Source organism: Papio anubis, chromosome 16 (assembly GCF_008728515.1).
Source record: "Papio anubis isolate 15944 chromosome 16, Panubis1.0, whole genome shotgun sequence".
NCBI lineage: Eukaryota > Metazoa > Chordata > Mammalia > Primates > Cercopithecidae > Papio > Papio anubis.
The window spans coordinates 87,690,395-87,834,573 of record NC_044991.1 but is presented as its reverse complement, the minus strand read 5'-3'; the positions used below and the strand labels follow the sequence as shown (position 1 = coordinate 87,834,573).

The following is a 144,179-nucleotide window of genomic DNA, read 5'->3' as shown; positions in this document are numbered from 1 at the left end:
TGCACAGAATTCAGGAACCATCAGCTCAGCAATCCCAGCAGAAAGAGCTTCCTTCTCTCACAGTTTTCATAGGTTGTAAACCAATTCCAGCAACAATGATTGATTGGCCCTGCTTAGGCACATGGTCTCATTTTGAACCAATCCCCGTTGCTGGGGATGGAGCACTCAATTGACCAGAGCTGAATCACCTGCATCCCTGGAGCCTGGGATAGCCAGGCAATCTGATCCATGGTCCCCGGAGAATCAAATGGAATCAGGGAGAAGCAGCACCCCAAAACACAAAAGCAACAACTGTCTCCTGTACTTCCACCCAAGCAAATAAGCCCCTAATTAGACACTATTTGTTACAATTTTGTACGTTGTGTATTTTTTAGGCTTGCCTCTTCAATCATATTCCAAACTGTGAGGATGAGAACAGTGCTTGATGTCCCCACATCACTGACCACAGTGTCTTACACATAGTAGGTGCTCAGGAAACCTCTGCAGGGTAATGTGCTTCTGCATTAGAGTTGCTAATGATGCAGATTCTTGCACAGCTTGATAGGAAACCCTGATGGTTTCTAGCCATCATTTGGTTACATTAATCCATGTTAGAGATGATGCAGTGTAGAGAGAGGTATTTGGGGATTCCAAAATGCTGAGTCTCTCAGGGGATTATTTTCTATGGGTTATATACATCTGCAGAATCAGAACCTCCTCCAGGAGCTGAGAGAATTCAATTCACTTTCTGGAAAGCCACAGCCTCTCATTGCAGCACTCTTGCTTGGAGAGCTAAGTGCCTAATGGGGGAAAATGCTGGATTCTATACTGATGTTGTGGGAACAGCTCAGCCCTGCCTCATTGACTCTGGAGCATCTACTCTTTCTAGCCAACAGGAAAACTTGGGAAAATCAGTGAGGGTAGGAGCCAGGCACTGAGGCATTGGATCCAGAGCCTTCTGGTAAGTCAGCGTAGACAACTGGGGAGATGTCCCTGCTTGCTTTCACTCATGCTGGGGTATTGCAAGGTTCCCTGTGTTCTGGGAGTGGGGAGAGGGGCAAACATTTCTTTCTAATGACACTAGGGTCAGAGCTTAACAAAGAGCAGATCCTACAGAAGGGAAGCAAGATCGGGAAACACCATCTCTGGGCTGTTTCGGCAGATGCAAAGTGGTTCTGCCTTTTATAAGTCAAACTGCGGAAGAACTGTTCTTTGGGGAAAAATTTGAATCAGAAAGGAGAGATCTCCTTCCCTGGCACCAAAGGGTGTGAGCACCTGATGGGCATAGAGCCCCTGCAATATGCATACCGGCTTGCAGAGGCCCTCCTATTAAAATGCCAAGCAGTCAAGAAGCAGTGTCCTTCTGACAGCTTTTCAGAATAAACAAGGTGGCGGTTTGCATTTGAGATGGGCAGACGTGCTAGAGTTGGTTCTCAATTTGGCAGAAGCAGAGTTAAAGGGGCACCCTTCAACACTAAGGGACTTATTACAGAAAGCAGTGAGCATTGCAAAGCAAGAGAGAGTCTGAAGTTAAGAGAGGGCTTCATGACTGATGGACTATTTCATATTCGCATTCCTGAGTGGAGGAGGGAAGGAAGGATGGAGAAATGCCAATATCAATCAATATCAATATCTTAGACTTTTGTTCATCTTAAAAATTCAGCTTAAATGCACCCTCTTACTTTTCAATTGTTTTACAGTGGAACAAAGTTTTCATTTGCTCTTACTTTTTCATTTACACTTTCTGCACGCAATGGATTGTCTCTCTTCTGTAGATGAGGCGTCCTCAAACCATATTCATCAGCACAGTAGCTCCCTGGGTGTTACAAGTGTTCTTTTGCAAAGAGGTTCCTTGGGCTTAAAAATCCAAGAAAAGTGGGTTGAACGAAGCAAAGCAAGTATCTCCCCTGCAGGACTTTAATATATCAGTACTCACTGTGAGGCTCTGAGAGGGGAGGTTCAAGCAGGAATCCAGGCTTCCTATGGGTGTATTCAACTCAGAACTCCTTTTGCCACAAAATATCTCATGTCAGTCGGCAAAATGTTTTAGACGTTTCAAACTGGACAACTAAGATGCCACATCTGAGGTGTACCCTAGGGACCTGAGAGCACAAAGACCTATGTTAAATGATGATTTAAGATGGACTGGAGTGTGAGATCCCGCTAGACTCAAATGTGAGGAGGCTGGAGACTGCGGGTAAAAAGCAAGGACTGAGTCACCCGGATAGTGAGCTGTAAGAATTCAGACCCAGTCAGGGGCTGTGTTAGCCAAATGTCAGCTCAAGCCACACTGCGGGGACTTGCTCCCTTGTCCAGTGGTTGAGCAGACACCTCGCCCCCCAAGAAACCCATTGCCTGCCCCCTTCCCTCCAAGCCACTGGTGCTGGTCAAGGTCGAAAGAGAATAGCCAGTAGACACATGCTAACCACTGCTCCATTCCCTGTATTGAATTTCATGTTTGCAATCATTTCTCCACCTGTCCTAGGTCAAAGGCTTTGTATTTTCAGGAGTCTCTAGACTGCAATCTCACAAATGGCACTGGGAGTCTAAATAAGACTATTTGCCTGAAATGGTGAGTTCTGCAGAGGTGGCCCCATGTCAGGTTGCTGCACACTCAAACACAGATACTCACTGAATACTTCAAATAAGAACTACGATTTTTTTGCTAGCAACATCTCAGATTCAACATACCTTTTTATGGCATTAACATTTTATTTTATGATAATAAAAAAATGAATAATAATAAAATTCTCTCATAATAAAATAGACCGACCTTCTCCCCACATATAATATTACCTACATTTACATATATAATATAAAAAAGTACATATAACCTTGTTTTTTTTTCCAAGAAGGGAGGATGAGGCAGAGATGGATAATGGGTCAGGTATTTAAATTTAATGATGCTTCTGCTTTGCAATGTTAAAGATTGCTTGGTTGGGATATCATGAATACAAGCTAAAATATCATCTGAGGGACCATCAACAGGTTGTATACCCATTTAGGAGCTGGTATCAGTCAGTGTTCAACAAGAGAAGTATAACTAGTAGAAGAGTCTATCTATCTATCTATCTATCTATCTATCTATCTATCTATCTATCTATCTATCTATCTATCATCTCTCTATATCTATCTATCTATTTACCCATCTATCTATATATCTGGAGACATTCATGACAAGAAATGGGCTCACTCTATTGTAGGGGCTTCCCAAGCAAGTTTTAAACCCATAGGGCAAGCAGTCCAGAAGGGAAGACCACATGGGGTGGAAACCCACAGGCACAGGCCAAGCTCTACACCTCAGTGTGACTTTTAAGGTCTTACAACTGATTCACTCAGTCCCACCTACTGTAGAGGGTAATCTCGTAGTAAAGTGGTCAAATCAGGGATTTAATTATATCTGCAAAATACTTTCAGAGCAACACCTGGCTCAGTGTTTAAGAATTGGGGCATACAGCCTGACCAAGTTACCATCCTGGAGTTCTGTTTTTTTTTGTTTTTGTTTTTGTTTTTTTGACAGGGTCTTGCTGTGTCACCCTGGCTGGAATACAGTAGCATGATCATGGCTCACTGCAGCCTCAACTTCCTGAGTTCAAGCGATCCTCCAACCTCAACCCCCAGAGTAGCTGGGACCACAGGTGCACACGACCATGCCTGGCTAGCTTTCATATTTTTGTAGAGAAAGGGTTTTGCAATGTCACCCAAGATGGTCTCAAACTCCTGAGCTCAAGCAATTCACCCACCTTGGCCTCCCAAAGTACTGGGATTCCAGGCATCAGCCACTGCACCCGACCTGGAGTTCTTTATGAGGACAGACTACAGGGTTAGGTTGGAAGTGTGAAGAGTGGGGATTGGGGCCCTGGTTTGATTTACTTTAAAATCAGGGGTAAAAATCCTTGCTTTTTCTCCTTTGGGGAAGAAAGAGGTATTCCCCCTCCTATATTCTTTGAAGTTCATAGATTTTGTTTTTTCTCTGTAGATGTACCATCATCCAACTTTTGACAGTCTCTCTGTCCGTAAGTTCATTCTATTTGGTCAAAAACAAACATCTAGCTTTCTTCCAACTATCTGTGGCCTACTCTAAAGTCCAAGGACTCCGAAGTTGCGTTGTTTCCTGCTTATAAGTAAAACTAAGCAGAAAGAGTGTTTGCCCATTTACTCCTTTAAGTGGGACAAAGTAGACTGTAACCTTTTACTAACAATTGCTCCATATGTTGAGTTTTTAAAAATGATGTATGTTTTTTCCATTATCAGGCTCTAGTTCTTGAATCAGACCTATTCTTGATTTTAAAAAAAGGGGATTGGGTATATCTTTTCTTACTTTTGAGACTGAAACATTCATATGTCAGCTTGGCTCTGATTTGCTTGCAGTAGGAGAGAAAAGCAATTTGAGAAAACAGAAGCAGCTTGCACACACCACGTCCATGACGATTTGCAGCTGCAGGCTCAGCTCACCCAGTGCTCACGTAGTTAGCCTCGCTGGGCCGGGGTGCGTCTGCGATCGTGGTAGGACACTACCCAATGGTGGCTGTGACCTGATGAAGGTAAAGACTGGGCAGCACACTGTAGGTCCCCATGGAAACGCTGTTTGGGCAGACTTTGCTTCTATAAAAGTCTTCCCTTCAAACACCCTGAGGGGGTGTGGGCACCAGAAGGACCCTGCCTGTGTCCAGCAGGGTCTCTGGTTTGGTCATTCAGGGGACAGTCATCGGGGTTCTGATGTATGTTGGGCACAGGACTCAACTCTGGGGGTGAGATACGGACAGAGAGAAGCTGCCTGGGCCTCTTGAGACTAACGGACCAGCAGGGAAGGAAGACCCTTCAAGAAAGTACAGTCACGAGTGCTGCATACCTTGGTGGACAGTCTCGGAAGTGCCGCAGAGGCCAGGAGCAGGCCCAGCAGCAGCTAAGCACGTCTGCAGGGCAAGTCCATCCTGCACCTTGGACGGAAGTAGGATTTGTAGACCAGACACTGCCCTCAAACCTGGACAAATGGGCCCTGCTCTGGGCCTCGCACTTTGCCAATTCCTTCTCCCCCTGCTGCTCCCTGACCATCACAGCCCCGCCACTGGCTGGCAGCTGCTGAAGCAGGGAGGCATGAGGGCTCCGCTGACAGTCCTGTCTTCAGTCCCATTTCCTCTGAGACCCTCATGAAGAAAGGATGGCTGCCCTGCTCTCTCTCCTGAGCTCAGATGAGGAGGGCTGTTCTACAATCTCCCCACCATCCAATCCCTCTCCTCCCTTTCTTCAGAAAAGCATTTCAGAAGCACAGGTCATAAAAGGACAACAGCGTGTGCTTCCTGGCTGCACCCTCTGTGTTAGGTATTGTTTGCTGTGGTATCTCACCCTCTCCTTGCAGGAACTTTGGAGCAGGTTCTGTCCCGATTCCTGTTTTCCAGATGGAGAAACTGAGGCATCCAAAGGGCAACTTTCCCAATCTCAGGGAGCAGCAGCCGTCCAGCTCTAGGCCTGGGTTCCCAGCATCCTATCACACTGCCTTCCATGCTGGAGGGACACTTCTGCAGACGGAAGCTGGAATCTGCTCTAATTTCTCTTTCGTTGGTAAATCTTCATCAAATTGTGACTGTCGGAGCAAAACAATGGTGAGCCTGGGTAGCCTCGGGTTCCAGGATAGAGAGTGTCTCTTCTGCCCCATGGATTGATCTCTGCCTCTCCCTCCATCCCAAGCCCATTATTCTCCAGTGCAGGCAGATACCTCTGGGAACTGGCAGTGACCAGCGAAGGGAACAGGGATCCTGTGTGAGAGGATGGGTGATGAGGAGTTCCAAGGGAGTGGGCAGCTGGACGGAGCAACCCTGTGTGAAGGGCGGCCCTGCCTGTTTGCTTCCATTCTGGGAACAGAAGCCCCTTGATACTGAATCATATCATTCGCCGCAAAACCTGGGCATACTGACTTTTATGTGAAATACCTTATTTTTAAAAATGTTGCCGATGAGTTAAAGGTATCTTTCTGCTGTGGTATCTCACCCTCTCCTTGCAGGGACTTTGGAGCAGGTTCTGTCCGGATCTGGCAGATGGAGGCTCTCTCTGGCCCAGGCTGCCCATTGGCGACCCTTGCCCTCACCTGCTTGTATCAGCCCGGCAAGAGGCCCCAGGTCTCCTCTAACCAGGCCAGAGGTAGCTGAAATGCACTATAAGAAAGGAGGGTTCTAACTTTGACTCTGAGCGGAAGGCCGGGGCCAGCAGCCCGTTTTCAGGTTACCTTCTGCTTTCCGGCTCTACTGAGAATAGGGAATGCAGATGTGAATGAAAAAGAAATGTGCTGGGTGGACTGGAGGGAAATCAGCTCAGCTAAGTGCACGGCCCTGGGTAGCTGTGAGGTTGGGGCAGGTCATGGGAGATTCATATTTTTTCCAGGCCAGTTCTCCCATTCATAATGTAACATTTACAATATTTTTTTCTGCCCCAGTAGAACGGAAAGGAATCTAACTGCAGGTTCTTTTCTAGCAGCATCGGCTCGGAGCTGCCTATCCACCTACCAAGAGACTCCCATCTCACTCTCCACCTTGTGTGTGTGTTTTTTCTCTCTTCCTCCACAATACCTTCTTCTTTTTTTTTTCTTCCTGGTCCCATTTCTCTCTTCTGTAATGAAAAAGCAATAGTAGCAGTGGGTTGCCTGTAAGATAAGCTTGTTTTGTTTTCAACCTTTTTATTATTTAACCCTCACCCACAGGGAGGTAAACTGATACCCTATCAAGGAAGAGACAGACAAACCCAGGAAACAGGCAGGGGGATTGTGCGGAAATTCCAGGTCAGGATTTGCTCGGGCTGGAAGATTTAATTTGCCAGACTGCTGGGCCTGTCAAAAGTTTCTGCAGTAACCACTTGAGTCTTCATAAAGCCGAAACAGCAGAGGAGGAAAATGAAATCTTGGATCAATTTCTCTGTTTGGAGACCTTAACTTATGTTCAGTTGAGGAGGAAAAAAAAAAAAAAAGGAAAGAGAATCCAACCAGCCAACTGGAACTGTCATGGCAGATTAGCCTAGGAAACTGATGCATGGGTTTGTACATTCATAAGGAAATAGAGAGAGCCCAAAACTCTGTTCTGGTTCTTTAGAAAGAACCCAGAATTGTGCTCTTTTTACCTCCCAGTGGCCCCATCTGTAAATACATGCTCCTTCCCACAGGGACAAGAGGAGGCCGGGCAATTGAAGAGGAAGGTAAGGATGCTGTGGGCAGGACAGCTGCAAGGTCAAGGGCCTGGGGCCCAGGGAGACCCCTGGTAAAAACGACTGTGTGTCCATGAGGGGGCTAAGACATGGCTCATGTAAGCTCCTGGGCATCACTGCGTGCCTGCTGTGGCTCTTTCCTACACACTGGAACCCTGGCGTCTGTGCTAAAGGAGCCCTCTCATCTGTCTGCCCATAGCATGCTCCACTGCTGTCTGCCATATAGGTGCCCAAAAATGCTTTCAAGAGTTTAAAATAAAGGGTTGGCATGGAGTGGTATCTAGAACAGATTTGTGGTTTCCTTGCCTTTATAGGTAGTCACTTCAGTTTATGAATTGGAACAGATGAGCTATTATTTTCATTTATTGTACTTCATTCAGAGTTTAAACAGAAAGGGGATACTTGCATAGTCTTAAGTACCGCCCTCCAAATGTTTGATAATTACAAAGGGACAAGTAGTAAGTTTACAGTGGAGAATCTTGGCACGCACTACACAAGCCTTAGTTCAAGGTTAACATCACAGAAATACATAGTGATATCATGGGCTCCTTCTAGGGTGCACTGGGAAGGCACATTACTTCAGGAGTATCCCTCTGAATAATATGTATCTGTAATCAAGAGTAAACAACAAACTCCAATTCTGTTATTTTCTACAAAATAACTGACTAATATTATTCCAAAGTGTCAAGGTCATGAAAGACAAGGGAAGACTGAAGAAGACTGCCCAAACTTGGAAGAGACCCAAAGGACACAGATGACCAAACACAATGTGGGGTCCCAGGATAGATTCTGGAATAGAAAAAGGACATTAGCAGGAAAACTGGGGATATTCAAATAATTTCCATATTCTAGTTAACAGTATTGCGGCAAGAATAACTTCTTAGTTTTGATGAATGTGTGATGGCTCTCTAAGATGGTAACGTAAGGGGAAGCTGGTTGAATGCTCTATTATTTTTGCAAATTTTCTGTAGGTTTAGAACTGTCTGTCTCTCAAAAAAAATTAACTGTTAGAAAAAAGTAGCATGTTCAGAGGTGTTCCCTGTATGATATCCAAGAATGTCTTATAACTTCTATCCACAAAGATGCCTGACCTTTCTCTTTGACTCCTTATTCATATTTTAATCATGCACATGGAAGTCATCAGTGTGCCCCAAGGACATAGGACACTGGGCACAGCTGAAATCTCATAAATAAATTACCAAATATATACTCTAAGAGGACTGTTCCATTTTCCCATGGTTCAAGGAATATCTGCATCTCATTCACTGTAAATGCTGTATGGTGTCCTTAGGGAAGGTGGAGGTCAGAATGGCTGTTGGAAATTGACTGTTCATGTAGGTCACTGCTATGGTTCATCAAGAGGGATATGAGGGATATAAGGGATGGACATTCACCATTCTGTGGATGACAGTTCTGGTCTGGTTGCAAAGAACAGAAGTGTGTCCAAGTAAGCTCAGCATTCTGTTGTACAGATATAAAAGGCAACCTTAAAGACAAAGACATCTGGCCATGTAGCTGTGTGGCTGGGTTTTAAAAGCTGAGACATAGTTTCATTAATGGGCTAAGAGTTTATGGCTATGTCAGGTACTTTATTGTGTGAAGGATTTCATGTTGCTTTTTTATTTTGTTTTGTATTTTTATGGAGAGGTTTCTGATTGGGAGAAAATACCAACTCCTTGCTCTGCAAAAAAGGGAGTACATCAGTCAGCTACTGCCACACCAATGCTGCATAACAAACGACTCCATAACTAAATGGCTTACAAGAAGCCTTGATTTTTTTCACTCGTGTGTCTGCAGGTCAGTTGCAATTCAGCTGATTGTGGCTGGGTTCAGCTCCAGACTGTGAGTTCAGTCCACGTCTGATGCATGTGTCCATGTCTGATGCATTCAGCCTACGTCTGATGCATTCAGTCTACGTCTGATGTACATCTGATGCGTGATTTGGGATCCACCAGATAATATGGACAAGGTGGCTGAGTTTAGACAACCCATGATAGTTCTGCGTTTTATCTATTCAGTTTGCTTTGCTGTCTGTTCTTTTTTTTATGGTAACTGCACCTTGTTTTGTGTTTGGGCAAATGACCCCTGCCCTCTCCACATAGTCCTGGCGGAGTTTGTCAACCAGGATGCTGCTTCTTGCTTGGCCACAGAGGCGAGTCTTCTGACCAGGCACAAGCAGTTACAGGACTCTTTGCCCCTGGCCAGAGTCAATATCTCAAGAAGGGCACACTGAAGAGGTTAGCCAAACCGACATCCTCTATGGAAAGTGAATGAAAACATTGGCTCTCTCTCTGGTAACTGCCATGCTGGAAGCCACCTGTCTGACATGGTGGTTCATTTTCCCAGCCATGGTGAAGAATTCAACTGTAATAGAACAGGGTGAGGTGAACAAGGGGGAGAGAGCTAGCTACTGCATAACCTCATTGAGCTATTCAGTCTACCTTAGACTAAAAGTTCCTTGGCCTGATGTTCCAAATTCTAAGCTAACATAATTGCTTCTTGTAGGAACAAGTTTTACTTTTTTTTTTTTTTTTGACACATTTAATCCAAATTAAACAACACATCCATAGTAGAAGGAGCAGGAAGTGGCCTCCTCAGCAATGTGTCTTTTTGTTTATTTTTAGAGACAGGATCTCACTGTGTTGCCCAGGCTGGAGTGCAGTGGCACCATCATAGCTTACTGCAGCTTTGAACTCTTGGGCTCACTTGATCCTTCGATCCCTCTGCCTCAGCCTCCCCAGCCTCTGGGATTACAAACATGTGCCACTATATCTGGCTATTTTTTGGTGTTATATTTTTGTAGAGATGGAGTCTCAGTAGGTGGCCCAGGCTATATCCTCGGCTCAAGTGATCCTCCTACTTTGGTACCCCAAAGCCCTGAAGTTACAGGCATGAGTCACTGCACCTGGCCAATAATGAGTCTTTTTGAAACACATTTATTGAGAGATAATTTATGTCTTCTAGAATTCACCCATTTATATTGGACAATTAAGTGGTATTGAGTAAATTCATATAGTCGTGCAACCATCACCATTATCTTAACTGAGACTGCTTTAGTATTGTACCATTTAACTGTCTCATGCTTCAGGGAGGACAGCAGGCCCCACATGTCACTTTTCACACTCTTAGCACTGGTTGTCTCCTTGCAAGGCCTCCTTTAGCTTGCACCAAAGACTCTGAACCTGGGCTCAACCTGCCGTGTCTATAACTAACTGTGCCAATGAGCTCCCTCTTCTCAGAAGATCATGTTGTCCCTCCTGAAGATTCCTATTATGCATCAATCCAGAAAAGAAAAAAAATACACATTGGAATCCTTATTTGGGAAGGAAAAGAAACTTCTCTTTTGGGTTGAAATTTCTCCATCAGAATCTGGCCATACGTGGTTTGAATCTGAAGCCATTCTTCATTGCATTCTTTGGGTTTATTGCATAACTTCTAGTAAGCTATGCTGGAGAACTTGGCTGAACATTAATTTGAAATATTTTAAGTTTTTGGCAGACTTTTGGACTAAGATATAGCATGACTTTGGAGTCCACCTCCTTAATTAGAAAATACATATAGGCTGTGTGGCCCCTTTCAAATGCCCTTACATGGGTGATCTTTGGAAAGGGGATCCTGATAACAGGTGAATGGTAGGGGGAAGCTGGAGCTTCTACCAGGAATCAAAGACCCTCTTTCTGTTTCTCAAGAGCCAGAATATCTGCATCTTTGGGATTCACTGTCTCCTTAATTTTTTCACTGACTTCCTCTGCTCATATACAGCACTCATAACTACCATACCTAAAATCACATGAATGAAAGCCAGAAGCCCACCACCAGGTAATGCTGTCTCCACCTCTTTGGGTTGCAGTTCTGGAGATGAGTGGGTAGTGGCGGCTAGTGCCCCGCTGGTCCAGGACTGGATGTGGTTCGTGTGGCTGCTCCTCCAGCAGGGCTGTTCCTGGGCCAGTTCTCAGAGAAGGGGCTTGTTGCTAAGCCAGCTCCTCCAAAATGAACACTCCTGTGACCTCACGGAGCCAAGACGACAGACCACTGGAGTGTGGCTATGGTCCAAATCAAAGACGATAAAAAGAGAAGAAAAAATAGAAGAACATCTGCTAAGCTGGAAATAATTTAAGTCAGAGATCTCCTAGCTTTGCAAAGTTGCAGAACTTTCTTATGATAGGCTAATTCTAGAAACGTCTTCCCACTCACTCCCTAAAGATTTAAAATTGGAATTAGCTTTCTTTCGTACGTTTCAGAAGACTTCCCCAAACGCATAGTATCTCCAGTAACATCCAAAGGTATGACTCCCCATCCCCACACCTTGAATGTGAGAATATCAAAATGCGTGTGTGTGTGTTTTTTTTCTTCTAAAGACCTTTTTTAAGCATTGCAAAACCCAGTAGCCAAGAGTCTAAGATCCAGTCAGAGTCTGAGCCAGCACTCTCTGGTTGGCAAGAGCATGTGGTTAAATATTCAGGAATTTAGCAAGTCAGCTATTAAATCATTGGTAGCTTTCAGTCAGCCATGGCAGGACTATTTACACCATGAAAATTGGCAAATGCTAAAAAGTCTATTCCTTCACCTTTTTTGTTTGTTTGTTTGTTTGTTTGCTCCAGAGAGCTGGTTTACCAGAATATATGTGATTCAAATCTGGTTTCAGCGACCTACAAGCTGTCTGCCTGTGGGTTTGTTATTTAATCTCTCAGTGCCTTAGTTTCCTCATCTGTAAAATGGGGACGATGACAGTATCTATCTCATGGAGGGTTTCTGTGAGACCTGCAAGAGGTAAAATGTAGGTAAAGCTCTTGGAACATTGCACTGGTTACCATATAACTAAAAGAACAATTGTATCTATCTTACAGGGAATTTCTGTGAGACCTTCACGAGGTGAGCAGAGACAAAACTCTTACAACATACTCAGTCAACACTGGTGACTGTACAGCAGAGCCCTAGCCAAGACAAAGGACCCCTGCTCTACCCACTCAGAAGGCCAGCCCAAGAAAGCGCCTTCTGCAGAGAAGCAATTGCAGCAATTCAGACACCGTCATCTCATCAGGAAAGGTCATTAGGTTGGCATTAGGGACACAAGAAACAACAGCCTAATTTAAAAAGAAAAGCTTTCAGAAACATAGATTTTCTGCCTCCTTGCTTCCAGAAAACTCTCCCCAAAGCCACAGAGGCATTTATAATTGTTGGAACAAGAAATGAACAAGGGCAGAGACTGAAGTCATTTTCGTTAAGGAATCATAGGCAGAAATGCTGCCTCCAAGGACGGCAGCGTTTTTTTTCCTCACAATGGTCTTTAAAAAGAAGCCTTCATGCTTGTGGTTGGCATGTGCAGAAGGGCAGATTCCTAGCATGGAGCCCCTCAGTCATCCTGGGAAGATGGTCTGTGCCTTGAGTGGCAGGAGGGGTCAAGGAATTCCCCTCATTCTCTCCTGTTTTTGAGGAACAAGGCTTCCAGGTGTCCAAGCTCAGGTGGCAGTCTCAGCACCAGAGAGATGATGAGAGCAAGGTGAACCAGAGGTTGCCTTAGAGGGAGTCCCATGCCTGAAAGCCTAACCCTTATTCCTTGGCCAGACTCAAGGCCCACCCTCATAACGTGCTGTGTTTGAATCCTGACTGGATGGCTTAGAACTGCTTACTGCCTTTGAGCTTGAAACCTCTCCTCTCTGCATGGCAGACAAGGACACCTGTCCTTCAACCCACGGTGTTACTAAATGAGGCCTGGCAGCTACTGAATGCTCACACAATTTCATGTATCTTCCCTTCATTTTTTTTTTCCTTTCTAACTTCCCTTCCTGCCCAGCCTGTGAGCAATCACAGAACTCATGAGAAATACATGACACTGTTTCCCTGCCCTCTGCTTCTCAGTTTCTGGTTTGCTCTGTAACACACATCTGCCAGGGGTGCCACGCAGCTCACTGACCACTGCCAGGGACTGATGCTGAGCTCATCAACCAGCTTCCTTTGATTCCTTCTTCGATGAGATGCACTTCTTTGGTGGAGGCAGGGAATAATCTAATAAAGAAATTACAAATTCTGATAAGTGCGTGAGAAAAGCAAATGCGATGCTGAGAATCTCACTCCATCTCAGTAGCAGGAGGCGCAGGACTGCTGCTCTGTGGATGCTGTGCAGAAAAGACCACACGAGGGGGTGACTTTAAGCTGAGACTTGCCAGATGACAGCGAGGCAGCTCCAAGGGAGCAGATCCAGGAGAAACACAAACTCATACACGCACATACACACTGCCATGCACACATCCACACACGCATGTAGACACTCACACTTGCACACATACAAACACACACTCAACACATACACCCCACGTACACGCACACACATATACATATACACACGTGTACTCATACTTGCACACATACACAAGCACACATACACTCATACTCACACAGATACACACACACACATTCACACATATACACACTCACACTCGTACACATACACACACTCATATACAAAGACACACACTGTACACACACACGTAGAAAGACACAAACACATTTGCACACATACATACTCATGCACACACTTGCACACACGGTCACACATATACACACATGCACACACATACACTCACGTATACACACTCACACTCACATACACAGACATACACACTCATACACACATACCTATACACACACACGTGCACTCCCAGACACATGAACATGCACACACACATGAACACATTCACAAGCATACTTACACACCCACACATGTTGTGCCAGGAGCCCAGCAAGAGGCAGGACACTATGGAATCCTAATCAAACGTAAGAAACCAAAAGTACCACTGAATTCTTGACAATGGTTAGAGTAGCACCAGCTCTCCCCTTTATTCCCTAAAGTTTTCAAAAATGAAACAAAGCCACAAAGGCAAAAGGCCTTGGAAAGGGGCATATTTGAGGACCAGAAAGGCCGCGTGGCTGTGGGAGTGAGAAAGGCCCCTGCAGTGAGCAGGTTCTATCAGGCAGGGCTCATGGACCACGTTATGGAGTTTGGATTTTATTCCAAGAGTCTTCTTGGCATCTGGGTGGTCAAAATAATCTCGCTCCGCCTCCCGCCATGGCTATGCAGATCCAGTCCCAGAACCCGAGGCTGTGTGTTTCCACAGCAAAGGAGAAGGCAGGCTGCAAAGGGAATTTAGGTTGCTGCCTGCTGACCCTAAGACAAGGAGATTCTCTTGGATTTCCCAGGCGGGCCGTGTCATCGCGGGTCCTTGAGAGCAGAAGCGGAAGGCAGGAGAGGGAGTCCAAGTGATGTGGCGCGAGAGGATGCGACCCTTCACTGTTGATTGCTTTGGAAACGAAGAAAGTGGCCACAAGCCTAGAAGCATGGAGGCCTCCAGAAGCTGGGGAAGGCAGGAAGTGGCTTCCACCCTGGAGCCTCCTGAAGAAACCAACCCTGGAAAACCCCTTGATTTTAGCCCAGTAAGACCCATGTTGGACTTTGGTTTCTAAAACAACTAGGTAGTAACATTGTACTGTTTAAACCACTGAATCTATGGTCACCTGTTTCAGCCACAGGAACAGAATGCAGCAGCCTAGTCCCTAGGAAGGAATGGCTCCACTCAATAGACTTCCCCAGGAATGTATCCTTGAGCTCAAGTTGTAAACCCTAGCACAGCATTTCTCAAACAGGCGTGGTTTGACCCTGCAGTGGGGAAGAGGAGGGGAGGAGAGAGAAGGGACATTTGGCAATGTCTGGAGAGAGATCTGGCAATAGCATTTGGCAGGGGGCATTTGGCAATGTCTAGAGAGACATTGGGTTGTGACTGGGGTGGAGAGGTGCTGGTGTCTAGTGGGTTGGGATCAGGAGTGCTGCTAACCATCCTGCAATGCTTTGGACAGCCCTCACAACAGAGATCATCTGACTCTCCCCACCAAATATCAAGAGTGGTGAAGTTGAGAAACGCTGCACAGAAAATGAAATTCTTCAGCCCAAGTAAATGCACAGGTTTTCAAAGGTAATTTTAAGGGTGAAAACGTAGCACACTTTGAGTGGAATTTTATTTTCAGGTGCCTGATATTCCTATAATTTATCCTGACACCAGGTAATAAGGGGCTTGTTCTCCATTCTATTAAAAAATACTTAACAGGTCCTTTAATATGTCAGAAGGTACCGCCCCAAACACCGAGGGACTCACAGGAAATGGAGCGAATTCTCATGGTCCTGTTTTCTATTGATGTCTTCAGATCTTGCTTTTCTCTTCTTGCCTTACAGTGTCTTCTAGCTGCCCTCCACCAGAGGGTACTGGTTAATTCTTTGACACTGAGAAATTCAAATCTGACCCACGTGACTTTTGATCCCTGGAATAAATGAAAGAAAAGACTTGGCAATGATCATGATGATGAGTGGACACAGTTCTTTGTCATTGAACCCCAGGCAGAAAGCCACTGAGCTGAGTGATACGTAGGAAAGTCCTTTGTACATGGTCAAGCTCTAATTTTGCTGCCTACTCTGAGCTTGCTGGAGAATGCTACTGCTAGGGAGAACCCACATTCTTCAAATGTTAAGCTATGCTTAAATCAATGAGCTGGGTGCATTTGCGAAACTATAGGAATAACAACTATCCCTCTGTCTCCTCAGGGGCTTCCTCAATATATTTTATTCAGAGTTGGCACAAGATGAATGGGTCCCAAGAATTTTATAAGACGATCACATAGGATCTCAGTTTGAGGAAGTCAATTTCAGATCAGAAAAAAAGATAAGTTCTTCAAGGGTTTGACAGAAGCCTCATTCAGTGCCAAGGTTCTGAAACTACTCAGACAGACAGACAGACACACACACACAGAAAGATTTATGCAAACCCCTGTGTGTATCCACTCTCTGTATATATTATAGCCATGTGGTCAACATATTCCCATCAGGTCAATTTGCCATTTCATATACTATTTATTGACAAGTCATTCACTGTATGCCACATTTTGTATTTCATTATTCTACACAAGGGTCCTGTAAGCTAGGGATGGTCATTTTTCCTTTTTCAGGTAAGTAAACAGACTCAGTGCACACTGGTATTTACCTGCTGAGACCAGCAGAAACTCAAACACGGGTGTCTCCTCACTTCATTAGGCTGTGTTTTGGAGAATCCAGAAGTCTTAATAGGAAAACTATTAAAAATAAAAGTCTGTACCTAAAATATAAGGATTCTGGTTACAGCCAAGAATTTCTGGGTATCTTATCCTGACCCACTGAAATCTTAACTTTTTCACCTTAATGTGGCTATCACCCGACTGGACGTGGCTGTTTTTTGGTTATCTTAATCTGCCTTCCTTGCAGCTATAATTGTGTAATCAGCAGCTTACCTTCTTCTCTAAGACATGCCAGAATGGGTCAACAATCCTAGAAGCTGAGTGAGGGCCAGTATAGATTATTTTAACAGTGCTTCCCAAACTATGTTCCAAAGAACATGGAATGGTAAAAAGGGGAGTTATTTGGGAATTCTCTCTTACTAGTGAAAGAAATTTGTGTGCCCACTCTGAATCCAGAGTGCCTTGTGCCGCTAGGCAGTGGAGCTAGTTAGACAAATTTGTAAAGTCATATGTTCCCCCAAGCATTATGTCTACGAGAGAGAACGGTCTTGGTGTATCTCCAGAATGCTGTGAACTGCTGAAGCATGTGGCTGCCTGCTAATGGTACGACTTCATTTCCTGCAATCCTTCGGAGTGTGGGAAGAACACCTGGAAAGCTCACAGTGTTCTGAGGGCCTTCCACCTCCTCCAGCAGCTCAGTATTTTTGGTTGTGGTTGCAGGCCCTTTTGAAGTCCCCTCTATCTGCAGAGCTCATTAGAAGTGAGAAACTGCTTCTCGACTAGCAAATGACAAATTTTCTTCACTTATACAGGTGCCAAAGGAACAGGTCATTATGGGTTGCTCCTGTTTAGATTAATCACAGTAAACACCCGCTCCTGCGTTGACCCATCACTTATCAACAACAGCTAAACGAGGCATTATTTAATCATGGAACCCTGAGCACCAGGCACCCTCTCTGTCCACAGAAACATGACTATCTGGTTCTTTAACAAATATCTGAAGATTTCAGCTGCCAGCAGATATTGATCAATTTCGGAGCTCCTTCCCAAAATCAATACCTGCACACAGCCAGGACTCGAGGCTCTGGGCAAGAGGGAGTTGATGATCTGAACCTCCTTTTAACAGTCAGGTTGCCAGAGAACTGGGTGTCCAGGCTGAGGGATGTGCCCACCTGACTGCCTTCACAGCTTGCCTTCCAAGGTGCTGTCTGCTTGAAGAAGTCAGAGCTGCTCCTAGTGGGTATACATTTATGAACCAAAGAAAAATGTCTGTTGGGCCCCAAACTACATCTTTATCCTTATCACCTAAGCGATTTTAAGTTGATGATGTTTAATGAGATCCACGTCGTTCAGATAGACTTCAAACTGTGACCCAGCAAGGCAACACCAATTTAGCCTTACTAAACACACCTCCCAATTTTTTTAAAGTACTTCATGCCACATAAATTAGACTGCCATTGAGATAATTGGAACCTTGTGGCTGTTAATTTTTCACAGATACACTATTTTGAAAATAAATCATGAACCATCATCTTTGAATGTTAAAGTTAATTTACATTGAACACACTTTTCTACTTCAAAGCATTCATAGGTGGATATCTTTAATAGATAATTGACAGAGATGGAACCTCCCTTCACTGCCATCAGAGCCACGAACCTAGGATACTCACATCAATCCAAAGTAGCCAGAATCCTTTTGGTTTTTTTTGGTCAATCATCTTTTCTGAACCGGAACTGTCCAAATATTCATCTAAAATAATGGATCAAAGCTGTTGTTCCAAAAAGGATTGCTTTTTGGTGGGGGAGGCATTGGAAGAGTACATTCTGCATTTGCACAGGGGCTATGTGAATTTTCCATAGACAGAATATCTCAGTGACCATTCAATACAAATGAACAGGCTTCTCTGATATATAAAGAACTCAATTACATGTTTCAATAAAGAATGTAAGTGTGCTTTTCTTTTTCACAAAGACCTCCGTTTTTGCCTGCAGGTAGCATAAACATCAGCACAAAGCAAAGAGCCAAACTACACTCCTGTATCACATTTGATTTCAAAATACTAATGTTCTCCCTCCCAGAGTTGCTCCATGCCCTGAAATGTCAAATAGAAAATATCAAAATTACTGGTAATTCTAAATGGCCAACTAAGCAGGTGTATGTCTTGATAGTAAAATAAAACAATGTATTGGATGTCAAATAAAAACACATTACACATTACCTAAAATTCATTTCCTCCGCTTCCCACAATTGCATCACCTCCGTCATTTTTCATCAGGCAGAAGGTATAGAGAGACATCTGATAAATAAAGCATAAATGCATTCTGCAATTACAAAATGTTAAATAAAACACCACACATTGTAAGGCAAAGGCAAGGAGGTGTGGAGAGGAAGCAGAAGAACAAAGTTGAACTAATCTACATTCTCCCAAAGTTTCTTGACATCATCCCTGTTGAAATTAAACTGTCTTAGAGGGGCTCTTTATAAGGCATTTTAGTGACTGGAGTGGAAAATAAGCCAACACATTCTAAGTGAGCTCCAAAATATCCAGTTGGAGGTAATGCTTTGCCTGTGTTTGCCTCTGATAAACCATTGGCCTCTGTGGGCTTCTGCCTCACTGGCTTGAGGGGCATCAGCCAGGTGTCTAGCTGCAGCAGGGGTTGTGCCATTGGGAATGACATCATGTGGACAAGATGGCACACGTGGTGCAGTGCAGTTGCTATCAATCTGCACTATAGCAGAGCTTCTCAAATTTTAAAGAGCACACAAATCACCTAGAGATCTAAATAAAACATGCAGGTGACTTTAGCTGGTCTGGGTGGAGCCCAAGATTCTGTCTTCCTAAAGAGCTCACTTGCCATGAGAGTGCTGCTGGCCCTGGGGCCACACTTTTGGTAGTGAAGCTCCATGGTACAAAACATTTCTGAGTCTACAGAAAAACAAGACACCAGAGAGGTGGGTTATCTCTTAGAGCATAAGATTTTATCTGTAAATTTGCCATAGGCTTCATGAGATCTGCAGTGAAAATCAGGCCACTATTAAAGCAGCACAATTGAAAATGCCATTTTTAAAGATATAATTGAAAGGAAAATGATGCCCATCACCTGTATTTGATTCTTGATTGTAAAAGAAGGCAGATCGATAGACAGTGTCTCCAGAATGTGGTTCCTGCATAGGTTATTCATTGCAGCAAAGGTAAACTATGGAATGTGTATTCCACACTGAATTATCTGGGGCTTTGACAAAATGTGATCATATTCGAGTCATCTGTTCACATGGACAGTGGCTCTTGGCAGTGAAAGGACTGAAGTGGGCTCCTTCTTGCCTCTCCCTTTCATTGTTACTATGTTGATGATTTGCCCCATTTCTTCTGTCTTCTCTCCATAAGACTGACTTAGCAATACGAACCCACAAATTACAAATGGTACCAAAAATGATAGCAAGGATTGGTTGAGTATTGCTGGGGAGTGGCATGGAATCTGGCCAGCTCTGTTGCCTCCTGCCCACAGATGGCGGTTACCCGTGGGGTGGGACGAAGTGGAACTGGTTGGATCCTGTGGCATTCTTCCATAGTTTGTCATCAGTCTCCACTTTCTTTTCGTGGTTCCCTGTCTTAGTTGCCTCATTGAACCCCTGTTGAGGATCAACATGGATGTCTGACCCAACGAGGGGAAGGACACATCCATTACTGCCTCTCGGCTGCTAACCAGTCTTCCCTGTGCGGAGTTTAACAGCAGAATTCAAATCATTACTCTTCCTTACTTTTTCCCTGAAGATGTCCCTTCTCCAAGATCTCCCCATGCCTGACCCTCGCTAGACCTTTAGTTAAAAGGCGAGCTTGCTTTCAATGACGGGGACTTGCTGGCTCTTCCACTACCATGGATCAAATTTGCTTTTCAAATGCCATCGCTGATGGTCTTGATGTGTTTTCCTGTTGCTTGTGTCACTCAGCGGGGTCTAGTTCAGCCTGGAAACATTCCCTTTGACTCTCTGTGATGTTTTCAAAGGTAGGAACAAACCCCGTCCTTTTTTATTCTAACCTGCCACAGTGGCAGGTTAAGCTGTGATCACTGGTGGGAGTGAAGATGAGAGGAAGAGAGGGTCCCCTGAACTTCTCGTACTTACTTTCCCAGAGACCACATGAGTTGCTCTGCAACCCAGAAGTGCAGCTCTGAGCCAATCCTCATTTAGGACCCGTGCTTGTGTAACAATATGTTGGGGGAGATGGTTCTGATCGTCAAATAGAAAGGACTCACACTGACCCTCAGAGGTGAGCACGCAGGGCTCCCGTAGTACACTTTGTTAGTCTGCTAGTGGCCTTAGCCTCCTACTCCCCATGCCCAGCGAGAACCCCCTGCCCGCCACACTGAGTGTCATAAGGAGCCCTTGATATCAGCCTGTAAACTCTTCAGTGTCATAGAAGGATAGTGGGGAAGCCAAGTGCTGCAGTGGACGGAGAAGACTAGCTAGGGAAAGAAGCAGGCAGGAGGTGAGATCTGCCCAGCCTGTCCTACAGGCTGAGTTTGGAGCTGTCAGCCATCACTCTTATAGGAGATGAGAACAGCCACAGAGGGAGGCTGGTGAGGGGTCCTGGAGCAAGAACGATGACTCAGAGAGACCACCAGCCCTGTCACTGCTGCATTCATGGACTGTTGTGCTATGTGGCTGGAATGAAGGAGCCAACAGGCTGAGCAAGGGGCTGTGGGTGTGGGGCCCCAGATCCACACAGAGAAACACTCCCCATTGCATAATCTCCCACCTGCCCAGGGACTCCAACTGGTTCAGTTCTTAATGACCTTGTGGACTTGGAGCATAAGGATGCAGATGCAGCCCCCTTTGTCCGGATGCTTTTAATATTCAAGATGGCAGCGAATGTCTGTGTTAAAAGTAGCCATGGAACCCGAAGATCATTAGCAGAAGGCAGCACAATTTCTGGGGCAGACAGTCATGGAAAATGTGGTTTGGAAGCCAGGTACGCATTTTCAGCTGTGAGATTCATGCTGAACTCGGTCCCCAGAGCAGGCCGCCTCTCACGTTTTCTCCTCTTTCCCAAAAGTGCTCTGGACATGACTAGTTCTCACTGCTCTGGTCTCTTTATTGATGTCATTCATTTATTGCACACTTTGAGCCAGGAATCATCTTAAGCAGTTTTCCATGTTGCAGGTGGGCTGACTTGCAGGAAGGCGCAAGAAGTTAGATAACTTCACAGCTAAGGTCACAGAGCTGGGGATGCGCTGTGGATCCCTGAAGTCTGACTCACGCTCCCACACCTTGAGCCATTTGCTAAGCCAGCTCAGTTCTTCTTTTAAGCCTCCAGGTAGAAGGCAAATCCTAGAAAGGAGGTCCTGTGGAACACAGCACAGTTCTCACTGCTGTAGATGGAGAGTAATGGAAAATCCCCAAGCTGTATTGAAACCTATAGACAATGAGTTATTGACCAGCTAATCATGGTAAACACTCGACACAGGAGTAGAGATAGTAATTAGGCCTTGACTCCTTCTGAATTCCAAGGAGAGAGAATAGTGAGAATGCAGAGACCAACATTTTAGGATATGCCTTAGTTTCTGCTGACCATCTCCAGGTGGGACACCAGAGGGGTCTCCATTCTCAACATCCCTGTGGGCAACCGGCTCATTGCTTTTTCTTTACAAAACTAGGTTGAGCCTTGGCCAACATAATGAAAATATCAGAAGCAATAAATAAATATCTTGTCAAGTGGCTGATTAATGTGTTCTCATAATTGGATACACAGTGAGGCTCAGCTGAAACAGTCACAGACGACTGTTAACCAGGCACTAAACTGCCACACAGGGAGCATTGGGTTGCATTAAAATCTATTCCATGAGATCAATATGACACCACTTGTTTCTTCTCTTACTTGGAGGTTTCGACCAGCCGTTTCCAACATCACCTCATAATTGCCATAAGCTCTTACAGCCAAGAGAGCCGTGAGCACACAGTGGGCACTCATATGTGTTTGCCAAATAAATTGTACTGGTTACACTGTTCAAAGTGATGCTTTATTGATTACTCCATCTTCAGGAAACCAGGAGGGTGAGCAGCTTATTAAGGGCAGCACAATATCTGGAGAAATTCCTGTCCCCCTCTAGGCCTGGTTTGCAAAGTTTCTGCTGCAACTAATACAGCTATTTAGACCAACAGCAAGTATGAAGAATGGCTTTTCCAAGCTCAGGGAAGTCCAAATCATTCATGCACGCCCTGTGGATTCTCAGGTTGCTTCTAAGTCCTGCTCATGTTTCTAAATTAGATCCTCAGCAAACAGCATAAAGAAGTAGTGGGAATTACCCGTTCCTTAAGGCTCCTACCTGAGTTCCCCGTCAAGAACCCTCCTCTGGCCCATGTTGACTCTGCTCACTTGTTGCCACTGCCCATGGGACCGACCCACAGCATCGTTTCTGCCCCATGTGAGGGCCACACACATGTGAGGGCCACACACGTGAGCTTTTGTCCCAGCTTGTCTGAGGGTTCAGGTACGATGACAGCACACAGGCCAAACCCAACCCACCACTTGATTTCTTATTACCTGTGAGCTAAGAATGTTTTTTATGCTTTTTAAAAGACTTTATATTTTTAATACACTTTTAGATTTATGGAATAATTTGGCAGGTAGTACACAGAGTTCCACATATCTTTCCCTGCTACCCACGGGGCCTGGCACACACGTTTTCCTATTACATCTTACACTAGTGTTGGACGTTTTCTAAAACTAACAAACCAGCACCGATACATTATTATGAACCAAAGTCCATACATGACATTAGGGTTCACTCTTGGCACTGTACCTTCTATGGGTTTTGACAAACGTATGATGACATGTATCTACCGTTACAGTATCGAGGAAGGTACTTCCATCACTCCCCAAGTTCCCTGAGCTTCACTTATGCAATAAACCAAAAGTCCCCTAATATTTCATGGCATGTGAAAATTGTATCACATTTATATTGCAATGTCCATAAATAGTTTTATTGGAACCCGGCACCTCTGTTAACGTATTGTCAATGGTGGCTTCCGCTCTACTCAGCAGATTTGGGTACTTGCAACAGAGACCATGTGGCCTGCAAAAGCCAAAAATGTTTACTCTCCGGGCCTTTGCTGGAAATGTTCCCTGACCCCTTGTCTAGACCATCAGTTCTGGAAAGTCCAATTTGTCGCCTCTCAGCACTTAGTGAGGGGATTTGATTGCAGTCAGTTTCCTAATTTAAGATCCAAAACCTCCTCTTAGAAATGTTAACAATTGTTTCCATTGTCAGTTGTCTCCCAGAGTCCTAGAATCCCTTCTATCATTTTTCTGATTGTCTTTATTCTTGACTGACGTCTTGATTTCTTCAAATAGTGAACCTTCGATGAGAGGTGAGCCTAGAGGATTAACTTTGCCCAGAGAAAAGACAGGCCCTTACCCAGCTTCCTGATGGCCAGCTCTGAGCCCGGGGCATACACTGTTTGGTAAGAGTGTCGTCGTTTACTGGGGGACCTTGAGCCACATGGTAACAGCTCACCCTCCCTCCGGAGAGCCTGGAAACCAAAGGCTAAGTGACCATCCTCGGTAAGTACTTGAACCCCAAGGCTCAGGCAGACTTTGCTGGTTGGTGACACTGACTAAGCGCTCTCAAATATCCTCGCCAGAGGAGTAAATGCTGTCTGGTATGACTCCACCGAGAGGGACAAATGGAGCTCGCACCTGAGTCCCCTGGACCCTGCCCTATCTATGCCTGTCTTCTCCGGGCTGATTTTAACCTGAGTCCCTTCAGCCTGATAAACCATGAGCATGAGCATGACAGCTCACATTCCATGAATTTGTCTAGTGAATTATTAATTCTGAGCGTGGTCTTGGGGACCACCCCATACACTAAAGGTGGGGTGTTGTTGAACTGTGAAGTTAATCAGACATGAAGCAGCACGCTTGGTGGCAGAGCGTTCCAAAATCATCTCTACTGGGGGTGGCAAAGGGGAGGTCCCCTCCAGGTCATACAAGCAGAGCCTCCTACTGCCACCTGTCTCTGCTGTCCATATTGTGAGAAGGAGAATCTCTCTCATTTCCTTAGTTTATTTTTGTCTTTGCTGTTTTGAAGTAGATATCATCACTTCCATTTTATTTCCTTTTTTTGTCTTTGAGACAGGGTCTTGTTCAGGTATCTCACTGATGATGGAGTGGAATGGCGGGATCACAGCTCACTGCAACCTCAGCCTCTCAGTGTCAGGTGATCCTCCCACCTCAGCCTCCCAGGTAGCAGAGACTAAAGTCCCACACCACTACGTCTGGCTAATTTTAGTAATTTTTGTAGAGTTTTTTTTTTTATAAGTTGCCCAGGGGTGGTCTCAAACTCCTGGGCTCAAGCAATCCACCTGCTTCAACTTCTTAAAGTGCTGGAATTACAAGCGCGAGTCACCGTGCCTAGCCCATCGCTTCCATTTTAAAGATGAGGAAACTGAAGCTAAGAGAAGTTAGACAGCCTGTCTTAATTTCAAGGTCAACAAGTAGCAGAACCAGAAAAGCCCAGAGCTAAACAAACGTGAAAGCCTTTTGTTTGTTTGTTTTTTCAACTACAGATTAACTTCCAAACTTCCAGGAGCCTCCTGGCTACAAACTAATTTTTGGTCTTTTTATTACAGGCTTATTTCGACCAAGTGGGACCTAGGAGAAAAGTTTCGGAAAAGATTTCGCAGTTCATGTTTGATAAGATTTGTAAGAGTGAGATAAAAATACAGGGCTTTCTTTTCTAATTAGAGCCGAATGTCAGAATGAACTGGTAGCAGGTCACTGTGACCCATAAAACTCGGCTCTTTATAGAAAGTTTTCGCTGTTATTGTTTTCACTGAAAAGATCTTTTAGAAACCTGGAAAATGCAAAAGAGAAGAAAGAAGGGAATACTCACCCAGTGTCTGTGAGGCAGATGCAGTGGGCCTCACTTTTTTGTGTCTTTTCCCCACTGTATGGATGAGGGATAATTTATGATAAAATTATTTCGTTTTGATAATCATTCATTAGCTGTGAGAGTTGCTCTCAGTCCTGACTGTGGAATAGAGTCAGAATCTCTGGGCATGGGCCAGCCCCCTAGAGGAATGCAGCACAGAGAACCATCCTAGATTCAACTGTGCAGGGTATCCAGTTAGAATGCAGTTAGATGCGGGGTGCTTATCTCATACGGTTCTTTTAAAGACTCCGATGTCCAAATGATTCTCCTGCCTCAGCCTCCTCCTGAGGAGCTGGGATTGCAGGCATGCACCACCACGCCCGGCTCATTTTGTATTTTCAGTAGAGACTGGGTTTCACCATGTTGGTCACGCTGGTCTCAAACTCCTGACCTCAGGGGACCCACCTGCCTAGGCCTCCCAACGTGCTGGGATGACAGGTGTGAGCCGCTGCCCCAGGCCAATACCTTAAATTCTTAAGTGTATCTCTTATTAAGGCTAAAGGCTACGTTTTTGTAACACCAAGAAAGCATATCTGGGAGGTAAATTTCATGTGTGTGTCACTCCCACACATGTGGGAGTGGGGTCCTTAGATTGCTCCGTCTGCTTCAGAACCTTCGCAGTTGCTGCTCTATTTCCTTTGGGCAGGAGTGTGACAAAAAAGCAAGCTGGGGCCATGCTGATTTGTATTTGTTTTTATGTAGCCATATTTTTCTCTTCCTAAAAATGATCTAGTATTTTGCATTTACCCTTATTTTATTATTTTAAATACTTTCCAAGATGTGTCTAAATCTGCCCCAAATCTGGCCCATTTTTTACTGGTTTTCTTTGAAATTTGGTGAACGCTTGCCGCCTGTGTTCTCAGATCTTTGTTACAGTTCCAGCAATTTTTCTATAATTATGTCATTGATGATTGATTCTATTTTGGTAGCTCTGATATTCTCCTTAGAAAATATCTATAATTCCTAGCAAGGGTTTTCTTATCTATAATTATCCGTTTATAATAGCACATCGTTAACTTTTTCATCAGTATTGTGTGAGGGCTTCTCAATTTTTCAACTTTTCTCTGCGCCTCTATAAATATTTTAGTGGAAACTTGGGAGATACTGATTTAGGGCAGGATGCTGACCAGATTTTATCTGAAAACTCCATTGCTTGGCTTGATTTGGGGACTTGAGAGAGCCCTAAGGAATCCCAGCTTGACTTGCACCTTAAACAAATCCTACTCTCCAAACAGCAATAAGAACGCAGTTTTAACAGTGTAATAGAGAGGTTATTTCCCTTATGCTAAGTAAATGCGGTCTACTAATCATATGGCGTTTCACACTAATTCATTCTGTAAATATTTATCAGTCACCTGCAGACCAGGCACGTATCTAGTTCTTGGGATAGAAAACAAAGGACAGAATCCCTGATCTCATGGAGGAGGCAGACGATAAACAAAATAAATAAGTTACAGAGGATGTTAAAAGGTGCTCAGTACTTAGGAACAAAATAAAGAAAAAGGATCCAAGGGGCCAGGCAGGGAGAGGCGCAGCAGCCAGTGTGTGCAAAGAACAGACTTTAGGAGTTGTCAGTTTGTGTTCTTCGTTCGGTTTTTAGTTTCTGACACTCAGGAACCAAGACCAACTGCCTGTTTGATTATGCTGCCTGTACAACTTTGCCTTTCATGTCAAGTAATCATTTCAGAAATTATCTAGTTTGAGACCTTGTCACATCAACAACTTTACGGCAAAGTGAGTGACGTTCTGAGCAATCGCTCCTTCCCTGGATTAAGCAATCACCTTGAGGCTCTTCCCTTCCGACTTCCACTGCTATATCAATGAGCTTTCATGGGAATATGCCTTTGCATAATCTAAATAATGCGACAAACAAACAAAGCAAAAATATCTGTTCCACCCATATCCTCTACCGGCGGCAAGAAGGATGTCGGCTGTAGGGCATCCCAGCTGCTCCCAAGCTCCCCTTTTCTCAAGGTTGTGTTGGCCTGAGAGTGGGTTGGGAAGTTCAACAAGCAGTGAACACCAAGCATGCTAAAGGATCCCAGAAAGATCATTCGTTTTTCCTAGTGTTGGCGATCTGGGCAATATTGCACATTTTTTTTTTTTTTCTGCCTGGGGAATATTAGCAGAATAATCCCTCCACCCAAATGTCTGCACTCTAATGCTGGGAACCTGAAATGTCACCATACACGCTGAAAGGGCCTTTGTACATATGATAAAGTTTAAGGATTTGGGGCACTCTGAGCTATCTGGGTGGGCTCCAGGTAATCACAGGAATCCTTGTCAGGGGAAGAGGGAGTCAGAGTAGGAGGTGTGAGGATGGAAGCAGAGGTGGGAGTGACGTCATTGCTGCCTGTGAAGACGGAGGAAGGGGCCATGAGCCAAGGTGTGCAGGTGGCCTCTGGAAGCTGGGAAAGGCAAGGAAACAGATTTTCCCCTGGAACCTCCAGATGTCTAACCCCCAGAACTGTAAGAGATTGAATTTGTGTTGTTTTAAACCACCAAGAGGGTGGCAATTTGTTAGAGAAGCCACAGGAGACTTCTGAACGCTAGGAGCTCGGCTGTGGCAGGCATGGGAGACTCGTTGGAGGGTCCTTAGAAATGCACACTGGGCACTGAGCCACGTTTCTTATGGTCCCTGAGCTCAGCTAAAGGCCTGCACCCCACACTCTGGGATTTGAGTCTGCCTTGCCGTCTGCTGTAGCGGTGCCCTTTATTTCTGGGGCAGATCTCAATATTTGTGGATTTACTCAGATAAATGTGGTTGGACAGAAGCACTGTGTTAAGAGAAGGATACTGGGAAAGAGCCTGTCTTCACATCCGACTTCATGCCAGGCTTGGCCTTTCACAGGGTAGCTTTGGAATTTCCCACACTGCCTACCAGAGAACTATGTCCAAGACAAGCCCTGTAGTTTAAGCTTCTTTAGCATCACAGGGGAGCCCCTCTGCCTGGGAATCTGCATTTTAGCATACTCCCCACACCCCTGGGGGATTCCAAGGCATCTGAAGTCACAGAGATTGCTGCTCTGCAGCTACTTTGGCCGCGTGGCCGCAAGTCCTGTGACCCTGGGGCTCACTCTATCCTGGTATAACATGGATGTCATAAGGGAACCACCATTTCACATTGTCCCTGTTTTCTTTCTGAGCAGCTGAGAAAAGAAAAACCTGCCTGTGTGTATCTTAGAATTGAACCAGGAATTCGTTGTGAGCCGTCGGACCCTCCGGCTACTGAATCAGAGCAAGGAGAGAGCGTCTGAGGATGCTGCCCCCAGGAGAGACGGGAGTGGTGTATCGACTGCAGAGCTGTATTGATTATATGGGAAGGCACCTCATTCCCTGCATGGGCATCTTTCCTGCATGTCTGTTCTCCTTAGTCTTGGAGCTGACTGCCTATGCGGAGATCACCTGTTAGAAAGTGGCAGTTCTGGGTAATATAAAATTGATCAATTCAGTGAGTGAAGACTGTAGAGGTGGTGAATCCCCTGTCCAGATCCCGGTCCCCCTTGGGCGGAACCTTCCGGGGAGTCCAGATGCTACTGGCACTAACCTACTCTGTCTGCCTTCTCTCTTCCTTCTGCAGAGAACACACTGAAAATTGCAGACGGGCACAACATCCTCCCATTCGCAACGACTGTAATCAGATGTCCTTTCTCTTCAAGCAAAGAGAGAACCTTTTGGGACAGGAGCGTAACACACCAGCTGTACTGTGAGGATTAAATCTTTGTGCTAGAAGAATGATTTATGCTCCAATAAAGCCAAACAAAACCTGATTGGGTAGGGTGAGACCACCAAAAATTATGTTCACAATGAAAAACAGAACGAGAACTAATTACCCGGGTGCAGTGTCCCATTTAGCTATAATTCTACAGTCAATTAGTATTCTGTTTAATTGTACAATTAATGAACATATAAATTAAATTCATAGTTTATTTCTACCACTAAATTACTTATTTGAATTGCCTCTTTGGAAAAAAAAATAAGCGACTCAATGCGCACATTATTAAATGAGTTGGTAATGCACATTCCGGGCATGCCTTAATTGTAAAACAATTACTCCACTATTACGGCTGGGATGTTGCTTGTGTTATTGGGAACTGAATAATTTAATTTTCTCTTATCAAATGAACAGGTAATAGTTTCACTGACTAACACACAATTCTCCTGGCAGTTTTCAAGACTTGCATGTGCAGATTTCATGCCATCCAAAGCACAGAAAGGCAGCGCATGGGAAATGGTGGTTTTGATAGAACCTACGGGAGACACCAGCATGGATGGATGGCTCCTGCTCTTGTTTGGGATGGTGAACGAGCGGGAACTGGCAAGGATGGCTCCTGCTCTTGGTGGGGGTGGTGAATGAGCTGGTAAAGCAAGGCCAGGCATTCCCCAGCCCTCACTAGCTGGTGAGTGCAGGAGAGACATACGCCACCGCAAAGCAATCTTCAGTGGTATGCGTCCTCCCCTCGGCTCCCTGGAAAGCTCCTCTCAAAGAATATCTGAAAATCCAGAGATGGGTGGGTGTTCATGTGTGCTCGTAGATGAGGTCCTGCCTCCAGGCACTGCCACTGCACCATCATTGCCCCCAATGTGCCTCTGCTGCCCACGTCCGTGTTTGTGTGGACTGGTTCTCACCCAATCACTACGGCACTGAAACCCTTGACATTCGAGGTTCAGTGATGTCCTCAAATGTCTAAGTTGTTAGAAGAGGGGGTGCGGTGGCACTGTCTCGTGTGCTTCAGAGGGGTCCTGAAGCCGTGCAGAATTTAGTGAGGTGGCAGAGTTCATCGGTCCTGCCATGGCCCCTCCACTCCTGACTCCCCAGCCCATGCCCTGCTGGTCCCTGGACACACACAACACCTTTCCTCTGTTTCTTCTACCAGGATGGATCTCTCTCCAGCAGAAGTCCCCTTTGGTCCCTCAGGTTTCTACCCCAGGGGTCCTGACAGCTCTCTAGATATTCTCCCTGTGTGTGTGTTCATCCTGGGACTCCCAATATATAAAATAAAATCCTTGTTACATTCCATTGTAAAATCATGCAGGCTGCATGGACTCCAATTCCAGCTCTGGCATCATCCGTGCAGGTGACCTTGGGCAAGACACTCAGTCTATGCCTCGCTTCCTTATCAATGAAATGGAGACAACAGTATTTTCCCTGGTGAGGGAAGAAAGTCATGGGGGAGGGGCGTTCCCGTATGAATAAAGGAACATGTGCATGAAGGAGCCCAGAACATTGCTCAAAAGTGTCCCTTTTGCTATGATGCAATTAGCCTCTGCTGATGTAATTATGATGTAATTTGACAATGCCCAAATGGTGTTGAAAAGCAAAAATTCCATCAAGCCAAATAGCTAAGATGACTAACTCAAACCAGATGTCAGGGAGGGTGGAATTAGACTTGTGTGAAGAAGAAAGTGGCCTTGGAACTGAACTTCCATCAAACTAGTTCCTCTGAGACTCACAAAACCCAGTTATGTGATTGATTTGGTCTGTTTTTCATGTTGGAACAGTCTGAGTCATCTGATAGCAGCAGAAATAATGACACTGGCTTAACTGGCTCTCACCCACCTGCTGTATGTACAGGATGGCTGACTTGAGAGCCAGCGATCTGGGTTTGGAGCAAGTGGTTCCACTGATGGCTTGTCAAAGTCAAAGTAAAAACTGTATGGGACAAAGTTACACAGGCCAGGAAGACTTCTCCAAAGACTATTGCAATAGAGGAGAGAACCTGAGCTCAACTTCCATGATACAAAAGGTGGGAGAGTTTTCCAATGCAGGCATGAGATAGTGGAAAGGATGGGAGGATGCCAGCAGATGGGAGGTTGGTCAATGGGATGTGACCAGCAGGCCGAGTTATTCCTGAGCTTGCAAACGTTCTTTTCCGATTAGGCCACCTGTGTTTTCTAATGTGCATCCATCAGAGAAGGCTCCTATTCTCAGAAACTGGGAGCTTGGAGTGCCACCTCCTTCATCATTTACGTTTCACAGAGACGATTTCTAGGTCTTTGAGAAAGGCATTTTCTGGGTTGTAAAATGAGCCAGAATCTGGAGGAAGATTTGTAGCTCCAAAGGATTTATAATTGCACGTTTTCTAAAGTAAATGCTCTATGAAAAGGGAGGTGAGGGTCTGATAGTCAAGATGGAATCTGTCTGAAGTTTCACCAAGCCTAGGGAAGGTGACACTGTCTTGGTCACATGTGAGTGGGCTGTGGGCTGGTGGCTCTGGGACACCACTAGTTGCTCATCCCTGCCATGCTCTCCTCTGCAGCACCAAGGATGAAATTTATCTTTCAAGCAATCAATCCCCCAGCCCTAAATGCCTGAGCCCTAAATTCTGAGCAGTCATCAACGGCTCTGTGTGCTGGTTCTGTTCCTGTTATTAGCTGTCTCTTAATAACCTTCGGGTCAGGGGTGTTATTGATGCTCCAGCTTAATTCAAATTATAATGGGATAAATCATCTGCCATCTCCAATCCTTGTTTATTGAATTTTGTATGATCCATTTAATTTAGGCCCTCCCATCTCTGAAGGTCGAAGCCTATTGGAAATCCGTCTCTTTATCCTCTCATGACCTAATTTATGTTTTTCCCTTTAACTTCTCCACCTACCTTATTGCTGTCACAGCCTCAGAGGCTCCATGAGGCAGAGGCGGAACTGAGAAGATTAACATTTTTATTGCTTTACTTGGTGTCCTATCAAAGACAAGCAGATGCAAACAGACACAGACATTTTTAGATCCTTTGCAGCGTCCCTCTCCAGGACTTTCTATTCTGCCCAGAAAAACATACGTACTCATGTTCCCCCAATAACAATTTCCTGGGCATTGACTCTAGATGTTTTAAAAATGTTTTTAATGTAGCATACTTTTTTTTAAAAGCGTGGGACCACAGATAGGAACCAAGAACAGACACTTGCCTTTCAAAGAACAGGTCGTCCAGTTGGATTCCAGTGGTCCCCAGGCAGGGTGTGTTAAGTGCTGGATGGAGGTGAAATAAACAGATAGCAGCTAAGGAGGGATGGATGGGGAGAGGCAGGGTGAGGAAGGAGCCACCTAAAGGATTTGAAGTGGCCCTATTCCCCCTATATGTGGGTTCTATTTGGAAATAAGGAACCTGATGGAGATAAGATAAGTGATGGAATATCTCTTGGATATTATATCTTTTGGATAATATAATATTGGATATAATGACACTGGCATTCCCCCCATATGTGGGTTCTGTTTGGAAATATGGAACCCGATGGAGATAAGATAAGTGATGGTGGTAAAGGGATTTCTTGGGAAAAGGTAGAACTGGTTTTGGAAGGGAAAACAAACACAGGAAGAGATCTCAGACAGAAATACTCGTCATCAAACACCAGCTGGGCAATTTGAGTGGGCATGGGCTATCAAGAGGCAGGATAGTGAAGAAATCAAGAAACAAGAAAACCTTTGCCATTCAAAGGCAACCAATCTTTCATAGCTGATCGCAAGGGGCTTGCTTATTATTCATTGAAATCTGAGCCCAACCTTGGAAATATGGACATCAAGTAAGGGCTATTTGGAAGTTTTTTCCAGCCCATGATTTGATGATGCTTAAACAAAGTGCTGTTGCTTGAAGAAAGCAAGTGCTTAGGGTGGGTGTTGGTGGAAGGATCTGGGAGTGCACACCGTGTGTCACTTGCCCTGTCACTGGTAAGCCTCGCAATCCCGGGTCCCCAGTTCACAATGGATGAAGCAGGCTCATCACTGGGCCAATGCCCAGCTCTGCTGACTCACACCATTTAATCACAGGCAATTAGTGTGACTGACAGCCCTAATTAAGCTCTTACCTGAACAGGCTCCTTCCAGCTGCAACCTTGCAGGGAGCAGCTGCCCTACCTTTGATGCCTTTGATTCAGTCCCTTCTTATCAGGGTGGTTTTCCATCTCATCCAAATTTCCTCATCACCTTTAATGAACATTTTCATCCCATTTCTTCTAACGATTTTAAGATGCTGGTGCAAGGCGTTCACTTGAAAAAAAAAAAGTTACTGTATTGTCAGTCAAGCAGGCTCATCAGTACAGAAAGAGGGCTTTGCATCAAAATTGGCAGATGCTTGGAACAGCCTTTGATTTATCAGTGTTTTCATATCTGACAATATTGGTGTTTGGCCATAGAGGCTTCTGAGGGCAATCCTGCCCTTTCTCCATTCTTTAAAAGTGAGACCTAATTTCTTGAGCCTTTGAAAGTAGACTTTTTGGAAGGGATTAACGAAGTACAATTGAAGAAAAAAAATACTTCGCATTTTAAAATATTTGAGCTTTTCTGACTTCTATGGTGGAATGCATTTAAAGCACAAATGCACGGTGAAATCTTATGTAACTCCATTCGAGTTGTGGTTCCCTTCAGTTGTGCTGTAAGATTTGGAGCAAAGTTCGTAAGCACCTTGAAGGGTTTTCTCCATGGGTTGCATCAACCAATTTGTATTTCCTATACTGGCTATCTTTTTGGTGATAGTCACAGTGCTCTTGTATATATCTGCTTTGGGGACAAAACAAATATGCAAAGACTTCTTTCGTTGATGTTCCATACTTCACAGAGGTTTTCAATTGAGGTTCATTCTTCTGCTGCTCACTGCCTTAGCTCTTGGGCCTTTCCCTCCTCACACGTCTCGCTTTCCTGGACCAGCCCTGAGCCCCTGGTTTGTGGTTAACTTTAGTGGCCTCCTAACTAGTCTATCTTGCCAGTCCCCATGACAATATTTATTTATTTATTTGTTCATTAATTAATGATACAGGGTCTTGCTCTGTATCCCAGGCTGGAGCAAAGTGGTGCAATCACAGATCACTGCAACCTTGACCTTCTGGGCTCAATGGATTCTCTCACCTCAGCTTCTTGAGTAGCTGAGACTACAGGTATGCACAAACACACCTGGTATTTTTTGTTTTTTTAGAGACGGGATCTCAGTGTCTTGCCCAGGCTGGTCTCAGGCCCTTGGCCTCAAGTGATCCTCCCACCTCCACCTCTCAAAGTGCTGGGACTGCAAGCATACCCCACCTTGCCCGGCTCCCATACCAAGATCTTCATCCTGCATTTGAAGGCCTCCTTCACTGGTGACCCTGCTTCATACTACTCATGCAGCCATCTTCCACTTCTCTTCCGTTGGACTTCTACCCAGCTTCTCAGGGAGGCAAGCCTCACCACCTCCCCTTGCTAACCTTACTCTGGAATCCTTGTGTTCCCATCCCACTGCCACAGGATGTCCCTCTACATTCTTCAAGCTTGTCAAAGGCTTACCGGGACCTGGGGCCCACTGGGATCTCCTGTGCTTCTCGCTGCAAACAGAGTAACACTGGCATGCATTGAGCCCACTTGTGCTGGGCATCGAACCTCACGGAGCTCATTCATCCACTGCAGGCTATGGCCCTAGGAGTGAAGAACTCTAAACTCTTCACAGAGGAGGACACGGAGACGTCCACCATCAGGCAGTCATCCAGTGGTGAAGGCGGCTAATGTGCAGAGATCCCCGGGGCCGAGAGGTCACGGCCCCCCGTGCCGCGCTGTCCCTGCCAGCTGAGTCCCACGTGCTGACATCATTCACACTCTGCAGGGTTGTCACACGGTATCTCCACCTCAGCTGTGGCCTGATCTGCTCATTCGGGCTGGAAAATCTGCACAGCAAAGAGGGTGGTCCCCATCCCCGACATGCCTTAATGAGGGCTTTACAGATGGAAAAGAGTGATTTAATGACCATGGAAATAATTAGTTAACTTATGAGCACTGTAGGAATTAGCCAACCACATACACTGCTGCCTCCACTAGCTACTTGCATTTCAGATGGAAAATAATAAAATGACCATGTCCGGGTAAGATTCTGCAAACTCGACTTGTCTAATTGTTTTCACGAATGTGGTTTCTCACTCGTGTGAGATGGAGGGAGAGGGAAGGCTGTACTGTGGATTTCTGTGATGATACAGCCTGATCTATGTCTTACTGTCCTTTAGAGTAGAAGTCCACAAGCCTCCTGGGTGGGTGTCTTTCAGCCACGCTTGTGTTGCCACTCTCATAGCTGTCAGCAGCGGCTTTTGCTGACGGGTTCAAGCCAGAGTGCTGTTCACCATCTCTTTGCCTCCTGAAGTAGTTTTTTGGGGTTTAATTGATACACTGGTGTGGGGAGACCATGGTAGCTGTGGCTTCCTTTTCTATAGGGGAGAACATTCAGACTGTTTATTCCTCAGAAGTCTGTGCAGCTTATGGAAGAGGCTGTTCCCCAACTTCCCACCTTGAACCTGCAGTGGGAGGATGCACTGCCATACAGGCTTGAATGAGTTAAAGCCACTTTCACTGAGCACAGGCAAGCGCCCCTGGGGGAGGGTTTTTAGAAGTTGCACAAGTGCACAAGCCAGAAATCCAGCCAGGAAATCCATCCTTTAGAGGAAAAGTGTGACATCGTCTCACAAACCGTATTTACAACATATGGGTCTCACCACCTAGTGCTAATATGAACTCTCATGCACATTTGTTGAGCACTTACTATGTGCCAGGGACTGTGCTGAACATACATTATTTCATTGCATCTGCATAGTAACCTCATGAGGAAAACTTTATGCTCGCTAGTTAAGGATGTCAAAACTGAAGCTCCAAGAACTTAAGTAATTTACTGTGATATTGTGAAATATGTATTTGTTTTTTTGTTTAGGTTTCTGGCATGCAATTCCTGAAATCCTTGGAGTCTTCAACATTTATAGCATTTATATGCTAATGCAAATCTTTTTGTGTGTCTGTGTATCATTTGTATGCTAATGCATACTATATATACTATATATCGCATATATATCATTATACGCTTTCTGTATACAGGAACCCTCTGTACTATCTTTGCAACTTTTCATTAAATCTACAATTACTCTAAAATTAAAAGTTTATTTTAAAATATAGAGCTCTTTTTATTGAGAAGAAAACCCTTATGACAAACTCATCAATTAGCAAAAGATAAAACACCTGGGTAAAATTTGGTGCCTTTCTTGGTCACCTACATCCACTGGATTTTAATTTAAATTTCAAGGTTCTTGATATATGGATGTTGGGAACTGGAAGAGACCTACAAGGTTTTCCACCCTTTAATTTTTTCCTTTTTAATGTATGTATACATAGAGCTCTCTGTATACAGAGAGCGTATAATGATAGAAGTGCCTAAGCACATAACTATATATATTATTATATATGATATAGATGTATATATCTATTAGATATGATACATAGCACATGATGATACATTATATGCTATATGTGTATATGATATAATAAGCATATAACATATATGATTATATATGTATATAACCGTATATCATTATTTATGATATAATGTACATAACTACATATAGATAGATAACCTATAATGATATAAGCACATAAGCATGTAACGGTAGCTTCCAGAGGGAGCTGGTTGCTGAAGACCAAGACATAATTCAAGGGTTGGGACTTTAAGCCCCATCCCCAATTTCTAGGGAAGGGAGAGAGACTAAAGGTCAGGTTGATGATCATGACCAAGGGTTTAATTGATCATGCCTGTGTATGAAGCCTCTGTAAAACCCTAAGAGAACTGGGTTTGGAGAGCTTTTGGGTAGCTGAACGCAGGGAGGGTCCTGAAGAGTGGCACTCAGGGAGGGCATGGAAGCTCTGCGCTCCTTCCCCCATACCTTGTCCTACACATCTCTTCATCTGGATCCTTGGCAATATCCTTTATAATATTAATAAGCTAGTAAACATAACTGTTTCCTTGAGTTCTGTGATTCAGTCTAGCAAATTAATTGAACACAAAAGAGACGGTCCTAGAAATCCCAACTTGGGGCCTGTTGTCAGAAGTTCCAAAGGCCTGGACTTATGATTGATTCTGAAGGAGTCAGGGAAGTTTTAGCAGCTGAGTCCTCACCTTGTGGGGTCTGACGCTATCTCTGTTTAGATGGTGTCATAATTGAATTGGAGGACACCCACCTGGTGTCTGCTGAAGAATCAATTGATTGCTTGGTAGTCAGGAGAAACCCTCACACATTGGGCGCGTAAGTCTTCTGTGTTAATGATTGTGGTGTTGAACGAGAGGATAGAAAAATGATTTCAGTTTTTCCAGACACTTACCTAAAGCTATTGGCTCATAACTGGCAAAGCTACATTTTGAACCAAGGTCTTGTGGACTCCAGAGCTTGCACTCAGAATCACAACCCTGCTTGGCCCCCTTCTGTAAGTTTGGCTTTGGAAACTTTATGCCAAGAGGCTTTTGAATTCCTTGTAGATACATTTACTGCAGCTAGGGCGTGCTCATCTGCACTTCTCTGAAACATGCACCCGAACTCCTGTGCAAGCTGACACACTAACAGGTTTCCCTTCCCCTCTTTTTGAAAATGAAAATTGATTTTTTCTATAGACACTCATTTTAAACACGCACTCATTTCTAAATACATATTCTAAAAAACTGAACAATGAAGAAAAGCATAAAGTAAAATTTTCTGTAGAATCCTTTCATAAATTGGCAATTGCTTTTAGCGTTTCAGTAAAGTGGATTGTTATATTTCTCACCCTCTGCAAATAACTGCTGCTCACAAACATGAGCACACAGTCACGCATGAACCCATTCAAGTGTATGCCATTGGGCTTGGGAGACAGGTGTGCAATTTGGAGTCCAAATTTTCACCTGATAATCTGTCAGAAGTATTTGTCCATGTTGATCGTCACAGAGCTACACGTTACTGTGAGTGACATAGAGCATTCAGATATATAATTTTGTCATAATTTATCAATCTAGCCTCTTATTCATTAACATTTAAGTTGTTTCTAGTTCTTTACTATTATGACTTTTTTATTATCCTTTATGACTTATAATGAACAACTTTCTACATATATTTTCAGCATTTGTCCACTTACATTCTCTAGGACTGACATTTCTAGACCAAAGATGTGCTTGTTTTTACAAAGAAAAGGTAGAGTGGTGCTGGTTCCAGTTTGAAGTTGTGGAGAGCTAGAATAAGCATCACTGCCATTTTTATAAGAAATAAAACTGGACACACTACAAGTGTATGCCTTTTATTGAACCCATCAGATAACGGAGATCAAAAAGCAAGCAGCCCAGCCTGATGGCTCACGCCTGTAATCCCAGCACTTCAAGGCCTAGGTTGGCAGATCACTTCAGGTCAGGAGTTCGAGACCAGCCTGGCCAACATGGTGAAACCCTGTCTCTACTAAAAATACAAAAATTAGCTGGGCATGGTAGTGCATGCCTGTAGTCCCAGTTACTCAGGAGGCTGAAGCAGGAAAATTGCTTGAACCCGGGAGGTGGAGGTTGCAGTGAGTTGAGATCACACCACTGCACTCCAGCCTGGGCAACAGAGCGAGACTTTGTCTCAAAAAACAAACACAAACAAACCAAAAAACAAACAAACAAAAAAAGCAAGTAGCCAACCTGAAGTTTGGAGAGACGGGTGCCTTCAGGAAGAAAACTACGTGAATCTTTGCTTACCTGGGGCAAATGACGTCTGTAAAAGCTGGTAGGAAGGCTCTTGCTGGTTTGTTCAGGGTTTTTTTTGTTTTGTTTTTGTTTTTGTTTTGAGACGGAGTCTCGCTCTGTCACCCAGGCTGGAGTGCAGTGGTGTGATTTCGGCTCACTGCAACCTCTGCCTCCTGGGTTCAAGTGATTCTTCTGCTTCAGCCTCCCCAGTAGCTGGGACTACAGGCAAGCACCACTATGCCCAGCTAACTTTTGTATTTTTAGTAGACACGGGGTTTCACCATATTGGCCAGGCTGGTCTCGACATCCTGACCTCAGGTGATCTGCCTACCTCGGCCTCCCAAAGTGTTGGGATTACAGTTGTGAGCAACCACGCCCAGCCCTGGTTTTTTCTCCAGAAACCTACCACATGCCCACAGAGCAGAGGGAAAGAACCCAGATACAAAGGAGCTATGAGGACTACCAGAAAAGTAGGACACTGAACTGCATCCTGGAGCAGGAAAGGGCATTACTGGAGAAACTGTTGTAATCTGGCCAAAGCCTGGGTAATGCACCAATAGCAATGTCTTAGTTTTCATCAGCATCCCACAGGCATGTAAGGTGCTAACATTGTAGAAGCCCAGGTATAGATAAACAGGAACCCTCTGTACTATCTTTGCAACTTTTCATTAAATCTACAATGACTCTAAAATTAAAAGTTTATTTTAAAATATAGAGCTTTTTATTGAGAAGAAAACCCTCATGACAAACTCATCAATTAGCAAAAGATAAAACACCTGGGTATAATTTGGTACCTTTCTTGGTCACCTGCATCCATTGGATTTTAATTTAAATTTCAAGGTTCTTGATCTATGGATGCTGGGAACTGGAAGAGACCCACAAGGTTTTCCACCCTTTAATTTTTTCCTTTTTAATGTATCCTGGCAAATACAGTTTAAGGTACAAAACATTTCCTGAATTCAGTGCTAGGCTCCGGAAGTTTAGCTTTCCAGGGTCTGGTTTTCCTGATTTGCCGGCGACTTCATTCCTCCATGAGAACATCTCTTGTATTTGAAAGAGTCAAAGGCAGAGGTTGCTGTTTGTTCCAGCAGGTGTCCTGCCCTGCTTCGAAGGACAGGCTGGTGGCTCAGATGGTAGATGTGACACTCTCCAGCCTGTGTGATGGTAATGGCTCTGCTGTTGGCTACTCTCCATGCCACAGCCTCCTCATCTCCAAAATGCAAATAGTAATGGAGCTGCTGTGAGGATTAAGTGAATTGATACAGAAAACACACTGGAAAGAATATCTGGTTCAATACAAATTAATGTTATTGTTCTATTGGTTTCCTTTCGGCTATGCTATGGTGACAAACGCCTCCATCTTCTGGGCCTAGTAGTGATAAGGCTCAGCTCTCACTCACGTCACCAGAAACCATCTGCAGCTTGGCTCTTTCTCTGGCTAGTTGTGTGTGCGGAAAAGTGCAGTGAGACCTGGGGCCTGGCATAGGATTGGGGCATCCCGTTGGACTCTGTGCCGCGGTTAGGAGGATGGCGCTCACAATTTCCACTCACGTTTTATTAAGCCACGCAAGTCCAGTGGATAAGCTTGGTGTTAGTAAGGGCAGGAAAGTGTAATCCCACTACAGGGAGGGCAGCGAATAATTGGGAGCAATAAAACGATCGACCGCAACGCTTATGATTAAATATTATCATGATTAGACTTATAAGTGCAAATCCCCAAAGCTGGTTCTTTGCAATCAAAGAATATAGTAATTCTCTTTTTACTTTTTTTTTTTTCTTTTCACAAAGGGCGTCCCTTTCCCTTAAGTCCTATTAGTAGAAGTTGCAATTTGCATAAAACAGCTTTCCTCTTCTGCATGGATTTTTCCATCCAATCACTAAAGAAGGTACACAACATTTGAATAAGACAGCTTCTCAGAACTTACTTTTAAAACAACAGGCATCGGCCCGGCACAGTGGCTCACACCTGTAATCCCAGCACTTTGGGAGGCCGAGGCAGGTGAATCACCTGAGGTCAGGAGTTCGAGAATAGCCTGGTCAACATGGTGAAACCCCGTCTCTACTAAAAATACAAAAAATAGCCAGCCGTAGTGGTGGGTGCCTGTAATCCCAGCTGCTTGGGAGGCTGAGGCATGAGAATCGCTTGAACTAAGGAGGCGGAGGTTGCAGTGAGCCGAGATCATGCCACTGCACTCCAGCCTGGGGGGAAGAGGGAGATTCCGTCTCAAAAATGAAAATTAAAAAAATTACAGACATCACTGAGACAAAATGTTGGGAAAGATCATCATAGAACAGTTTCATGACAAGGTGTGATGGCATTTGTTTCAGAAGGGGAGGGGCTAGAATACAGCCCGGTGTGCATGGTTACTGAACAATTATTTGAGTATGGGAGAGCTGTCTTGTCTTGCCCAGTTAAAGACAAATCAGATGGAATAGTTCTGAAGTATTGTGGATCCTTCATCACTTTTTGCACAGAGAGAACATCAAGTCCTCTCAAATCCTTACTCTGGGCCGTATTCCAATGAGTCAGTGCTTTCATCTACAGGAAAGCCAGAAATACAACTACGTTGCACTTCAGGTCTTAAGGTGGAATAGACTGAGGGAAAGAGAAGAGTTTCAAAAGTTTTTAAATCTGAAAATTCCAGATCCAGAACAAAACACCACAAAAATGACTTCAGGAAAAATAATTTAACTGTACATTTAAGGGAACAAATAATTAAAGAATTAGTTCTCTGATGCATAAAGCATGTTGTCAGAGGACTCTATGTCTTGATTCACTGACAATAACTATGATAAAAAATTCCTGATTTTCAAGTTAGCCATTATGAGCATTTGAAGTACCAATTTTTCTGAAAGCGTGATAAGGTAGAGGCCATTTGGTAGTTATAATCACTTTCCATGTAGAACTCTAGAAGGCATTGATATTCATTCTTAGTGGTTATCAATTCGACCTCTACTGAATAGCCCAGATTTATGGGAAACTCATTAAGGAGTCAGGCGATGTCTCTGGTACTCCATCCTGTCTGATAATTAATGGACTTACCCTAGGAGACAGCTTAAGACTCCAAAACGAACTTACTCAAAAGCTCTCTACTTACCAGAGACAGCAGGTTGGGGGTAGAATTTAATATCCATTTATTCATCTAAAAGCTGGGAAGGTGCTTTGGCCATTAACAAGTTAGACACAATTTATTGGAGATATATATCTCCATACACGCATAAACAAAAAAAAGTGTATATACATGGAAATTTTAAAGTATATATGGATATATGTATGTGGATGTGTGTGTGTGTGTGTATACATATATATACACACACATGTATTTCTCAGGAATTTCTCTCTTCTCTTCTCCAGCTGCCATTTTGCTGGAAGCCTTCATCGGCTTCCTGAGAAAGAACAGATAGGAAATTAGAGCCCACCCTTGGATACTGACCACTTTCTGATACCACTGAGCAAGGTTGTCAAGAAAGACCCCAAGAAGCACAGGACCCAGAGTGATGCAAGTTCATCAAAACCATGTAACTTAAACATATCAGGATATACTAACTTCCAAGTGCCTAGCCTTGAACTTCCACAAACATCGACTTTTAAATCATTACAATTCTTTGGAACAGACATGATTATGCACACTTTATTGATAGAGAAGTGGAAACTCAGGCAGGTAAATCTGAGGTTTTACATGATTCTTCCATAGCTTTTTGTACTATGGAAAACTACAGAATGGGCACATACTCATCTACATATCTATATATCCATATAAACATCATCTTTACATAGTTGATAAAGTCCAAGAAAACTCAAATGGAACCCAGCAATTCCTAAGAATTGTTATGGATAAGGCTGTTATGACTTGTTGTATCTGGTGGTCCCTGAAATTATGAAATAGTGCTTCTTAATATACATGTCAATGCATATTTACTACGTGGCCCTGTCTGGGAAAGTTCTTATTCGTGGTGAGCTATTTTCATTTAGTTTTTAAAGAAAGCGTTTTCAAGGATTTCTGGGAACAGAGGATATTTGTCACTTACTTGAACTTACCTGGCAAAGTCTAAATTGGTCAAATTCAATCTTTACTTCCACCTCCACATTCACAGCTGAAAGTAGTTGGAGGAAAACACAGCCAGGCTACCTGGATACAACCAGAAAACATAAGTTCCCCGTAAGAGAGCCCTCATTGAGCCTCGCGGGTGTCTGCAGCCCCCTATCCCAGTGGTCCTCCAGGGGAAGTCCCCTGGCCACAGTACAGGCATCACCTACGGAATCAGAAACCCTGGAGCTGAAACCCCACAATCTCACCTTTAACCAGCGTGCCAGGTGATTCTGTTGTGTGCTGGAGTGTGGGACTCACTGCAAATTCTTTGACTCCCCCATTGCTTCAAGAGGATTAGTCTGCTGTTGGTTTTCTCTCCCTAAAGCAGTGATGTCCTTTCCTCCATCCCCCCTCACAGAAAATCTTGTTTCGTTTTCCCGTGAGAACACAGAAGCAGAAAGGAGAGGACGGTCACATTCTGCCGTCCCCACCCCTGCCAGCCTGTGTACAGCTTGACCGTGTGCTCTTCTTTCCCTGTTGTTACTGCTGTTCTTGTCCAAGGCCACCCCCTCCACTCTGGCCCTAGTTTCTCTCCTTTGAAATGCTCAAGGGCAACATGGCCCCAGCAGTTCACAAATTTCTCTCCTTCCTTTGCATCCTACTGCAGCGTAATCCCCATCTAAATCCAAGAAACAGACCCAAATCCAAACTCTGTGGATGCTACATCGCCTCCAGCCCATTTCTTTGCTCCCCTTTATATTAATTTGCTTCAAAAAGTTGTCTATACTCATGCCAAGTTCCTCGGTTCTTTCTTCCGGTTGAACCTATCCAATCAAGCCGTTATCCCTACTACTCACCAAAACAGTTCTTGTGAAGGAAGCTATCAACACCCCCATTGCTAAATCCAATGGTCTGGTTTTAGTTCTCATTTTATATCTTTGCCCCCAGCATTGTCGACAGCTGATGGCACCCTTCTTTCCTCACTTGGCTTCTGGGACACCAATGTTTCTCATCCTCTCTCCTCACTGATGCTCCTTTTCATTCTCTTTACTGGTCACTCCTCATCTCTCTAACCTAAAACTGTTGGATTGCCTGGGGCTCAGAGCTCAGATCTGTTCACTTCTCCATTTCTATTGGGTCCCAAAGGTAGTGATTCTCAACTTTGGCTGCACATCAGAATCACCTGGGCATCCTTGAAAACTCTCAGTGCACAGTAGATCAGTGCAGCCAGTCTCCTGGGTAGGACAGAGGCCTCAGTCTGTTGTCATAGCTTCCCAGGTGATTGCTACATGCAGTCAAGTTTGCGAATCATTTTCCTGAGGGATCTTATCCAGTTTATTGGCAAATCATCTACATACTAACTACCCCAATTTTATAGCTATGGCAAGTCCTTCTCCTTTACAGTGCAGATGCCTACTCAGTGCTCACAATCAGGTAGCTAAGATGCAACTCAAACTTAAAATGTTCCAATTGAGCTTTTGACGCTAAAAAATTCAACCATAGACTTTTTTTGTCTTAGCAAATGGAAACTCCATATTTCCAAGTTCTTAAGGCAAAGATCCTAGGTGCCCCCAACTCCACTCTCCCTCTCACATCTCACATTCAATTTGCAGCCAATCCTATACTTCAGACCATCCCTATCACCTGCCTGCTTCTCACCACTTCCCTGGTTCCTCCCCTGTACTGAGCTCCAATCCTCTCCTGCCTCAGTGGTTGTTGCCGTGTCCCTCGTGCTTGAACTTGCCCTCCCACATGCCCTTCCAACACAGCCAGAGGTCTCTTTCAAAACATAAGTCAGCCCTTGTTTCTCCCCTCCCCAAACCTTCCAGTGGCTTCTGATCTTTCCAAGGGTAAAACCCAAGGGCATCATTTTCTTCGGAGGGAGCTTTTCTTAATCGTTTTTTATCTATGGGCCATTTTATGCCATTGGTAACTAGACATCATCAAAACAGATGGTGGAATTGTTCTCAGCTAACAAAAATTTTACCTCTTTTTTACAAGGCAAGAAAACATTTTTAGATAGTTCTAGATCAGCATTTTCTAAACTTACTTGACCATGAAACATTTTAAAATTATGATATATGGATGGAACACCAAGAGGAGCTCATGAAATATAAATGCGGGCTTAGATTAAAGTAGACAGCACCAAAAAAGTTCTCAAAGGTGAATTAATTACTTGAATAAATGGTAAAAATTTGATTTATATGCACTTTGCTTTATTACAGAATGAAAAACCGAATTAGAGAAATCTGCTTAGGCGTAAGTTAATGAGAATAAAATATATCAGCATAAAGTAATATTTTAGGTTTTGTATTTTTGTTGTAAAAGAGGACATGCTCCAAAAATGTTTTATTAAGCATTGCTTTTGGGGGTCTCTTCTAAAATACATAACTCCTTAAAATTAGAAATGATGTTGCTAAGTGTTATTCTCATATGTAGTACAGGATGAAATAAATCTATTTCTAAATGTTGTTTTAATTTGAGAAGGCTGTAAACATTCTGCCTCTTCATGCATAATATGACAAAAAGCATGTAAACTATACATTTCACAATATTCAGGAGCAAAATTAAGCTCCTCCAAAACAGGCTTTACCTTGGATGTTGCTTATTCATCCATCTTCTCTTGATATTTTTGAAAATGAATCTGTACATAATTCTCTTCACTTAGAAGCTTTCACCATAGAAGTTCCAGAGAACCTTAAGAATTTTTGTCATTTGCAGTTGCTGTTGTTTTGATAAAACTGCCTCCCTCCAGCCTTAGGTCTGTGGGGAACCAATTTGTGCAGTATAAATATTTAAGACACCATAAATGTTGAATAATGCCACAAACATATGTTGAAATATTCAGACAAAATACACAATGCAGAGCAGTGGTCAATCAGCAGGCAGCATCCACTTGAGGGCCATTGGTCAATGCCGTCTAGAATCCATGAGGTTCACTGTTAGATAACCGGGATGTGGTGGAGTGTGGTGGGCATGAGCCGGACGCCTCTATCCAAATCCTGGCTCTGCCATATAGTGGCTGTGTGCCAGGGAAAATGCTTTAACATCTCTGTACCTCAGCCATTTTATCTGTAAGATGGGAACAATGGTAGTCCTAAAGGATCAAATAAAGATTAAATATATAAAGCATTCAAACAGAACCTGGCACATAGTAAGGCTTCTGTGAGCATTCGATTAGTGTTCTAATATAGATGGTCATAGAGTGACAGGAACAACAGTGTTTGGTGTCTGTGTACAAACATGTGTAAAATACATTTTAAAAAGTGAAAGCTGGAAGTATAATTCTCCCAGTGCCCCAAGACAACAGCCATTAACATGTTCCATGGATTGCATGGGGGGAAACATCTTCCTGGAACAGTTGATACGGTCAGACGTGCTTCTAGCATCGGGCCCTGTATTGAACTTCCCACGGGACATTCATCTGGAAATAGTGATCATAACAATAAATATGATTTATCATCCAAGCACTGTGCTTTACCTCCAATTCCTAAAACAGTCCTGCAAAGCAACACCAAGTCCCCATTTCCCTGGTGAGGAAAATGTGTAGCAGAGATTAATTGACCTTGACACCCTGGGGCTGGTGACAGGAGACCTGACATGGGTTCAGGCTGCCCTGTCCCAAGCCCAATTCCTCAATTCCTTCCCCTGGGTCCTGCCATCCCTGGACACTTAGGGAACTATAAACAACCAGACATAAAATGTGTTGACAAGAAAGAGGGCAAGAAAAGATGGCCATTTAGGGATGACCAAAGATGCCATTAAAATGAGTTCAAAGGAAAGGGCTTATGAGGGTCGGGGTCAGAGACAGGCAAGAGGGCAGAAGCAGCTCTAGGTCTGCTGCTTGAGGATTTCAAAGGCCGATACCAAGGCCAGGAGTCTCGCTGCTCCTGGTGAAGGGACAGAAGGACCTGTGGACCAGAAAGAGGGCTCCTGGACTGGAGTAACTGGCAAGAGTCTCACGAGAGAAACATAAGGTTTTGGAGCCATCCCGAAGATGCAGTCTATCTTTTGAAAGGCCCTCATTCCTTACCTATGACTCCAGACTCCATCATTCTTATCTCCTGGTATCTCTGAAACCAGAGAAAGTGAATCTTGTCTTTTTTCTTCTCCAGCCCTTAACTAAAACATATTATGCACCAAACTCTACATCTGCCTATAATTCCCACTCACAAGCAGCCCCACATACACACTGCAAAAGAAAAAGGAGGATTACCCTAGGTGTCTCAGAGATGTGGGGTCTTTTCTTGGATTCTCTGAGGCTGGGGCTCCTCTCATCCACCTGTTCCTCACTGCTCAGCACCAGGACTTTCCTTGGGGTAAATGAGCCAAAGCCAGCCGGGGTGCCACCTGTGGGGAAGCTTGATGACTAAGAAGGTTGATTCCTGCTTCCAAGTTTGTTTTGAAGCTTTATATTTTATCCTGAATACAAATGTTGTCTATACAGAGGCCACAACAGTAAAACAGAAGCCACCCCTAATCCCTTTCCCTATAGATGACCATGGATTACTAACAGATTATCCTACCACTTCAGCTCCATAGCTCTTTTCTTTAAAAAAATACTGTGCATTTTCCAATGTAATACATAGTTCCTATATTATTCCTAATGACTTACAGTGTAATATTTAATCATAATATAATACCACCGTGTGTTTAACCAACTTCTTAATAAAGAATATTCGATGGTTCCCATTTGTTTGTATTCTAAATTATAATGCCGCATATATCTTCTAACATAAATCTTTGTACATGTTATAGTCTATAATTATTTCTTAGACTCTAATCTTAGATAAATTTCTGGGAGGAAAGCTATGGGCATTTTTAAACATTTTAATTTGTATTTCTACGTGGCCCGGCAGGTATATGGTATCCATTTAAATTTTCACAAACAGTTGTTAAACGTCCTTCTCCCTACCACAACTACCTCAAACTTTTACAAGTTATAAATAAATTTAATTATATGTATATATTATATTAACATATAAATACAAATACATTTTAGCCTTTGTTCAGTCACATTTTTAAATATCTTCATTTATATTTTTAAACTAGTGTTTTTTATTTTTAAGAAATAATTTTTATTTCTTCTTTTCTGAATTATTAGCCATAGTCCATTAGCCACCTCCCTATACATTTATTTATTTTTAAACTTACACAGTAATACATTCACGCTCAGGATAGAAGTTCCTAACTTCAGGAAATGTAGAGCATAAAATGTATTCTTTCTTCATTCTCTTCTATTCATCTTTCTCTTTCAGCAAATAATTGCTATTGAGAACATAAAGTATCTTCCTTCAGAGGTTTTCTAGGGATTGGATGGCTGGGTTGGAGCATATATACACTCGAATCTGAAACATGTCAATAATCTGCCCTGCACACGTATGTGCCAATTTAACTACTCCTGAACGGCTCTGGACACTGCCCTGTGCTCAAATGCTCCCCGCTCTCAGAGACATCCATCTTCAATTCACATTGTCAGTATTGTGTGCCAAAATTGCTGTTTTCACCTGTGGGTCCCTGACTCCTTCTGAGGTTGCTGACTGTTTAGATTTCTTTTCTGAATTTCCTGTCCACATCCTGTGCCCGTGTAGGGTATGGAGCAGAAACAATAGAGATGGTAGACAAGTGAGTGGAGAATTGCTTTAATGACAAAAATTGCTAGAGGTAAGTAATAGGAGTAGACTGGGACTGACAAGTTTCCTGGGATGCAGGGGGCTGGCAGGGGGAGGGTATGATAAAATATTAACAATTGCTGAATCTGTAGGAAGGGTATCTGCCTGCGTGTTTATTTTACTGTTATTATTACTGTTATTTAAACTTTTCTATGGTTGAAACATTTCAAATATCAAGAAAAAAAAAAAAGGATCCTAGTCTTTTGCACACCAAACAGAAATCTGGATCTTGATTGGGGCCATATGTGGCCATTAATCAAAAATACTGGAGACATTGGCTAGTTAGATGTTCCAAACTAGCAAAGTCAGTTAAAGCAAGACTGCTTAAGTGTGGTCCCCGACCTGCTGGGATCTGCAAACTGTTTGTTACTATCCAAGGGAGACAGGCACAGAAATTCAGAGTAGGAGTTTAGGAACTACTATAACAAATTGACTGAGCTTTTTGTTTCTTTTGAATCTACTAATATTTAAAATGGGCTTTTGTTTTTACAGCTTTATTTTACCATTCTATTTTATAGTAATCAATTGACTGTATTTCTGAAAAGTATTGATCCATGAAGGATTAGAAATTGTTAAAAAAAAAAAAAAAGCTTTCTCACCTCAGATAGGTTGATAGGATAGATTGAGAAGCACTAGGTGAAAGGAAGGAGTAAATGGAAAGTAGTTTGCAAAATTTCTGGACTTTCCATTCATCCTGGCTTAACACAGTTGTCAAGGTAAAGTGATGAAGGGGTAAAAGAGGATCTTAAAGGGTCCCTGACTGCCTGCAGGTGCCACATTCATTCAGAGAAAGTTTGCAGAGTACCCATAAGTGCCAAGGTCTGTGCTGGGTGCTGGAGACCGCAGTGAGCAACCCTATCTGGGGTGAGTTCTGAGCATTGATAGCCTCAACATGTGCTAAGTGCAAGGGCACAGGAGACCTTTGGCCACTTGTGTGGCACCGAGAATGTCCTTGTTTCAGAGGCAGGCAGTGAGGAAGAAGAGGGGCACCTGGGTGATCTGGAGTTACCTCCGTGGTCCATGTCTCTGCATAGGAACAGAGAAAACCCCGCTTGCCAAGTGCAGACTTATTGGTTCAGGGTGACTTTATATTCGTACTCTGCCTTCATGTTGGGTCAGCCGATGCTGAGGCCCAATGTCTAGCGACACCAGGACAGGGTGAAAGGATGTGTGACAAAACCAGCGGGTCTTACCTTGGGCGATTCTGCCCCAAGGGGCATTTGGCAATGGCTGGAGACAGTTTTGGTTGCCGCAAGTGCAGGGCAGCTGCTGCCAGCATCTGGCGAATGAAAGCCAGGGATGCAGTTTTATATCCTACAGTGCACAGGGCAGCCCCCAAAACGGGTCATCTGAGCCCAAATGCCTACAATGTCCCAGTTGGGAAACTGTTCTAGGCCAAGAGAACCTGTCATGCTGTGGGCTTAGGTGTCAGCTGTCAGCTTAGGTGGCTTTTGAACACTGTGCTAGCAAACCTCACATGTGACACTTCTGGAAGTGTGGTAGACGCACTTGCTGTGGGTTTCATCTGGAATCCTCTTACCACAGCACAGGGCACGTTAGTTCACACAGATAATGAAAAACGGTGCTACTCATTTCACCCAATTCTTTCTGAAAATATTTACAATTGCAAATTTGATGGTAACTGAATTTCTATATGAATTCAGCTCAGCCTGACTGATGTCATTATGACTCTGAGATGCTGTCTCGAACCTTTAATCAACAAGAAGTGCAATAATCCCACTATGCAGAGAGAATTCCTCACATGACAATAAACAACGCTAGCAATCTATAAATCATCTTTGCCTCTGTTCCATGTTCAAGGTCTGGCTGCCATTCATAAGACAGAAGATAATGTCATATGCAGTGGAATTTGCCTTCAGTGAAGTATCCCTTAGTATTGACTTTAATGCTATGTGTATTTTTTTCTTCTCTTTTTCTTTCTTTTTTTTCTAGGCTGTCATGAATTAACACTTGGTGTTCAGATTAAGAGATTCATTTTGTTTCCAAGGAGCATATATGTTCCTTTAAGATACCAACAGATCTCACTTTTGCAAAGACACAGTGACTCAAACCATAAACAAGAACTTTTATTAGATTTGAAAAAAATGGTATGTGTGAAAATCTTAGTAGATGTTGGAAAACAGGGTGAGCAAGTTGAAAAAGAAAATTTAAAGCATTCATGTTTTCCTTTGTTCATTCAACACATATATGTATTAAGCACTTTTCATGTGTGTTTATGAAGCTGCATTATATATATTACAAGGCAAGCATTTTTATAAGAGCCGAATTTAATCACTTTCTAAAATTATCACTATGGGGATTATTTAAAAATAATTTCTTGCCACGGTATTGCCCATTTTAATACCGTTTAGCTGTGGATTAAATTTATAAACATGTTCAAGTTTTCGGTGACATAGCCATTGATTAAAAGCAACATTCAGGTATAGCAAGGGTTAAGTTGAGTATGACCAGCCACATGCAAACATCAGAGCTTGAATGACTAGATGTAGCATGTGACAAGAAAAAAGCTTAAGCCCATGTGCTCGATGTACAAGAAAGACCAGCCTCATTTTTAGTTTTGGCTAGGATTTTAACTACGCTCTGAGCCGTCCCCCTCCCTCCTGGCAGACAGGACACTCAACTCAGCCATTACAGAGTAATTACAGGCATTACTCTCTACTGCCCCTACCCACCAGCACCAAAGCAGAGAATGGCTCTTCCTTATTAGAAGAGTCCGCCCTGGTTGGCAGCCGAATATCTATCGTTCCAGGACACAAAGTCCTTGAACGCAGAATGACAGAGTGGTTAAAACACAGCTGGTTGAATTGAATGTCAGGGTTCACATTGTACCTTGGCTGGTTACTAGTTATATAATCTAAAAAATCAAGATAAAAATGGTAACTTCTGGCCGGGCACAGTGGCTCACGCCTGTAATCCCAGCACTTTGGGAGGCCGAGGTGGGCAGATCACAAGGTCAGGAGATCGAGGCCATCCTGGCTAACATGGTGAAACCCCGTCTCTACTAAAAATACAAAAATCAGCCGGGGGTGGTGGCGGGTGCCTGTAGTCCCAGCTAGTCAGGAGGCTGAGGCAGGAGAATGGCATAAATCTGGGAGGCGGAGCTTGCAGTGAGCTGAGATTGTACCACTGCACTCCAGCCTGGGTGACAGAGCAAGAATCCGTCTCAAAAAAAAAAAAAAAAAAAAGGTAACTTCTTTTGAAAACTGTTGTCAGGATGAACTTATGTGCTGCCCGGGAATCATGTTGCCACATTCTCAGGGCTCAACACTGCATAACTGGTGTTTCTGGTCCAGGGTCCACAGTGATAAACCACGCACACAACTTCTGAGATTTGTCTTTGGCCAGGAAAGGAATGGTCTTGGGGTCTGTGTACTGTCCCTCAACAGGTGATGACACAAGGAGGGTGCAGAGGGGTGGGTCAGATGTTCTCAGGTGCACAGAGTCAGACACCATGATTATTCGCATCTAAAGCCTCACTGAAGAATCATACTCATTGCTTGCAAGGAGGAAGGATAAAACGCAGGAGGAAGAGCGAAGTAGAAACAACAGGTCCACTAGGTGAAAGACCTGGATTTCAATCCAGTTTCCATCACTTAAACCTGAAGCCACCAGTTATTGAGCCTGAGTGACCCAGGCACTTGATGCCACCCTCGCTGAGCATCACCCCATCCTGCTAATTAGATGCCATCTCCATCATTTGGTGTTGGAGAAACCGAGGCTCCAAGGAAGGAGAATCGAGTAGCGTGTCCAAAGTTGTCCAGCTAATAGGTGATTCCAAAACCCATGCTTTTCTTATTCACTAATTCATTCTATTAGCATTATTGTGCCTATCCAAGTGGAAAGATGTGGGTTCTTTCGTCCACACCATGTGGTTCTCCTGCTCTCTGTCCCTCTGCAAGTCATTCATCTCCAGAGCCTTGGTTTCCCTGTCTGTAAAATGGGGCTAATGATGCCTGCTTTTCCCTGCCCATTACATGGAGCCAGATCCCAAATGGACTGATACAGGAAGGCCCTGCATGAAGTGCACTGTGCTATATACAAATAATAGCTTTTGGTGCATGCAACCAAGTTGTGCAAAGAGACGTGGGAGGGCTTGAATAACATGAGGTGGTGTCTATGAGGTTGAGTTTTGGATTTCCAGCACTAATGTCTTGCAACACCGGCTGATTGAGAGGCTGTAATGCAAACTTGTAAGGATGTTGACATATTCACCCTCAGGTGGCCTTAGTTATATCCTAGAGAGAGTCCTGATTTACCCTGTCATTTCCAAGACCCACTGCTCTCAGGGCCATTCATCTTCAATGGGTATCAGTTCTTACCTCCTTAGCTTTGTGATTTTCTGTCTCCTTCTTGTCCTTCTTGCCCCTCGTTCACTCCCAGCACTCCGGAGCAAATGCCCAATGCATAGCACTGAAGAGTACAATGGCATAAATGCTGTTATTGAAGAATCTGTTGTTGGCACCCCTTGTTCCATTTCCCCAGCACTTCCTTCTGAGAACTGCTCCTCCACACCCACCCCTCTCCTATCTGCTTGGTCCCCACTAGAGCTGCCAGGCCCTTTCCAAGCTCCTTTTACTTCCTTCCCAGATCCCACCCTCCACCACAGGTGATAGTCTGGAAGTGGGTGCAACACTGGTTGGGACCATCAGAGTCCTTCCTACACTGCTAGAACCTGAGCAATCTCTCCTGTGACTGAGTGGCAGACACCTTAAAACCTGGGGTAGTTGGTAACCATTCTCCCCTCCGTTTGGAGAAAGAGAGTCTGTGATGAGAAAGAGTGAAACCAAAGCCTGTGGGGAACAATGAAGGGGTGTGCCTCCTGGCAGCCCCCAAATCCTCACGTCCAGTTACTCCTGACATCCAATTACCTCCCGTCCTTCTCTTGCACAATACTCCCTGGATGCACTGTCAACCGATACACCCTTTTCGGTTAGCTAGCTGGATCTGGGCTGCTATTACTCCCACCTAACAACTCCTAATGAACACAGAGCATTTTCTGTAGCTAGCAATGTTTAAAACAGTTAGTCCTTGTTCATGGTATTTATTCATAAGTCTAACTTTTATAAATTGCAGAGCTGAGGTAGGCACAATTGCAAGTCCCCGGATGGACTAGAATGAAGCGCCAGCCTGCTACCCAAGGACAAAGCTAGTGGTAACGTGTACTGCTGTAATCACAACTCCTGGAAACCAAATCAGTTCATTCATTGATTCATTCACTTATTCACATAAAGAAATTGTTTTCCACTGTATTCCATCAGCAAAATACTCATGATGACTATAGAGAATATACAAGTGGACCACAACAGGACTGGCCCTGAAAGAGCAAGTGAACAAATTTAACTGTATATGCATGAATGAGTATAGCTGTGTAGGACAAGTGGACAAGTATCACCCAGAGGTAGAGAGGAGGCTGCCTGGGAGTTCAGAGGAAGTAGGTGCTACTCCAAGCTCATGGACAATGGAGGCATGGCGTAGGAAAGACATCATGGGTAGCATTTTATTTAGTCTAATTAAAGAGTAGGATAAGATAGGAATTGGAGGACATGAATTCCAGACAGTGTAGGAGGATTGCTAGCATTCTCTTCCTGCCCGAGTCCTACCCCAGTAAAGAGCTACACAGGAGCTGGGCAGCTAGAGACTTAAAAAAAATAAGGTCACTATTTTTACAGAATCCTAGCTGGCACAGTACTACCCACCCCTGAGTTAAGCATAGTTGCCTTCCTGGTCACAGGCACAACTGGATAGCTGCTCGCTGTGCCAGAAACAGAGACACTTTTAACACATGACAAAGATACACGGTGACTGGAGTTTACCACCCAAAATGGGGCACACTGAGACCAAAAGAAGGTGCCAGTAAGAATTACTCCAGAAAAAAGCCAAAAACTGAGACCACTCTGGGCAAACCAAGAGTAGCCCCAAGCTTTCCTGCTGCTGCAGGGAGGCGATTACAAAGACAAAGAGGGCTTGACCTGAACATGCCAAGATCCAAACGCATTATTCAGAAAATCTTGTTCCTCCCTGAGGATACGTGGTAGAGAGTGAAACCAAAGGGTTTGGGCAGTTCTTTCCTAGCAAATACAAAGATTGTGGAATAAACGTTCTCTCCATTAAACATGACACAAAATGGAGGAGGGGGTGGGATATTTAAGGTCATATGCAGTGAAACAAATGGCAAGGGGAAATGAGATTAGAAATGGCCTGGGGAAGTATCTGACTTGCAGAAGTAAGTAAATGCCACCACTGATTGAGTCCTTATAATGTGGCAGACTGTTGAATGAATGACTCGATGAGATGCCTTGCATAACTTCATTAACTCATTCAATTCTGGGAATGACCCCACACACCAGGTGTCATTATCAGTGCCACCTGACAGGCAGAAAACCAAGGTTCAGAGACATTTGGGGACTTGCCCAGAATAAGGAAGTGATGGGGATGTATGTCCCCACCCAAATCTCACGTTGACATGTGATCCCCAGTGTTGGAGGTGGGCCTGGTGGCAGGTGTTTGGATCATGAGGGCAGTTCCCTCAGGAGTGGCTTGTGCCCTCCCCATGTCATAAGTGGTGATGAGTTCGCACGAGAACTCGCTGTTTAAAAGAGCTTAGAATCTCCCTGGCCTCTCTGGCTCCCTCTTTCCCCACGTGATATGCCTGTTTCTCCCTTCACCTTTTGCCGTAATCGGAAGCTTCCTGAGGCCCTCACTGGAAGCAGATGCCAGCACCACACTTCCTGTGCCGACTTTAGAACCGTGAGCCCAAATCAACCTCCTTTCTTTATAAATGACGCAGCCTCAGGTATTCCTTTATAGCCATGCACACAGCTACTAAAAGGCAGAGAAGGGATTTGGATTGAAGGCTGCAGCTTCCAAATTCCATGCGCTTTCTCCTGCTTCAACTGAAATTACCATTTCGGAGGACACTCTTTTAAATGCATGATAAAAATGTAAGAGGGACTAGAGCTGCTTGGTGCATCCCCGGAGAAGGGACCACAGAGGTCTCCACGCTACTCGGGAGCATTCTTGGCTTCATCTTGGCTTCAGAGGGAGCCAAAGGGGAACACGCACTCCACGCATCGGGCAGGTGCCGCACTCGCCCTGGCTTAATTACAGGTAGTCAGCATGGACTCGCCAAAGAAAAACCACGCGTGGTTGATCTGATAGAATTTTTCAAGGAAACAGCACTGAGTCAACAGGAGGAAGCCTGGCTATAATTTACTTGGACTTCAAGAAAGCTTTTGATATAGTAGCACACAAAAGACTAATATTCTAGGTCAGCAAGTATGTAATGGCGAGGGAGCTGCTTGAATGGGTAAGGAACTTGTCAAGCTCTTCAAGATAGAGCAGATAAGAGTCAGAGCAAACAGCCGGGAGAAGGAAAGATGTGACAGTCGGAATTCTGCCGACAGCAGCACTCCAGAGGGCTTTGTTCATTTCCTGACTGTTCTGTTAGCGGGGTTTGAGTTAAGAGAAGGCCGGTTGGCTTTTTCCGAGGGCCTGGAGATTTAAGTTTAAATTTTTTAGTCCAGAGGTGCTCGTGGGTCAGGGGGAGGCTTTATTTGGTGGCTGGAGCTGAAGCAGCAATTTCCACTGAAGTTGCCTGAGGGAACTGAGATTCTTCTGAGGATTTAAAGTCATCCAGGCATCAGAATGTTTGAGCTTTGGTTTCACTCGCAGCATTTCTTTATCTGTCTAGTCACCATTTTCTAATTTCCCTTGAGGAGCCCTGTTCCTCACACCCTCAGGTCCCATAACCCACATGAGGCTCAATCCTCAGTCCCAAAGTGGGGAGCAGAACCCCGAGCTGACATGAGCAGCACCTTGTGCACCCCAGGGCTCCATGGCTGGATCCGTGGCTGGATCAGGGGTGGACGCGTGACTCGGGGCCACCTTGGGATTACGGTGCCAGGACTGGCTCCTCCGCAGATGTTGCCTGACCAGACGGCCGCCCGGGGGTAGGAGGATTGAGGGGCAGGTGTCCATGGGTGCCACAGCCGCACCTGGCGAGAGATAGGCGGGGAGGAAGCAGGTGCAGGAGCCGCGCAGACGGGAACCTGAGCCTGGGAGACGTCTTGTGAGTGGACATTTTCTTCCTGTCGAGGCCAGTCTGGGTGGGGCTTTCTTTGACTTGCAGCACACAGAATCCTGACAGAAGCAAACATCCCTCAATCACACATTTTACGTATCACCATCGGGTTTTTAGACACAGAACCCTTTGTTCCAGAATTTAATACAGAAACATAAAATGGGAGCTGCTCTGAGTGAAGCAGGGGTGAGGCCCTGACTGCCCCAGCCCCAGTCATGGCCAGTCCTACTCGGGATTAAGGGATCATTCCTAGAAGTCTTTGGAGAATTCAGATATCTCTCCAGACCAATACACCCGTTTAGTGTTCAAGGAAATGGAGGCCCACTAAGGGTTAGCAACTTGCCAGGGGTCACAAAGACCATTTGAACCAGAGCTAGCGTGTTCTTTATGTGCCAAATCTCTTCTTTTCCCTATCAAAATGGACTTCTTTTTTATCCTCTCAAATATACAAATATGGGGGTGATATTCACAAACCCTGTAAGATTCTGCTTCTGCTTGCAATAACATTAATTGATCATCTGGTATACATTGGGTTTTGTCCTATGAATTTGTGCACCTGATCAATTTTTCTTTATTCTTAATCAGTATCATCATTTTTTTGAGGCTGTTGCTCAGACTGGAGTGCAGTGGTGTGATCCTAGCTCATTGCACTTTTGAATTCTGGGCTCAAGCAATCCTCCTGACTCAGCCTCCCAAGGAGCTTGGACCACACGATCATCATCATTTAAATAACTATCTTTGTTCAGTGCCCCAGTGATGTGCTAGACTCTGCTGAGCATCTTGCCAGTGCTATCCTGTAGCATCTTCATAAAGTCATTCTAAATATTAGCTGCTATCACCAGCTCCAGTTTATAAACGGGCAAACTGAGGCTTCGGGAATTCAGATTCATTTGATCAACAGATATTGTTCCAGTGCCTATGATGTGGCAGCAACTGTGCTGTGCATTGAGAACAGAGCATCCAAAGAAAACGACACTCATTTCCCTCCATGGAGGACAGAGGCTAGTGTGGCTGGAGGGTAGAGAAAAAGGGGAGTGAGTCATGACCACTGCTGGGGAGATGGAGAGGGCGAGATTATCCCGGGGCTTTAACGAGGCTACTGGAAATTGTGGTTTTTATCACCGGATCCATGGAGGATCATTTATGGGTTTAAGAGAAGGTGGTGACAAGAATTGCACTTTTGATGCACAATTTGGAATAATGTGAGATTGCAGAGATACAGTTCACCAAAGGGATTTGAGAAATATTGAGGGTAAAAATCTTTTAAGATGTGGGCAATCTTGCTTAAGGGGGATGAAGAGGGAAGAGACCAAGGGTGATGGCTAGGGCTTGAGCTAACCCACTAGATGGGGCATGACACTAGTCACCAACATGGAGACCATAGACAGAAGTCCTGTAGGGGAGATCGTGATTTCAGCTTGGGTATATTGAATTTGAGAGAGACTTGAAAGCTGGGGTTGTTGAGTGTTCTGTTGAATAGATCTGGTAGAGAGCAATCTTCTGGGAGCCTTCAGTTTATATGTAGCAATTTGAAGCATCAAAGTAGAGGAGAACTTCTAGGAAAGAAAGAGGAACAGTAGGACAAATACTAATAAAGACAAAGGGTGGGGCAAGCAAGAACTAGAGGGTAAGAACAGAGCCTTGAGAATGCCCACATTGGAAAGCCATGTAGGCGAGCATGAGGAAGGCAGATCGGGAGGTGGGGTCCATGCTGGGGCTGTGCTGGCGTGGATGGCCCAGGACACAAGTGGTGTGTTAGCCAAGCAATAGCGGCAGATGGTGGAGTCAAGTCAAGGGTGAATGCAAAATGGAGACATGGATAGGACATGGCTGGCCAGGAGAGGGAAGCGGGAGAAGGGAGTCCTGAGGATTTTGCTTGTTTGTTATTAAGATGAGCGAGAAGCATATTTAAGAACTGAAAGAAAGAATGGCAACTGAGAGGTTGAGGTTATAAAAGGGAATAAAGTCTAATTGAGAATCTTGGTTCTCTGTGAAATGGGCTTCAGAACAATGATGGGAGAGTTGACCTCAGCCTAAGGAGGGTCAGCCCTTTCTCCATAACAGGAGAAGGGGAGGAAAGGGAGTGCCAATGGATTACAAGGTATCACCCATGGTCGGCCAGCCAAGAAGTAACAGGGGCTAATCTCACTCTCGGGCTGTTCTTACACGAATGTCACTCTCCCTTATGACATGACTACATTAATTGTCATTTGTTTTATCAGACTTGTGACTTTGAGTGCAAATAGTTCCCCCAAACTATTTTGGGACATGAGCCTCCTGGTAATATCTGCTGTTTACTTGAGAACTTGGGTACTGGATTTTAACACAAGACATTAACGTAGCCCCATGAATGTTGGTCAGGGAACTCAGACTCTATGGAGCCTTTACAAATTTCGATTTCCAGGCACCAACACAGGGGACAGTGATACGGAAGCTTGGCAGGTGAACCAAAAGATGTTGTCTGCTGTAAAATCTCCCTGTTTTATATATTGTTTGGTTAAGTTTGGGAACAATAGAGTTAAGGTGTTATTGATAATATGTGGCATTTGAGGTGGGTCCCTGGGTAGCCAGGTCTACACAAATAGAATAATCAATTGTCTCCATAGCGGGTCCGGGATTCCAGGCGTCTGCGGGAATTGACTGGCTGTAGAGTTCTGAACTGATTCTAAACTAGTGGTTGTCAGCCCTGGCTGCACATTAGAACCACCTGGGGAGATTTTATCAGCTGCATTTGGGACAAGTTGAATTTGAATCTCTGGATGAGGGATTCACTATCTTTTAACTGCTTTACATAGATATAATTTACATATCATAAATTTCACCTGCTTTAAGTATACAATTCAATGGTTTTTAGCATATAGAATTGTGCAACCATCATCATAATTACATTTTCATCCTTCCCAAAAGCTTCCTAGGTGATCCCAGTGTGTAGCCAGGATTGAGACCTGCAGTAAAAATATTATTTCTTTATGCTTTGACCATGCATTGCATGTGTGGTGAAAGACAAGTGTCAAGGTCTATAGATGCCACGTGCCTGTGTTCTGAAACTCTTAGTGGTTGAAGAAGACCAATGAAAGATTGCACATAAGCTAATAAAACCCAAACGTCTATCTCAAAGTCCCTATCTTAGTATTTATTCATTTATCCATTCAAATAATATTTGACTAACTGATACATACATGTAATACATATGTAAAATATATATGTAATGTATATGTATGTATGAAATGTGTCACTCATTATTTACTAACCCTGCAATAAGTCCCAGGGATTCACCAAGGAGCAGCAATTGGAGTTTTCAATAACAGGAACCATGAAAACTCCAAGAGGTCCTGAATTATTGCTATTTTGTTGTGTAAAGGGGCGTATGAAGTGTTCTGTACTATTTATATGTTACTCAAAAACAAATCCTCTTTTGAAAATGTAAGTCATCATCTCTTAAAAATTTATTTTAAATATTTTTTCAGGACCTCTTGGAGTTTTCAATAATAGGAACTGTGAAGCCCAATATTGTTTATCTTCTAATAGAACACAATATACACAGACAATCAGAGTATATAGGACAATATAAGTATAGATTAAAAGTTACAATAGAAGTTTTGATTTTTTAGTTATAGTAGATAAAGATATTGCCCACATTTATCAAAGGCGTTGCTCATCATAGCAATGACATACATACTGTAACATGTACATTGAAAAGTCTATATGAGTTTAATAGGTTTGGGCCATAATCCCAAAAGACACAATTTTGAGTGTTGAAATCCTGAAAAATTGAAAACCCCTAAGGTCTATAATCCAGAAAATTACACTTTTGAAATATCAAAATCCTCAAAATATAATTCTGGAAAAAAATTTAAACTAAATCTTTAATGAAAACATTTATTTACATTTTAAAAGGGAATATTTTTGAGAAGCATAAAAACAGGACAGAATACTTGATTGGCTACTTTATGCAATAAAATAGGCAATAATAACACACATATTTTTGCAAGCATAAACACTCAGGTATAGTAAAGACATTCACATGGGTATAACAGTTATGAGCAGGCAAGCTCTGTTCATAAAGAAATAGATCAAAAATCAAGATATATGAATGTGTATGATTATGATTGGTGACTGCATGCACCCAGGTTCATGACTGTGGTTATCTGAATTATCATGACAGATAACCTGTATTTTTTGAGGAGATTGATTAAAAACTGTGATAAGTTACCACGTGTGCAGATGGCAAACGTGGTAAACATTTAAGAAATGTTAAAGAACATTTAAGAAATGTTAAAGAAATGTCAAGCAATATTATCTTTCACAAATGCAAATGTACGAAAGACATCTCTTATTATTTAAAAAGATATCTCTTTATTCATTAATTAAAATTAATTAATTTCACACACATGCACAATGCTTACACACAAATTCAACTTTGTGATAAGGCGTTTTCATGGAGTCAATTTTCAAAAATGCATAATATGAATTAGAACTCTCTAAAAGTCTTTACACAATTTATACCTTCAGTGTCGGAAATGACGTGAAGGTGAAATACGGAGCATAGTGGGTTGGTGCTATGTGTGAAAGGGAAGTAGTCATACATAATTGAATAATTTGGGAGAAAATATTTCTTGCATTTTTCACCTGCATTTTCACTTCTATGATCTTCCAAACACTTGGTGCACTCGTATTTGGAGAGTGTTTGTGATCTATGCTTTTCTTTTCTTTTTCTTTTCTTTTTTTTTTGAGACAGAGTTTCACTCTTGTCATCCAAGCTGGAGTGCAATGGTGTGATCTCGGCTCACTGCAACCTCCGCCTCCCTGGTCCAAGCGATACTCCTTCAGCCTCCCGAATAGCTGAGATTACAGGTGCCTGCCACCATGGCCAGCTAATTTTTGGTATTTTTAGTAGAGATGGGACTTCACCATGTTGGGCAGGCTGGTTTCAAACTCCTAACCTCAGGTGATCTGTCCACTTTGGCCTCCCAAAGTGCTGGGATTACAGGCATGAGCCACCGTGCCCGGCCTGCACATTTTATAAGTATGTGCTTGTTCATTAGAAAGTCTGATTATTGCATGGCCATTGCAATTAAGAGAGACTTTCTGCTTTGACAGCATCAATAATCATTAGCTTTTAATATTTTATATTTCACCTTAGGTAGCCTCGTACACTAAACTTATCACAGCCTTTTTTCAAGGGAAGAATTTCACAGATTCCTTCCATTGTGTTGTGAAGGATACAGTAAGAAGGAAAGATATGCAGCTTCCCCAACACCAAATTAGCCAGAGTTCTCAGAGAGATGATACTGATAAGATATGTATATATACAGAGATATGGAAGAGGAGATTTATTAGGAGAATTGGCTCATACAATTTTGGTGGCTGAGAAATTCCATGACAAGCTGTTTGCAAGCTAGGATGCTGGGATAATGGTAGCTTCCTGGTTCAGTCAGTCTGAAGGCCTCAGAACCAGGAAAGCCAATGGTGTAACTCTCAGCCCAAGGCCAAAAGCCTCAGGACCTGGGGGTGCTAGTGGAAGTCCCAGAATCCAAAGACTAGGGATCCTGGAGTTGCGATGTCCAAGGCAGCAGAAGAAAAGTCTGTCCCAGCTCTCAGACAGAGAGACCCATCTGCCTTCTTGCCTTCTGTCTTTGTTCTCTCCAGGTCTCCAGCAGATTGGATGATGCCCACCAAGAATGAGGGCAGATCTTTCTCATCAGGCCACTCAGACTCACACACCAGTCTCCTCTGGAAACACCCTCACAGACACAACTCAAATAATGCTTTCCTGGGTTTCTAGGCATCCCTTATTCCAGTCAAGTTGACATGTGGAGTAAAGCCCACAAGTCCACCCCTTATTCACTTGGCTCCCATGTGCCTCTCCTTAAACCATACACAATTTCCCAATAAAGACAACAACAAGTTTGTTGTTTGAAACAATAAAACAATAGTTTCACCTAACATGATGCAACTAACACAACGCAGCGATCCTGTGTACAGATGAAAGCATGCGAATTCCTTCTGCAAGATTCAACTTTCAGAATTTCACCATCTGAGACTTTAGTCTCAGGTTGGTGATTTGGAAGGGTTTTAGATGTTAGGGATTTTAGACTCTAGGGATTTAAACTTTTCAGGATTTCAACATTTGCAATGATGGCTTTCATGATTGTGTCTTTCAGTGTAACGATTGGCATTGGAGCTGAACGTGCTGAATACTAGAGTGCCACAAAACAATACTTAAAATAAGTCTACTGGCTTAAAAAAAGACATGCCTATTGTAGAATCTAGAGATGGAAATTAGGTCTGTATACGATTTAACAAGTGCCCAAGCACTGGGAGGAATCGGTGGCAGAAAAAAACAATGGTCCTCATGGCTTGTAATTGTCTTCACAAATTTAACTGTGAGATGACCAAAACAGCAAGCAGTGTGTGCCTGGCTTATACGTGAGACTGAATGAAAGTCTGGGCTTGACTTATGTCCTCCTGGGTACTAGAAGACTTGAGAAATTTAAATGTAAGAATGGGAATTCAAACACATGTGTCTTTTCTAATTGCCACACATGTAGGAATGCACATTTTGAGACACAGGCAGAAACACAACCTTACTCAGTGTTAAGATACCCTTCCCCACTACCCCGACCAAGAGCCCATTCCAGCCCAGATTGGCTGTTTCCATCTTGTGAAGTCCTGCATGCTGGCTGGTGACTGATGCCTGTGGAGACAGTACTCACAGGCCAAGACAAGGACTTGGTTCACATGCTTGGGAAGAGAGGGAGAGACTTTTGAGCCAATTCTATGATTTAGATACGTAGAAACGGTTCCTCAGTAACAAAAGACTCAATTCTGTATTCAAGACAGAATAATCTCTTGACACCGCACCCCTGCCTCTGTTAGAGTCCTCTAATCTGGTTGAGAACAATTGTCATGAAAAGACCAAGTCATTCCCTGCAGCCCCCAGTCTGCTCTCAGCTGGCACCTCTCCTGTCCCATGGAGCCCGTCATGCTCATGGGAACAGCAGGGGAGACATGGGCATGGGTGGGGGAGGATAGAGGGCGAGATGGAGAACCACAGCTTGGCATATTTCCCTTGATTGTTTTCTGGAAGAAATGACCAGCAGCTGGGCAGTTTATGCAGCTAGAACTCCAGAAATGATTCATGTGTTGATATGTTAATTAGGAGCCATCATTTTTCAGTAGAGCAACCCAACAAATATGATGACTAAATAAATCTGTGTGCTTCAATACCAACAGCAGCATTTAATCTGAAGAGGCACAGCTCCACGCAGACACCTCCTGGGGAGACAGCAGATTCTGATTTCAAGGGAAGGGGCACATTCCTTCTGCTGCCTGGCCTAGGGAGGGGAGGTTCTGAGAATGGATGCTGCTGGGGGGTTTAGATGGATCTCATTCTCTAGATTATGCACTGGAATCAATTGGGCATACGAATTATAACAACAACAACAACAACGTTCACAAAAATAATATCAGAGAATGTGTACTCCCCGTATTTTATGTGCCAGACACTGAGATTAAGACTATGACATTGTCTCATGAAATACTCACAGCAATATATAAGCAATAAGTATTACTATTATTACCATCTCTAATTTCCAGAAGAGGTGTTAAGGCTCAGAGATGTTAAGCGACTTACCCAAACATGCCAAAGACAGTAAGAGGCAGGGCTGAAATTCGAATGAACACAGATGCATCAGGCATGAAACTTCTGCTCTTAATGACACTAGGAAGGGGATTGGAGATGGACATCCAGGAGTCCCAGCAAATGCTTGAAGTTATTCCACCTCAGGACTTTTTCCCACTGCTGAGAAGCCAGGATGTTGAATTGCTTTTGGCTGAGAACTTCTGTCCTCTTCGTGGAAACTTCTCTTGAAGCCCCAAACAAAGAGGAAGGATGCTAAGGCTGTTCCAAAGAGACAGGAGCAGATGATTTGGAGGTGCAGGAATAAAAACCTGGAATGGAGAAGAAACAAGAGAAGATGGGACACATCAGGATATCCTAGGGCCATCACAGGTACCAGGTGTGTGGGTACAACCTGCTGGTGTGTATGGGAGCAAGACTGACATGAGTAGACCAGCTCTTTTCTTCCTCGGGGAGGAGACAGAGTCTTGCCTCCAAGAGCATGTTCTTTCCAAACCCAGCATTTTCACAAGTGTGTCCTCACAACTCTAGTCTTGAATGGTGCATCTACCCCCATAAAAGCTTTTCTGTTAAAAACTTTTGAAAAATGCTGGGTATTCTATTCCCCCCTTGAAGAATCCAAATGCAGTTGTTATGCTAAAGACTCTAGGCAATACCATTGTAAAAAGAAGATGAATTTAACTTCAAGTAACACATACTTTACCAAGGACATTTGTTCACACCTTTTAAAGTAAACCACAAACACCATGCCAGGGGTTCCACCCTGGGAAAGGCTTTGCCATTTGAGAGGGGTCAGTGGTGGAGATTTGCAGGCCCTAGAGGTCAGGAGCATGGAGATGTTCCTGACAGTGGGAGGAAAGATTGCAGCGGCTGGCCCAAGGAGACCATCGAAAACTAAAACTTCACCTGGCCAGTATTGCTCTGCTTCTGTTCATCAAATTAGAGGCAAATATAGTTTGCTAGTACCCTGAATTTCCTTATGTAAGAAACAGAATTGCCTTTGGCCTTAGAGCATATTTGCCTCTGCTATTTCTCTCTTTAATATGCAAAATGTATATAATATGGAAATGTGTTTTGTTTGTGATGCTGAACACCTGGGGAGGCCTTGAACGCTGTCCTTTGTTCTAAGGGTCTGAGAGCTGTCCTTGGTCCTGAGTTGGGCAAGGCCATTTTCTGAACAGTTCCTGTGATATTTAAAATAGCTCCTCTCTAGTCATGTGAGGCCTTATATTCCAAGAACTCACAGAAAGAATAAAACATTTCTGCTCAACAAGGGGAATGTTGCTTCCACAGTCTTCTAAGTAGTGTCCCTTCTCAAATAGAGCACCGCCTTTTAGCTCTGAGCTCTCTGATGAACTTGGCTGTACCAAAAAAAAAAAAAAAAAAAAGCCTAGATCTAAATTTGGGGGAAGAGGCTGGATTACCCTGCATGAAAAAATCAGAGTGTGTGTTCTTGCAACTTGATTTCTTTCTCAGTCCCTCTAAATACTGATGAAACTCTACCATACATACAAATTGCCTTCTTTGGATGATGAGAGGGTGGGAGATGGTGAGAATGGCTGGTTTTGGCTTCTGGATCAGTGTAGTAGTTCAGAGAAGCACCATGTGCAGGACTGTTGGAGGGTCATGTGTCATGGAAATTATGCTCCTGAGGAAGATATGACTATGGAAATGGAAGCCCCCAGGCCCCTTTCTAGGAAAGATTTGAACTTCCATAGTAGAGTGGAATCTAAGAGTTCATGCATCTAGATTTCAAGAGCGGGGGCTGGCAGGGCAGCGGTGACATTGAATCAGACCTTGGAATTGAGCTCAACAAGCTCCCTTTACTATTCCCTCCATTGATGCTCATGAGAGGAAATGCATTGTTAGGATGATGGGAAGGGATTGTCAGAATAATGGAATGGAATGGCTTCAGAAATACTTGCATTCTTTTTATGAGCTGGGCTCAAATGGTTGCATTGCCCAGCCTAAGTTGTAGCTAATGAAATCCCCTAAAAGAGTAGGAACCAGTAAGACATTACATTATCCTATTGCCTCCACCAAAATGTAAGTTGCTTCGTTGCTCTTATAATTTCGGTGGGAAGGGGCCCATGTGCCACTGTTTTGCATTTTGTAAGGCAAAAATGAGGAAGGTCTGGACACTTTTACTCTAGGGATGCAAATGACCTCATGTGTTTAAAGTCAAAACCAGTAGACTCAACCATGTGAAAGTGAAACCTTGAATAATGTCACCAAACATGGAGAATGGGCTGAATTTTAGGAAAATCCAGGATTACAAATCCCACTGCTACCCTGAACCAACCAAAAGTTTATGTGGATGCAACTAGACCTTCAAAAGGTGGAAAACACTAAGCTCTTACAATTCACTGTTCTTGACTGCATTCCTTTCTGGAGAACAGCTTCACAGAGACCTCAAAGTGAAGTGAAGTTACTCAAAAAATACTTAATATTTTGAATCCTCACTTTGTTACACACAAAAACTGCACTGTGTAGATAACTTCAGCTGGATACAAATTCCAATTTGAAAACCCAACATAAAATGCACTCCCAAGAATACATAATTAGACAACGTTTATTATGACAGCCTGGGGGCTTAACGTGTTGAATATGGGTTAATCTTGGATAGATTTAAAGCACCACCTGTTCACTTCTGTTAAAAAATATATTATAATTGTAATTTCTGTTTCACTGAAGTACTTAATCCTCATGTATTTAGTTTCATCTTTTGAATATGTAGTTGGTTTCAGAATACCTCCCATCAGTCAGAGCCAGCAGGCGGCCCCTTTACTGAAAACGTCTGGGTGTCACTGAAATGTGACTTCCAGAACAGGCCCATGGCTCATAGAGGCCTTTCTGTCTGGGAAACCATTGCTAGTGGAGCCATCAAGGCCAACTCAGGACCAGGGAATCCTTTCAGCCCTGCAAGGGAAAAGGTTGCCCCAAGGCATGTGGGCACAGAGCTGGCCAGGCCTTTGATGGCCTGAATTCACAGAGGCCAGAGGTAGTTGACCCCTTAAAACATTATACATTGTGTGCACATTTCAAAATATCACTCTGTATCCCATAAATATGTGCAATTATTGTGTGCCAAAAATAAATAAAATAATAAACAATAATAAAATAAATAATAAAAGGGGAAAAAGTGTGCTTGCTTCTCCAAAACAGAGAAGTTCTGTGGAAGCCATCCATACCTTCTACTTTCTCAGTTCCGTGTTTCCTGGGGCCACCGGGGTGGGTGAGGACAGGAATTAAAACAATGAAGAAGATACTGGCAACTGATTTTGTACTCACCTTATGTCTTCCACCAGGTTATACGCTTCTTGAATGAAGGCCATTCGGGTCATAAGGTGATTGAAAGATATCTAGTTCAACCCTTTATCACTAAAGCCAGAGAGTCATGGGGTCATCTCCAGGGTTATATGGGGAGGCATCATAGCTAAGAGCTCAAGCTTTGGGGGTAGGGTATCCAGATTCTGCCTCCCAGAGGACACTGGTCAATGTCCAGAGACTTGCTTGTCACGACCAGGTGATACTACTGGCATCTCTGGACTGAGGAGAGGCCAGGGCCTCTGTTAAACACCTTGTGATGCCCAGGGCAGTACACACCACGAAGAACGTTCTGCCTCAAATGTCCATCATGCCAGGCCTGAGAAACCCTGTGTTAGCCGTATAACCTAACACAATTCATTCAACTTCTTCCGAGCTTTGGATTTTGTGTATGTAAAAGGGAATAACAATGATACCACTTCATTATCCAGAGGCCTGGCCGAATTAGATGAGATAACAAATGGGAAGTGGTCATGGATTGCCAGCTAGCCTCGCTCCCCTTCTGCCTTCCCCCATTTAAACAGCCACCTTTGCAAACCTCTCCCAGTTGCTCTCTCTTTGACTCTAGATAAGCCGCTGTAGTCAGGCCCTTATTAGGACACGGTTGGCCTGGGGCCACTGTCCAAAGAAGGAGTGCCAGGGTCTCTCTCTGTGGAATTCCCAGAGTTATCTTAGCTATCAGCCAGAGTGTGATTACACCCTTCCTGCTCTGCTCCAGAATCAGGAGGGGCCGCTGCTGGCAGGAAAACAACGGACATCTGCTGTGGCTTCCCATTCTGGCTCCATGATCAGCTGGGGGAGGCCAAATCCCTCACCCCATCCTCACCTCCCTTTCCTCCTTTGTATAATGGGCATCCCCACAGTGCCGGCCTCATAGGGCTGTTTTATGAGGTCCTCAATGGGGTCATCTTTGTAAAGTGCTTAGAGCTGTGCTTGACACAAAATTAGCACCATACGCTTGTGAAATAACACCCACCAATGTGTCAGAAATAACAAGGGGGGAAAACGGCCACAGCATCAAGCCAACAAGACCAGAGGCTTCTTATAGAGGCAACTATAAGGAGGGGCAGTGAAGGTGGATCAGGCGCGTCCACTGTGGATCGGCGACACCCCATTGCTGACACCAGAGAGCAGGTACAACAGCCCAGGCCCCGATGGACCCATGGGGAGGCTCCAAGAAAGTGGCCTGGGTGGGAAGCACACACAGATCACCTCTGGGCTGCCTCAGCACTTTTAAACTTGATTGACTTTTATTTCCCTCTAGAGACTGCAAATGCTGGGTTGCAGAAAAAGGAATCAGAATTAAAGAGAAATGGAAGGAGTTTAAGGTAGATGTAGGATACTATCTTTACAGGTCAGCTGGCTAGCAACAGGATTAAAGAAAGTTTTGTGGGAAAGCAAAATCATAATTTCAGGTTCCTCAAATGGACCTATTTATCTATAAATGAAAAAATCCCTTAAAGTGGAATATTCTATAATAGCATATTTAAAATATTTCTAAAGGTAGTCATTTTATACAGAGTTTATCTTGACCTTAGGCTAAGCACATATCCTAAGGTTAATTCACACGTTTTAAGAGGTTGCATTATGGATCAAAATGTGGAAAGAAGAAAGGAATTGAGGGGCAATGTTTTTCACTGGCCACTCACAATAGAAGCAGCCGTGGGAAGGAGAATTGTATTTTCAGTGCCATGAGAACAATTTGAAAATGATTAGTTCTAGTTCCAGATCTGCCTACAATAACAATAGGGGGAAAATGTTCTCTTTTGTAAAAGGTCTGAGTGTGGTGCCCAAATTCCATTTTAGAACCTTAAATATAAGAATTGATTTTATTCACATCTAAAGTTTTCGCATAACTAAACAGCTTTCAGTGTTTGGGTAGAAATTTATTTACCAAAGGGTTAGTAGCAACATTTTTGAGATGGCTGTGTACCCTCTGAGGGATGGAAAGTATGGAAGTGAATTACTCCTAACCAAAGGTTCAAGTTCCCAATTTTTGTTCTCAATCAAAAAATGTGTGTGAGACATCCAAGCAGTCCAAAGAAAGAAACATCAATAAAGTAGCCTATTCTAGCAAATTGTCCAGGCGTTTGGTTTAATGCAAAGGTCGCCCCTGGTTTGCTAGTATTAACTGGGTGTCTACTTGGAGACAAACACCATCCTAGTGGTTGGGGGTACAGAGATGAACAAAACAGATGCCCTCATGGAGCTTGGCTGCCTGTAGGGGAAGATGGTCCAGAAATAATAATACCTTGAACAGAAACACTTTATATCATGTGTCAGAAAGTGATAAGGGCCAGGAAAAAAATCTAGTGGGCAAAATAAATCAGGAGGTCTGGGGAGGGGTTAAGAAAGGAGGCTGGTTACCATTTTAAATAACACAATCTCTATAGGACACATTTGAAGGTGAAAGTTTGTGCAAATATTTGGACAGGACTTGGAAGTGATTACCGGTTGTGATATGCGGTTACCTGGGGGAGGAGTGTTCCCAGCAGGAGGGAATAGCCAGTGACCCTAGAAATGGAGACAGAAAAAAGAAAAGAGAAAGGCATCTTCCAAAATCTTTTCACTATTCACATTGAGTGGTGAGTTCTCAATAATTAATTTTTTTCAGATACTATTAGGGCAACCAAGTTTGGCCACTCTTAAAAAGTAAAGTGGCTAAATTTCCCCTGCAGAGCTAGATTTGCATACAATGCTTAATTTTATACAGTTAAAATCCAGTGATGATCAAAAATAAAAATTTAATGCCTGGAACTTTAAGTATGCTGCTCTTCAATTATTTGGGTTGTTAATGTAACTAATCAGTTTTTTAAATTTGAAGCTATCGAAATTTGTAAAATATTTATAAGCAAGTGAAGAAATACCACACACAGACAGTGTTAAAAAATAAGTCTTTTAAATAAGAAAATGGAAATGTCATTTGGCATTTTTGTCATTTGCTTTCAGTTGAGCATGTCAAACATTATAGGCCAGCAAGATGGCAGACTTAATTAAGTGCATGTAAAAGAGACAGAAGTGGTTTTTACAGAAGCTATGTAAATGTGAAAATAGGCATGGATAATTATGTGCGCTCACATATTCTGTTTCACATTTGGATTCTAAATAGTTTTTAAGGTAGGGTAAGTGTGGGAGGTATACTTGATGTAAAGTCCTTGCTGTATGTTTTAGATGCTTCTACCCCTTTTAGTTAAACAGACTCTGGAATACGACCGATGAATCATTTGATGCCAGATACTGCTCAGTAGCAACTATGATAAGCAGTCATCAGCCACCTTTGGAGGCTGCGTTATGACTATGTAATATTTTTTGCTAGAACTTGATGATTCATGCGTATTTCATAGCAGAGAGAATATTTATAATCCAAAAGCAATCACAGATTTGGGATATTTAAACTAAATTTTGTATTTTCCTGAGGCAAAAAAATTTATAGGAAATATAATTATTTATAAGCTGGTTACATGCTGCAATAAATATTAGAATTGAACAAGCTTGAGAGACATTGTCAGTTTTCCAAATAAATTTCTGTGGTGTATGTATTTTTAAAAGCAACCAAGTTCACCATGCTTATAAAGCTGAGAAATTTTATGGCCACTTGTGGATGATGATTAAGCACTTTAAGAAGCCATGTGGGCTTGTCCAATAGGTGATGCAAATGCCTGGAGCAACCCCGAGTCATAATTATGCACCAAACTGTCAATGAGTCATAGATGCCTACGCTCTTCCTCAATTCACCCATTTAGAAGGATCTCATTGTGTCTTCTCTATGGAGTGAGTTTTGCACAGACATTCTCTAACAAAAATTCATTGTATTGTCCAAAACCCCTTAATCCTACAGAGATTAACAGAAGCTCTGAAAGCCTGGGTTCTATATAATGATTCACATGCCCATACACATATTTTACAGAATATATGGGGTGCACGTGTGTGTAGAGCAACTCTCATTGTTTAGTTTGCAGAAGGACTAGAAGCACTGACCACAGTGTGTTTCAAGAGAAAAACCCACAGTCATAGAGATTAGGATTTACTTATTGAGTTTCTAGGACCACTCACAGCAGCTGTGCAGTGGGCTCACGATACACACTGAAAACCCCAATCTGCTAGTCCACAGTTCAGCAAAACACTAATTGTACATAATTTCAATACATAGAAGCTTATTTTTATGTTGATGGTTAACATTCTCACTTTTCAGCTGAGTATTTTGGCTTCATGCGGGAACTATTAGAAGGATAGAAATATGATCTGGACATTCATCTGTCCGTAGATGTGCAGCTAAGCCTGTGTAGAGACTGTGCCCTGTTCATGGTCTTCTTCCAGTAAGCATTTAATTTCCTGATTGAAGTGTTCTACCCTTGGCACCCAGACCTGGCCAGAAGCACATTTCTCTTCTTCACAGTTGAAGAAGCATCTTGTACCTGTCCTCAATGCCTTTTCATGTAGACGCTTTTACACATGGCTTTGTTTCATTGATTAAAAGTCTCGTCTACAGACCTGGCTACTTTACCCCATGCTGCACACAGCAGAAGAGCTACCATATCAAACACAGGAACACTAATCACTGCTAACTATTTTCAACTATAGTAAGTGATGATTTTCCTGCTGTGCTGCTGAAAATTCAATTTCTCATCTAAAATTCATCTAAATTGCTTGCCCATGAATTAACAATTCTGGATGCTAAAAAAGATGCTGGATTTTATTATCTTTTAGCTACAAGTTCTGGGAAATGTAATTGGAATTGACAAGGTCTGCATAGTCTTCCCCCTACTTCCCATTTTCTCATCTATAATCTGTAGAAATGCCTGACTGCACACACACACACACACTCACGTGTATATAGGTGTGTATCAATGGGAACGAAAAGCATCCAAAACCTGAATATTTGCAACAAAACTACCTTTATCACACTTACAGTCTAACAAGGTGGATAGACAATAGACAAGCAAACTTGCAAATGGTCATGTAAGTGCAAAGTGTGCTGAGTTCTATCAAGGAAAATAAAACCAAAGCATAACCTCTAATCTAACAGATTGTAGGTTCTTTGGGGATAGACTGGTCTGGCAAGGGGACTCTGAGGGGGTAGCATTTAAGCCAAGACTGTACAATGAAGAGTCAGCCCCATGAGGAGACAGTGAGTATTTCAGATGCAGGTAACTGCAAAGATGAAGACTTTGATGATGGAAAGAGATCTAAAGCCATAGAAAGGTTAAATATTTAGAGAAAACCTCTTAGAGAAGCACTCATAGGGAATGAACATAAGCCAACATGACTGGTTGAAGGCCAAAGAAGTAGGCTTCTTCTACCAAAGGATCATTTGGCTTTTCTAACTGCACACTCCCTCCAGATGAATTATGCCCCCTCATGTTTTTGATCATTTCACAATATGAATGCTTTGGGCATGCATAGATGGTGGAAAGCAAGGTGCCTCCTTCACAGCAGCTCTCCAAGTGTGCACCCTTCCTGCGGTGGTGGCTACTGTAACTAATGTGCATAGAAAATGCCCGCTGCCTGAAGCTATACCCAAAACATCCCAGGGAAGCAGCTCTGCAAACCATAGCACTCTTTTGCTGCAGAGGGGTAGGAAGCAGATGCAGTGTGCAGAGATATTAAAACATCCACAAATTCATCCGTGTCCTCTCTTCAAGAGACACAGCCTAACCCTCCTCCCCTTCAGTGTGAGCTGGACTTATGGACTCACTTCTAATAAACAGAAGAAGCCACTGGGGACTTCTGGGACTAGATCGCCAACTGCTGCTCTGTGCATGCTCTGTCCCTCTTGGATCACTCTCTAGGGGAAGCCAGCTGCTACTCTCTCCAGAAGTCCTGTGCAGAGGCCCATATGGGGGGAAACTGAGGTCTCCAGTCCATATACAACTGAGTGAGACTCTTGCAAGTGGCTTCTCGAACCCCAGTCACACCTTCAGATAACATCGGCCCTGGCTAACAACAGGAATGCAGCCACTGAATGAAGATCCTCAGCCAGAATCCACTCACTAAACTGCTCCTAGGTTCCCGACCTTCAGAAGCCATATGAGATAATGTTTGTTGTTCTGACATTCTAAGGCTAGAAGGGATCATTTATTATATGTGGGGATCACTTATTACACAGTAAGAGATAACCAGTACACATGCCGTTATACTTTTACAATGGCAGGTTGGACTTTATTATCTTTTGAAAATATGTTTACTTTTAAAACTTCCATCTATATTCTACACATCAGTACAAACAGTGCAGAATACCAATTTTAATACATACAGATATATGTACATATTTATGAATACATGTGTATATTCAATAAATGAATACATACATGTGCATTAAGTTAGATACAACTTAATTTGAAGGTACTGAGCCAATTACAAATTAAAATTAAGATGAATTTCTCTACTCAGGGCAGGTAACACAATTTCTCTAATCTATTTTTTCCCTAGCTGTAGAATTGGTCTAAATTAGATGAGCTTCTAGGCGTTATAATTCGGTTATCACCATATTTGGCACATAGCAAATAGTCATAGTAGTGGCACATCTTTGAAGTATCTTTGGAATCTTATTGGCTCAGCAGTAAGACATTTACTTTCTTACTGTACCTCATTTACCACAATAAATTCAAGGTTATATTAATAATGACAGCCAGTAATTTTTTGAGGCTTAACATGGTATTCACTATTCTAAGTGCTGCAAGAGTACTAATCCAAGAGATAGAAGCTACTATTTTCATCATTCTCAACTTGCAAGTGAGGAAACTGAGGCTTCATACATTTAAGCAATTAGGCCAAGTTCTCAGAGATTTGTAAGTGGCCAGATTCCAAGACAGGCAATTAGAAATCTAAATCCATGATCTCTTCCACCAAATTAGGCTGCCTTGATATAGGGAATGTAATTCCCACTTGGCAAGCTATAAGAACACCATTTTGCAGGTGTCCCTGGCCCCAGGAGAAGTGGTCACATCCAAATTAAGTCATCTGAGTGGGAAAGTGAGGCAGAAGGAGGGTCGAGGTTCCCCTTGAGGTCTCCACGGGTTCCAGGAGGGTGGCAGCCATTCAGAAGTGACGCTGTGACAGGTGCAGGGTAAGCCACCCAGCGAGGAAGTGAAAATGAGCCCCAGCCAGACCCAAAGGAGCCCATGAAGTGGGCCAAGGGAAGGACCGCGAGGCTCTAGGAAGCTGAGCAAAATCAGCTGCGAGTTCTTTGGCTGTAGCCTCAGCAGTCAAAGAGGAGTGGGGACTGGACAGCGGCCTGGTCAAGCACAAGAGACAGCACTTCCTCAGGCAGCCAAGACCCAGGAGTGGCCCAGGACTCACACACACACCTTAGCAGTATCCTCTCCCCACTGCCAGGAGCTCCTGTCCACCCCGACACCACCATGGGGAGAGGAAGGCGGAAGGCTCTGAACTCTGAAAACTGAGTGTTCTCATGAGAGGGACGCAAAGGCAACTGGTTAACTGGGGAGAGCAAAGTGAGTATTATTAATTGGAAAGTCCATTTCCTGCTAAGCAGTGGGTGAGCAAGTTTAAGTGATTCATATGCAGATGCAAAAGCCTGCACTTCATCACACATCCTGGTTCATGCTGAGTGGATCCTTGACCCTATTGAGGAAGCTGTAACTGAAGCAAGGTGCTAAATGGACAAAATGTATTATCCACTGGGGGTCTGCTTACTCCATATTTCCTCACTCCACATTTCCTCACTTTGTTCATTTCCTGAACTCGGTGGCATCAGTGACAAGGGATGATGTTTAGAAGACTCTTCTCTGGGGCAGCAAAGAGAGGATCCTCCTGATGCCTGTTTCAGACCTCAAGGCAATGCACAGCCCTCCCACTCCTCCAGCATACTTTCTGTCCATCTTTGGCTTTCTATGCCAAAAATAAAATTGGGGACCTCCTAACCAGCAGAGGAGGCCCCACTCTTGGCCAAGGGTATTCCAAAGTAAACCTGAAAACTAGTTCAGGCCATGATAGAAAGGATGGGTTGGACACACCTCATTATGCCCTCCTTTCTTTGGAATTCAGGCACAACTGACCAGTATTAACATTAAAAAAGAGATCTTAAGACTGACAAAACAGACCCTTTGTAGCAATAAAATATCAAATTCCAACCTGACTCTAGTATAGTATCACATGTATACTATGACTCTAGTATAGTATCACACATGGCAGGCCCTAAAAGAAATCAAAGTATTTTACCCCAAAATACATTTCATGGGCATATTTTGAAATGGCCCTACACAGCTGTCTCTTGTGGGGAAAATCTGCATTCTGTAGAGAATCCTCTTCCCTTTTCAGGTCTTTCTGGAACCAGGAGAGACTTAACTAAGAGTCTGGCACCTTTTAGTTCTGATAAGAGACAGCTACCTTCTATTTTCTCTGAAGCTGGCTACCCAGAGGCTTTATCTGCATAATAAAAACTTTGGTCTCTACAACCTCTTAACCCAGACACTTCTTTTTTATTGATTCCAGGTCTTTAGATAATAACTTAACTCTTTCAAGCAACTGACAATCAGAAAATCTTTGAATCCACCTATGACCTGAAAGTTCCCTGCCCCACCTCCACTTCGAGTTGTTCTGCCTTTCCAGACTGAACCACTGTACAACTTACATGCATGGATGTATGTCTGCCTGTAACTTCTGCCCGCCTAAAATGTATCAAATCAAGTTGAACCCAGCCACCTTGGACATATGTTCTCAGGACCTCCTGAGGCTCCTGGGGCTGCGTCATGGGATTTGGTCACTCATATTTGGCTCAGAATAAATCTCTTTTACTATTTTACAGAGTTTGGTTCTTTTTGTTGAGAGGTTAAAGTACTCCTCTCCATCCCAGGGACTTGGGCACCACCTTGATGAGATTTTTCTCATTCTCACACTCCTCTGTGATACCATGGAAATTCACTGTGGTAATTTCCCGTTGTGTCAGAGATATTTAAACATGAGTGACTCCATCTTGACTAGGGGCTGAATAAAATAAGGCTGATCCCTAATGGGATGCATTCCAAGGAGGTTAGGCATTCTAAGTCACAGGATGAGATAAGAGGTCAGCACAAGATACAGGTAACGAAGACCTTGCTGATAAAAATGTTTTCAGTAAAGAAGCTGACCAAAACCAAGACAGCAATGAAAGTGACCTATAGTCATCTTCACTGTTCATTATATGCTAATTATAATGCATTAGCTCTCAAAGACACTCCCACCAGTGCTATGACAGTTTACAAATGCCATGGCAACATCACGAAGTTACCCTATCTGGTCCAGAAAGGGGAAGAACCCTCAGGTTCCAGGAATTGCCCACCCCTTTTCTGGAAAACTCATGAATAATCTGCCCCTTGTTTAGCATATAATCAAGAAGTAACAATAAGTACCAGCAGCTGAACAGCCTATGCTGCTGCTCTGTCTATGGAGTACCCGTTCTTTTATTCCTTTACTTTCTTAAAAAAACTTGCTTTCAATTTAGTTTATTAAGTTTCTTAATAAACTTGCCTTCACAAGGCTGCATGGATTCTCCTTGAATTCTTTCTTGTGCAAGACCCAAGAACCCTCTCTTGAGGTCTGGATTGGGACCCCTTTCTGGCAACAATGGGATAATACATCCCCAGAATTGTTTCTCCTAAAGGAAAAGTTATTAGTTAAAAGAAAGATTCATTGCCTTACCTGAAAACTGTGTGACCTCAATATGATTTAGAAAATCAGAAAAATTTCAGAAAATGTTGCTTTTGAGAAAAAAACAACTGCAAATGCTCCTGTTGCATCCCAGACTCCATTTATTCTCCATCTATAACTTGAAGTATATGATGCTGATTTAAAACAAAAAAGTTTTCCAGGAATTATAAGCACATGATATACCTTCTGCATTCTTTTAATTTAGACAGTGAGTTTTACAGTAAATGTATTAAATATGAACTAAAAGAAATGGTGTATCTTTTTGTTCCCGAGTTGAACTGGAGAGCAGAAACTGATGAGTTTTGTGAAGTGTTAGTGCGAGACACCTCCAGAGCTGGGATTATATTAGAGCAGCTCTATCTGATGAGCAGCATGATCTCTGCACGTCGTGAGATTTGAGCCATAATAAAAGAGAACTGTAAGGTGCAGGTCTGAAAGCATGTTGTCTTACCAAGTGGAAATTAAAATGAGGTTGTTCCAGGTATAGTGTTATACCACTTTATTTGAATTCAGAAATTAATATGTGCCTGACTTTATCTTTTTTTCCAGTTAATCTCTAAAAAAATAACACATTTGGCAAAGTGAAATGCACACTCATGGTTTATAGTTTGTAGTCACTCTCAGATCTCCAATGATGAGGCCCTAAGACTCGCTATTTGAATGTTCCACTATTCCTATGAACCAGTACTGTCACTGTTAACATTTGCCTACAGTTAAAAGGGTGACTTCTTTCTGCAAAAATGCAAGTCCCCCTTGTGAATAAAATGTAGAGAGTCGTATGATTTTCTTCCATCAGTCTGTTTTCATTACCTAACAGCAAATAAGCAGAATTATCTTTTCCTTTGTTGCTTAATTTGGTTTTTCTGCAAGTGCTAAGGGAACATTCTAATAGAAAATCTTGATATTTTTATTTACTATATCAGTTTGAATATGAAAAGTAATATAGTTCTTTGATTTGATTTTACGTATTTTCATATATCCTATATGGCTACAAACACCTGAATTACATAGCGGATACATAACTTCTGGTAGCACTGGAAGGATTTCTGTGCATTTTTATTGTTTAAGTGGAAAGCTGTTTGCAAGCCTGGCTTTCAAGTCAATGTTTTCATTTGGGAACAGAAGGTGTAAAAGTGAAAATATGTCTCTCTCTTTCTTCAAATGGGACCTAAAAATGTTTTCTAAGAATGCACCATGCAGATTTGCATGTGATTTTCATTGGATTATCTATGGAGGCATACAGCAAAAAAGCAAAATAATATCTTTGGAAACACAAGAAAGCCTGGTCACAGTGGATCTGTATTGATAAACTCGCACTTGTCACAGGAAAGAAAAGGTTATGTTTTCAAAGCCTCTTTATTTGTGTCCTTTTCCTCCAGAGAACTAAATATGAATCTCTACTGCTAAATCAGAAGCAAAAGAAGCAATCAATTTAGGAAGTGTAGGTTCAGTAAAAGTAAAAATAACTCAGCACTGTGCCTCAAGAATTCTAATACTGTTTGCTTTTTTTTATTTGTTTGAGCGATATACATCCTAGTTCAACATCTAAAGATTCAATAAAACCTGTTTCAGTGCAAATACTTTCCTGTTCCGCCTCAGATGATCAGTCGACATGGAACACTCCTGGGGCTGAAGTTTGACCCACCATCACCCTTCTGCAAAAGGAGGGTAACTAATCCAACATCTGGAGCTTGATACTTTAGAAGAAGATAACAGTTGCTTCTGCAGTCTTGGGAGGCCAACACGAATGTGCACAGATTTGTGCATTTTTAGAATCCTGTGCCCAATAATTACAAAATTTCCAGAAAATTTCAGCAGATCTTTAATCTGACATTTTGGGAAGTTTGACATTTTGGGAGGTCTGATTCATGGAGAGGGATCACTATATGACCACAAAGCTGTCTAAGTTGTCCAGGTGAGCACATTCTCTTACAAAGAAAGCTGTGGTTGCCCCATATGTTAGTTTGTTCTCACACTGCTATAAAAAACTACCTGAGACTGGGTAAATTTATAAAGAAAAGAGGCTTTGTTTACTCACAGTTCTGCAGGCAGTACAACAAGCATGGCTGTGAGGCCTCTGGAAACTTACAATCGTGGCAGAAGGCAAAGGGGAAGCAGGCACAAACTTCACACGGCAGAGCAGGAGAGAGACAGCAAAGGGGGAAGTGCTACACACTTTTAAACAACTAGATCTCATGAGAGCTCACTATTGTGAGTACAGCAAGGGGAAATCCACCCCCATGGTCCAATCACCTCCTACTAGGTCCCTCCTCAACATTGGGAATTACAATTTGACATGAGATTTGGGTGGGGACACAGAGCCAAACCATGTCACCCTAATCCATGGGCTATGCATTTCCCATTTTCCTTGGGGATGGTCATCCAGATAACCAGAATCTCCAGGATTTGGGAGCTGGCACAGCTCTATGGATGATTTCCACCATGCTGTCACAGTTAAATCCATTTCTCTTCTGTCTTGGAATTCTGAGTGATGGTTCAATGGAGTTAGTTCAACTTATCCCACAGCTTCTCATAAAGAGGTCTCTACAAAGTAGAGCAAAGTATTCATTTGCTAGGGCTACCATAACAAAGATCCATTGGCTGGGGGGGCTCAAACAATAGAGATTTATTTTTTCATAGTTCTGGAGCTTGAAAGCTGAGATCAAGGTATCTCCAGGGCCAGTTCACCGGAAGTCTCACTCCTTGGCTTGCAGAGACCGTCTCTTCCCTATGTCATCACATGGTCTTTTCTCTATATATGTTTCTGTCCTAATCCGCTCTTCTTATAAGAACACCAGTCATATTGGAATAGGGCCTAACCTAATGACCTCATTTGACCCTTATCACCTCCTTCAAGGCCTTTTCTGCAACTACAGCCACACTCTGAGAGACTAGGGGTTAGGACGTCAATATATGAATTTGGGGGAACACAGTTCAGCCCATAAGAGTCCCTCCATTCTGTTTCACTGATGAGCTGAAGGGAAAAGAGAATACAGTATTTCAGCCCATTTATGAATAGCTGACGGGTGTCTTCGGTGCAGAGTGTTGTGCAGGTGTGGAGGCTGGGCAGTCATGAGGCCCAGCTCCGGGAGCTTCCTGGTTAGCAGACAGTTCTATTAAATAAAAGGTATTCTTTTTGCCCTTTTCAAAGGCAACATCCAAGAGAAAGCAAGAACAAAATCTACCCCCATGTAGGCCAGCTTTGCCATTGTGTGTCCAGGTTTGAAGTGTGGTTCTGGCTGAAATATTCACCGTGGATGAAAATGTATCGCGCAGGTCATGAGTAGCATGACCTAGATGGATGCAGATCCAGCAGGCCCCTTCCGTGTGAATGTGATCACGGTCTCCAATTTTGTGAGAAGTGATTTCCTATTAAAGCCCAGTTTTTGTTACTTTATCTTTCCCAGTGTTTGGCTTTCTACCATATAATGGGAAATTAGTAGAAACACATTGAAAACATCATTGTGAACAGGTGCATGATTCAAGCAGCCGCTGTCTAAATGACAGCTGAAGCATGAAAGCAAATACTAGCAGATAAATGTGTGTGTAATTTTAGAGTTAATAATTATGTTGCATAATTTTCTATGGAAGAAGAGTTTATAATAACATTTTTAAAAAGTGCCAAGCAAAGTAATTACACACTTGGCAAGCCATAAAACTAAACAATTTGGCAAATGCCTCATTAACCAAGTTCTCAGGTCAATGCAAGGTTTTATTTTACTTAAAGCAGTAGATTAATTTTTTTAAATAGAGCTTACTTTTTAATGTTATGATTTCATCATTTTTCTTGTAATTACAATTTTACTTGCTAATATGATGTTTTAAAATGAGATTCTTAAAAGTCAACACAGTAAAAGTGAGATGGACACCTCATTCATGGACATCAAATGGAATTGATTCTAAAAAGTAAAACAAACCACCACTTCCGTTCCTAGTTCCAAACAGCTAGAGTCATTATTTTCATCTCCATGGAAGCAGGCCTTCAACATTTCATTATAATAACTTTTTGGCAGCCATTTAGCTAACAGCTACAGAAATCATTCTGAGGCAAGGACATAATTTTGTTGACTTTGTCCATATTTTTGGAAAGTCAATCAGTCCTGCTTATTAGAATTATATTACTGGAAGCTCCTGAGAATGTTGAAGTTTAAGAAAATGATACTTCATATACTTCATATAAATTATATGAATTTAACAATCTCTTTTCCTGAGGCTTCCATTTATACTGGTACATTTGCTAATCAATTCCAGCTAGTAGCCAATTAAGTAGCAAGCCTGGGAATACAGCCCAAATGAACAAGGGGGTTGAGTCAGATGGACTTGGCTATCCGTCATTTATTGACTTGATTGGTTACTTACCAAGAGAGCTCTCACACATTCAAAACTATTTTTAAATAAATTTGATGCATTTATTTTAAATTTCTTATGAACACAAAAAATCAAAACCACACACAATGCCAGCCTTAAAATACGTTAAGAAATAAGTAACAACCATTTCCCTTTATACCCATCCCCCAAAATATATCATTTACATTTTTTCGTAACTCAGTTTATGTTTGATCTATAATTTACTTTTTAGATTTCTTCTTAGGTTTATGCAATCTAGTCTATTATTTGTTTAAAATGCTGTACAGACCTGCTATATATGTTGGATTGTAATTTTTTTCTATCACTTAAGACTATATCTTAGAAAATTTTACATGTCAATCCACAAAGATTCTTCCTCTTAATGTCTACATAGAAATCTGTTTTATGGATGTATCATAACTTATTTAGTAGTGTCCTATTGAAAGGCATGTACAGTGATTTCCTTTTATAAGCTTAAACAATACTGAAAAGAATCTTTTGTTTATATATCTTTGTCTGCCTAGTTGTCATTTCTGTAACTTAGACACCAAAAGTAGAATTCCTTGGTCACAGAGTTTGCACATGTTTAATTTTTGTATATTTGGTCGAATCACTCTTCAGAAGGATTGAGCTGATTTACACTCCTGCCAGCTGTGTGCACAGGTACCCATGTCCCCACCCCTTGATATCTCAGGAAGTCAGTGATTTTTTGTGTGTGTGGCTATTTAGGCAGTAAAATTATTCATTTCATATTTTATTTTGCATGTATTTAATGATTCATAGTGGGTAGAATCTTTCCATGGGTTTATTGAGTTAGCTCTTTTTCCTGGCCAAAATGAAGAGAATCCATTGATTTTTCTGAGTTTTTAAAGATTATTATTAATACTAGATTGAGTAGGATGATTAACAGCAATACTTTCTAACAGTTAATGAGTACTTCTACATTTTATCATTGAATTTTTATGACAATGCTTATTTATTTACTCATTCAAAACATATTTATTAAGTATCTACTCTGTGCTGTGCTTCACAATAAAGATGAAATAACCAATGATGAAAGAAGGCCATGGCCTCCGGGAAGCAGGCACTATATCACCTGCATGGGAATGAAACAGACTGCAGTTAGAAGGCTTGGAGAAATGGTACACGGCTAGCTGGGCAGAAAGTCAGATACGGGAACCCAAGCTTTTGGTTCACAAATGGTACACAAGCAATGGTACACGGCTAGCTGGGCAGAAAGTCAGATACGGGAACCCAAGCTTTTGGTTCACAAATGGTACACAAGCAATGGTACGCAGCTAGCTAGGCAGAAAGTTAGATATGGGAACCCAAGATTTTAACACCCACAATTGAAAGTAGATACAAACTACCTCCCTTACTCTCGTCCCATGTGAAAATATTTTTTAGTCACTGTGTGTAATACCCCACCTACAATTAAAGTAGAACCAATGAAGCCCAAAATTCATAGGAAGGAAGTGGTCTCTTCTAAAACAACATTTGCTACTCTATTTTAATTTATCTCATTACTGCCTTACCTATCTTTTAGTCACTGCATGTCCAATATGAATGATAGCCTCTTCTTATTATAATCACAAAAAAAAAAACAACCCACCAACAGGTGACCTCTGAAAATCATGTTTGAAAACAGATAAGTGCATTTAAGCATAATTGATTGCACAAGTAATAACGCCCAAAGTGATTACACAGTCTAGTACTTACAAAAGTAATTACACTTCAGAAAATCAAAATTAATTTGTACACTTCTGATGCACTTTTAAGGCTGTTGACATTTTATTGTAGTGCTTCTAATGAAATGAAAATTATTAATAATTGTTCCTACTTGAGTGTGACAAATGTCATTTGGCTGGAAAGGCAGAAGTGCCACTGAGCACTGCCAAATTATAATGTTCCTGAAAGTTGGGGTGGATATTAATATTCAAAATGGTATTAGGCATCTGTATTATTTTAGCCACCAGCAGCTGATCGGCCATATATCTTGAAATGGATGTGTCTGGGTGTCTACATAATTTTCTCATCCTCTTTAATGGCCAGGCAATTAGATTGGCAAAGAACCGCATGAAGTGTGAGCATAAATCACACTGGCACACCTGCAGCACAAAGGAGGTCACTAAGCCAGATGGACGCGGCGTGAGAAAAAACCTCCTTTGTGTGTGACCGTTATTAGTGATCCCATTGGCTCTTTTGCAGGGTATATTAGGGGAACCATTGTGACAGTCACAGACGCCTGGTGACAAATGAAGACTCATCAGCATTCATTGTGCATGTACAAAATATGAAATTAGTCATTTTCAAAGGAAAATAGGCCTGAGGTTCACAGATGGGTTTTTAATGTAAAGAAAAACAAAAATTAAAAATTAAATGAAGCAATCAACCCAGTTTAGAGAGACATAAAAAATGGCCTTGGATATTCAGTCACCCTGGACCTCGGGCCAATACTCTTTTATTTTCATTGTGGTAAAATACGCATCATATAAAATTTCCATGAGTGACATTTAGTACATTCCCATTGTTGTGCAACTATCATGTTTATTCAGTTTCAGAACACTTTCATCGCCCTAAATGGAAACTCTGTATTCCTTAAGCAGTCACTCCCTCATCCTCCCTCTACCTTAGCCATTGGTAACTACTGATCTACTCTGTGCTTCTAAAGCTTTGCCTATTCTGGACATTTGCTATAAATGAAATCATGCACTGTGTGGCCCGTTGCCTCCAGCTTACTGCACTCAGCATGTTTCAGAGGCTTATCCATGATGTGCATGCATTGGGACGTTATTCCTGTTCATGGCCATTATTCTGTCCTACCGACACACCACACTGTGGATCCCTTCATCAGCTGATGAACCCTTTGGTTTCCACCTTTTGGCTCTTGTGAATAGTGTTATTATGAGCATTCATGCACACATTTTGGGTTGAATACCTGCATTCAATTCCAAATTCTTTTAAATAAAAGTCCTCATGAATGTTTAGAGGCAAAAAGGGGATGCAGTAAGTACATGGGTTCTTGCCCTTCCAACCTTTGCCTTTGAGAAAGATGCTCAGAGGGAGGTTGTTTCTGAAGGGGTGCTTTGTTTGGGGCCAGGGTCCCCTGCCCTGAATCCACAGGTTGCCATGAAGAACTCTTCCAGCCCCAGTACAGCATGGACAGTTTGCTCCAGTTGCCTTTGCAGCTTCCCACACACACAGGGAAAAGCCTACAGTGGCTAGAAGGTGAGATTCATCCCCTGTGTAGCTGAGACCCTGCAAATCATTTCCATGTATTCTATCATGAGACATGGTTAGTCTATGGGAAGGTGCTCAGGCTTTGATGTTAGAGCTAAATTGGGGGCTTCCCATCTTGCTACTCCCAAGACCCAGGCAGATATTTACCTATCAAGGGCCACAGTTTTCACTCCTGCAAAATGGGAATCATCTGTTTAAAACTCAGCCAAGTATTGGAAGCCTCATGTCAGATAATGCCATGGAAGAACCTGGTGAGAAGCCACGTAGGAGCCATTTTGCAACTGATGATAAAATAGTGGTGTGTCGAAGGATTGCAGAAGGAGAGCTACTGTGTGGGTGGTCTCCACACATACTAGTGTGGGCTTCTCAGCAGGGCTGTGGGGGAGAGGAGAATGCTGAGGGTCAGAAATGTGAAGCCAACACAGGCAAGAGGTGGTCAGGCTAGAATTAGACCCAGGCCTGGTGGGCTCCATTGCCTTGTCCTCTGTTTGGGATATCTGAAACCCCAAGAAGGCCGACTGGCTCAGAGCTCTGGTCCAGCAAGCCCGAGGTCGCGGCCTTATCACCTGCAGGTTTGGGTTCATCCGTGTCACATATGCCAGGACTCTCTTCTCCATCCTCCCCACAGCCTTCCCTGCACTGGGGAAGTAAGTGTGGATCTCATTACCCATCACTCCATGCAAAGGCCACTCAAAGGGCCCTTTCCCCCCATGCTTACTGGGACGGGAACTGGGCAGCACTCCCACCGACAACACTGACAAGTATCTATGTCATGTCCCTGCTTAACACCCTTCTTGTCTTCCTAGTTCCTTGGGAATAAAAACCTAAATCCTTGCCATGATCTTCAGAGGCAATGCACTTGTCTTTGCCTCACCTCACACTACTCTCCTCCCCATGGGATTCCTTTCATTTTCCCATACACCCATAAACAGATAATTTTAGAAGTCTGTAGATGTGAGCAACAAAAGAGCAGAGATTGGGCCTACATCCATAGTTTCTTCTACACAGTAGGTACTTCATAAAGATTATTGACTGAATACACATTACATGGAGATGGGGTGGCCAAGCTGCCCAGGAATCGGGGATGGAGACCTGGGATGTGGGACCCTGCTTTAAAACCAAGACAGTTTCAGGCACAAGGGGCTTCTCAGACATGGGATTTTCAGGGCTAAAATCAGAGAAGTCCGGCACAAGTTAGGATGAGTTTGTCTTCTACATATAAGGATTACTAAGATCTTGCTTCAGCTGATTTTCACGCCTTAACGTCTACAATTTCTTCCACCTTCACCCCACCTATCAACCACCAAAGGTCTCACAGCTTCCTGATCGTGCCTCAGTATCCTGGCTTGGAATGTCTTCTTCCCTGTCTAATAAGCACATTCTACACTCAAGTGAGACTTTCCTGACTTTTTCTTGTAAAGTTGATAACTTCTTCCTTCGTGCCATACTCTACCTTGAAAGAAAGAGAGGGAGAGAGACAGGGAAATTTATTTTAAGGAATTGTCTCACTCAATTGTGGAAGCTTAGAGAGTCCAAAATCTGATGCAATGGGCCAGCAGGCTGGAGACTCAGGAAAGACTTGGCAGTTTGAGCCATCTGCTGGCAGAATTCCTCCTTGCCCGGGGTAGACACCAAACTTTGTTCTGCAAAAGCCGCTACTGACTGGATTTGGCCCACCCATATTAAGGAGGGTAATATCTGCTTTACTCCAACTCTAGCAATTTTAATACTAATCCCACCTCAAAACACCCTCATGAAACACACAGAACAACATTTGACCAAATATCTGGGTGCTGCGGCCCAGGAGAGCGGACCTATAGAAAGGAACACATTCTGTTTCCAAATTAACATGAGCTTAGATTTGTGGATCTGGAGCTCAGCTGAAAGCAGCAGCTAAAGAAGTTGTGTCTATCATCTGGGGTCTTGAGACAGGAGTGGCATGTCAGGGATCCTGCGGAAAATCACATATGCATGTGTTAGAGCAACGGTCGACACCCTAGAGGCCCTTCAGACTTGTCCAGAGAAACCCTCCGTGGGAAACACTTGGGGTCTCCTGGCAGTGTCTGACAGATCATGTGGATTGTTCGTAGTGACTCAAGGAATGCATCGAGCTCTCTTTCTGGCTTCTCAACATTTTCTTGAGAAGAAAGTGTTTTTAATCAGCTCCTTTCCTAGTGTTTGCTTTTTCCTGAGCAATAGTCAAGGTAATAAATTAATTACTTAGAGAAAATCCATGTAGTTCTGTGTTGACATTTCCAGATAGAACACCTTAAAAAATGTATAGCGTCTCTCAGAGTAGGTGTTCCCATGCATTTGAATGATGCAGCGTTAACAGTAAGCCAACTCCAGGTTTAGGCACAGAATTCAAAATGTTGGCAATTTCTCCTAGTTAAAATGCAGCCGAAAGTCACATAATTTTGCACAAGTTGAAAAACTGCACCCTGTGTTTGTGTGGTCACTGCCCCAGCCAGGAAGCAGGAGGCCCTGACACACCTCAGCAGGATTTGTCTTGAATTAGGCAGGTGCAATCTAAAGCTGGAGGCCCTGCCTTGTTCAAAGGCCAGTTATGGACTCAAACATACGAACTCCAAGGCAAGATGCCCCATTGCCACTGATAGCCCTGTTGTTCTGTCTTAAAGGATAGCCTTTCTCATTGGGGCCCTACCCTGAGGGAGCTTCCTCACACCCTTTGGTCTGCTAAGTGTCCCGCTGAATGCAGCCATCGGATCAGCAGTCCTCAAGCTGAGCCAGAGCAGCTGGGGCACGCATAGCTGCTGTGCTCACTGTTGATGAGCTGAGGAGCCTTCACCAGTTGACTTGGGTTGACGTAGACGCAACCTTCTGTGGAGTACAAATTCCTCTTGGTAGGATTTTCTCCCTTCACTGAGATATCGGTTGGGTTTCATGAAGACCTACAGAATCTGCACTGTAGGGAAAGAATACGGGACCCCTCACTCCTCCATGCATATTTCAAAATTAAAGAAGACGAAACCATAAAATAAACCTAAGGAAGTCCATCACAGATTTTATTTTCTCCTAAGTAGGACTTTATGCTTTTGTGAAAGAGGAACAGCCTTTGAAACACTTTTCTTCCCCCCATTTCTCCACCTGGCTGGTAGCCTGAGCAGGTGTAGCTGCCCTATGGCTGCATCCAGCCCCGAGCCCGGGTGCAGAGCCAAATGGGGGGACGGCAAGGACAAGGCCATGCAGGTGGGTGCTGCTGGTGTTTTGCACGCTATCACAATTTCTCAAAATTGTCATTTGCTTTTTATTTAGTTCTGTTAAAATGTGAATTCTCAGGACCCTCAGGCTTGTCTTTAGCCATCTGCAGGCAGGCCTTCCTGGGATGTCCACAATCATCTGCAAGCTGCCCCGCTTCACATGCCATCATGGGACATGCAGGGGAGCACCATGCCTGGCTCAGGGTCTTGCTTGTGACACCAGGAACCCCTGAGCTAAAAACTGCAAGCTTGGCCCCTCTTACCCTGTGAATCTCTGGGCAATGAGCCCCTCTAGCCTTCAACTTCCTGGCACATAAACTGTGGCCACAATAGGGTAACCATGCATGGTGTTTTCCAAACTGGGGTGCTTTTGAGAGCACAAAGGGACAATGCGTCATTATGTCATAGCAACACGTGGAAACAGGTTCCAGACTAACTGGGTGCTATGGGCAGTCCTATGATTAGGATGTACCCTCTTCCTCAGAGGGCCCTTGCAAGTATCCAACAACATAAAGAAAGGGGTGTAATAAGTATCTGTAACATCATATATCATGAGTGTTGGTGCCACATCATTAAATATCCAGGAGGCATTGTTATTTTTTAATTATGCTCTTACAGCAAATAAGGAAGGAAAACTGAGGAAGGAGGGACCTGTTGACATGAGGACGAAGCCTACGTGCTCGCAGTGTCGTCAATACAGACCCGTGTCTGATCCATGGGCACTGAACGGGGGAAAGAGACAGCCAGCCCTGCAGGACAAAATGCTTGAGGACGTCACAATTCTTCCGCTTCTTCCACATCTGCCTTTCCAGTCCAGAGGTCTGGATCCTTGTTGGCCTCTGCCCACAGAGGGACATGACAGGCGGCGTGTGTCCTGGGCTGGGTTCCCACCAAAGCCTGGTCATACATTAGCCCTGCACTATGAGGTACAGATGGAGAACGCGGTGTCCCGACCCTTCCTCATCTCGTTTTTCATTTGCCAACCAGCGCCGTTGGGAAGAGCCAAGGGATGCAATGACCTTGCTGTTCCTCCTCAGGTTCTGCCCAGACATGTAATTTCTATAAAAACACAAATTCTGCAGGTTTGCTCGATGACAAACTTTCAGCTTTCTTTCAGGAACTTGTTCTTCAAAGGGCTTGTTTCTCAGTAAACCTGTTTCTATGTCTGTTGCTTTATATTGCACAAAACATAGAACTTTCGTACATCATAACTGGGGAGCACGTTTGTGACTTTTGTGCCAAAGAGACTTCAGTCCTTAGCCCACAGATGCTGCCTGTGATCAGGAGATGTGGCTGTTGGAAGTGGCTTCAATCCAAGGCTTCCACCAACGACACCATCCCAGGTTAAAAGGCTGGTGTTGTGTTCTGGCGAGCACTGAGGGCTGCTGACTGGATAGGAACCCTCCCCGCCCTTGTCCTCCTGCTTGCTAAGCAACTCCAATGTAGTCCAGGACAGTAATGCATCCAACCATGTAATCAAGAGGAAAAATCAAGGCCCAGAATGCTGGTGTGGGAGCTGCTGGCACCATGAAAGCAACTGCCTGGAAAACAAACAAGCCAACAAGCAGGCAGACTCTGTTCATTTAAATCATTGTCATTAGCACACTTGAACCCAGGGAGCATTTGGCCAAACCCAATCATGATTAAAACGTACCCAGCATCTTTGTACCCAGCGGCATTAGATTTTCTGGGATTTTCTTTATGGTCCCCAAAAAACTCCCCAAACTCTCTAAGACTCTTTTTCTTCCTCTGTAAGTCAGGCACAATAATAACTCCTGGATGAAGTGTTCGTGGACCTTCAACAGTATATCCGTGAAAGCATTTTGAGAGCCAGATTATTTGTTGTCACTATTTGTTGGTGCACAGATTCTGCCTCAATCTGCAGGAGGAGGACCGGTGTGGTTTATCCATAGAAAGGCAAGGGGCTGCCTGAATTCCAGATGGATTAAACTCTCTCTCCTTCTGTTTCTCGCAGCCTTCTCCTACTTTCTTCCCTAAGCTCCTAACTAAAAGCAAATGCTGCGCTGCTAAACAGCTGTATGTCCCCGGGAGGAAACCCACGGTGGGCACATATTAGGTTGCTGCAAAGGTAATTGAGGTTCTTGCCTTTACTTTCAATGGCAGAAACTGTAGTTACCTTTGCACCAACCTGATATGTAATTTGTCTCACATTTACGGAGAAGTCTCCACACACAGCTCTTCAGCTTGGCGACTCCTGGTTCCTGAGAGTGCGCTAATTAAATTAGGAAGGGAGTGGGTTGTAATTAGACAGCCGCAGACACTATCACCCATATCTAATTTTGTTCCTGGTTTTAGATAGAGTCATCTCCTTTTTATGCATATAATTTAAGAGGTTAATAATTTTGGCTTTGAGCATGAATAATAATTCATTATTAGCACAACAAAAAGAGAGATTCGGCTTTCTATAGTAACACTCGGTCCGAATTTGTTTTTTCTTAAGTTAGGAACAGGAGGAATGTGTTTTTTGGAAGTTCAAAAACACCAGCTTGATCGTGTTCCCATCAAGTCTCATTTCAGTTACAGGATTAACAAATCAGACACTCGCCCTTGTTACCTAATTAACTTTGTCATTTATTGAATTTCAGAGTTCCCTAGTCAAAATAAAAGACCTTTCCCTACTTATATGAAATGATCATGCTAATCTCCATTTTAACACAATTAAATTTTACTCAAATTGTTTAATTTTTTAAAAAGTGAGAAAAATGTCAGGGACTGACTACTGTTTAAAACAAGTGACCATTCTCCACTATGAAGCTGTTGGCTGTAAACTACCGTCTCTATGATTTCCTGGAAGGACAGGTATGCATTAGAATGAAACGTCTGCCCAGAAGAGTCTCTAATCACGAGAAGTGTAACACACAAAACCTATTTCCCAAATTAATTCCTGAAAGTTGAACTAATCCTAAATGCTAAATACTGAAATACTCAAAATACTAAAAAATACTAAAATCCAAAGTGAAAATAGACTGCCAATGAATAAACAGTCCTGTGATAAGGAGATTGTTTCTGTGGAGACAAACAGATGTCGGCTTTTTGTTTGTTTCATTTCTCTAGACCAAAGGGCTGACCGCTTATTATTTTCAATATGATAAAGTTTTATTGGAAAACAGCCTCACCTATTTGCTTAGGTGTTGTCTATGGTTGCTTTGACACTGTGACTGAAACTGTGGCCCTCAAAGCCATAGCAAAGCTAAGGAGAAATGTATTACAGCATTAGCCTTTAATTCCAAAGTCCATGTTCAAATTCATTCACTATTCTTTATTTTTTTAAAAATAGATCTGCCCCCAAACAAATACATACAAACAAGCATACCACCACCTGCACACACACAGCCTGAAAATTGAGATTTAGAGTAATCATTTAATAATGATAATGGAATACTGTAAATTTTTTTCCTAGATAATTTTTCTCTGTGACAACACAAATATGCATTATACCACTCGTGTCTCAGTACATATAATGGTAATGCCTATTTCTGCTTATTGATTCATTTTATCATACAAAACTGACATAAGCTTCTGATTGATCTGTCTCCAAAGGATCAAAATGCTTTAATAAATACATTAGTTCCTCTAGGTCTGGGAAGAAATGAAACTGTTAGTTAAATGTACTGTGATGTTGAATGAAAACCTCTGGTTCCATCTAACTGGAGAGCCAGCTAGATAAATCCGGGGGATCCATAAAGTAAATGACACCATACTTTGTTAATGGCTAATTAGGGCCTACCTTCTGAAGCAAATAAATAAGAAAGATTTGAAATGGAATTTGAGGGTTTCCTCAGTTGGTTAAATTCCCAAAGGGGTTGTGTACCTTGGATATAAATTGTGGCAAAAATCCATGGCTCAAGGTAATCCTAATAGGGAGAACAGAGAGAGAAGAACAAAACAATCTCAGTTTTTTATGGGATGAGGTGAAGACTCACAAGATGGGAGAGAGCCCTTCATCTAGCGGTTCTCAAACGTGGTGTGCCCCAGAATCATCTGGGGATCTTGTTAAAAACGTGTCTTCCTGGACGGGATCCCAGGAGACTGCAGCGCAGGCTATGCTGGCTGTGCTTTCTTTAATGGCTCTATCCTTTCCTTCAGAATCCCTCGAGGTGGGTGATTTGCTCTGTCAGGCACACTGCTGGCTCCTCCCCTCCATCACCACAGCCCTAAGCATTAATCCAACCACGGCCATTGAACAGGGCCCTTTCTCCTGGATATGAAACCCAAATCCCTAGCTTTCCAAATAGCACTTGGGGGTCTCGCCTAAGGCCAAGGGCAGGGCCTCCCCTGGACAAGCCACCATCAAGGGCTCTGGCACCAGTGCTTGCTGCTGCTTAGAGAAGAAAGGTGGTGCGAAACTGGTGGTGCGAAACTGACCGGCTCTCTGCTGAGAGCCATAACCTGGAGAAGGCGGCTTCGCGTTTGAGCATTAATGCTTTCCCTGCAGATCTTTGATTTTCCTTGATATCTGTGTGCTTCCCATGCTCTCCCATCCCTTGTCACTGACAGGTGCTTCTTACCTGTCCTCTTGCCCCCTTCTCTTCTCTGTGAGTGAAAACAACATCTCTATGAGCAACTCCTTCTTCCTGCTCTCCACCGAGTATTTGGGGACGTCCATGCCACTGTGATCCGCAGGACTCTCATTCGCTTGGCACATTCAGTCTCCCAAGAGCTCCCCAGCCCACTTACATGACGGCAAGACCCCCAGACCCAGTGAGACTACACTGCCCACACAGTTTGCTGATACCGGGTCTACCTTTTTTCGGGGGTGGAGAGTCAGTCCCTGAAGAGTACTACAGAAGGAACAAGGAAGACGGTCCTGGGAGCAGGGATAAAGGACAGGCACATTCAATCACATTTAGGATTTTCATGACTCGGAAATGGGTGGCCAAATATCTGGACTTCAGATCTATGTCAAAGAGCTTTGTGATGGCCAAACACTTTTGGCTCTGTTACAAGTCATCCTATTTACTCAACCCTGCTAGCCGTGTACTAGAAAGTTCTACAGCTTGTTCTTCTCTACCACTGAATCACATTTGAAAACTCATCTTAGGTGCTTCTTACTCATTCACAGCTATGAGATGCTTTTCCTCTTTCTCTAGATTTTGCCATTTGAAATGTGAATCTCCCCCGCTCCCCACCAACACCTTTCATCAGAAGATGTAATTAGATGGGCCTTTACCTGCATTGCAGCCACCGAGGAGTTGATTATATCTGAAGTCAGGTTTCAGGAAAACAGACTGGGAGGTGGAGATTTTCCCGTGGCAGGTTCACAGGGAGTGTTCTCAGCAACACCTGACAGTGGAGGAGAAGGGCTGGGCAAAGGGAGAAGCTAAAGGGCGTTGCAGTTGCTCAGGAGGCCTCGCCAATCTCCAAGGGGACCCTGGGGATGGAAGGCACTTCTTTCTCACTCGAATTGAGGCAGGATGGCTGGGCCTTTTTACCACTGAGTAGACCAGCCACTGAGCCTGTGTCGTACCAGGCAGCAGATAGAGGCTAGGGTGAGGCCATTGCCTTGGGTAGATCCAATGCCTAGAGAAATGCAGCTGTCATCTGTCAGCAGCCACAAGCCCTGCAGAGGGACATCGGGGCTTGGTCTTAAAGGGACGGTCTGGGTCATGAACCACAGCATCCGGAGGTTTACCTTTCAAGTTACGAACCATCTAGCTGGGCTTGTTTTGCGGTTTGTCTCTAAATTCAGATTCTGCAGAAATGAAGACATTGTATCTCCTGCTCTCTTGAAGTCAGATTTATCCTCAAAAGTCATCCACATCCAACCGCTCTCCCCACCTTAGTGTGAGCTTCCATCATCTGTACCCTGTGCTTCTACAGCTCCCTGAAATGTTCTCATGCTATTACAGCCATCCCACCACTCAGCAGCTAGACCAGCATCACCCTCTTCTCGGGACCTTTTGTGGGCTGTTCATCACACCCTATCCAAAGCCCAAGCCGTGGTCCACAGACTCCCAGTGATCCGGCTGCCCTCGACCCCTCCCTGCCCTGCCCGCCCCTCTCCCTCATCCTGCCCAACAGCATTGGCCTCCTTCTGGTACCTGACGTTCCAATCTTTGCATGCCTCTTCTCCTTTCTGGGGCATCTTGCCCTAGATTCGTGGCTTACTCTCTCAACTCCCAGCCTCTGCTCCAACCTCGTCTTTCCGAAGGAGTCTTCCCTAGATGCCCCAGGACAGTGGCTGCCTGTCACCCTCTAGCATCGGATCCTGCTTAGCTTTTTGCTGTGGCTGTTTTCCTCTCATACTCATTTTACTCTGTGTCTGTTTAGTTGTGTGATCCCTGCCCCACCGCCCCCCTCAACATGAAAATGTAAAATTCCATGGTGACTTTGGTTGTTGACAGTGGATAAATAAAGAGATTTTCTTTTTTTTTTTTTTTTTTGAGACAGAGTTTAGCCCAGGCTGGAGTGCAATGGCACAATCTCAGTTCGCTGCAACCTCCGCCTCCTGGGTTCAAGCAATTCTCCTGTCTCAGCCTCCTTATCTAGGATTACAGGCGCCTGCCAGCAGGACTGGCTAATTTTTGTGTTTTTAGTAGAGCTGGGGTTTCACCATGTTGGCCAGGCTGGTCTTGAACTCCTGACCTCAGGTGATCCACCCGCCTTGGCCTCCCAAATTGCTGGGGTTACAGGCATGAGCCAACATGCCCGGCCAAGAAATTTCAATTCTTTGGAAGGCAGGGATCCTTCCAATAAGTGGCCTTTAGGAGCTGCTTGGTGAGGTGCAAGACCTCCTCTTCAGGGGCAGCCCATTTTCCCTTCTCCTTTCTGAAAGTTCTGTTGATAAGTTTCTGCACGTCGACTTCAGCCGAAGAAGCCTTGGAAAAGTCGATTCGGGAGCAACTTCCAGTGTCACTGGGAACCAGAGTTCTCTCGTTACAGTGGTGATTTTCCGGTGTCCTGGTAGGGATGAGTTTTACTTGCAGAGTTTCTTCTGGCACCCGGCATTCCAGCCACAGAGACAGGTGCTCAACAAGTTCCATGTGGAGGAATGAAGACAGCAGCAGGCCAGGCGGCCACACGTGGGCTGAGGGAGGTTGATACAAACCCCACTCGGGTTTCAGGCCTGGTTTGTTTGTCAGAGAGGCCCAGTGGCCCCAGCTCCTCTCTTTTCCCTGACACCCCAGCAGGTGCTGTCATCACCTGATGAGCTCTTCAGGGCCTCAGTAGCTTTGCTCCTGGCAGCCTGGAAAACACATGTGAACAGCTCTTTTAAAAATCCCTAACTGAAGGGCACTAATTGATCCAAAGGCTCCATGCTTTGGTGGGAGGTTATGGAAACTGCCCATATGCTGGAGTCATAAGAGATGCGTCAGAAGAAGATCTGGTGGTCAGGGGCTCCCCTCCTCTCCAAGGAGAGAGGATTGCACGTGACTGGCCCACCGGGCTCTCTGCGCTGTGTGCTGCAGGGTGGGTGGGTGTAGGCGAAGGAGGGCGAGGTCAGCTCCTCGAATGCTTTCCAAGGAGGTGGACTCAGGAGCGCAGCTGGCTTTCCTCGAGGTCTCGCCTCCTCCACAAGTGTTCCCCAGATCCCTCATGCATTTCTTCCTTCATTTCTTCAAAGATAGACTTCGGGGATCAGAGCACCACACCAGGATCCTCTCATGTTTATTCTCTTAGTTTATCAGATTCTTCAGCCCATATCATCTTTATCAGTTCACGAAAGTCTTTCTTTATTATCTCTACCATCCAAGAACCCCGCCTCTGCCCCTCTTCTCCTTTTCAGCACCCCCTCTAATGTGTTGGATGCATGCCCATAAACTAGTCTTGCAGCCTTATCAAATATATGGGGTTATGGCGCTGGGGCATTTCTTTGAAGAAACAAAGTAAGATTTAGAGCTCAGCTCCTAAAAATGCCACTTATTGGAGGGATCCCTGCCTTCTAAAAATGGAAATTTCTTTATCCACTGTGAACCACGGAAGTCGGAGTTCTCATGGAATTGTACATTTTCATCTTGGGAGGGCAGGGATCACACAAGCCAACAGACACAGCATAGCATGAGTACAAGGAGAAAGCGGTTGCAACAACAGCCATGCCTGCTCCCTCTGGGCCACCTGCTCCAGGTGAGATGGAATTTACTTCCCTGTCCCTGTCCTGGGATCACATGTAAACTGGCTGTTCTGGTATATTCACAGAAAGGTTCTTAAAAAGTCACAAAGGTGCTCCGTCCACATTGTTTGGGGTACTAGAGAATTGAAGGTGAACTAGAGATCCATTTTTGGGGCTATGTAATATAGAGGATATATATTAGGCAATGCTATGCAGCAGTTAGGAGCAGCAGAATAGATATGCATGCAAGCAGCAATGTTCTATTGTTCTAAGATGTTGTGCTGATTGAAAAATATCAGAAACAAAATGAGATTTAGAGCACAATGCCCCAGCACAATAACCCCCTATATTTGATAAGGCTGCATGGCCAGTTTACGGGCATGCATCCCACACATTACAGGGGGTGCTGAAAAGGAGAAGAGGGACAGAGGCAGGGTTCTTAGATGATAGAGATAATAAAATAAAAATAGACTTTCATGAATTGGTAAACATGATATGAGCTGAAGAATCTGAAAAACTCAATTCTGCTTCTAAGGAAAAAAATAAAGGAAGGAGGAAGGAAGGAAAACAGGAAGGGAGGGAGGGAGGAAGAGGATGAAGGAGGGAGAAGAAGAAAGAGTAAGTCCACTTCATTTAAAACTTGTTTCCTTGATCCCAACCCCAAAAGACTTGCCATCCTGTGTTGGGATGGGAAGGGGGCAAACCTGCTCACACGAATGGGCACATCCCATGTGGGAGCTGGTACCTGGAGAACCCGGCCGGCACTCAGTGCTGAGCCATCCTTCCTTGTAATGTACATTCCTGCCAGGATTGGCCTGGGAATTGTGACCCGCCTTGAGTGAGGAGACATCTCCTTATTTGCTCCTAGGTCCGTGCTTGCCGTATTCTTCCAGAATAAGCACTCAGTAAACATTTGCTAAGCAGAACATGATCAACAAGACAACACGGGAACCTGAATAAACACATGTGAATTGACTGAGAACAAAGGGATGTTTGGTGCAAGGTTTTAAGAAAGAAACTCAAAAAGTTAAGGTTGTCTGAGAAAATCAGGGGAACAATGTTCCCGAGTGGGCAGAGACCCGGGTGGATGTTGTGGATGGAGTCTTGACAACTGAGTCTCTGTGGCCCAGTTGACAGACCATGGGGGAAGCCCCCAGCCTGGGTATGCATTCAGGGGAAGCCCCCAGCACTGGTATGCATTCGAGGACTGTATCTTTCTATCTTGAAAATGTGGGAGCTCCTTGTTACACAGGGGAGTCTCCAGGGTGGTGGGAAGAGCCACATTCAACTCTTCAACTCTCCACATTCAGTTGAGGAGAGGATGCAGGTTGAGAGCAGTGCTGTGAATAAACCTCTCCAGTGCTCTCAGCCACGGCTATGCCTGTCATCCACACATCCTGCAGGGCACAGAACACGTTCAACGCACTAACTGGTCGGAGGCAGCCATTCCTCCACCAAAGCAAGTGAGCAGGGAGGCGTGGGCAACCCAGAGCTCTGGAAGCTGCTGCTGCAATGGCTTTCATTGCCCTGAATGTGATCAGATGCGGTGCTCACCCCACTGGGTTTCCTGCTTTGCTGTTTTATTCTTCATTGGCATCGACCATTCCCAATGGGATGTTACATCCCAGGAGGTGATTTTGATATCTGTGGGGGGTGGCGGCATGTTAAAATTCTCATGCCCTCATACCAAGCATTTAAATATTGAATACCTATTATTTTATTAACATTATGTTCCTTTCATTTCTTCCTTACATCACAGTTAGGGTTTTAATTTTTTTTTTGAAATCACATGTAATAGGTATTGTGCATTACCTATGGATTTTATCTCAGGATAGAGAAGGGGCAATACAAAATGTTTTGTTACGTATATATCAACACTTTCACACGATCCTGGATTGCGGCTGAAACCTCTAACAAGAGCAAAGGCCATCATGGAGGAAATCGGAAGTATTTCACCTGCTGAAGGTAAAAAGCTGGGAGGATGGACTCTGGAAGCCTCACCTTTCCTCCCTGTCTGCATCCGGTAAAACCCAAGACCTCTCAGTTCTGCAGCTAAAATGTGTCTTCAGTACTGAGTCTTTCTTCCCTCTCCAGGGTCCACCATCGTTGGTGCAGGCATCACTCAGGCCCTCCATTCCCAAGAAAACACGGGGTTCTTTTTAACACCCTGACCATGGCTCAAACCCTCCAGTGGCTTCCCATCACTCATAGACTAAAGTCTGCACGCCTTGGCCTGGGTGGGAACTCTCTGATTTGCTCCTGGCCTCTCTCCCCATTTATTTTCCAAGACTCTCCCCCGGATCCCCAAGCTCAGCCCCAGGGTCCCCCTGACCTGGACAGAGGATGTGCTGGTTCCTGTGTCACTCTTGTCACCTGGAGCTCATGCGCTGCTGACAGTCCCATGAGTGACCCTCAGATTTCTTCTCTGATGGCACTGCTGGGCTGCTGGATGGGTCCCCCTTCCTGTGACTCCCCAGGAGACCGCCTGCCCCACCTTCCTTCCTGGCACCTCTTAAGAGCTGAAATTGTGCCATGAGCTCATCTGCCTTCCTGCTGATGATTGTCCTCATGGATTAGAGTGAAAACTCCATGAGGACAAAGACTCTTGGTGTGATTCATAAGTGTATCCCAAGTCCCTAGAATGAAGTATGTTAAGCATGTACCTTTAAATGGGAATAAAAATAGCCCTTAACTCATGGGGCTGTTATAAGATTGTATGAGATTATAGAAATCATCACTGTTTGGTGTACTGCCCCTTTTTACATGTTTTGTGGGCTTTGTATCATTTATCCCATCATAGTAGCCCAATTAAGTACTATTACTTTGCCCATTTTGCAGATGAGGACATGGCTGCACAGAGAGGGTAAGTAGCTTGCCTGAGGTCACACAGTCAGCAGGTGACAAAGGCAGGACTCTAACCATCAGTCGGGCTTTCGAGTCCAAGCATTTTGCAAAACACTAGAGTATCTGATGTAGAGTTGGTTCCATGAATGACAGCTTCCAAGACAATGATGAGATAATGATGAAGACCACGGCACTAATGACAACTGGTTCAGCCAAGGCCAGCAGCCCACCCATACCACCATCTGGCTTCAACTCTCTTGTCTCGGCAGGAAGACACAGGGCACAGAATGCCTTCAGGCTTGGTTTACTGGGAATGAATTAGCATCCTGCTTCACACAGGATTATGGGAACCTCACAAACTCCAAGTACCTTTGACCTCCATGAGCCCTTCTGACAAGAGGGGAGATCATGCTCCTTCCATGCAGACCAGTTTTCCAGGAAGATGGCCGGGCTGTTGGCATTCTCTGCCACTGTCCTAGTTTGCATTAGGATGAACTGAGAACATGAAGATAGTTTCAACAATGGGGGGTGTTGGCCTTTTCCTGGAAGAAGCAATGCATACCGCCCTGTAGCCAGCTATGGATATCTGTGCTTTCAGGCATGGATGTCAGGAGGAGAGAGTCCAACAGCTATGAAATCTCTCTGAATCTAGCGTGGCCGGCTGAATGTCATACACAGTTTCCACTAAGACTCCTCACCCACACAGAGAGTGAGGGATGTGTTGGGAGTCTTATTTTATAAGGAAAAACTTCACTAACTCTTTGATTGGGGTCCACTGTTTGCAGGCAGTTTGAAGTGGGTTTGAATCCCACCAGGGGGAAAAAAAAAAAACTCATCACTTTATTTGCTGTAAACAAAATTAAACCTAATCTGAGATGCTGCCCAAGACGGCATCTATCATCTTGTACCTGCAAAGCAAAACCATCTGGAAGGTCTGCAAGAGTTGGTGGCTTAAATCACAAAGCACAGGCTCTTGAGGAATTTTCCCTAATCCCAGCCACCACTGTGAAGTGAAACAGAGGAGTTTCAGGGGAAGGAAGGAAGTGGTCTTTAAGGAAGGTTGCTATGTGCCCTACAAACCATACATCACCCATGAATCCTGCCTGAGCCATGAGGGCACATCCTGTCACGTGGATGGGAATATTGAGGTATGACTATGTCAAGAGATGTGTCCAAAGTCACACATCACTAAGTGTGACCCTGATCAGTCTAACCCCAAAGACTTCACACAGCAGCCTCCTTCTGAGAAAATGTAGTCCACATTTGCTCATCTTCTCTGGACAGCAGGACAAGCTCCTTCAGGAGCAAATGGCCAAGTGAGTTGTCAACTTCATCAATTCTTCTTCTTTGGAATCCCAGCAAGGTAGGGACCGTGCCTGTCAAGACTGATGAGCTTCCAAATCTCAGCGCTGTTTCGTAAGTTTGAGGCTGTGATTTTCCCCATAGCTTCAAACAAACAGATTCCAAATGGTTTGGAGAACTGCTGAGGCCAGACAATTTATTGAGATATTACTTTGTATTTTGTTCTTCATATTTTCTGACTCCTCACCCCAAAAAGTAGCGAGACCATTGTTCTCTGTGTTCTCATAGGCATCTCTGACATAAAATCAGGAACAGAGTTACTCCCAGAACCTCTGTCTCTGCCGTTTATGAAAGTCCGAGCAGTGTTCACTAACCTTAATGTTTTCACCTAAGACAAAGGCCAGCTTTTTCTGAAGGGTTGCCTCTCTTTTTAAGGCAGCACTGACAAACTATTGATAATATCTAGCTGCGTTGCTTTTACTGATTTAAGTGTCATGGTTCATTCATTCATTCTTCCATCAGACATTTCCTGAATCCAGACCATCAGCCAGGCACTGCTCTAGCTGCTGTTCAGGAGCAGGGGGTGGGGGCTCTCTTTGAACCAGTTTAAGATCTAGCAAAATTTCTATGACTGAAACTCTGTATGAAACATTCATTCAATCTGGCACACAGATCTCTCATAGACTGTGGATGGTTTTTGATTATGTAAAAATTGCAAACACACATTTACACAAAGTATTTTTGAATGGGAAAAAGCAAATTTATAAAATAATGAAAGTGGTTATCTTTGAATGTTGGGATAATAAGCAACTTTTTCTTACTTATTTTTTGCACCACAAATTTTCTTCAATAAAAATGTTTATCGTTACCACGAAAAGAACTAAGTATTTTAGAAATACAGTTAAAACAACATTGTATGTGTTGATTGGGTTTTGTAATCAGTGCAACTCATTTTTCACAGCGTCTGAATCATTAAGTGCAATGATGCCGAATGGATTTCTGACGCGTCTGCCACGCCATTTCCTTTGTGTTTCCAAAGCAACCATATCTGACGAAACACGAGTAAATATTGGATATGTGTGAATGTACTTGGTATATCCTTTTAGTATACAGTATTCTGCAAAACTGAAAAACATGCTATAAAGAAACAAGACTATTCAAATAGAAATAAAGAAACTGGTTGTATCAAAAGTGTCATATATTTGATAAATAATTACTGGAAATATGAAAATAAAGCAGAATAACTCTTAGAGGGGAAAAGACTTCTCGAAATCCTCTACGGGAAGATAAATAGAGGAAAAAGACAAATAAGGATGCAAAAAAAAAATCTCAAAAGAACATAAAGCATTCTGTCACAGACAAAATGTCAGCAATGGGATAAATACAGAGATTCAGGTAATATTATCATCCAGCATATCCATCAGTTGGCTTTTGGGGAGTTGGACTCCTGCGACTCCACGCTGTCCATGCTAAGCCTGGGGCCTGGCATCCAGAGCTGGGGCTTTAATCACACCCCTGTTCAGCTCCACCTGTGCCCTGAGGTCCTGCTGACCTCTGGAGCTCCACTGCTGGCCATGCCCAGCCTGTGCAGGATTGGGTGCCTGAAGCCAGGAGGCTGAGTCTCAGGCCACCCAATGAATAAAGCCTCAACATTCACACTGTACATCTCCCTCACCCCCTCCACTCTGCACTCTGCCCCTTGTCCCAGCCCCTTCCTCTGACTCAAAGCCATCTCCTTCTTCCCACCAATAAGAAAAACAAAATTCAATTGCCAGGTCACTGCATTTTCTGTCATAGATCTGAAGCATATTATAGGATGGTAAGAATAGTTATCAACTGTTTTAATGAGCATCTACTATGTGTCAGGCACACCCACAATTATTATTTTATAGCTGTGAGAACCATAGACTATACACACTATTATTATCCCCTTTTAACAAATGAGGAAACTGAGTCACAGAGGGTTAAATGGACTGCTGTTGAGGACTGGACAGGATTATAACTAAGGTCTTATGTCATAGCTCACATTTCAATTTTTCTTGCAAATCTAGAAGTTTTACCTGTGCCATGACTCCTTGAAAGCCATACTTAATAGTCACTACGAAAAATTTCATCTTATGGCTAAACAACAATATAATTTAATCAAGCCATTGTTATTTGATATTGATTGTTCCCTATTTCTAGTTACTACAAATAAAATGGAAATAATACTCTATACTTAAATCTTGATGCACAGCCAGTTGATGCCATATTTGACTTCAGATTTTAGACCTGGATTGATCTGTGCCATGTCGTGCCATGTTTTCAGTTCGAACATGAACTGGAAAGCTATGATGCCCATTATTACTACTGTTACCTTAGAGCATTTAGAAAATCTATCCCATGCAATAAAATAAGAAAAAAAATCAATATGGTATAATTATTAGGAACAGAAGACTAAATTAGTTTTGCAGATGACATTGCCTATCTAAAAAGGCCAATAAAACCACAATATAAAAATAACTAGTGTCCATTAATGTATTGAGTTACAAAAGTAAAAAATAAAAATTAATAGTTCTACCAAGTATTAACTAAAACAGTTATAAAATATGACTGAAGAAAGGTCATATTTACAGTGGACATGGAAATATAAAATGTTTAAAATAGATATAGGGAGAGGGAAAGCAAGGCAGTTGAATAGAAGCCTCCATCAATCATCCTTCTCATAGGAACATCAGATTGAACAACTATCCACAAAAACTATCATCTTCATAAGAACTAAAACTCAAGTGAGTGATCATAGTACCTGGTTTTAACTGTGTATCACAGAAAAAGGCACTGAAGAGGGTAGAAATTACAGTCTTGAATTGCTGACAGCATCCCTCCTTCATCCCCCAGCAGTGGCTGTGTGGTGCACAGAGAGAATCTGTGTGCTTGGGAGAGAGAGAGTGCAGTGATTGTAGGACTTTATGTTGGACCTCAGTGTTCTCCTGGCTCAGTGGAAAGCAACATGGGGCAGAACTCAGACAGCACTCATGGATAAAGCATTTAGACTAGCTTTAGTGAGAGGGAAATCATCCTCCCAGCAGTGAGAATCTGAGTTCCTGCCAGCTAACCTGATCTCGGGTTCAAAATAAACTTGAAAGGCAACTTAGGCCACAAGGACTGCAATTCCTGGGCAAGCCTTGGTGCTGTGCTGGGCTCAGAGCCAGTGAAGTTGACCTAGTGAGACACCTAGTGAAGTTGACCTAGTGAGACACCAGCCAGGGTGGCTCAGGAAGTGCTTGTACTTCCCCATCCCAGTCAACATAGCTCACAGCTTCAGGAGAGGCTCCTTTCCTGCACTTGAGGAGAGGAGAGGGAAGAGTAAAGAAAATTTGGATATTAGCACAGCCATGGTGGGACAGGGCACCGGCTAGACTCCTAAGGCCCCCTTTCCAAGTCCTAGCTCCTGGATGACAGGATTTCTAGGTACTCTCTGGGGCAGAAGGAAACCTGCTGCCTTGAAGGAAAAGATCCAGTTCTGGAAAGATTCATCATCTGCTGACAAAAGAACCCTTGGGCCCTAGACAATCAGCAGCGATACCCAGGTAGCGATACCCAGGTAGTACTCACTGTGAGCCTTGGGTAAGACTCAGAGACATGCTGGGTTAAATGTGACCCAGCATATTCCCATACTATGGTGGCTGTGAGGAGAACCTTCTTCTACCTAAGAAAAGGAGAGCAGAGAGTAAAGGGGACTTCGTCATGCAGCTTAGGTACCAACTCAGCCACAGTAAGGTAGAGGACTAAGCGGGGACTTGGGGGTCCCTGATTCGAGGCCTTGGCTCATAGGTGACATTTCTGAACCTACCCTGGGCCAGAAGGGAGCCCACTGCCGTAAAGGAAGAGACTCAGGCCTGGCAGCATTCATCACAAGCTGACTGAAGAGTCCTTGGGCCTTGGGTGAACATCAGCATAGCCAGGCAGTATTCACCATAGGCCTGGGCTGGTGGCGGCCACAGGGAGAGACCCCTCAACTTGTAGAAAGAGGAGGAAAGAGTAGGAAAGAGGTTGTCTTGTGGCTTATGTGCCAGCTCAACCTCCGTATAATACAGAAACAGTTAGATCCCTAAGGTTTCTGACTCCAGACCCTGGCTCTTAGATAACATTTCTGGACCTGCCCAGGGCTGGGGGGAACTTGCTGTCCTGAAGGGGAGGACACAAGCCTGGCTGGCTTTCCCATATGCTGATTGTAGAGCCCTAGGGCCTTGAGAAAACATCAGTGGTAGCCAGGCAGTGGTTACTATGGGCCTTGGGTGAGACCCAGTACCATGCTGGCTTCAGGTCTGACGTAGTGCAGTCCCAGAGATGGTGGTCACAGAGGTCAAGAGGTGATGGCTTGTGTCACCCATGCCCCAGCTCCAGGCAGCTTGGCACAGAGAGACTCCATTTGTTTGAAAGAAAGTAAGGGAAGAGAACAAGAGTCTCTGCCTGGTAACCCAGAAAATTCTTCCAGATCTTATCTAAGACCACCAAGGTAGTACTTCTATGAGTCTGCAAGAGCCACAGTGTTGCTGGGCTTGGGGTGTTCTCTAATGCAGATATGACTGCAGTGATCAAAAATTTAGATTACAACACCCAACTCCCTTCAAATGCCTGGAAAGCCTTTCTAAGTATGATAGGTACAAACAAGTGCAGACTATAAAGACTATAATAAATACTTAACTTTTCAATGCCCAGAGACCAGTGAATATCCACAAGCATCAAGATCATTCAGGAAAACATGATCTCAACAAATGAACTAAACAAACCATCAGGGACCAATCCTGGAAAGATAGAGATATGTGAGCTTTCAGACAGACACTTTGAAATAGCCATATTGAGGAAACAAAGTGAAATTCAAGATAACACAAATAAGAAATTCAGAATACTAACAGATGCATTTAACAAATATATTAAAATAATTAAAAAGAATCAAACAGAAATTCTGGGGTTGAAAAACGCAATTGACATACTGAAGAATGCATTAAATCTCATTAGAGCAGAATTGATCGAGCAGAAAAAGAACTAATGAACTGGAAGATAGGCTATTTGAAAATATACAGTCAGAGAACACAAAAGAAAAAAGAAGGAAGCACACCTACAAGATCTAGGAAATAGCCTCAAAAGGGCAAATATAAGAATTATTGGCCTTAAAGAGGAGGTAGAGAGATATAGGGATGGAAATTTTATTAAAAGGGATAACAACAAAAAATTCCCAAACCTAGAGAAAGATATCAACATTTAAGAATATGAAGATTATAGAAAACCAGGATTTAACCCAAAGAAGACTACCTCAAGACATTCAATAATCAAATTTCCAAGGGTAAATAATAAAAAATGACCCTAAAAGCAGCAAAAGAAAAGAAACAAATACTACAAAAAATGGAGCATCAAAACACACAGACCAGGGGAGAGTGGCACAACGTATTTAAAGTGCTAAAGGGAAAAAGAAAGAAACTTTTATCCTAGAATTGTATATCCAGCAAAAATAAACTTCAGACAAGGAGAAATAAAGACTTTCCCAAACAAACAAAAACTGAGGGATTTTTATCAACACCAGGCCTGCCCTATAAGAAATGCTAAAGAAAGTTTTTCAATTGAAAAGAAACGGACATTAATGAACAATAACAAATCATCTGAAGGTGCAAAACTCATTGATAATAGAAAGTGCACAGAAAAACACAGAATATTATAACACTGTAATTGTGGTGGGTACATTATTCATATCTTGAGTAGAAAGGATAAAAAATGAATCAATCAAAAACAATAACTACAATACTGTCTCAAGACATAGACAGTACAATAAGATATAAATAGAAACAAAAATGAGTTAAAAGCAGGGGATAAAGTTAAAGTGTAGAGTATTTATTCATTTTTTTTCCTTGCTTGCTTGCTAGCTTGTTTATGCAAACAGTGTTAATTTGCCATCAGTTTAAAATAATCAGTTATAAGATATTATTTGGAAGCTTTATGGTAACCTCAAATCATAATACATACAACAGATACCCAAAAAGTAAATAGCAAGAAATTAAAACATACCGCCAGAGAAAATCACCTTTACTAAAAGGACGACAAGAAGAAAGAGAAGACCACAAGACCACCAGAAAACAAATAACAAAATGGCAGAAGGAAGTCCTTATTTACCAATCATAACATTGAATGTAAATGTACTAAACTCTCCAATTAAAAGACAAACAATGGAATGTAAACGTACTAAACTCTCCAATTAAAAGACAAACAATGGCTGAATGGATGAAAAAACAAGATCAAATTATCCATTGCCTACAAGAAACACACTTCACCTATAAAGACACATAGACCAACAATAAAGGGATGGAAAAAGGTATTCTATGCAAATGGAAATTAAACAAGAGCAGGAGTAGCTATACCTATATCAGATAAAACAGATTCTAAGACAAAAACTATAAAAGGAGATAAAGAAGATCATTAGATAATGATAAAGGGGTCAATTCAGCAAAAAGCTGATATAACAGTTGTAAATATATGTGCACCCAATACTAGAGCACCCAGATATACACAGCAAGTATTATTAGTGCTAAAGAGAAAGACTCCAGTACAATAATAGCTGGAGACTTCAACACTCCATTTTCAGCATTGGACAGGTTGTGCCAACAGAAAGTCAAGAAAGAAACGTTGTACTTAATCTGCACTATAGACTGAATGAATCTAATCAATATTTACAGAACATTTCAGCTGACAACTGCAGAATACACATTCTTCTTAGCACATGGGTCATTCTCAAGGATAGACTATATATTAGGCCACAAAACTTGTCCTAAGAAATTCAAAGAAAATAAAATTATATCAAGTATCTCATCTGGCCACAAAGGAATAAAACTAGAAATCAATAACAAGAGGAATTTTGGAAACTATGCAAACACAAGGAAATTAAACAATATACTGATCAATGATCAGTGCTGTCAATGAAGACATTTTTTTAAAATTTAAGTTTCTGGAAACAAATAATAATGGAAACACAACATACCAAAACCTATCAGATACAATGAAAGGAATACTAAGAACATTTATAGCTATAAGAGCCTACATCACAAAAGTAGAAAAATTTCAAATAAACAATCTAACAATGCATCTGAAAGAACTAGAAAAGAGCAAACCAAACACAAAATTAGTAGAAGAAATAGTAAAGATCAGAGCAGAATTAAATAAAACTGAAACAAAGAAAACTATATGAAAGAGCAACAAAACAAAAAGTTGTTTTCTTGGAAAGATAAACAAAACTGACAAACCTTTAGGCAGAGTAACCAAGCAAAAAAGAGAGAAGATTCAAGTAAGTAAAATGAGAGACAAAAAATGAGACATTACAATGGGTACTGCAGAAATTCAAAGGATCATTAGAGGCTACTATGAGCAACTACATGCCAATAAATTGAAAAATCTAGAAGAAACGAACAAATTCCTAGACACATACAAACTAGCAAAATTGAACCATGAAGAAAACCAAAATCTGAATAGATCAATAACAAATAATGAGATTGAAGTCATAATAATAAAAAAGTCTCCATCAAAGTAAAGTCCAAGACCCAATGGTTTCACTGCTGGATTTTACCAAACATTTAAAGAATAAATAATACCAATTCTATTCAAACTATTCTAAAAAATAGAGAAGGAGGAAATACTTCCAAACTCATCCTATGAGGCCATTATAACAAACCAAAGACACATTGAATAAAGGAACCTACAAGCCAATATCCCTGATAAACATTGATGAAAAATCCTCAACAAAAAATTCAACAACACACTTTAAAAAAATAATTCATCATGATCAAGTGGTGCTTATGCCAGGGATGCTAGGATGGTTCAACATACTCAAATCAACGTGATACATCATATCAACAGAATGAAGGATAAAAGCCATATGGTCATTTAAATAGATGCTGAAAAAGCATTTGATAAAATTCAACATTGCTTCAGGATTAAAAAAAAACTGAAGAAACTGGGTAGAGTAAAACACATCTCAACAGAATAAAAGCTATATATGACAAACCCACAGCCAGTACTATACCGAATGACAAAAACTGAAAGCCTTTCCTCTAAGATCTGGAATATGACAAGGATGCCCACTTTTATCACTGTTATTAAACATAGTACAGGAAATCCTACTTAGAGCAATCAGACAAGAGAAAGAAATATAGGGCATCCAAACTGGAAAAGGAGAAGTCAAATTATCATTGTTTGCAGATGATATAATCTTATATTTGGAGAAAACAAAAGACTCTACCAAACAATTTTTAGAACTGAAGCAAATTCAGTAAAGTTGCAAGGTACAAAATCAACATACAAAATCAGTAGCAATTCTATATACCAGCAACAAACAATCTGAAAAAGAAATAATAAGAATAATAACAAATCCTTTTCACAATAGCTACAAATAAAATAAAATACCTACGAATTAACTTAACCAAAGAAGTGAAAGACCTCTACAATGAAAACTACAGAACATTGATAAAAGAAATTGAAGAGGACACAAAAAACATGAATAACAGTTTATGTTCATAGATTGGAAGAATATTGTGAAAATGTCCATACTACCTAAAACAATCTACAGATTCAATGCAATCTCTATTAAAATACCAATGACATTCTTCACAGAAATAGAAGAAAAAAAAATCACAATATTTATGTGGAACCTCAAAAGACCCTGAATAGCCAAAGCTATCCTGAACAAAAAAACACAACTGGAAGAATCACATTACCTGACTTCAAATTATACTATAAAACTGTAGTAATTAAAGCAGCATGGTACTGGCATAAAAACAGACTGGCATAAAAACAGGCCAATGGAACATAATAAAGAACTTGGAAACAAATCCTTACATCCACAGTGAATTTATTTTGACAAAGGTGCTGAGAACATATATTAATGAAAGGACACTCTCTTCAATAAATGGTGCTGAGAAAACAGGAATTCCATATGCAGAAGAATGAAACTAGACTCCTACCTCTCACTATATATGAAAATCAAATAAAATGGATTAAAGACTTAAATCTAAGACATCAAACTATGAAACTACTAAAAGAAAACTTTGGGGAAACCCTCCAGGCCATTGGACTGGGAGTAGATTTATTGAATAATAACCTACAAGCACAGGGAACCAAAGCAAAAATGGACAGATGGAGACACATGAAGTTAAAATGCTTTTGCACAGTAAAGGTCAACAAAGTAGAGAGCCAACCCATAAAATGTGAGAAAATGTTTGCAAATTACCTCTCTCACAAGGGATGAATAACTAGAATATATAAGGAGCTCAAACAACTCCATAGGAAAAAAAAAAAAACCTACTAATCTGACTAAAAAATAAGCAAAAGATCTGAATAGATGTTTCTCAAAGGACAACAAGCAAATAAAAAACAGGTATAAGAGAAGGTGTTCAAAATCATTGATCATCAGAGAAGTGCAAATCAAAACTATAGTGAGATATCATCTGACTCCAGTTAAAATGTTTTTTTTTTTAATCCAAAATATAGGCAATAACAAATGCTGGTGAGGATGTGGGGGAAAAGGAACCCTCGTATACTGTTAGTGGGAATGTAAATTAGTGCAACCACTATGGAGAATAATTTGGAGGTTCCTTTACAAACTAAAAATAGAACTACTGTATGATACAGCAATCCCTAGGTATGCTAGGTATACCCAATAGAAAAGAAATAAGTATATTAAAGAGATACCTGCATTCCCATGGCTGTGGCAGCACTATTCACAATAGCCAAGATGTGGAAGCAACCTACAAGTCTATCCACAGACCAATGGATAAAGCACCTGTGGTACATAGACACAATGGAGTAATACTCAGTCATAAAAAAAAAATGAGATCCTGTCATTTGCAAAAACATGGATAGAACTGGAAGTCATTATGTTAAGTAGAATTAGTCAGGCACAGAAAGACAGACTTTGCATGTTCTCACTTATCTGCGAGCTAAAAATTAAAACAATTGAACTCATGAAGATAGTAGAACCATGGTTATCAGAGGATGGGAAGGGTAGTTGGGTGCGGGTGGGGTGGGGTGGGGAGAGGATGGTTAATGGGTACCAAAATGATGTTAGATAGAATGAATACAATCTAGTATTTGATAGCACAACAGAGTGGCTATCGTCAACAATAATTTATTGTCCATTTTAAAATAACTACAAGAGTATAATTGAATTATTTGTAACACAATGAAAGAATAAATGCTCGAGGTGATGGATATTTCATTTGCCGTGATGTGATTATTAAACATTAAATGACTGTATCAAAATATCTCATGTACCCCATAAACATATACACCTACAATATAACCATAAGAATTTAAAATAAAAATTTTTTAAAGTTAACAATGAAGTAAATGTAGACACTAAACACAAAAATAAAAAATGAAAAATAGATTTAATAAGAAGTTTACAAGGTCAATATCAGTAAATAAATGACATTACATCCTCTCTCTCTAGGAAGAAATTTACAATACTATAAAGATGATAATTTTACAATGATTAATTTATAGATTTAATTAATTAAAAGTAAATAGGACTTTTTTGCAAGTAGATAAAAGTGTTTTAAACCTTATGTTGAAGGATGAATAGTTGAAAATGGCTAAGAAAAATTTAGAAATTGGAATTTAGAGCCAAATATTCAGTTTTTAAAATTATAAAATTAAAGATGCTAAAGAAGTAAAGGGTTATATTAGCCATTGATTTTTGCTTAAGGGTGGTGTTTAATTTGGAGAGGATAGTGGAGATTTATCCAATACATTGTTAACAGGGCTATTGTTTACTATTTGGAATATTAAGGAATGTTCTTACCTCTCAATTTGCATAAACAAATAAAGCAAAGCAAAATAAAACCAATAGAAGATAAGAGAAAACATCAACATGTAACTTGATTGTGGTTCATGATAAAAATGAAACCAAAAAGAATTATGTCTGCTTATATTCCATAGTTCAAGAAATTCTTTCCTTAGTATAAAAGAAAAAAATTATAGTATTATTAACCTCATATTAATTATATTAAAGATAAAATACTTTATTATAAAATATACTGTAAAAATGGAAAGGCATATCACACGCTTAGCAAAATTAATTGCCTTACAAGACAGAATATGTTAATCCCATTACATATAAAGTTAATTTATTAATCCACACAAAAATCATAAGGATGAATAAGAAAAAGCAGTGACAACAGAAGAAACACAAATAGCTAAAAATATATAACAATGTTGAAGTCAGTAACGATAAAACACAGTAAGTTGAAACAGCCATTGAATAAATATGTTAAACTACCACTTTGAAAAATGTGTACATTAAAAACTATTTTCAAGAGTTGGTGAATGTATGGCAGAGAGAACTCGGACGCATGACAGGTAGATATTTACACTGGCAGGTTGTTTCTGGAAGACAGTTTGGCAATAGAGCTATCAAAAGTCTTTTGCCATCTTTTGATGCAGCAATCAATCGCAGGTTTGTTTGTTTTGGTGAATGTTTATTACATTTGCTCTATTCTAAATTCTTTACTGGAATTGTCTCACTTACTCCCCAAACCCTGTGAAGCAGGGACTCATAACCACCATCTAACAATTGAACATAAAATTACAAGAATTGAGGCAAGTCAGAACCGACATCCAAACCCAGAACCTCTCAATGCTATCACGCAGGCAGGATAAGAGCTTGTGCTCTTCTCAGCCCCATTGTCGAGGGCAGGGCTAAGGCATGGAAATGCCCATTGCTTCATGATTACAGAGGAAAAGGAGAACAGCTGGGAGTAGCTGGGGAACTGAAGCACATACAATGTGGGCAGAAGACTTAAGGTTATGGACCTGTTAAATTCTGTATTTTCAAGAAAAACAAGTAAAAAATAACTTAGTTTTGTGAAAAATTGAGAGAGAGAGAGACAGAAAGAAAAGAAGAAAGAAAGAAAGAAAGAAAGAAAGAAAGAAAGAAAGAAAGAAAGAAAGAAAGAAAGAAAGAAAGAAAGAGAAAGAAAGAAAGAAAGAAAGAAAGAAAAGAAAAAAAAAGAAAAGAAAAGAAAAGAGAAAAGAAAAGGAAAGGAAAGACAGGAAGGAAATCCACCAAAATATTAATCATGTTGAGTTCTAGGGTAACTTTTATTTATTATTTTTTTGGTCCAAATTTCCTCAAATGAACTTGTAATACTTTTGAAATTGTATATAACATACATAAGCATGTATGTGAACACACACACACCCCTCACCAAAATCAAGTATCATTCCTAGTAGAACCACAATGCCAGTGTTGTCTGTGTGCCCTGCAGGGATTAGAGGCCCACATTTACCAATACTCTTTCTCACCAAACCTCTGTCCAGGGCTATTTCTTCTTCACAGTCCTCCATGATTACAAACTCCTTTTTTAACATGTCCTTGGGCCAGCTAGCAAAACAATTGCCCATCCCTGTGCTTTTGGCAGCAGAAATGCAAAAGAGATGGGAAATGGAGACTAACACGAGGGCTACATGTTGGTAAGTAACAGGGAATGGTGGGAACTATGGTGAATGACGGTGGATAGCTCTTCTAAAGGCACAGCTGTGAGAGACCTCTAGCCAGTTGATGCTTCACGGAAATTTAAATGCAATTTTGCCGAAAGAACAAATTTTTAATGAGAATTCAGAAATCTGACCTTTTATCCAAAATATGTTTATGTACTCAACATCAAATTTCTCTTATTTAAAAAAATACTCACAGACAATATTAGGAAGATGAAACAAATTTATCCATCAATGAGAAATTGCTATGTTTCTTAAAAATGAAATCTAATTAGCACTGATATGCCACATTTTATGTATGTGTGTTCCTTCCTACTTTATCTTTTTTTAATCTTAACATTTTTTATAATACACTCTGCTTCTAGTGTTAGCAATGGTCTCAATACAGAAATTTCAAAGCATATATTAACAAATAACAAAAGAAAATGAAAATTATTTAATATAATCAACATTGTGCTTTTGTGTTCACTTACTTTTTTTGCTTTTGCTTCTTTATTCCCTTTCTTTTCCAGACACACACACACACACACACACACACAGAGGTATTTTCATGACATCAACATAATAATTCAGCATACTTTTCCTATGATTCAGGAAGAAGAAGAAAGCATAAAATATTCCACCTGAGATCTATTTGGAAACAAACTCGATGTGTACACAGAATAGAATATTATTCAAATAACATCATTCTTCCTGTGGACTGTAGACTCTATTAACAGCTGTTCTATAAACAATAAAACCTATTCACCCGTGAAATTCATTTATGTGAATGTGTTCATTATGAACACATTAAAATAAGGGAAATGTATGCTGGACTTTGAGTGATATAACACTGAATATTGTAAGGAAATATTCCTTGTCAAAAGAACAAATATTAGTAGAAAATAAAGCCCAATTTGAATGCAGAGCTGAGGTAGGTGCTAAGTACATGAGCTGAACTTGATTTTCTCTGGGTCTATTCATTTTCAAGTGATGGAAGCAAATATGTGACTTCAGATTTGTTTCCTCCACACTATTTCTGTTCTGTCGACTCCTATTAATCTGTTTCAGGGATAACTTACAGTGTTTGGAGGCTCCAGAGACAGACTCAACCTTTCTCCATCACCTTGTGCTCAATAACACTTGGAAACGTCGGTTTCCTCCATGTTAAATACTGCAAACAGGTTCCCTTTTCATTGCGATATATGGAAAGAAAAATAAGACTGTTGGCAACTCCTTTATTTCACACGTTCCATTTCATTTCTAGCTGGAATCAAAGTTTGCCATGTTCCTCAGAAGACCCAACTGACAGAGCCCTCAACTTTTGAAACAAAACTCCCATGACATTTCCGCAGCATACAAAATGCACAGCTGTACGTCCTCAGATACTTCTCCAACCTCCAGTAGGGATGGGAAGCTCAAAAGTTAGTCAATCTTCCTTCTTTAAAAAAAGAGTAGAACGGGGATAGGGTGCACTGTTGTCCCCCAGGGTCTTGTTGCAGAGTATTTGCAATGCTGTTTGTGCTACGCGCACGCTTCAAAACACAGTTGAAGACTCAGACCTCTGCAACCAAACAAAGAAGCAACACATCCGCAGTCCACATTCTCTTGAGGAATTAAGAAGAAAACGTATGGGTGAAAAGCATACAATCAAAAACAGGAAAGAACTTCCAACACGTAGAAAATTTGCGTGTCCTTTGCAATGTAAAATTAACTCGTTTGCGGAAACTTAGTTTAATCTAATATATTGTGGCAGTCTCAGGGAAGAAGAGTTTTTTTAAAACTTGAACTGTGCAGTTTGTAACATACTGTAAGACAGTTTATAAAATGTGAATAAGCAGATTAAAAGTATTAATAAAACAGACCCCGGAGTACTCGCCACCCAGGAGTGAAATGGAGCATCGCTGAAATCCTACATGATTTGCCTGCATCAGGGCAAATGAAATATCCATCACCTCAAGCATTTATTCTTTCATCCTGTTACAAATATTTCAATTATACTCTTTTAGTTGCTTTAAAATGCACAATAAATCATTGTTGACGATAGTCACTCTGTTGTTCTACCAAATACTAGATTGTATTCATTCTATCTAACATCATCTTTGTACCCATTAACCATCCCCGCCCCACCCCATCCTACTCCCACCCAACTACCCTTCCCATCCTCTGATAACCATGGTTTCACTATCTTTCTATTACTTTCCTCTTCTTCTACTCTCAGATCATAGCTATCCTAAATTTTATGTTGATCATTTCTGTTTTCTCCTAATTTTATTACCCATGTGAGTATCTCTGAACAGTACAAATACACATTTTTATTACTTGACTTTCTCTGGATCTATTCATTTTCAAGTGATGGAAGCAAATACAACTTCAGATTTGTTTTCTCCAAACTATTTCTATTCTGTCAAGTCCTATTAATCTGTTTCAGGGATAACTTACAGCATTTGGGGTCCCCAGAGATAGACTCAACCTTTCTCCATGTAAAAGTACAATCCCGGTACAGGGATTCACAAAATATTTGTGAATGGAGATTCACAAAATAGCATGCTAGACTTTTGATTGGGATTTTGGCTAGGCTATAGATCAGGTTCAGAGGAATTAACATCCTACCAATATTGAGTCTTCAAATATATGAACATGAAATATCTCCTTCTGCATTTAGGTCCTTGATTTCTTTCCTAAGAGTTTTCTGCATATAAATCCCACACATTTTTCTTAGATTTATACTAAGTATGTCATTTCTTGCGGCTACTGTAAATGGCATTGGATTTTAATTTCTCATTGCTAGTACACAGAAAATTAACTTTTATATACTAACCTTATATCCTGCAACTTTGACATAATTACTTGTTTTTTGAGGTTGCTGGTTTGTCAATTCTTTGGAATTTTCTATATAGACAATCAAGTCATATGCAAACAAGGACAGTTTTTTCCTTCCTTCTCAATCAGTATGTATTTGTTTTCTTTCTTTGTCTTATGGGACTAGCTAGGACTTCTAACGTGAGGTTGAATTAAAAGTAGTGAAAGGAAACATTTTCATCTTCCTTCAAACTTTAGGGGGAAAGCATGCAGTTTCTCATCATTAAGCATAATGCTAGCTGTAGGTTTTATGGAGTTTAAAAAAATATATGTTGAGGAGGTTCCCCTGTGTTTCCATTTTGCTGTGAGTTTTTAATCATAAATAGGTGTTGGATTTGTCAAGTGATTTTTCTACATCTGTTGATACGATTATATAACTTTCCTTGCTTAGCCTGCTGTTGTGTGGATAATATTAATTATATTTCCATCAGTTCCATCAGTTTTGCATACTTGGAATAAATCCCACTTGATTGTAGTATATAATTATTTGTATCACACTGTTGGATTTGATTTGCTAATATTTGTTGAAGATTTTTGCATGTATATTAATGAGGTATATTAGTTTTGTAGTTTTTCTTTGTTATAATGTCTTTATCTGGTTTTGGTAATAGGGTAATTCTGGTCCCATAGGATGAGTTTAAAAAGTAATCCCTCTACATATGTTTTTCAAAAGAGAATGTAGAAAATGGATATCATTTCTTCTTAAAGCGTTAGGTAAAATTCACCATTGAAACCACCTGGGCCTGGTGCTTTCTTTTTTAGAAGGTTAGTAATTACAAATTCAATTTCTTTACTAGATAGAAATCTATTAAGATTATTTATTTCTCCCTATATGAGCTTTGATTGCTCAGTTTTTCAAGGGGTTAGACCATTTCTTCTAGGATATAAAATTTATAGGCAGAGCATGATTGTATTTTTAAATTATCATCTTAACATCCATGGGATTAGTAATAATGGTTCCTTTTTTCATTTCTTTCTTTTATTTATTTATTTATTTTTGAGATGAATTCTCATTCTGTTGCCCAGGCTGGAGTGCAGTGGCACGATTTCAGCTCATGGAAACCTCTGCCTCCTGGTTCAAGCGATTCTCCTGCCTCAGCCTCCCGAGTAGCTGGAATTATAAGCACGTGCCATCATGCTAATTTTTGTGTTTTTAGTAGAGACAGGGTTTTGCCATTTTGGCCAGGCTAGTCTCAAACTCCTGACCTCAGATGATCCACCTGCCTTGGTCTCCCAAAGTGCTGGGATTATAGACATGAGCGACCGTGCCCAGCCCCTTTTTTCATTTCTAATACTAGCAATGTGTGTCTTTCTCTCTTACAGGTTTATCCACTTTGTTCATTGTCTTAGTCTGTTCATGTTACAGTGGGTAGCTAGTCTGGTATGAGCAGGGCAGGAGAGGGCTCCCCCACTACACACACCAGGAGAGTCTGGTGACCATCAGGTGATGGTCAGGTGGTTAACTGTCTCTCTAAAGTAATAATTAGTCACAGCTGGTGCCAGGGAAAGGTAGTCTTTTTTTTTTTTTAGAGTCTCACTCTGTCGCCCAGGCTGGAGTACAATGGCACAATCTCAGCTCACTGCAGCCTCCATCTCCCAGGTTCAAGCTATTCTCCTGCCTCAGCCTCCTGAGTAGCTGGGATTATAGGCGCCTACCACCATGCCCAACTAATTTTTGTATTTTTCATAGAGACGGCATTTTGCTATGTTGCCCAGGCTGGTCTCGAACTCCTGACCTCAGGTTATCCTCCCACCTTGGCATCCTAACATGCTGGGATTACAGTGCGAGCCACCGCACCCAGCCAGTATCCTGATAGAAAACACCACCTGAAACTGGTGATCAGTAGCTTCCTGATAAGATCTCAGGAGTTGGGAGAAGTAATGCAAGGCAAGACCCTGGAAGTGTGCCCACGTCTAAAACTCCAAATCAGAAGGTCAAACTACACACTGTTTTGTTTTTTTGTTTTTTTGTTTGTTTTTTTTCTTTTGTTTGTTTCTCTTTTTGAGATGGAGTTTTGCTCTTGTTGCCCAGGCTGGACTGCAATGGCATAATCTTGGCTCACCGCAACCTCCGCCTCCCAGGTTCAAGCTATTCTCCTACCTCAACCTCCTGAGTAACTGGCACTACAGGTGCCCACCATCATGCCTGGCTAATTTTTGCATTTTTAGTAGAGACGGGGTTTCACCATGTTGGCCAGGCTGGTCTCAAACTTCTGACCTCAGGCGATCCGCCCACCTGGCCCTCCCAAAGTGCTGAGATTACAGGCGTCAGCCACCGCGACTGGCCTGCGCTTATTTTTTAAGTTGCCAGCGTGGCCGTCTTCCAAGTGTACTTTCTTTCCTTTCCTTCCTGTTCTAAAAGTTTTTAGTAAACGTCCACTCCTGCTCTAAAACTTACCTTGGTCTCTCCTTCTGTCTTCTGCCATTCAGTCAAATTCTTTCTTCTCAGGAGGCAAGACCTGAGGTTGCTGCAGACCCATACAGATAGCTTCCACTGCTAACAGTGGCTGCAATAACGAAATACCAGAGGCTGGGTGGCTTACAAACAACAGAAATGTCCCACAGTTCTGGAGGCGGGAAGTCCCAGATCCAAGTGTCTGCAGATTTGGTGTGTGTCTGCTGATGGCCTTTTTCCTGGTTCATAGACGGCACTTCTCACTGTGTCCTCACATGGTGGAAGGCAAGAGGGAGCTCCCTGGAGTCCTGTTTACAAGTGCATTTGGATGGCTCTGCCCTCATGACCTAATCACCTCCCAAAGGCCACACCTCCCAATACCATTACCTCGGAGATTAGGATGGGGAGGGACACAAACATTCAGTCTATAGCATTTATATTTTTGAACAACCAACTTTTAGTTTCACTGATTTTTTTCTATTGATTTTCTGTTTTTAATTTCATTGATTTTGCTCTGATTTTTATGGTTTCATTTCTTCTGCTTGCTTCGGGTTGAAGTTGTCCGTTTTCCTCTCATTTCCTAGAGCGGCAGTATAGATTAATGATGTCAGATCTTTTTTCTTTTCTGATCTATGTGTTTCAGGCTAGAAGTGCCTCCGTAAGCACTGCTTTCACTGCGTCCCACAAATTTTGGTGAGTTTGGTTTTTATTTTCATTTAGGGCAAAATATTTTTAAATTTCACTGGAGTCTTCTTCTTTGATCCATGTGTTATTTAGAAGTGTGTGGTTTCATCTGCAAATACCTTGGTGTTTTCTAGCTATCTTTCTATAGTAGATTTCTAGTTTAATTCCATTATGGTCTGAGAATCCACTTGGTGTGATTTCCATTGTTTTAGAGTTGCGAGGTGTGTTTTATGGCCCAGGATGTGAATTTCCAGTAGATCTGGTTTTGCTCTCAGAGAAACAACTCCTCCTCCTCCTCCTCCTCCTCCCCCTCCTCCTCCCCCTCCTCCTCCTCCTCCTCCCCCTCCTCCTCCTCCTCCCCCTCCTCCTCCTCCTCCCCCTCCTCCTCCTCCTCCTCCCCCTCCTCCTCCTCCTCTCCTCCTCCCCCTCCTCCTCCTCCTCCGGGAGCAGACTCACTCAGACACTTCCCAGCCTCCCTCTCAGCTTGGCTTCCGGCTGTGTGAGGCTCCTGAGAGGCATAGACAGGAGACTGGAACGTCCAGGAAGAAGAAACTGGTTTATTTATTCTCCTTTCTCCACACTGGGGGGCATCGTCCACAGCAGCTCGTTCTCCCCCATAGCTTCAGCTCCTGCTGGACAGACCCCCCTGCTTGAGCTTCTGCTGGGGCTCCCATCCCTGGTACAACTGCTTCTTCCTTGTCTCCCACTCCTGAGTAGTGGAAGGCTCCCCCACTGCCAGTCTCTGGGGTGACTTCCCGCCTCCTAATTCTTCACCCCTCCATCACCTTTAACAAGCTCCCTATGTTAAATTCTCTCTGAAACCCCTAGGATTTTCTGTTTTCCTGACAGGCTCTAAACCTCACATGAGAATTTTTCTCTCTCACCTCTGCCTCTCCCCTTCTGTGCACACCAAATAGACTTTTCCAGTGTTCAGTTCACATGGCACAAAATGGTCATTAACAATATTCCCCAAGTTTGTAATTCCTGTGATCAAACTAACAGTGGGACTGTGGCTGGAAACTCTCAGCCCAACATTGAATGTCTGGAAATTGGCCTATGTTGCATTCAGTGACCAATCACTCTTCCCTGGGCTCCCATAGCAAACCATCACAAACTGGGTGGCTTAAAACAACATGAATGTATTCGTTCATAGTTCTCAAGGCTGGAAGTCTGAAATCAAGGTGTTGGCAGCGCCATGCTCCCACCAGAGGCTCTAAGGGAGAACTTATTTCTTGCCTCTTCCAGTTTCCAGTGACTCCACACAGTTCCTGGCTGGGGCCCCAGCACCCCAGTCTCTGCCTCCATCTTCATGTGGCCTTCTCTTCTTCCTGTCTCAAGTCTGCCTCTGTTTCTATTTTATAAGAACACTTGTCATTGGATTTAGGGTCCACCTGGATAATCCAGAATGATCTCATCTCAAAATCCCTAGTTAATCTGCAAAGATGCTTTCCACATAAGGTCATATTCACAAGTTCCAGGAATTAGATAGGAAAATATATTTTTAGAGGCCAAGACCCACTACCATGACAAATCTGGGTATGGGCAGAGTAATAATCTTCACACTTTGGAGGCTACAATTCTATCAGTACAGAAGGGTCAGGAGGAAGAAGACAATGACAACTTGCAGAAATTTGGGAGGGGTGGGCAAAGAAAATAATGGTTGTAAATGACATACTTCACATTCCCACAGAAAGTTATTGACCAAATCAGGACTAGAGCTGAGACTACTCTGACATACAAACCTACAGACTTCGTTTCACATCACATTGTCTCAGCCAAATCAAATTCCTCCCTATGGTCTGAGATTAGGGACTCAGCCTCTGTTACCTCAAAATTATTACCCATTCCATCTAATTTTTATAAGAAAAGACACATTGAATAACTTAAGGCAACAAACAAAATTGCACACAATATACCCACCCAATATAAATTGTCTATTTTAGAATGCATATACATCATTCATGTATCCACATTTTACTGCAAATTCATAACACACACGCGCGCACACACACACACACACACATTTTTAAAGCAGTCCTGCTTGTAGGTAGAAGTTCAAGCTGATTCATTAATCAAAAAGTAGTAAGATGACATTTGTTTTCCATATTGTGTTATTTGGACATTTCACTAATTCACAGAGCCACGATGTATGTAGTTCTACTGTGTTTGATTTTCTCTTCTGTGAAACTGACAGAAACCCAAAGAGATTCCTTCTCCTTTGGAGTGGGGTTGTGTGGGACACCGAAAGGACCCAGCATCATCAGAGTCTTTGAGACATGAAAAACACAGGCTGAAGTTCGAGACGAGTGGTTTGCCATATCTGGTTTATAGAAAACTTCTGAGAAATGTATTTGTGGGGTTCACCTCCCCTTTCCTTGAGTTGTGAGAATGCTGTGTTCGGTTAATTCCTCTTGAGATATTTGCTTAGTGTGAGTCCAGGTAAAACTCATACCAACAGCGCCAGAAATCTAGAGTCAACATCTCTTGTCTTTTTTTTTTTTTTAAGAGAAAGCTCCAAGTAATCCATTCTTTCAATGGACGGTGAAAGTGACATTTTCAAATGAGAACACATTGTCAGCTGTTTTTGTCTTGCTCATTCATTTCAGTTTTGTTAGATTCTTTGTTTCTTTGATGCTCACAATATTGCACCATTTGGCTTTAGAATCTACATTAGAAGAGCATTAATTAAAAGCAGACACAGTGCAATGGAGACAGTGTTAAAATTATGCTTGAAGGTACAATGTAATTAATTTTGTACAAGAGAAACATAAAAGAGGGAGAATGAAACTGGAGGAAATAGCACCACAACCCACAAAATGATAATGAGAAATACAATTGTAGATTAGACAAACTATGAAAAGACATATGGTGTAATTTGACATCAAGGGGGAGAATAAAAACAAAGGGTTACCCACTAAGTGCTCATAAAAATTAAATGGAGAACACACATTTTATGTCTATGATGTCTGTTTTCCTGTGGACAGGATGACTTGCATTAAGTATCTGCCAAGTGGATGAAGAAGATGATTATGATGCAAATTTGCCAAAAGCTTGGACCATGGAGGTAGGAAATTGATCTGACTCAAAAACAATCCTGTTTAATGAAAGTGCGAGAGATAGATGATGATCTTCTTACAAAGTTCTCCCTCCCAAGATGGGCCCAGAGCTAACACATGCAGTAAGACTTATTATTCCCAGAAAAGTCAACATTGCAAAGATGATTATTAGGGCCAACTCAATTTATAATGCCTAGTTATAGTTCATATTTGAATTTATTGCATCCATATTTCGGTAGTGCCTTAGGGTGTTATGATACAAAGTTATAGAAACCTCACGAGACTGGGTCTAGTGAAAAAGAAAGTGAATTAATACAAAATATTCTTCATGTGGGAATCCGTCCAGTGACTCTGTGCCACCACAATAATGAAAATGATCATCTGATAATGAAGATAACTAACCCTGACCAAGTACTTACTGTGTGCCAAGCTCTGTTCTAAGGGTCATAAATGATTAGCACAATTCCTCACAGCAATCCTAGGGAGTGTCTCCAGCACCGTGCCTGTTTAACATATGAGGGACTTGAGTCTTGCAGAGGTTAAGCAACTTAGCCAAGGTTATACATTTAGCAAACAGCAGGGCAGGAAGTTGAATCTAGGTATTTTGATTCTAGCATCTGGACTCCTTTTTTAAAATTTATTTTTATTTTTTATTATACTTTAAGTTCTAGGGTACATGTGCACAACGTGCAGGTTTGTTACATATGTATACATGTGCCATGTTGGTGTGCTGCACCCATTAACTCGTCATTTACATTAGGTATTTCTCCTAATGCTATCCCTCCCCACTCCCCGCACCCCATGACAGGCCCCAGTGTGTGATGTTCCCCACCCTATGTCAAAGTGTTCTCATTGTTCAGTTCCCACCTATGAGTGAGAACATGCGGTGTTTGATTTTCTGTCTTTGCAATAGTTTGCTCAGAATGATGGTTTCCAGCTTCATCCATGTCCCTGCAAAGGACATGAACTCATCCCTTTTTATGGCTGCATAGTATTCCATGGTGTATATGTGCCACATTTTCTTAATCCAGTCTGTCATTGATGGACATTTGGGTTGGTTCCAAGTCTTTGCTATTGTGAATAGTGCCACAATAAAAATGCCAACCCCGTCAAGCTACCAATGACTTTCTTCACAGAATTGGAAAAAACTACTTTAAAGTTCATATAGAACCAAAAAAGAGCCCGCATTGCCAAGACAATCCTAAGCAAAAAGAACAAAGCTGGAGGCATCACGCCACCTGACTTCAAACTATACTAAAACACTACAGTAACCAAAACAGCATGGTACTGGTACCAGAGATATAGACCAATGGAACAGAACAGAGCCCTCAGAAACAATACCACACATCTAGCATCTGGACTTCTTAGCCACTTGGCCATTCTCCATCCAGCCTCTTTAAAATATAGGCAACATATACAAGGATATACGGGCAAGAAGTTGTTTGTTTTACGTTATTGTGGTGGCAAAAAAATGCCGGACTCAAGTGCTATTCTTTTATAAAGTTATGAGTGAAAAATTGTGGTTTCCTTTTATTACAAAAGAGCATGCTTTATCTGCCTTTATCTGTTATCTGTTGATTTAGGGACGTTCATAATGAAATATTAAGTGAGAAAATGAAGGTGAAGGACAAGATTAGTTGTAGGTGAATGGAATACATTTTGTAGAAACAAATAAATCAAAGAACAAAAAACACGTGAGCAGAAGAATGTGCGGAAGGAAACACCCCAGGCTGTGAACAAAGATGGGGCTCCCAGGATCAGAAGTGATCAAAATGGGGCTGGGAACATTATTCAAGTTTTCCTTATATACCTATACTGTCAACAATTGTGTTGCTTTTGTAACTTTTGCAAAGGAATTTAATAATCTTTAAGAAGCTCGTTAAAGATGTAGGCACTCTTCAGGGATACCAGTGTGGGAAGTATAGTCGGGGTCTATGGGAACAGATCTTGTGGGAACAGTTCCTGGGGGGTTGATGTCTGTTTCTCTGGGCTTCTGGGTGTCATGAGGTTAAGCAGGTGAGGCCTGGGGTCTCCCAGAGGGAGTTCAGCTCCTGCCTCTGCCTCCCATTACCTGCCAGCCACCTCCGAGGGCTTCTTTCCTTCTTTGTGAAATGAGACAGTGAGAAGGTGCAGGAAAGGGATGCTGGCTGCACAGAACAAGTGTTGTTCACCATCGAGAGGAAAGAGGTAAACAAGAGACCTGAGGATCACATCTTACCCCACATCAGTGCTTAGGTGGCAGGCACAAGGAGAAAACTAGAAGAAAATAGCGATCATTAGCCTGGGCAACATGGCAAAACCCCGTCTCTACAAAAAATACCACATGGTGTTGTGAGGATATAAAGAAATGTCACACATGAAGCCCCAGAATAGCGCATTACACAGATGAAGTGCACAATCCATGTAGCTCCTGTGATACTATGATGGCATGTCAGCATTAGCATGGCCTTCTCTGCAGAGCAAGCCTTGCCCTCTGTGCGGCTTCTAATTTCTGCTGTGTTGCAAGCTCATCCTTTGACCATCTCACTCCTTGGCTTTGACTCTGGCCCCATGCCCCACTGTGACTGTTCCACTGCCCACAGCTAAGGAAGAAGGCTCTCACTGTCCCCTCTCTGGGTCCCCAGGAGAGAGAATCAGAAAGCTCAGCATGGGTCAAGTGTCCAGCACTAACTCAACCAGCTTTGGCCAAGGCAACCTGACCACCTTGAGTTAAGGCAGCTTCTGTTAGAGGACAGGGTAGATGCAGGAGGCACAGCAGGCTTTTCCGGAGCAAATGCAACCTCTGGCTTTTGCTCAGGGCCACATGGTTTTATTTAAGCAGCAGCCTGGTTAGACTGTCTATGGTTTATCTTCCATGGGAACAAAGAAAACAGGGATTTGCATTAACTTAGTTGCATGGCAGCTTACATATATAGTGGGCTTTGTTTGTGCAATGGACTGTTCCCTGGCTTTACGTGTGACATGTCCTTACCTCCTCATAGTGCTGTGTGGCGCTCACTGTCATGTTTCACAAAGTAGGAGTGAAGCCCTGGCTGGTGGTGGCAGGTAATGGGAGGCATAGCCAGGAACTGAACTCCCTCCCTCCGGGAGACCCCAGGACTCACTTGTTTAACTTCAGGAAAACCTGCATGAGTTTTCTGTGGCTGCCATAACAAATTACCACAGTATTAACAGCTGAAAGCAGTACCCATCTATCATCTCAACATTTCACAAGTCTGTAGTCCAGGCACAGAGTGGCTCTGTTGATCCTCAGCTCCAGCTCTTCCATATAGAAGCCAAAGTGTTGGCTGGGTGGGGCTGTCACCTGGGCACTCTGGAGGGGACCCCTTCCACACCCTAACAGATTTCTGGCAGCATCAGCACCTTCTCCGCATGGCCCTGGATCTTCAAACTGGTACAGGCGTTCTACAGCCATTTGACCTCAAGTCTCTCTGATCTCCCATTCTGGTCTCCTCTAATGCCACCCTCCTCACTTTATTCGGAGCCTTTGTTCTAAACAGCTCCCCTCATGTTGCTATTTCTACCAACAGCCTATTCAGGATGACTTCAGTATTTTCTGAGGTGATTTATGATTTCTCTATTCTGCTCATCAAAACTCTTCTAGCCCTGACCACATTTCCATCCCTGCCACTGCCCGGAGATTACCCTGAAAAATCAAGAGGGATTTCCTCCTGCAAGACTGTCTTCGAGCAGCTTAGCCTCCCGGGTTCTTCTATACAGCCAAATATGAAAACAGAAAGCTTTTCTGGTGTCTATCAAAAGAAAGCCCCCAGCTAGGCTAACATTCTTCCATCCACTTAGCAACCACTTACTATGCACTGAGTCAGTGCTGAGGGCTCCAGAGTGAAGGATGCACAGCCTCTGCCCTCAGAAGACCAGTTCACGGTGAGTGAGGGGGAGAGACAAGCGGGCAATGAAGATGCAACATGGCCAGATAGATGACAGGAAAACCAGGGGTCTGAAGGAACCCAGAAACTAGACAACTGACCAGGGAGGCAGGGAAGGCTTTCTCAAGGAGATGACATGGAAACAAAGACCTGAAAGTCACTAGAGTCAGGTGCAGTGATGGATGCAAGAAAGAGACGGGGAGGGCAAGCGGCAGAAGGAAGGCAGGTACGGAGGCCTGGAGGCAAGCAGCCATGGAAGATGACCGACGGTCAGGACTGAATCCGGAGGAGAAGCTCAGGGACCTCAGTGGGATCCACAATATTTAGGTCTGTGTGTCCACGGGGAGGAGCTGGGTCATGCTGCGTCTTCATTGTCTGCTGGTCTTTCCCCCTCACCCACCGTGAGCTGATCTTCTGAGGGATGGGCTGTGTGTCCTTCACTCTGGAGCCCTTGGCACTGACTCAGTGCACAGTAAATGCCTGCTGAGTGGATGGAAGAATGTTAGCCTCTTCAGTCCCAAGGAGTGTGCAGTTGGCTGGGGATTTTCTTTTGACAGACACAAGAAAAGCTTTCTGTGTATATATTTAGCTGTATAGAAGAACCTGGGACGCTAGGCTGCCCAAAGACAGCCTTGTAGCCGTTCTGAAGGTAATGGACAACTCTTGAATATGGGAATGACCAGATGGGTGTGGAAGACCCACAATACAGCACTATCATATCCCCTTCTTACTCTCATTTGACCCAAGTGTTTACCAATCCCCTTTGGGGCAGTTTTGGCCCCTTTGACTTGTCCCTAGCCACAGCCAGTCAGACACACCTGCTGACAAGGTGGCAGGTTCAGGGACCTGCAGGGGTGGTCGCTCTGGAAACCCACAGCCGCAAAGCCCGACGGGAGTGTAGCCTGAGACTTTTATCATCTTTTTATCTCTCCATTCAATGTTGCTTGTGGCAGTCCTGTGAAGTCTGCAGCTGAATAGGGTTGGGAGGGAAGGCCTCCTCTCCCCTCTAGTCAAGGGTAACATTTTCTCCTCACCCCCTTTCTCGTCTGCATCATCAGTGTTTGCCTACACACTAATCGGTGTACTAGTTGACCTCATTTAGGAGAATTTCTCTCGTTTGGCATTTCCTGCCTGACCTCCTCTGACAAGTGGGACAAACGTTGATGCATCCCCTGGGATCTTAGTGAATTTACCTTGCCGGAGTTGATTCAAGCCACTATAGGATTTCTCAATAATCTTAGTAACCTGAAGCCTCAGCAATGCTCTTCTTTGATGTTAAATCTTTTGTCTGAGTAGAAGTTTCATGATAAAAATGAAGGCAGTGTCTTTATAACAAATGATGTGCATGGGTGTGGGGTTCACTCACTTTTTCACAGCTGGCTTCTCTCAGATGCTGCTGTGTGTTGAAATTTACTCCTGGATGTTTCTTCTGTCATCTCTGCAAACAGAACAGGGGCTGAGTTGGAGAATCAATTCAGAAATTAAGATCTGGGTGCTGAATGTCATTGTCCTGGCCTTATATCAAAGATCTCCATCTTCTGCAATGAATTTCTAAAGCCAAGCTAGAAGTTGCTGAAGGTCTGCAAATGGCATTCTTTAGCTTTTAACTTTCACATAAAACAGAATAAAAGATTATTACATGTCCAAAAAAAAATCTGGCTGCTGCTTGTAATAAATTCCTGTGCATGCTCCAGATGCAGAATTGGATAGTGTGTTGTCAGCTCATCCATTCTTCATGGAGCTTATTTTTATTTGGGTTGCAGGCATTAAAAAGATGTCAGATATGTATAGATTAATATCTCCTTCTATTTATACATATGCACACTTCCAGATACATATAAATACATGCCCACATATACTCCCATATACACACACAAAGATATTTTCCCAAGCAACTCCTCTGGCAGTATTCTACTAGGGATGTTCTCAGTGCAATGTTTCCAGTGTATTGAAGGTAAGACCTGGAAGGAATCCTCAGAGTCATCTCAACTCTTGCATCTGGTCATGAATAATTCCTGTGTGTGGAATTCATTGTCTCCTGAGACAGACCCTTTGAATTTCCTCCCTTACTACTATGGTTTGTCTCTCTGTCCCCACCCAAATTACATTTTGAATTTTAATCACCATGTATCAAGGGAGGGACTGGTGGGAGATGATTAGATTCCAGGGCGGGTTTCCCCCATGCTGTTTTCATGATAGTGAGTTCTCACGAGATCTGATGGTTTAAAAGTATAGCACTTCCCTCTTCACCTGCTGTCTCCTCGTGCTGCCTTGTAAGATGTGCCTTGCTTCTCCTTTGCCTTCTGCCATGATTGTAAGTTTCCTGAGGCCTCCCCAGTCATATGGAATGGTGAGTCAATTCAACCTCTTTCTTTATAAATTATCCAGCCTCAGGTAGTTCTTTATAGCAGTGTGAAAATGGACTAACACACTCAATTTGGAAAAAATATCTGTTTTCCTATCATATCCTCCCTTCAGGACACATTAAAGGAATGTACCTGACAATTATATACAAATGACTGAATGACAGAAGGGAGTTTTGAAATGAGAATAAAAATTTGAAAATCATCAGCTTATCCATGATCATTGTAACTTTAGGAGACAAGGAGTCACAAACAATACTCGAGACCCTGTGGACTATGAAAGATAGAAGATGAAACACTGGGGAAAACCAACCTTTCAGGGTCTTGAAGAAAGAGTAACATGCCAAGGAGACTATATCAGTCAAGATACCCACAGGAAACAGATGGAGCTGATGAAGAGACTGCAAGAATGTAAGCAAGGTAAGAGGAAGCTTTGGGGAGCACCAGCAGGGAAGCATGCCCATCCAGTATTCTGAAGGGTAAAGGGGGTATCTCCTGGAACCAAGAGACATGTAGATGTTGAGGAGAGAAGCCCACAAAAAGTGTTGGTCTTTGATGCAGGAAAACAGGCACTGCTGTGAACCAGACTAGGCAGAACCAGAAGGATCAATACCTCAGTTTCTCCCTCCTCCCACTATCCCTTCTACTAGTACCCCCACGCCCATGGCTTAAACCCAACAGGAGACCAGAGGGAAAGGGTGATCAGTAGATGCCATCCATAGGGCCAGCACTTGGGGCACTGCCCAAGCAGGAGGAGAAAGGGAAAGAGTGAATCAGAAGATGCAAATGGAGAATCTCAAGCACAGAGGTAGAGAAGAATAAAAGTGAGGTAGCAATATTTAAAAAAAGAAGTGATCAACAAGAGGTGCAGAAGAATTAAGCAACGAGAAACTCAACAAAATGCCTATGGGATGCAGCCTAGGTGACAGAAGAACAGTAGAGTGGAACAAACTAGGAAGGAAATGGAAATTGATGAGCAGGCAGAGTGTAGATTACCCTTTGAGAAAGCTATCCCAGAGTGGGAGGGAGAGAGATCAAGTAAGAGCTGGAAGGGAAGAGGATTAAGAAAAAAAGATAGAAACATGTTTATAAGGGGATTAAGGAAGTGAAATATTTGATGGCATATTTCTGTTTAAGGAAATTCTGGGTTTACTAAACTTCCCAGGGTTTGACTACAATTTGACAAGGAAGTGGCTTTAGAAAGTTTTTTTTTTTTTTAATTTTTTATTATACTTTAAGTTCTGGGATACATGTGCAGGTTTGTTACACAGGTATACATGTGCCATGTTGGTTTGCTGCACCCATCAACCCATCATCTACATTAAGTATTTATTCTAATGCTATCCCTCCCCTTGCCCCTCACCCTCTGACAGGCCCTGGTGTGTGATTTTCCCCTCCCTGTGTCCATGTGTTCTCATTGTTTAGCTCCCACTTATGAGTGAGAACATGTGGTGTTTGGTTTTCTGTCCTCGTGTCAGTTTGCTGAGAATGATGGCTTCCAGCTTCATCCATGTCCCTGCAAAGGACATGAACTCATCCTTTTTATGGCTGTATAGTATGCCATGGTGCGTATGTGCTACGTTTTCTTTATCCAGTCTATCATTGATGGGCATTTGGGTTGGTTCCAAGTCTTTGCTGTTGTGAACAGTGCCACAATAAACATACGTGTGCATGAGTCTTTAAAGTAGAAGGATTTATAATCCTTTGGGTACATACCCAGTAATGGAATTGCTGGGTCAAATGGTATTTCTGGTTCTAGATCCTTGAGGAATCGCCATACTGTCTTCCATAAATGTTAAACTAATTTACACTCCCAACAACAGTGTAAAAGTATTCCTATTTCTCCACATCCTCTCCAGCATCTGTTGTTTCCTGACTTTTTAATGATCACCAGTCTAACTTGTGTAAGATAGTATCTCATTGTGGTTATGATTTGCATTTTTCTAATGACCAGTGATGATGAGTTTTCATATGTTTGTTGACTGCACATCTTTTTATTAATACCTATGTAAGAAACCTGCACCGTTCTGCACATGTACCCCAGAACTTAAAGTATAATTGAAAAAATAGAAAGTATTTTTAAGAGTCTTCTATGTTCCAATTAATGTTGGGAATATGGAGGTGAGCAAGAAGTTTTTATTCTCATAGAGGGCATTAGACCTCTGTGGAGGAAATAAACATGATGACAGGTGTCAATGACCACTACAGAAGACAATTTGATGTCACAGAGAGCACTTGAGTGGTTGAGTGGTGATTTTCTATTAGGTGTTCAAGTTAGACTTTAATGTGCAGTTTTTAATATGTCATTTAAACTGATATTTGGAAACGAAATGGATCCAGCATTCAGTGATCATGGAAAATAATATTTTAGGAAGAGAGATCAGCTAATGCAAAGACTCGAAAAAGCTAATGTTCTTTGGTGTGTCCTGGAGGCAAGCAAAAGACCAAGGTGTTTAGAATAATGTGGGCATTAGGCAGAGTGTTGAGAGGTGAGATGGGAGAATAAGGCAGAACAGGTAATGTAGGACTCTGGACACCAGTCAAGGTAACTGGATATTTTGTGTTATGTGAGGCCATTGGAGGGCTTTAACCAGGAAAGTGGCATTACTTGACATAAGCTTTTAAAAGAGCATTCTGGCTGGCATGTGGACAAAATGAAAATCAAGGAGAAGGTTTGTTAGGCTCTTTCAATAGCTGAGCAGAAGATTATGTTAGCCTTGGCCCTGGTGGAGGTGGTGAGGATACAGAAGTGGGGGGCATTCAAGATGAGCTTGGGGGGTGAAGCCAAAATGAAGCTGATGACTTGCTGATGAAATGGTATGAGCATTGGTTGCAGTAGAGCGGTTCAACAGAAATATAATGTAATTATGTTTGTTAGTAGCCACATTAAGAAAGTTAAAAAGAATCAGGTGAAATAAAGTATAATAAATGTATTTTTATAACATTGCCTTATGAATTTAATTTTTTCCAATTTTTAACTGTGTTAAAATATATACCATTTTTGTCATCTTAGCCATTGTTGAGTGTGTAGTTTATTGGTATCAAACACATTTATAGTGTTGTGCAGCCATGACCAGCATCCATCTTTATAACTCTTTATCTTGTAAAACTGAAATCTATGCCCCTTAAAAAATATTTTTCCTTTCCCCCAGCCTCAATCAACCATCATTATAATTTCTGTCTCATGAAATCCTATTTGTTGATTTTTTCTTTGTCTATGCCTTTGATATATCCATGAAATAATTGCTAAATCCTTTGTCACAAAGCTTTTGGCCCATGTTTTCTTCTAAGAGTTTTATAGTTTTAGATCTTTAAGTTAAATCTTTCATCCGTTTTCAGTTAATTTTTATGTATACCGTTAGATAGGTTTCATTCTTTTGCATGTGGATATCCAGTTTTCTCAGCACCATTTGTTGAAAAGGTAGTCCTTTCCCCCATTGAATGGTCTTGGCTCCCTTGTCAAAAATGACCCTTGTCACCTGACCCATGTAAGTTTGGGTCCTTCAGCTTTGTTCCTCTTTGCCAAGATTGTTTTGTCTATTTGGAGATCCTTGAGATTCTATATACATCTTAGGATGGGTTTTTCTATTTCTGAAAAAAATTGGAATTTTGATAGGGATTTTATTGAATTTGTAGATTGCTTTGGGTAATATTGACACCTTAACAATATTAAGTCACATCAGTTATCTTCTTTAGTGAGTCCATCCGTATCATACACTTGCACCAGACAGCTGTAGGGAGCCATGAACCAAATGCCCAGCTGTGGGACAAGGAAGCCAACTCACACCAAGCCACAAATTATTGAAGCAAGCTGCTACCTTGGGTGCCAAGAAAGAATAGCAGAGCCAAAAAGAACACTTGAGTGGGTAGATGGGATCTCATTCACTTCCTTAAAGGCTCTCTGCGTGAGGATCTAATTCATGAAAATAGGATGCATTTCCCTTTATGTCTTCTTTAGTTTCTTTCAGTAATGTTTTGTAGTTTTTATTGTACAAGTCTTTTATCTCCTAGGTTTATTTCTAAGCATTTTATTCTTTCTGATATGATTATAAATTGAATTGTTTCTGTAGTTTGCTTTTTAGATTGCTCATTGTTACTGTATAAAAATGCAAACGATTTTTGTGTGTTGTCTTTGTATCCTGCTTCTTTGCTGAATTTATTTATTAGCTCTGACCATTTTTGTGTGTGGAATCTTCAGGGTTTTCTATGAATAATATCATACCATCTGTGAACAGTGATAATTTTACTTCTTCCTTTCCATTTTGAATGCCTTTTATTTCTTTTTCTTGCCTAATTGTTCTGGCTAGAAATCCTAGTACTATGTTGAATAGAAGTGGTGAGAATGGGAATTTTTGCCTTGTTTCTGATCTTATAGGAAAAGCTTTCAGTCTTTTACCATTGAGTATGATGTTTGCTGTGGGTTTTTCATATTTGGATTTTATTATGTTGAGGTAGATTCCTCTATTCCTAGTTTATTGAACATTTTTATCATGAATGGATGTTGAATTTTGTCAAACGTTTTCTCTTCATCAATTGAGAAGATGATGAGTATTTTCCTCTTCATTCTGTTAATGTGGTATACTACTACATTGATTGATTTTCATATGTTGAAACATCCTTACATTCCAGGAATAAATACCATTTGGTAATGGTCTACATACCTTTTTATTTGTTGATGAAGTCACTTTTCTAGTACAGTCATGTGTATCATAATAGTTTGGTCAACAATGGATCACATATACAACAGTGGCCCCATAAGATTATAATATATTTTTACTGTACCTTTTTTACCTTTACATACACAAACACTTACCATTGTGTTACAATTGCCTACAGCATTCAGTCCAGTAACATTCTACACAGGGTTGTAGCACAGGAGTAATAGGCTATCCCATACAGCAAAGGTGTGTAGTAGGCCATGCAATCTAGGTTTGTACAAGTATATTCTATGAAATTTGCACAAAGGCAAGATTACCTAATGACACATTTCTCAGCATGTATCCTCACTATTTAGTGGTGCATGACCGTATTTTGTTGAGGATGTTTGCCCTAATGTTTATAAGACATATTGGTCTATAGTTGTCTGTTGTTGTTATTGTTGTTTTTTTCCTGTAATTTCTTTGTCTGGCTTTAGTGTCAGGTTAATACTAGCTTCATATAATGAATAAGGGAGTGTTTTCTCCTCTTCAATATTTTAGAAAGGTTTGATAAAGACTGATGTTAGTTCTTCTTTAAATGTTGGATAAAATTTACCAGTGAAGTCATCAGATCCAGGGCTTTTATTTGTCAGAAAATTTGGGATTACTGATTCAATCTCTTTACTACTTATAGGTCTATCCAGATTTTCTATTTCTTCATAATTTAGTCTTGGCAAGTTTTGTGTTTCTAGGAATTTGTCCATTTCATCTAAGTTACCAAGTTATTGGCATACAATTTTCCATGCAATACTTTGTTATAATCTTTTTTATTTCTATAAAATTGGTTGTGATATCCTTACTTTCCTTTCTGATTTTAGTAATTTGAGTCTACTCTTTTTTTCTTAGTTGAACTTGCTAAAATTTGTTAATTTTATTGCTCTTCTCAAATAACCAACTTTTGGCTTTATTCATTTTCTTTATTATTTTTCTAGTCTCTATTTTGTTTATCTCTGCCCTTTTATAATTTTCTTCGCTATGCTAGCTTTGGGTTTAGTTTGTTCTCTTTTCTAGTTCCTTACATTTTAAACCTAGGGTGTTGATTTTAAATCTTGCTTTTTTTTTTTTAATGTAAACATCTACAGCTATAAATTTCCCCACAGCACCACTTTCCCTGCATCCCACAGTTCCGTATGTTGTGTTTTTATTTTCATTCATCTATAAGTATTTTTATAAGTGAACCTTGTGATTTCCTTTGTAATCTGTTGGTTGTCTGTGTGTTTAATCCACAAAATTACAAATTTTCCAATTTTACTTCTATGTTGATTTCTAACTTTATCCCACTTTGGTAAGAGAAGATACTCTTATGATATCTATCTGCCTGTCATGGAGTTCAGAGCGGGAAATGGGTACCTCATACTGTACTGTGTTGAGAGCTCAAATTGACTGAAAATAACCGCACTTTCCCATCTATGCCTTCCCCTGGAAGCTGCAAGCCTTCAATCAACTCCAGAGTCCCCAGACAGTCACATCAGACAGATTCTGACAATGCAAGGCCGTCTAGATGGGGAGACAGATTCCTGGTGCTTCCTACTCTGCTATCTCCTCTGAATCTACCTGCGTAATAATATATTTTATTAATCCATCATACACAACATATTATCATCCCAATATACAATTGATATATAAAAATTATCGATGAGATATATCACCTTCTTTTTTATACTAAGTGTTTGAAATTCCATGATCATTTTACATTTCCTTCCAATTCAGACCAGCTACATTTCAAGAGTTCAGTTGTCTACATAGGGCTGGTGGCTGCCATATTGGATAGCTCAGGCTTGAGCAACTGAGTAAATGTTGGTGCCATTTATGAAAATGATGAATACCAGGGAGATGTGGATCGTGAGGTCAAAGTTAAGGAGTCTATTTTGGTCACTGTAAGTTTGAAGTCCCTAATGGACCTACAAAGGGAGAGAACAAGAATAGAGTTGGATATAGAATCCAGCAATCTGTGAGAGACGAAGGCTGGAGACATATTTGGGAGTCACCCACGAATGAGTGATACGTAAAGCAGGAGACTGGAAAGAGTATAGAAGAATGTATAGGTAGGGAAAGACTTGGAACAGAGCTCTGGGAGAGCTCAACATTTACAGCATGATTTCTCAGCCATGGCACGACTGATATTTGGATGGATATTTCTTTGTGATGAGTGCTGTCCTGTACATTGCAAGATGCTCTGCACCATCCCTGACCTCCACGATTAGATGCCAGGAGTGCCCCTCCACCCATTCTGAAATGTGACAGCAAACACAAAAATGTCCCAGGCCTTGCCATAAAACTTCTCCTGGGGGAAATTTTGCCCCTGATTCAGTGATTTACAAGTTGGATAGAGAAGAAGTCAGTAAAAGGGTTTGAGAACAGATGCCAGTGAGGTGGGGAGGATGGGAAAGCCATGCCTGAGGATTGATACACAACGATGTTCTGCAGAGGAGAAGGGGGTGAGATGACTGCGGAGCTTTAGCTTTTATAAGCGCCTAAGAAGCAGGCAAAATTAATCTAAATAATGCATTTTTTAACCCAATATAGAGATGCCAGGGATTTCACAATTAGCCTGTTAATCTCTGGGGAGATGCTGAATTGTGTGAGAATGGTAAGCAATCCTTCATTAAAAGAGGGAATAAGGCCGGCGCGGTGGCTCACGCCTGTAATCCCAGGACTTTGGGAGGCCGAGGCAGGCGGATCACAAGGTCAGGAGATCAAGACCATCCTGGTTAACATGGTGAAACCCCGTCTCTACTAAAAATACAAAAAAAATTAGCTGGGTGTCGTGGCGGGTGTCTGTAGTCCGAGCTACTCGGGAGGCTGAGGCAGGAGAATGGTGGGAACCCGGGGGGCGGAGCTTGCAGGGAGCCGAGATCATACCACTGCACTCCAGCCTGGGCGACAGAGCGAGACTCCGTCTCAAAAAAAAAAAAAAAAAGGAATAAAGTAGAAAGGAAATGTCTTCAGTGGTGAAGACGTGCTACTCCATCTCTGCCTCTCTGCCCACACACCTCACTCCTCGCCAGGCAAAGGGGCACTGGAGAGATCAACATTCTCAAATAACAAAAACACAAAGAGAGGGGGATTAATATTTTTCAGAAAACACAATGTCATATTTATTCCACTTTCTGAGACTTATTAAATTTCCTGCTACAGTAATTACAGCCATGTATTGTTAGGGAGGTATAAACACTAGAGGAACTTATTACTGTCAGAGATTATTATTAAAACTACAAAATTTTGCCTACAGACTAACCCAAGCAAAAAAGAAAGTTATTAAAACTCATTTTTAGGAGTCCACTTGTGTCCTTGGGCTGAGTTCTAAAGCAGAGTAGGAAATTGATACTCTGATAATTTTCATTTACAGCACTTTTATTAACAGCATATCTTGTCTCCAGCAATTAATCTTGGCAAAATTTTTACTCTTTATTCTGAATGCAGACTGAATTTTGAATCTATTTCTTGCAACCCCTATAATGGATGAAAATGTTTCTTCATCTGTTCCACATTGTGCATTTCTCTAAAAAAGGTGGCTAAACTCCAAAGCAGTCAAAATATTCCACTACTGCAAAATGCTTGGTAAAAAATGCATTATTACCATGAGAGCATTCACCTCTTTCTCTCTTTCCAAGAGGACATTTCCAGTGAGTATATGCCATACGTCTAGGGACTCTTGCAGGCCCTTAGTAACCACTGCTGTGTTTTCAGATTTGCTTATCCCATAACATAAACAGATTGACCATTATGGAGCTATGAACTTGCACAAGCATCGGGTTTACCAGGGAGAATGAGTTACTTTCAGGGAATCAAAGTATGTCCAAGTGGAGTGACTCAGACCAGTGCATTCAGCCAGCACCAGAGCTAAAATAAAAACCGTGTTGCCCAATAAATGTCGTCTTTGGTCCAGTGAGCAATACCTTCTAATCTAGAAAATCCCCAACCTGAAAGTTGCGGTTTTACTAACTGCCAACTGAGTAGCAAATAATCTAGAAAATCCCCAACTCGAGAGTTGCAGTGTTACTGACTGCTGACTGAGTAACAAATAATCTAGAAAATCCCCAACTCGAGAGTTGCAGTTTTACTGACTGCTGACTGAGTAACAAATAATCTAGGAAATCTCCAACTCAGGAGTTGTGGTTTTACTGACTGCTGACTGAGTAACAAATAATCTAGGAAATCTCCAACTCAGGAGTTGTGGTTTTACTGACTGCTGACTGAGGAGCAAAGACTCTTGTTTGGGATTGCTCATTTGTACATTTCAGGACGCAAGTGGAATCTTGATGTGGTTACTGCCCATGTAAGAGCAAGTCCCTAAAACACTGATTCCAAACTACTCATGAGGGTAACTTGGAACCTCCATTAATCCTTCAGATAATCAGATTCAACCTTAGCCCTACCAAAACAGAAGTGTGGGTAAGGCAGTCTGAGGCTTGGGGGAGAAACGTCTAGTTTTTGTGATCACACAGACTTGCAGTGTATCTGGGTGGGGAAAAGCTTCTGGTATTACTCAAACCTGATGAGAATATTTCTGTCTAGGAGCAGCTTGGTTATTTTAATGATGATTTTTGCTTTCCCCTGTGCAATGTCAGGCTTTTTAGGTTAAGTTTCTAAGAAAGTGAGAGTACACATCTGTTTTAAAATGTTAATTAATCACTGCATTTAACATGCATTGCCAGTCAGAACCAGTAACCACTGGGATGTGATAGTTCTTCCAGGACAGAATATAAGTTGGCAGACCCAACTCCATTTATTCTATGGATTTAAAATGGCTGATAAGGGCTACCTTCTTCAAATGGAGAAACTTCAATACAACTGGCTCATTCCTCCGCCTGGACTATTTACAGAAGGCAGATTCTGAGCAATGTTTTCCTCACTTTCCTGAAGAATCGCTTTTGCCCTGAGAATTATATTTCCAAATTAAAGATACTGTGTTTCATGCTCTATTAGTTTTACAGTCAAAATTCAAGTTTATTTATTTTATTATTATGTTAGTCTTTTAAATATTTTGTAGGTCTACAAAAATAAATAATATTGTATTTATTTGCTACTGTTAACCAATTTTTCAGTTAATGACTAGGTGATCTGTAGGAATAAGAAGTTGGAAATCTGGAATCCAGATGTATTATTCAGGTGAAAAAAGGCAGAGTTAATTGTAAAACTTTGCTAAAAAATCCCCAGCTGATTTCCATAAACCTCGTCAAAGAAAAAATAAATACTGAAGTGAAAGATACTTGATACAGTGGATGTTAATAACTGTGTTTTAGAGAACCAGAAAAAGGAGTTCTTTGTTAGAAATTAAAAAGTACCTTTTTGGAACATTTTAATATTTTAAGTATAATTTTATATGTTTTGGGGATATTTTCATCTGTATACCAATGTATTACACATATTAATTATTTATTTTATAAATTATGCCTAGTAAACCAGAGTGCAAGTCAGTAATATATGTGTGTTTCTATGTCTAGATACATACATACAAATATATACACATATATGCAAGGGTTTATATACACATATGTATGTATGTATATATCTATATCTACCTGTCTATTCAACCTAACTCACGTTTTAATGCAAAGATTTTTGCTCAGTCAGCATTCATGGAAATACAACTGATTTTTGAAGACATAGGATTCTTAGCTTTTATAGGTAAATATTTAGCACAAAAATAATATCAATGTAATCTAGGGTTTATAACATTTGTAAAAATAATGTGACAAGAATGCACAAAGGCTGAGAGGGTAGATCTGGAAGTACATCATTGTAATGTCATTATCATAGATATAAAATAATATTTGAACATGTACTATGGTAAATATGTACTATATTTACATATGTACTATATTATGGTATAGTGCATATGTACATATATTATGTATATGTGTAAATACATAATAGCATATATGTACATACACATATGTACATATACATAAACACATACATATGTACATATGTATTATGTACATAATATATGTATATATTATGGTATATATACTAAATATGTACTATATTGTACATACAATACACATAGTACAAATATTATGGTACATATGGTAAATAAATATGTAATATAAATCCTGGAGAAAAAGCTAAAAAAGAAGGTTTAGTACCAAGATAGATAAAAAATTGAATCACAAAATAATAATTAATTGATACAAAAGAAGGCAAAGAAGGAAAAATGAAATGTAAAACTGATGAAATCTTTCCCACAAATAGTCCTGGAACAATCAGAAATCCATGAGGGTGAAAATGAACCTCAGTCTTGACCTCCCACTATATACAGAAATTAACAGATTACAGATCAAAATATATGAGCTAAAACTATAATATTTTAGATAAAAACATAGAAGAAAATTGTATTTACCCTGGCTTATACAAAGATTTTATCAATTGAACTCTAAAAATCACAAATTATAATAGAGATATTTGATAATTTAAACCTAAGCGAAATTTAAAATTTCTACTCTTTAAAAGCCATCATAATGAAAATCCAAAGGCAAGTCAGAAACTAGGAAAAAATTGAAAAATATATATCTAATAAAAGATTTATGTCCAGAATATGTAAAGAATTCTTAACATCCATTAATTAGAAAACGCATTTTTAAAAAATGAGCCAAGACTTGACCATATGGCTCACCAAGGAAAATATATGGGTGGCTTATATGCATATGGCAAAATGCAATGTCGTTAGTCATTAGAGAAATGCAAATTAAAATCACAGTTACATATCACTACACACCCACCAGAATGACCAAAACAAAAAGTGTTGGCAAGCATATAGAAAAACTAGAATTTTCATACATTGCTCATGAAAATGGTAGAACTAGCTACTTTGGAAAATGTTTTGACTGCTTCTTATAAACAATCACCTACCATAAGACTCAGCAACTATATGCTCAGTTATTTATTCAAGCAAAATGTTAACATATATGTACACACAGTGTTGTATGCAAATACTTATAAAAATTTATAATAGCCCCAAATTAAAAATAGCATAAATGCCCACCCACCAGTAAGTGAATCAATAAACTATCATGTATCCATACAATGAAACATGTCTTAGCAACCAAAATAAACTGAACTACTGATACATCCTGTATAGAGCTGAAAAATATATTAAGTGAAAGAAGCTAGGCAAAATAATAATAATAATAATAATAACTACATGCTGCTTTATTTCATTTATATGGAATCCTAGGAAAAAGCAAAATTACAGTGATGAAAGCAGATCTTTGCCGTGGGGCAGGGTGTCGAGTGGGGCATTGACTGCAAAGGGAACAGGGGATGTTTTGAGGTGATAGCATGTTCCCTGTTGTGAGCATGGTGATGGTTACCTGGCTGCATTCGTTTGTCAGAACTCAACAAATTGTAGATTAAAATTGGTGGATTTTATTGCATGTAAATAATAATTCTATAAACCTGAATAACACAAAATAATGCTGAGGGGAAGAAACCAGCCATAATGTGAAGATAATGGCAAAAAGAAACAAGAATCCTGATTGTCTCCGTTTTAACAGAGGCAAACTGTGATTAGGAGCCTAGAAGCCTCATTACCTTTCAAGCACTTGAGCAATGTCAGCCCATTAATCCTTGCTCTCAGCGAGCAGAAGAAGAGCTAGAAATGGCCTTAATGATTCTGGGGGAGATAAGCAGCCATGTCCCGACAGCACTCTGCCTGCTCCATAAATACTGAATGATGGAAGGACGGCAGGAGACAGGGAACAGAAGAGGGCATTGTTAAACACCCAGTGCTGTCAGGGTCGACTGTGGGCTGGCCGCTGTGCCAGGTGTTGAGGATACGGCAGAAAACAACAGACACATACTCCTGAAGATGACTCATGCAGAGAATCAACTATTCACAGATAATCTTCCAAATTCTTAGAATTCCAATTACGCTAACTGCCATGAAAAAGTGAGCAATATTGTGAAAGTTTCCAGGAATATGCATCATTTAAAATGAGACTTAAAGAGTCATTGGAAATTGGTCAGGTAAAAACAGGGAAGAAAATTATCCTAAGCTGAAGAAACAATTTAAAAAAAAAAAAAAGCAAACCATGACATACTTGAAAATCTCAAGGCTGGCATGCCTGGAGCAGAGAAAGCAATAGAAAAGACACTGAGAAATGAGGAAGTGAGGACAGATCTGCAGTTCTCCACTTTGACTGCGTGTGAAAATCCCATGGATCACTTTGAAAACATTATCTATGTGCAGGCCCTATTCCAGTTAGCTAAATCAAAAGCTCCTTCTTGGGGGAAAAAAGCACTCTAGCTGTTTCTCATTAGCAAAGATGGTTGAGACCCTCAGGGTGGAAAGGCAAAAGCCAGGTCAAACAGAGCCATATAGACTGGTTCGAGGACTGGACACTCTCTTTTAAAGGTAAGGGGAAACCAAAGGGAAGAGATTGAAGTGAGAATGCAAAGTAAAATTATTTAAAGAAAATTACTCCGGTTCCAGATTGGGGGTGAGACCATTCTAATTTGGAGAGACCTATTAAGAAGTCCTTAAATATCTAGGTCAAAGACAATGGTATGGTATGGAAGGTAAGGATGGAGTAAATGGAGTGGAACTAAGTTTGGAGGTAAAATTGATAGGACGTGTTAGTAAATTGGGTATCAGGGCACGGTGAAAAGATGAAAGTATCAAGGATAGCAAGGATGACTTCCTGAGTGCTTTTCAAAGACTAGGTATCCTGCTTTCTGACATGTCCTAGAAAACAAAGGACAAAAGGCATTAATTTATTCTTCCTTTTTTTCCCCGCATGAATCTATAATCTCTATTGGGCTTGAGCACTGGGTATGTTTGGTGGAAGGCAAGATGTGATGTCTTAAGGGCATCAATTTATAAATGGACAACGATTTTCAACACTTTCCCAAGGCCTTCGCTATCTCTAGTGTGGTAATGAGTCCAAAATTCATTCTTGAAGAGAGAGGAAACAATGGATCATGTTCACACACATGAAGCACCTTTGTTTTAAAAATCTTTTCAGAAAAGGAAACTCTTATCCAAACAAGGTGGAGGAAAAATAAATTTTAAAATTAATCTCTTAAAAGTTCGTGCTGTCTAAAAATGCTTTGCTTCCAGCCTTTCTAAATCTTGTAAGAGGCTTACAACCAAGTGGAGGTTTCTATGCAGATGGACACACCTGAGCCAGTTTATCCCTTGAGTCGAATTCTTCCCACACAAAACCAAATAAGGGTTCTGAAATGTACTTCTAAGTGTTGCTATGTGTCAAGCCCAAACAATTCCCCAAAGGTTGGGAGGAATATTGGCACAGAAATGGAAGCCAAGAGAATATATCGTTTTAGAAGGGATAGGAGGGAAGGATCCAGCTAGATTAAAATGAGTTGCCTGGGAGAATTTTTTATTTCTGTTTCATCATAGATAATCTTTCAGCAACTCCAGAGGCTTCTTTCTAGCTTTATTCATCCTTTGTAAACCTCTGTGCTAAGAGCCAATGCAGACACAAGTAGACTGCCTTGGTTTGTAGTATAGAGCCGCCAGGAGAAGTTGATAGTGGGCATATTCACCTTCCTTTTGATGTGGAGCAGTTGGGTTAGGGACCACACCCCGATCAAGCATCTGCCTCTAAAACAAGCTTCTTTCCACTTACTGAATTCTACAGGCAGGTTGCTTACGTCTGCATTAACAGATTCCTTTAATTTCAACTGATTAACCCTCTCGCACCAACTCACTCCCCAACCCACCCCTCAAAAAAGAATCAGAGATCTTTCTTGTCTGACCTGAACTTGCTCAAGCAGTCACAGCTTCCCTCTGAGGCCGGGCTTCCCAAGCTGCCCTGTGTGTAAGCCTTTAGGTCGTATTTCCCAGCTAAGGCCAGGAATCATGCTTCAAAGGAAGCCAGGAGACAAATGTCATTAACAGGGTTTGCAGCGGATTTGAAATCATGAAGATGGTCAGGCCACCTGTCTTTATACTGCTGGCTCCTATTAAACCATCAAAGGCTTATTTGTGTTCCTTTGATGTGGCCTGCAAGTGCATTTCCTATGCATGATGGTAGATTAAATGTTATAAATGGGCCCAAAGGCATAGCTGGAAGAGTACCAATTCCTCATCTTAGGATCACCTGTATTTCCAGCTAACTATCGGATTTTTACAATTGTAGCTAAGGTGCATATACTATATAAACTGGGCCACCTCTTTGAACGTTGTTGAATAACATTATTACATTTATCAAAATTGAAAATGTCCGTATCTGGGTTTCTGATTTGTGTTACAATGGTGTAGCTGGTTGCAGACAACACTACCATTGAGAACAAGAAAGAAAAATGGAAGAAACAATCCATCGAGTGGCCAGTGCATCCAGGGAAGCCAGAATCCCAAGGATTCCCTAAGCTACTTGCCTTCTGTAAGCATAGGTTTCCAAGTTTTCCAGCAGAGCCACAGGTTCTTGGTGCAGGGTTGGGAGTGACAGGTGGGGCAGAGGCTGGGCAGCGTGATCTGCCACAGAGGGAAATGCCAGAGAAACCTTCTGCCATCTCCTTGAACTGGGGAGACAAAAATTGAAGCATGGGGGGTGCCAGGAAATGAGGTGTCAAGAGTCTTTTAAAAAGAGGGAGATTAAGAGGTGAACACAATTCCCTGTAGTCTTGCTCTTGAACTGTGCAGGGTATTGGGCTGAAAAGCCACAAGGAGAACAGATAAAGTAAAACAGGGTTTTCAGCAACCTTTAGGGCTAAAAGACAATAATTATATCAAGAATATTCTGCCAAGGAGGGAGATATATAGTAAGCACAACAGGCTCTCATTCGGGACTACTGGAGGCTATTCCTCGGGGGCAGGTGTGCACTAAAGCAGAGGTGAACAAATGGACCAGTGAGGCAGAAGCTGTCCCACACAGACACGATCACAGGAGTAAGATGACGGTGGTACACGGGGGAGACGATGCTGCTGTGGATAAATGGCAGAGGGTCATTTAAGTATCCTTAGGCAAAGAGCAAGGGATCTTGACTCCTAACAGATGCCATACACAAAGCAAGAGCACACGGCTTGTAGATCTAAATGTGAAATGTCAAACAGCAAACCTTTTAGAAGAAAGAAGAGACTATCTTCATTACCTTGGGGTAGGCAAATATTCTTAAACAGGAGACAGGTGGCACTGAGCACAAAAGAAAGAGTGATTAATTAGTTGCCCTTAAAATTGACAAGACATCTCACACACACGCCAAGGCAAGCCACAATGTGGGAGAAGATATTTGAATACCTGTATCCAAAAAAAGACTTCGATCTAGTATATAATAGAGAATGCCTACAATTGATAAGGAAAAAAAAATAAATAAAAAACAAACAAACAAACAGATGTCCCAGCAGGAAACAGAAGACTTGAACAGCCACTCCACCAACGAGGAGGCCAAATGGCCATTACAGGTGTGGAAAGGTAACTTCTAGCATTCATTGTCATAGAAATGCAAATTCAATCCAAAATGTGGTGCCAATGCAGACTCAACAAAATGACTAAAGATAAAAAGACAAAATACCAAATATTGGTGGGAATGTGGAGCAACTGGAACTGTCGTGAACCGCTGGTGGGTGAATAGATGTTACAATACTTTGAAAATCTCTTTGGGGATTTCAACGCAGAACACTTGGATATCTATGACCAAACAAATCAACTTTCGGGGATATACTTAGCGGAAATGCATACTTCTGTGCACTAAAAATATGTCAAAAATGTTTATAGCAGTTTTATGGGCAATAGACAAAACATG

At 42.1% G+C, this 144,179-nt stretch overlaps 1 long non-coding RNA gene across 1 annotated transcript; it reads right to left on the bottom strand.

The window, feature by feature from the left end:
* Positions 1–51,553: 51,553 nt before the first annotated feature.
* LOC103887898 lies at positions 51,554–127,750 on the bottom strand. Its single transcript, XR_002515044.2, has 3 exons — positions 126,777–127,750; positions 64,026–64,342; positions 51,554–52,719 (listed from the first exon to the last, which is right to left on the bottom strand). It is a non-coding gene; the product is annotated as an uncharacterized LOC103887898 (long non-coding RNA).
* Between the last annotated feature and the right edge of the window lie 16,429 nt (positions 127,751–144,179).